A 144179-nucleotide genomic window follows, 5' to 3' on the forward strand; every position below is an offset into this window, starting at 1 on the left:
AAAATGATTCAATTTTAAAATTAAGCAACCAAAAAATATTTTGAAATTCAATTAGAAATGTTTACTAAATAAATATTAGCAGGTAACTTTGAAGAAATTACCAATCAAATTTAGCCGGTAAATTTTTTAAAAATTTATAAATCAAATACATATTTGATTGGTTTTTTATCAAATTTGCTTGCCTTTTATTTTTAAAATTACTAGCCAAATATATATTTAGTCGATATTTTTTAAAAAGTTTATCTGCCATTTGTTTGGATTGTAATTTTTTTTTAAAAATACCGACTAATATAATGGTCGGATGCTCATATTTATCGACCAAGCTCCGAAAATACTTTTTTGCTAGTAATCCATACTGTCAACCAAAATTATAGGATTACTGCTCATTTTGCTTCTCCGATAAACCTAACTTTTCCTCCTTTGCCCTTCTCGATCTAGGAACTCGCTCATGATCGGCAATCTCCCAAAGGAGCAAGCTCGTCCGTCAGTAGCGCCTCTGATCTTGTGTGAGTTATTGATAAATATGACACCTCTGTCAGTTGTGCCTCTGATCTCGAGCGAGTTATTGACGAATATGACTCGGCCAAATTTTGGCACAGTCGAAAGGAAGTCCATTGTTCAGGCTAACCATTTCCTTGTTGAGGTCATTTACAATTACTGTGAGTATTTCTATCTGTTGTTCATGATCACTATAACGTACGTTCTTTTTGCTTGATCTATAATGTTCTTATATTTCTATAGTACTGACAGCGAAGATAACAGTTTGGAATGATCATAGAGGTCAAGGGACAAATGTACTTGTAGCCTCATTATGTAGTTTTCTGATGTAACAAAAGGTTGATGTATGCTGAGTATTAGATTAAAATCAAACCAAATTGAATTAACCAAAACCAAATCAATCGAATTTTTTTAAAACTAATTAAATTGATCAAATTTTCTAATAAAAATTGAATATACTAAACTGATGAAATATTAATTAATTCGAACAAAAACTGAATTAATCAATTTTTTTTAACAATGATGGAATCATGGGAGATTTAAATGAAATCATTTTTTTTTAACGTGAAAGATTTCCTGGTTTGATTTTTTTATTTCAGTTTATTCACTTTAACCAAAAAAGGCTTAACCCAATAAACAAATTTTTTTAGGGGAAAAAATGAAATATCGAAATAATTGAACTGAAGTTTTAAAATCTATTGGTTTGTTTAGTTTAATTCAACTTTTGCTCATCCCTAGGTTGATGCTTCCATCTGGTTGGTGTGGTTTCCGGTGGGCTGGGTGCATAATAGGCCGATTAAGCTTTCCATCATTTTTATTATGCACTTTTACCCAAGAAAATTCGCTAAAACAATAATACTGATGAATCCAATATGTGTTTACAGCTGGATTGCACTGACATACACTAACATACAAAATATAGATGGATTCATATATTCAACACTTCTACAAAATATAGATGGATTCATCATATCTTCATACACTTCTACAAAATATATATCGATTCATATATTAAGACACTTCAGCATGAACCTGCCTCGTTGTCCTTCTTTCTTCTCTGCAAGGTCGTCGGTCTCGCTTGTCCCATCGTCATGCTGCTCCTCCAGGGAAAGTTCGTGCCCTCCGACAGCAAGTTTCACTTGGCCTTGTTTGAGCTGGACACGAGAGTTTGGACGATACGGCAATTGGTCGCCCATTGATCTTGGTCAGTCTACTGCCAGTAAGCTATGGTTGTTGGGCGCGAGTTGGTGGTAGTCGGCGGATGGGATTCGTTTATTGATTGCCCTATCAAATGATCCAATGAATGAAGAGCATCTCCACGTTAAATGTGACATTTTCCTTCATCGTCCTTGTATGAGCCAATGAATGAATCAGATCCGATAGTCGTTAATTGTCTCTTCATTCACCAAGCACCATGTTTTTGAAGTAGGACAACCAAGAAACCAGATCTAATACAACCATATAATAGCTTCTCCATTCATTGTTGTTTTTTGTGTCTCTCTAGAGAAGCAATCTCATTAGTGAGGCGGTTATGCTATTTTCTTACCCACATGCACCCTACATGTTTTCAATGGCCAATGTAGGGGTGTGGGCCTGATCCGAGGATGAGAAAATGAAATCGATGTTGAGTGGTCTTGAAGATAAATGAAGTCAGCAATTGAGGCCAAAATTGGGAGGATGCTGGGATTTGGAGCCGATGTCGGCGATTGAGACTCAAGCGTGAATGATGTCGGCTATTGAGTTCAAGATAGGGTGGATGTCGGCGACCAAGGTCGAGTATGGAGGATGTCATCAACCGAGGACCAAGTCTTAGTAGTTGCTTTTTCTCCAAACAAATTGTATTCCTTGGGTCTGATTCCTTTCGGGTTATGTTTGACACACCTTGATGTTGATTGACATGCTAGTACTACTTTTATTCATATGAGATATGTGCAGATCGATAGGAATATTCTGACACATAAAGGCGGTTGATAGCTGACTTCCCCGACACCATGTGGGGCTGCTGCCATATGTTGTGGTCATTGGGTGAGAGCAGGTGCTAGCTGATAGGTAGAATGTATTCGCCTTTTACCTCATCAGCGAGTTCAACATCTACAATCTGATCACCGACGACTGACGGCGAGGGAAGTCGATGCTGCCCTCCTTATGATTTTCCTACCTCTGCGCCGCCTAGCCATAGAGCGTGTTCATGTTTGGCGGGAGAGACACAACTAATAAGAGTATATTGTTGGCACTAGCCTATGACACGGCGACAGGCGCGTGGGTGAAGATGGTGGCTCTATGGTGGAGGTGGGCGTTCCAGCAAAATAGGACTCATACATTATGATGGTCGCAGCCAGAGGTAGAGAAGCCTCGTACAAACTCACACAATAATATACAACACCCACAAAAAGAAAATACAAAAGATATAAATAAAAACTCTTTCTTCTTACTTACTTGTTGCTTGTTGTTGCTTCTTGAACCTTGGAAGTGTGACTACACTTATCTCCAAGAGCCTTCAAGAACTAGCTGTGAAAGTGTGGAGAATCTCACTAAGATCGCCGCTATGATCGCTAGAGAAGAATCTGAAGAACTACGGAGGAAAGCGCTCGCTAACGGCTATAACCTGCGCAATGGTCAGATCCCAATCGATTGAATGACTCTCAATCGATTGGGGAGGCTTTGAATCGATCGATCGATCGATTCAAAGTGCCTCTGTGCTCTCTGGAAATCGCCCCAATTGATCGCTCGATCGATTCAACTTCTGTGCACGAATTCCAGTTCCCCAATCGATTGGTCGATCGATTGGGGGTGCCCAATACATTAGCTGATTGATTGGGAACACTTCTCTGTGTGCGATATAAGCTCCCAATTGATCGGCCGATCGATTGGGCCACTACTTGTAGCAGCACAACCCCAATCGATCGGCTGATCAATTGAACCCCTATTCAATGGATCAGTTGATCGATTGGTCTCCCCTTTTCACTTGCTTAAACTAAGTCCAAGGCCCCCAATTCCAACATCTGGTCAATCATTGTTGGAACCCCAAGGTGTTTTGATGTGATCAAATAAGTTAAGTTAGGTCCTGTTTGGTTTAACCCTTGTGTCTAAGTGTGCAAGAGCTTAGGAGCATAGGAAGTCGAGCGGAAGACGCGGCTAGCGAGAAGGACGACACGGCGAGAGAGCCGACTGGCTCGGTGTGTTCGAGGGACGAGGTGCCACGGAAGAGAACACCGGTGGACGAGAAGAACGTATGCGACGTTCGAGGGATGGTAAACTGGAGAGGAAGGCTGCTCGAGGAGAAGGCCAGCAGTTGGGTTCGGGTGAGCCCTGTTGGGGTTGCAAGGTTGCAAACATAGTCCCATATTGGAAACACATGGGAAAGATCATGAGTTTATAAGAGAAAAGATATCTCCATTGGCATGAGGCCTTTTGGGGAGAGCCCAAGAGCAAAGCCATGAGGGCCTAGGCCCAAAGTGGATAATATCATGTCATTGTGGAGATATCTAAATTCTTTTCGATCCTACAATTGGTATCAGAGCCCGGACTGCCAGAAGGTTTAACCGCCGACTGTGCACAAGAGCTATGGTCTGATTGAGCCATGTGGGTACGATATTGACCTCGAACAAAGAAAGTGGGGCTCTTATGTTCGGATCAAGAGGACCAGACACCAGGCAGGAAGTCCTAGTTGCGACTAGGCAAGGAAGTCCTAGTAGGTCGGGTGGACCGAGGGACAGGAAGACCTGGTGGGTCGAGGATCGGACATGGGAAGCCTATGGTCCTTTGTTTGAGGGGGGGATTGTTGGGGTTGCAAGGTTGTAAACATAGTCCCATATTGGAAACACATGGGAAAGATCATGAGTTTATAAGAGAAAAGATATCTCCATTGGCATGAGGCCTTTTGGGGAGAGCCCAAGAGCAAAGCCATGAGGGCCTAGGCCCAAAGTGGATAATATCATGTCATTGTGGAGATATCTAAATTCTTTTCTTCCGTCCCGGCTTAACGTCCCTCGAACGTCGCGCACGCTCTTCACGTCCACCGGAGTACTCTTCCGCAGATATTTCGTCCTTCGGACGCACCGAGCCCGCCAGCTCCCTTCCCGTGCCGTCCTTCTCGCTAGCTGCGTCTTCCGCTCGACTTCCTGTGTTCCTAAGCTCCTGCACACTCAGACACAGGGATCAAACACAGCAGGACCTAACTAACTTGGTTGATCACATCAAAAATACCACGGGGTCCAACAATCTCCCCCTTTTTGATGTGCATCAACTCAAGTTCAAGTTAGGGTTAAACTAGACATAAAAAGTAATTTTAAAGAAAAATTACTAAACTAACAAGTTATGCATAATTTTTGCAATTAGTAAAATTGCAACACTTTTTATAAAAATAATAACAGAAATTGTAAATTTTTCTAACTCCCCCTAAACTTGTACTTTTCTCTCCCCCTTTGATCACAGCAAAAAAATGGGGTTAAGAAAATATGAAACAAATAAGTTAAAAAAAATTCTAAGAAAAAAAATGAATTAAAAAAAAATCCTAAGTTATAAAAAAAATAATCTTCTAGGTTCAATTTTTGAATTTTCAGAAAAAAAATTTCTGGGGAAAAAAAATTTCTCAGTCAAATTGAATTTTTTTAAAAAAATTTTAAGTCAAATTTTTGAATTTCCAGAAAAAAAATTTCTAAGTCAATAAAAATTTCTAAGTCAAAATTTTTTTTTTTTATTTTCACAATCTGACGTTTTAGAATTTAAAAAGATTTAAAAACTTTTAAAGCATTATTTGATTCTAGTTTAATGCTTTTTCAAAAACGTTAATTAAACATTTTCTTCTAATATTTTAGCTTCCAGGTCGTGGCGAGGCACTAGGCCTTCTTGGTTATTGGAGCAACAACCACTTCCTTAGACAAAGCTTCCATAAAGAATTTCAATGTTTAATTCTCTCATTATAAGCTTTTAATTTTTGAAAAATTAATTAAGCACAGATTTTGGAACCCAATAGAGGTTCCTTCCTACAGGATTATTCAAAAATCTAGGGGGTACATAGTTTCTTGGTATTTTTCTAAGTTGACCTTGATGTTTCCTTATATACCAATTTAATTTACCATAAGTCCTAATTTTTGACTTTGGAAATTTCTTTAAGTATGCATCATTTTTCAATTTTTCAATTTCTAATTTTAAATTTTCATTTTCTGATTTTAGATGATCATACATTTCTAAAGGGCATGCTCTTGCTAAGTTCAATTTTAGTTCAGCATTCTCTTTTTCTAAGTGATCTAAATCTTTAGAAAGAGACTTGATAAATTTGAAAGATTGAGTTGGGGTTAGATTGCGTACCTTACTTACCTAGTTTGGTGACGCTCCCCTTTCACTGTTGCTTTCTTCTTCTGATGTTCCTCCCCCTTCATCGATGCTCATCTCTGAGCTGGACGTTTCTTCTTTCTGATGGTTGGCCATCAGTGCTAGTCCCGAGAATTCTTCGACTTCCGATTCGGAGGATGAAGAATCTGACCAAGTAGCCTTCAGATTCTTGTGCTTGGAGGGTTCTGGTTTCTTGTATTTTGTCTTTTCCTTTTCTTTCTCCTTTCTCTTCAATTTTGGGCAGTCCTCCTTGATGTGCCCTTCTTCGTTGCAGTTGTAGCAACGAACTGTCCTCTTCTTTCGGTGATGCCTCTGCGATTTAAATTTATTAGAATTGAAAAATTTATTGAAGCGTCTTACCAGTAGTGCCGCTTCGGATTCGTCGACTGAGGCTTCGGAGTCAAAACTGTTCATCTTTGCCTTTAAGGCAATGTTCTGACTTGTCTTCTTTGCTCCGTTGGGTTCTGAAACTCGAGACTCGTGAAGTTCGAAAGTGGAAAATAATTGTTCTAACGTACTTACCTCTAGGTCCTTAGAGATGTAATACGCATCTACTAAGGAAGCCCACTCTGGAGTTCTGGGGAAGGCGTTGAGCGCGTACCGGATTGAGTCCCGGTTGGTTACCTCTTCTCCAAGGTTTGTTAGTTGCGTTATCAGCTCCTTGATTCTTGCTTGGAGTTGCGCTACCTTCTCGCCTTGGTTCATCCGGAGGTTCGTTAACTGGTTCCGGAGGATGTCGCGCTTTGCTAGCTTCGCTTCGGAAGTACCTTCGTGAAGCTCCAGGAATTTCTCCCAGAGATCTTTCGCTGAGTCGTAGCTTCCGATCCGATTTACCTCCTGCGGTGGCAGCACGCTAAGCAGGTGGAACTCCGCCTTTCCGTTGGCGACCAAATCGGCTTGCTCCTTCTTGCTCCATGTGTTTTCTTCTTTATCTTTCGGCGCTGCAAAACCATATTTCATTGTAATAAGAATATCAAAATCCGTTTTAAAAAATACTTCCATTTTGCGCTTCCAAGTGGCGAAGTCTCCGTCGAACTTCGGGGGATGGATGTTCACTCTGATACCACTTGTTGGTGCAGCGGAGACCGGCAAGAGGGGGGTGAATTGCTGAAAACAAAAACAAACTATACCCTCCTCGGATTTCAACTCAGAATTTAAATCAGCAACTAAATTAATGAAACAGAAAAAGAAACACGAATGGAAAAGACTCAGAGATTTAACCTGGTTACAACCAAGGAGGTTGTTAATCCAGGACAGTAGAAAAGCGTAGTAAGAAAAATCTCCTTCTCTGAAGGCGGAGAAGCCTTTTACACTTTTGAAGCTCACTAGTTGCTTAGGAATTGCTAACAGATTGATTGCTTGAGTTGTTGTTGAATTCCTAGCTCCAAGGGCCTTTATATAGGCCCTGGAAATCTTATCCCGAGAGTCCAAGGCGCCTCCAACAGGGTTCAAGGCGCCTCCAACTCAATTTGACGATAAAACTTTATCCGCAGCGCAAACGGTCAAACTGGCCTGCTCAAGGCGCCTTAAACAATCCATTCAAGGCGCCTTCAATGTGTTCAAGGCGCCTTCAATGTGTTTAAGACACCTTCAAGGTTCCTGCTACAGTAATTTCTGCTACAGTAACTTCCAGCCTCTTTTGACTCCTTTTCTTCCGAAGCTCCGTTTGTTTGGGTGATTTCGGCCAACCGAAATAGGGCTCACCCAAACCCAATTTCCGGCCTTCCTCGAGCAGCCTTCCGTCCCGGCTTAACGTCCCTCGAACGCCGTGCACGCTCTTCACCGTCCTTCGGACGCACCGAGCCCGTCGGCTCCCTTCCCGTGCCGTCCTTCTCGCTAGCTGTGTCTTCCGCTAGACTTCCTGTGTTCCTAAGCTCCTGCACACTCAGACACAGGGATCAAACACATCAGGACCTAACCAACTTGGTTGATCACATCAAAACTACCACGGGGTCCAACAATCTCCCCCTTTTTGATGTGCATCAATCCAAGTTCAAGTTAGGGTTAAGAGCGTGCGCGACGTTCGAGGGACGTTAAGCCGATTTGATGTGATCAACCAAGTTAGTTAGGTCCTGCCGTGTTTGATCCCTGTGTCTGAGTGTGCAAGAGCTTAGGAACACAGGAAGTCGAGCGGAAGACGCAGCTAGCGAGAAGGACGGCACGGGAAGGGAGCCGACGGGCTCGGTGCGTCTGAAGGACGAGAAAGCTGCGGAAGAGTACTCCGGTGGGCGTGAAGAGCGTGCGCGACGTTCGAGGGACGTTAAGCCGGGACGGAAGGCTGCTCGAGGAAGGCCGGAAATTGGGTTCGGGTGAGCCCTATTTCGGTTGGCCATAATCACCCAAAAGATCGGAGCATCGGAAGTCGCTATAAGCAGGAAACTGACTAGAGGCGCCTCCAGCTTGAAGGCGCCTTCAACCAGGTTGAAGGCGCCTTCAGCCAGGCTGGAGGCGCCTTCAGCCTGAGTGGAGGCGCCTTCAACAGGTCAAAATGACCGTTTTCGTTCGGATAGAGTTCTATCCGCTGACCGAGCCTTGGAGGCGCCTTGAACCTTGTTGGAGGCGCCTTGGACCCTCGGGATAGAATTTCCAGAGGCTATTTAAAGGCCCCTGGAGCTAGGAATTAGATAACAACTCAAGCAATCAATCTGTTAGCAATTCCTAAGCAACTAGTGAGCTTCAAAAGTGTAAAAGGCTTCTCCGCCTTCAGAGAAGGAGAGTTTTCTTACTACGCTTTTCTACTGTCCTGGATTAACAACCTCCTTGGTTGTAACCAGGTTAAATCTCTGAGTCTTTTCCATTCGTGTTTCTTTTTCTGTTTCATTAATTTAGTTGCTGATTTAAATTCTGAGTTGAAATCCGAGGAGGGTATAGTTTGTTTTTGTTTTCAGCAATTCACCCCCTCTTGCCGGTCTCCGCTGCACCAAAAATTGGTATCAGAGCCCGGACTGCCAGAAGGTTTAACCGCCGACTGTGCACAAGAGCTATGGTCTGATTGAGCCATGTGGGTACGATATTGACCTCGAACAAAGAAAGTGGGGCTCTTATGTTCGGATCAAGAGGACCAGACACCAGGCAGGAAGTCCTAGTTGCGACTAGGCAAGGAAGTCCTAGTAGGTCGGGTGGACCGAGGGGCAGGAAGACCTGGTGGGTCGAGGATCGGACATGGGAAGCCTATGGTCCTTTGTTTGAGGGGGGGATTGTTGGGGTTGCAAGGTTGCAAACATAGTCCCATATTGGAAACACATGGGAAAGATCATGAGTTTATAAGAGAAAAGATATCTCCATTGGCATGAGGCCTTTTGGGGAGAGCCCAAGAGCAAAGCCATGAGGGCCTAGGCCCAAAGTGGATAATATCATGTCATTGTGGAGATATCTAAATTCTTTTCGATCCTACAAGCCCTATTTCGGATGGTCGAGATCACCCAAGCTAGCGGAGCCAGAGCGGAAGACCTAGACCGAGGCGAGCTAAACCGGAGCAGAGGTCTCGGACGGAAAAAGTCAATCAGAGTTGACTTTGGGGGTCGGGTGCCCGGAACCATTCCGGGCGCTCGGAACCATTCCGGGTGTCTAGAATAGTTTAGGGTGCCTGGAACCCTTCCGGGCACCCAGACAGAGTTTTTATCCAGATCGCGGTCAAACCACGATCTGTGCAAAAGGGATAAAATTTTATCCCCCCAGGGTACCCGGAACGCTTCCAGGCGCCCTGAACAGTGCTAAAAATATAACACTGATTTTCACAGTTAAATCAATTAACTTGTAATCCAATTCTCTGTGCTATACTTTTCTGTCTGTAATGTTAACGCTGTAAGAGGCTACTCCGTCTGAAGGAGAACTTCAGATAGTGCGTTATATTCTCCTTGGATTAGCAATCTTCTTATTACAAACCAAGTAATTCCTTTGTGTCTGCTTTCTTTTAATTAGTCTCTTTGCTTTTTATTTATAAGTGTTCTTTATTTAGTTATAAGCCGAGAAAGGGTTGGTTTATTTTTCAGGGCAATTCACCCCTCCCCTCTTGCCGACCTCCAAAGGGACAACAATCATGACCTGTTGGAACATTATGCCTGACATCTGGTCAACCTTGACCTGCTAGGACTTCTTCACCAAGTGTTTGGTCAATCCCTTTGATCCACTTGGACTTTTCTCTTCATGCAAAATGTCCGGTCAACTTTGACCCACTTGGACTTACCGTCTCGTGCCAAGTGTCCGGTCCTCCATGAACCACTTGGACTTCCATCAGATGTCCGGTCACCCTTGACCCATTTGGATTCCTCATGCCAAGTATCTGGTCAATCCTTTGACCTACTCGGACTTTCCAACACCAGGTGTCTGGTCAACCTTGACCCACCTGGATTTCCATGTGCCTGGCTTCACTCACCCAATCTTTCCACTGAACGACTTCACTCACTGGGACTTCTACCTACCTAGCTTCACTCACTAGAACTTCCCATCTGCTTGGCTTCACTCACCAGGACTTTCCATCTGTCTAGCTTCACTCACTAGGACTTTCCATCTGCCTGGCTTCACTCACCAGGACTTGCCATCTTTCTAGTTTCACTCACTAAGACTTTCACCTAGCTTCACTCACTAGGGTTTTCCAACTGTCTGACTTCACTCACCAGGAATTTCAACTGTCTAACCTTCAGTTAGGACTTTCCCAATTAAGTATCCAGTCAACCCTTTGACCTACTTGACTCTTCTTCACATCTAACTGATCAACCTTGACCAGAGGGGAATTGTATCAACAATCTCCCCAACCGGACGATTATTTCTATGTATTGTTAAACATCAAAACCCAAACATCTAGACTCAGACTTGAGACAACTCAAGCATCCTAGTCAACCTGGTCAACCTTAACCCAGGGGATATTGAACCAACAAGAATCACACTCTAAAAGAGATGATGAATATTCTGTTGGATCGTAGAAGTCGCTAGGGGGGGGGTGTGAATAACAATCGAAAAATTTGAATTGAGTACGCAGCGGAAAATACAAATCACAACGCTAACATAAACCAGTTTTACTTGATTTGGAGTCTTCGTCGACTCCTACTCCAAGGCCCGCACTCGTCGAGTGCTTTCGTTGGGCAATTACTAATAGTTCGCTAATAGGATTACAATAGTAAGTATAGTAACTATTAAAAAGAAAATACCGACAACAATAAAAAGAACTTGAACCATAAGTTGTCGGAGAGACTTCGTAGCATTACAGGAGCAGGGCGTACCAGAGCAGTTATAGAAGTTGTTGTGTTTGATGCTCCGTGGAGGCCTTCATTTATAGGCATGCTCCGGGCACCCAGATCGTGACGTTGGCCCGGCCAATCAGCGTGCTCCATATCTGCGACGGGATAAGTTTTTGCCTTCCAAGCGCCCATACCACTATTTTCCAGAAATTCCTTTTCCTGCAAGAAAATGTTAGTCTGAGGTAAAATAAAAGTTAAACTAACCTGCAAAACAAAAGTTAGCACAATTTATAATCAAACAGAGTAGTAATTAGATTCCATCTCCTCGAGACTGGAATCTAGTCACGATCTCAACTTAGATTTCTGAAATGGTTCTAAGTTGGATCGACGTTTAAGTTCCCTAACTGGGAATGCGTCCTCACCAAGTCACTCCCCTCTAGTGACTTACCTTAACTTACCTACCAGACATCAGGTCAACCCGTCGATTTGTCTGGACTTTGTGCAAGCTATCCGATTATCCCGTTGACCTAGCTGGACTTCATGCCAGACATTCGGTCAGCCCGTCGACCAGTCTGGACTTCGCGCTAGCTATTAGGTCAGCACGTCGACCTAGCTAGACTTCGTGCCAGCTATCCGGTCGGCCCGTCGACCTAACTGGGCTTCATACCAGCTATCCGATTGGTCCGTCGACCTAGCTGGGCTTCTCCTACACACTTCATCAAAGTGTTAGATCATAGCGAAACTAATTTAGCCTATTTTGTCATTCATTAAAACTTGAGTTAGACCGTCAATGCTAACTGTGCCAACATATTCTTCTATTGAGTTTTAGACTGTCAGAGTTCATATGAAAGAAAGTTGTATTAACGGCTAATTACCTTTTAAATAAGGTACCTCAAAAAAATACACAAAAGCTCTTATGAGTTATGGAATGAAAGACAATCATCCTATAAATAATTATGAATGTGGTGGCGTCTCACCAAAATTTTGGTACATAATCTGAAAAGGATTAAGATAAGATCAAAAATTACTGATTACATATTTATTGGATATGCACATAACAGTAGTGTGTGTATTAGTATTATATGCATAAGTTATAAATACCATATACACACAAGAACTCTATAATAGAATCTAGAAATGCCTCATTCTTCCAGCATGTGTTTCTGTATAAGACTCGAGAGGAGTTAGCTCCTCAAAATGGGTATATAAAACACAAGAAAAAGAAGATGATGATGAACTAGTTGAGGTTGAGCTCGGACGAAGTAAAAGAGCTCAAGTGAAAAAATTCTATGGAATAAATTTTATCACTTTGTTGTTGGAAAGTGAGCCTCATAGTTACTCAGAAGCAGTAAGCTCTTCTAATGGACTTCATTGAAAAGAGACAATTACATCTGAGATAGACTCCATCTTACAAAATCATACCTAGGAACTTGTGGATTTTCCTTAGAGAAGCAAACCACTAGATTATAAGTAGATGATCCTGTCCGAACCAGAAGTCAACAGACGCTGGGCACGTGGCGCTCCAAGGCTCGCTGATGTAGATCTCCAACTAGTGTCGAGATGCTCCGGCTATCCTGCACAGAAGTCGAGCCGGGAAGGGGATTCCCAGCGACGACCCTCCGACGCTCAAGTCAGGTAAATCACGATGAACAAGGTGGCTCCAGAAGTCTCAGAGTACGTACCCGAATCCTCTGTCGATGAAACCTGAGGTTCTTTATATAGAGCTGTGAAAGGTTTGGGCACGCGTACCAAGGTGCATAAGTGTCCTCTGTCCTATCCTAGGTATGCGGCTGTCAGAAAGCTTACCTGTCCTTTCCTAGGTACGCGGCTGTCAGAAAGTTTACCTGACCCATATCGCTACAGTCAAAGCATGCCCTCGATGGGACAGCAGAATCCCCTGTCACAAGATTTGGAGCATGGCACACACGTGAAACCTACAGGTTGTCAAAGAAAGAAATCCTCTGGCCTTTTCCTTTGCTCCAAACTTGCAGTCCGAGCGGAAAGATACCTAAACATCCGACCGGACATCCGCAGTGGTTTACTTGTGCTTTGTGGAGACTAACAAACAGAGGTGCTTTATGACTGCGGTCGGTCAAAAGGTCAGCCCGGTCCATGACCTTTTTAACTGAGCGTCGGAACCCCGATTTGACAGGGTCTCCCAACTATAAGTGCGAGCCGGCCAGACCCCTCCGGGTACTCGATTCCATCTACCGGCCGGCAGTCCAATCGGACCGGCCGTCTACGGCCGTCCGTCCGGTCGGACCACATTCTCCTCTGGGTGGGCGGCTGTTCCGGTGACTTCCCCTTGGCGTTGACTTTGCAAGAAAAAGGGGGGGGCCCACTCTTACTACTGGATCACTTGCCTTCCCTTCAAGTCTAGTCGAAGGAGGCGCATAGTCCGACTGACTGGACTGTGAGTCTAGCCGAACGGCTCATTCATGATGGTATTCTCCGCCCGGTCAGCCGTAGAGATGTCCTTGAATGAGTCAGTGATGGCCTTCACCGGATCTCCTCGCGTTCTGCGCCAATCTTCGCCATCAAGGTTGATCATACCTTCATTAAATGCTCCGAACGATTGACTGCCACGTGGAGCGATGCTCTCGGAATACGGAGGCGGCAGCATGATATTTTGATGTGACCGAAGCAATTCGAAATATACGGTTAGATGTATGCTTTGATTCCCGTGACCTGGATCCGACGGTGGAGGCCGCCCGGCCCTCACCCTATAAATTCTTCATTTCCTCCTCACCTTTACACGCCTCCGTCACCTCTACTGTTGCTTTCTGCGCTCTGGAGCTCCGGCGATCTCGCTTTTGCCCTTTGACACTATCCGGCGCCTTTCTTCGATCCCTCTTCCCCCAGTAAGGTTTTAGATCTTTCCTTTTTCCTTTCCGATATCTAATTCGCACTTCTGCTCTAGTTTTTGAAACTCCATTTCCTCGTCTTTGAAACTTCCTTTTTGATTTCTTCTGTCCCGATCATGGCCAGTTCTTCTCATCCCGAAGAACAATCCCTAGGCCCATGATATACTACCATGCGATCTCGTTTCGAACAACGGGATTTTGATATTTTGGCTGACAATTTCGAAATCCCCGAGGATATCGAAGTTCGCCTAGCTGGTCCTGCCGCTCGGCCTCACAGACCACCGCGCGGCGGTTTCTGTGTCTTTCGCGACCAATTCATCGCCGGTCTGCGGTTCCCCGTACATCCTTTTATAGTAGACGTCTGTAACTATTTTAGCGTGCCGCTCGGCAGTTTAGTACCAAATATCTTTCGTCTGCTCTGCGGCGTTGTCGTTTTGTTTAAGATTCACAACATCCCCCTCCGACCGGAGGTCTTCTTTTATTTCTATTATCCTAAGCAAGCCGAGCCGGGCACCTTTATGTTCCAAGCTCGGCCCGGTTTGGTCTTCTTCAATAAACTACCCACTTCCAATAAACATTGGAAGGACTATTATTTCTATATCCGCATGCCCAGTCAGCCAAACTTTCCGACCCAGTGGCAAGTCAGTCTACCTCCCCCTCCCGAACTGAAGAAATTCAAGACCCGACCGGATTATCTTCACGCCGCAAATGTACTAGCCGGTCTACGGCTTGACATCAACAAGCTTCTTCACGAGGGAGTGATGTACATTTTTGGGCTGAGTCCTATACGGACCCCACTTCCGACCGGCTTCGGTAAGAACTTTGCTTTGGCACTTGCTTTAATTGCTAACTGATTTCTTTTTCTCTTCCTGCAGCTGACATCGTCATGGACTCGGTGATGGCCGGCGTTCTAAAGAGAAAGGCAGCGGCGCTGGAGGCCGTGGCAGCCAAGGAAATGAAGGTGCTGGGTATTCAGCCGGTCGGTTCTCACGAAGGAGAAAGCGGCACCCAGGCTGAATCGGCCGCTCAGGCCTCTCAACAGCAGGTGGACAGCGGAGCTACCCCCTCCAGGGAACCAACGGCCCCCGAGGAAGGGTCCGTTCGGGAGGAGGATCAGCCACTGCAAAAGAGACGCCGAGTGGAGACCCCGCTACGCTCGGCTACCTCCGCGGTCCAACCCTCTGACCGGGCCGCCTCGACTGCGAAAGGGAAGGCGCCTGTGCCCGAGACCATTTCGTCCGACCGGACGCCTTCTGACTGGGACGAGCTGACTGCTCCGGTCGAGGCCACTCCGGTCGACACTCTCCCCCCTGCTCGCCGTTCAGTCCAACGTTCGACCATCCATTCGCGATCTTCTGCGCCAGCTTCTGATCCCGGTCGGGCGATCCCTGGTCATGGCCGCACAGTACGGGCTACTCTTCATCTCCCTACTGAAGAGTTGCTGCCAGAAGCTGACCGGACAACCGTGCCCGAGCACACTATCACTTTGAAAGGGCCCCTCGCCGAGATGTGGGCCGACGCTCGGGCGCGCGTAGCACTGATCCCTCTCCAGAACTTAGCCAACAGCCACATGCAAGCGGCTACGGGGGTAAGTTCTTCGTTGTTTTTTGTTTTTTGTTTTGCCTAAAATATTTCCGCTCGGCTTCTAACAACTGCGCCTTCTCGTTTCAGAGGTGGGTGGAAGAGATAGCAGTTTCCAACCGTCTGGCTATGGCGGACGAGGAGATAAGGCAACTGCGGGCGGCAGGTGGTCCGAGCGGCTCCCAAGGACCTTCCTACTCCGAGCTGCAAAAAGAGCTGAAGAAAGCTCAAACTCTGCTGGCTGCTGAGCAGAAGAAAACAGCTGACCAGGCCCACGCCCTAGCCGAGTCCGAGCGACAGGTCAAGTCGCTTGACACAAAGATAACTCTTGCCACCACTCGGAAGAACACAGCCATCTCCGATCTGGAGAAGAAAAACGTGGAGGCCCGGGGCCTGGAGTCGAAGATAAAAGAGCTGACGGAGCAGCTCGATCGGGAGAAGGCAGGCCGCTCGGCTGATGCGGAGAAGATCGAACGTCTGAGTGAGGCCCTCACAAGCTCCCAGGCAACCTTCAAAGAATACCAGGATGCCGAGCCGAGCCGAGTCGCCGCTCTCCGACAAAGCCACATCCGATCGCCCGAGTTCTCGGAGAAAATTTGCGAGCGGATGTACTCGGCTTTCGACTTGGCCATTACGGCTACTATGACCTATCTGAAGTCGAAGGGCCTTCTTCCGGAGTCCACCAATATTCCGGCCGGCGATCAGGTGGAGCTTCTGAGCAATATTCCGAGGGACCTCTACGACTACATCGAGTAATTCTTGTAATTTAGCCGCTCGGCTGATCTTGAACCTTTTTGTATTTAGGCCACTCGGCCTAAGGTTTTAATTTTAATGAAATGCTTTCCTTTCGTGTATTTTATCTTCTTGCACTGTCCCCTTGCTAACACTTGTGCTGTCCGCTCGTCTCCTGTCACATCACACCTTTGGAGACGGTTGCACATAATTCCGTTCGGCCATTTTCTCCAGCTCTTCCGTTCGGCCGCACATAATTCTGTGTTGCTACCAAGAATCGCTGGTTATGAGACGATCCGAACCTCTCGATGTTCAACCTCGGAGCTCGACGGTTGGCCTGCTTGGATTATTTATAGACGCCGACTCGTCTCTTGATCTTTAACGACGGTGTTCGTCGGCGCGGATATTTATAGCCGGTCGGCGCGGCTCTCGATCTTTAACGACGGTGCTCGTCGGTCTTCCGCTCGGAGGGTTTATAGACGCCGGCTCGTCTCTTGATCTTTAACGACGGTGCTCGTCGGTCTTCCGCTCGGAGGGTTTATAGACGCCGGCTCGTCTCTTGATCTTTAACGACGGTGCTCGTCGGGGCGGATATTTTTAGCCAGACGGCGCGGCTCTCGATCTTTAACGACGGTGCTCGTCGGTATTCCGCTCGGAGGGTTTATAGACGCCGGCTCGTCTCTTGATCTTTAACGACGGTGCTCGTCGGTCTTCCGCTCGGAGGGTTTATAGACGCCGGCTCGTCTCTTGATCTTTAACGACGGTGCTCGTCGGTCTTCCGCTCGGAGGGTTTATAGACGCCGGCTCGTCTCTTGATCTTTAACGACGGTGCTTGTCGGTCTTCCGCTCGGAGGGTTTATAGACGCCGGCTCGTCTCTTGATCTTTAACGACGGTGCTCGTCGGTCTTCCGCTCGGAGGGTTTATAGACGCAGATGTTGCTTGCTGCTCCGCCCGCTCGGCGGATGCTTTTTGTTTTTGCTCCATGAGTTTGGCGGCCCTTATCTCGACCAGGGCGTCGAGTTCCTCTGTTGAAAGCGTCACCGTGTGTTGTCGTCCAGCCTCGTCCATTGTCTCCGATCGGATGCAGGAGCGTTCCCACAGACGGCGCCAATTTGATCCTGTCCGAACCAGAAGTCAACAAACGCTGGGCACGTGGCGCTCCAAGGCTCGCTGATGTAGATCTCCAACTAGTGTCGAGATGCTCCGGCTATCCTGCACAGAAGTCGAGCCGGGAAGGGGATTCCCAGCGACGACCCTCCGACGCTCAAGTCAGGTAAATCACGATGAACAAGGTGGCTCCAGAAGTCTCAGAGTACGTACCAGAATCCTCTGTCGATGAAACCTGAGGTTCTTTATATAGAGCTGTGAAAGGTTTGGGCACGCGTACCAAGGTGCATAAGTGTCCTCTGTCCTATCCTAGGTATGCGGCTGTCAGAAAGCTTACCTGTCCTTTCCTAGGTACGCGGCTGTCAGAAAGTTTACCTGACCCATATCGCTACAGTCAAAGCATGCCCTCGATGGGACAGCAGAATCCCCTATCACAAGATTTGGAGCATGGCACACACGTGAAACCTACAGGTTGTCAAAGGAAGAAATCCTCTGGCCTTTTCCTTTGCTCCAAACTTGTAGTCCGAGCGGACAGATACCTAAACATCCGACCGGACATCCGCAGTGGTTTACTTGTGCTTTGTGGAGACTAACAGGGGTGCTTTATGACTGCGGTCGGTCAAAAGGTCAGCTCGGTCCATGACCTTTTTAACTGAGCGTCGGAACCCCGATTTGACAGGGTGCCTCCCAACTATAAGTGCGAGCCGGCCAGACCCCTCCGGGTACTCGATTCCATCGACCGGCCGGCAGTCCAATCGGACCGGCCGTCTACGGCCGTCCGTCCGGTCGGACCACATTCTCCTCTGGGTGGGCGGCTGTTCCGGTGACTTCCCCTTGGCGTTGACTTTGCAAGAAAAAGGGGGGGGGCCCACTCTTACTACCGGATCAGTAGATCTTCAAGAGGAAAATAAAATTAGATGACACGATTGATAAGTACGAGGTCAGATTGGTAATCAAAGGATACCAACAACAAAAAAGCCTTGATTATTTTGATATGTATTCTTTAGTGTCGAGAATAATTTTCATTAGAGTGTTGTTGGTTATTGCCGCTCTATGAAATCTGAAAATACATCAGATGGATGTAAAGACTGTTGGGATCCTTCGTACGGCTAGAGAGGGGGGGTGTGAATAGCCGACCCCAATCTTTCGCGTTTCTTCCTACGATTAGGTTAGTGCAGCGGAAATACAACGTAGAAAGAAAACAGGAGAAGAAAGACAAACCATATAACGAGGTTCGGAGATGAACTCCTACTCCTCGGCGTGTCCGTAAGGTGGACGAAGCCTACCAATCCGTCGGTGGATGAGTCCCCGGAAACCCGGCTAATAGATACTCCTTGTGGGTGGAGAAACCTCACCACAATCTTTGCAACAACAATAGGAGTACAAAAAGGAACAAGAAAACAAGAACAGAAATGTAAACAACACTTGCTTGCCTTCTTGAAGTCAGCAGGAACCCTAGCTAGAAATCCAAGCCTAGCTAGAAAACCAGCAACAGGAAGAAGCTCACGCGAAGCTTTAGCACCCAACGAGCTCAACAAAGCTCAGCAGGAAGAAGAAGCAGAAGCTTCAGGCCGGAGAGAACTTCCAGAAGGAAGAAGGAGTAGCTGCAGAAGCCCTCGACCCCTTTATACCTGCGAAGAAGACAGCGAAGAAACTAGCCGTTGCGTCGCAACGGCTAGAACCCTGATCGGTCCACAGACCGATCAGCCTAGGCGTATGAACCTTCTGTTCGACACCTGATCGGTCCCCAGACCGATCAGGTGTCGCGATCGAATCCCTGATCGGTCTGTGGACCGATCAGGGAACCTCCTGATCGCCACGCTCGCCGCTGATCGGCCCACAGACCGACCAGGACTTGGCCTGATCGGTCCGTGGACCGATCAGCCTGCCTTTCTTTTCGCCTCTGTTCACCAGACCGATCAGAGAAAACAAGGTATCATTGGATCGGTCTGGTGACCGATCCAGAGCTTGGTTTTTGCCCAAACCAAGTCCCAAGACTTCCAAACCAATATCCGGTCAACCTTGACCTATTGGTACTTCATCCCTAGCATCTGGTCACTCCCTTGACCTGCTAGAACTCCCGCCAAGTGTCCGGTCAATCCTTGACCTACTTGGACTTTCCAACACCAAGTCCGATCATCCCCGATCCATCTGGATTTTCCCTTGCGGTTTTACTCACCGGACTTTCCACCGGCTTCACTCACCAGGATTTCCACACCGCCTAACATCCCAGTTAGGACTTTCCCATTCCCGCTTCACTCACCGGACTTTCCAACCGCCTAACATCCCGTTAGGACTTTCCCACCGCTCGGCTTCACTCACCGGGACTTTCCCTGCCAAGTCTCCATACTTGGACTTTTCGCCAAGTCTCCATACTTGGATTTTTCCCGTGCCAAGTCTCCATACTTGGACTTTTCGCGTGCCAAGCTCCCTGCTTGGACTTTTCCGTGCCAAGTCTCCATACTTGGACTTTTCCAGTGCCAAGCTCCCTACTTGGACTTTTCCGTGCCAAGTCTCCATACTTGGACTTTTCCCGAATCAGGTCAACCAGGTCAACCTTGACCTACGGTTGCACCAATAATCTCCCAAACATCTATTCTTGTCCCACATCAAGAATAGAACTCTCTCACGAGTGTCAAACATCAACATGCAACACAACTAGGTCAACCTTGACCTAAGGTTGCACCGACAATCTTCCCAAGTCAAACATCAAAATACAACTCGAGTCACGTCAACTCGAGTCGGGTCAACCAGGTCAACCTTGACCTAAGGTTGCACCAACAATCTCCCCCTTTTTGATGTTTGACAAAACCATAATCAAGTTAGGTTAACCCGATAACCTAACTTAGGTTTTCAATCATCTTCCAATGTCCAATGTTCTTTCCTTGAACATTCTCTGGACATTCTCCCCTTAGGTTAACCCAATAACCTAACTTGGGCTCTCCAATAATTCTCCGCCTTTGACACACATCAAAAAGAATTCCAATGTTCTTCCTTGAACATTCCTTGACATTCTTTCCCTAGCTTAGGTTAACCCGATAACCTAACTTGGGTTCTCCAATAATTCTCCAATGAATACTCTCCCCTTTTTGACACACATCAAAAAGACAAAGGAGAGTATCAAGGTCAAGAGTTTCTTCCTAATGAAAGTCCCATACCTTTCATTGAAACTCTTAATTTCCCCCTTGATACTAAACTCAACAATCAACTTAGTGATAATCCCATATCACTAATCCTCAAGAGTCTTAAGGAGTACAAACTCCCCCTAAAAGTCAACTCCTCTTGACAATTAGGTAAGACTCCCCCTAGAGGTCAACTCCCCCTTGACCATTGCACCAACAATGTCTTTGTCTTTGAGAGTTCCAAACCTTAGAAATCCACAAAACCCAACTTCCAGCTGAAATTTCAGACCAACAGCTGAAAAATTAGAAACTGGCACGCACTGATCGGTCCCCAGACCGATCAGAATCCCCCTGGATCGGTCCCCAGACCGATCCACGCTTCACTGATCGCACTGGATCGTCACTGATCGGTCACCAGACCGATCAGAACTTCCCTGGATCGGTCCGGTGACCGATCCACACTCTGAAATCAGAGATTTCTGATTTCCCTTCCCGGAAATTCAGAAACTCCTAAAAAATTCCAGAAAATTCAAAAAAGTGTGAAATTTTGAGGATACATTCCTCATAACATATACTATCATGGAAAAATAGTTTTCTATGAGAATAACTTCCATTTTCAAATCTTGATACAAAATTCAAAAACTTTGAAATAATTCAAAGTTAAGTCAACTTTGTATCACAATGTTCAATGATGAATGCTATCACTAGGAAAGCTTCATCAAGGTTTTTCAAAACAATTTTGAAATGATTTCAAACCCTTTAATTTGGGACCACAATCTTAGGGCTATATGTACATGACTTGTACACAAGCTTTCCCTATGATCCTCCTTTTCTTGAATTAGGCTCATCTAGGTACAAAAACTATGCACCTTGATCCTAACTCATGATCCTAATATCTTACACACATCTAAGGTGTATCAAACCACATTCAAGTCAATTTGATGTGAGATATGGGTTAAGGTCAACTTAGGCTAAGTTCTCATGCATTTTCTAAACTACACTTTGATCTCAATACCAAAATGTGTTTTTATCCTTAAATCAATTTCATTGATTCTTAATGCAAGAGATGATGACATGGCATAAATTAATAACATAAATGAAAACATGTGCCAATGTCATGATGTCATGACATAAAGTTTGAAACGAAACTAACACATGACATATAGATAACCTAAGCATTATCATGACATTTCAAATGATAATAAAATAAGTATGATGTCATGGCATGGCATATGGCAACCAATCATGGGAAGTTAGCACAAATAAAATGCCTAAATTCCCTATCTAAGTATCCTTAGCCTTAGCTAACTTAGAATCTAACCCTAGATTGCCCATATATCCCTTAGAGAAAACCAAAATCTCAATTATGGTATTTCTCTAGGTTTTCTTAAATTGTGCCAAATAAGATTGAAATCGATATTTTTCAAATATGGCACAATTTACTCTTTAAGGAGTAAATAATAATTCTTTTTCATTTTCAAAGGTTATCAAAACCTTGAAAATGCTCCTTGAGTGTCAATTTCCTCAAAGTTGGGTTAACTACCCTTCTTATTGGAGTTGACACTCTCTAACCCATCTATGGGGTAGAGAAAATGCTCCTAGGAACCCAATACCTACTTGAGCTCATTGGGTTCACTAAATATTCACTAGGGATAACTTCCCTAGCAACCCTCCTAATGACCCTCTTAGGCTTTAAAGCCTTGGCCATTTGGGACTCATCAAGATCAACTCTAGGGGTGACTCCCCTTGTGACCTTGGTGTTGGTCTTCCTAGCCCTAGGTTTTGTTCCATAATCGAATGGAACATCATGATATGTGGGCTTGACCATTTGGGACTTAGGTTTGTGACTCAAACCTTTCTTGTCCTTGGACTTTTGACCCTTAGGCCCTAGAGTTGACTTCTCTAAACTTTTAAGGGCCTTTTCTAGGGTATCAAGCCTTGACCTCAAGACTTGATTCTCCTTTTCTAATACCTCAATTTTTGATTTATCACTCTTCCTTGAGGTATTCCTAGGCATATGTCTAGTTGATTTAGGGTTTCTACCTAGGTTTTTCTTAACCTTAGAAGTGTTAATCCTAGGGTTAGCATTCCTAGTAGTATCCCTATCTAGGCTAACATGTTTAGCTCCTAAGCACATGTATTGGTTCCTAAAGTTAACATGCTTATCATTATTAACAATTGCAACAAAACTACTAGCATGAGTTTTATTAGAATTGCAATAATGAACCTTAGAGGTTACCTTAGGGTTTGCCTTAGCTCCCCTATCGATGTGCCCTGTCTCCTTGTGAGGTTTCCTCCTCTTCGGACATTGGCTCCTATAGTGTCCCCGTTGCTTGCATTGAAAGCACACCATGTGCTTCTTGCCTTTGCGTGTTGGGACTCTGGCTTCCTTGACCTTTGGTGCCGGTGGAGTCTTCCTAACTCTCTTTGGACATTTGCTCTTGTAATGTCCACACTCCCTACACTCAAAGCATATTATATGTAACTTATTTGAAATTGAGATGCTTGAGTTACCTAGGTTTGGGGATGGGTGTGAGCTTTCTTCTTCAACCCTTCCGGAGGTGGAAACTTCTTCTTCTTGCTCCGAACTTGAACAAGAGGAACTCTCCTCCTCTTCTTCCTTGGATATTGAGTAGCCCTCAACTTCCAATTCGCTCCCTCCATGATGTGAGCTACTTGGCTCACTAGGCTCCTCTTCATGGCTTGAGGTGGAGCTCTCCTCATGGTACTTGGCCAAGTTGTTCCACAACTCCTTGGCATTGTTGTATCCTATCTTACACAAAATATTAGTAGGCAATGAAAATTCAATTATTCTCGTTACCTCTTCGTTGATTTCGGATTTGTGAATTTGTTCTCTTGTCCACTCCTTCTTCTCAAGTGATTTTCCTTCTTCATCCACCGGAGGAGTAAAACCTTCTTGTACACAAAACCAATTCATTATGTTAGTCATAAGAAAATACTTCATCCTTACCTTCCAATACGCGAAGTCGCCGCATTCGTAGAAAGGTGGAATGGTGACATCTTCTCCATAGAGATCCATTCTCTAGCTTTGCTCCCACGGGTGTTGATCCGATGAAGAGCGGTCTCGCTCTGATACCACTTGTTAGGATCTCTTCGTACGGCTAGAGAGGGGTGTGAATAGCCGACCCCAATCTTTCGCGTTTCTTCCTACGATTAGGTTAGTGCAGCGGAAATACAACGTAGAAAGAAAACAGGAGAAGAAAGACAAACCATATAACGAGGTTCGGAGATGAACTCCTACTCCTCGGCGTGTCCGTAAGGTGGACGAAGCCTACCAATCCGTCGGTGGATGAGTCCCCGGAAACCCGGCTAATAGATACTCCTTGTGGGTGGAGAAACCTCACCACAATCTTTGCAACAACAATAGGAGTACAAAAAGGAACAAGAAAACAAGAACAGAAATGTAAACAACACTTGCTTGCCTTCTTGAAGTCAGCAGGAACCCTGGTGAAGCAGCAGCTTCTCGGATCCAAGCCTAGCTAGAAAACCAGCAACAGAAAGAAGCTCACGCGAAGCTTTAGCACCCAACGAGCTCAACAAAGCTCAGCAGGAAGAAGAAGCAGAAGCTTCAGGCCGGAGAGAACTTCCAGAAGGAAGAAGGAGTAGCTGCAGAAGCCCTCGACCCCTTTATACCTGCGAAGAAGGTGGAAACTAGCCGCGAAGCAGAACCCCGATCGGTCTACGGACCGATCAGCCTCAGGCCGATCGGGTCCCCGATCGATCGTTAGTGCACGTAACCTTCTGTCGATGCGTGGACCGATCAGAGCATGGATCGGTCCACGCACCGATCCCAACTCTGGCCGTGCTTCGCGACGTCGTCTCGATCGGTCCCTGCATCGATCAGATGGACCTGATCGGTGCGTGGACCGATCACCGCTTCTTTTCGCCTGTTGGCTCGATCGGTCACAAGACCGATCGAGCAACATAGACACCGATCGTCGGTGACCGATCCGTAGCTTGGTTTTGCCCAAACCAAGTCCCAAGACTTCAAACCAATATCCGGTCAACCTTGACCTATTGGTACTTCATCCCTAGCATCTGGTCACTCCCTTGACTGCTAGAACTCCTCGCCAAGTGTCCGTCAATCCTTTGACCTACTTGGACTTTCAACACCAGTCCGATCATCCCCGATCCATCTGGATTTTCCTTGCCCGGTTTTACTCACGGGACTTTCCACCGGCTTCACTCACCAGATTTCCACACTGCCTAACATCCCAGTTAGGACTTTCCCATTACCTGGCTTCACTCACCAGGACTTTCCAACTGCCTAACATCCCAGTTAGGACTTTCCCACTGCCTGGCTTCACTCACCAGGACTTTCCCCGTGCCAAGTCTCCATACTTGGACTTTTCCAGTGCCAAGTCTCCATACTTGGACTTTTCGCGTGCCAAGCTCCCTGCTTGGACTTTTCCGTGCCAAGTCTCCATACTTGGACTTTTCCAGTGCCAAGCTCCCTACTTGGACTTTTCCGTGCCAAGTCTCCATACTTGGACTTTTCCCGAATCAGGTCAACCAGGTCAACCCTGACCTACGGTTGCACCAATAATCTCCCAAACATCTATTCTTGTCCCACATCAAGAATAGAACTCTCTCACGAGTGTCAAACATCAACATGCAACACAACTAGGTCAACCTTGACCTAAGGTTGCACCGACAATCTCCCCAAGTCAAACATCAAAATACAACTCGAGTCACGTCAACTCGAGTCGGGTCAACCAGGTCAACCTTGACCTAAGGTTGCACCAACAAAGACAACCTTTCTAAATGAGAATTTAGAAGAGGAAATCTACATAGAACAACCTGAAGCATTTTTTGTGTTAAGACAAAAAAATATAAGGTTTATAGATTGGCAAAGTCATTATATGACTTGAAACAAATACCAAAGTAGTGGCATGAGAAATTTGATAATGTTATGAAGAAATGTGGACTCAAAATTAATGAATGTGATAAATGTATTTATATGAAAGCATAGAGAATGCCTTTGTTATCTTATACTTATATGTAAGTGACATACTTATCATTGAGAGTAATGATAAGATAATTAAATCCACTAAAGATATGTTAAACTTAAAATTTGATATGAAGGATATGAGTCTAGCTGATATGATTCTAGGAATCAAAATTCTTAGAACAGTAGAATGACTCTTAGTTAGTCACAATACATGGATAAGATTCTTGAGAAATTTATCAAGGGTAATACTACATTGGCACGAACGTTGATAGATATGAGTCAACATCTATCGAAGAATCGAGAAGAAAGTATTTCTCAAATAGAGTACTCTCGAGTGATTAGAAGTCTGATATATCTAATGAATTGTACACGACCAAACTTAACTTACATAGTAAGTAAACTAAGCAGATATACAAGTAATCATTGTGTTGAGCACTGGAAAGGAATAAAAAGAGTACTGTGGCATTTAAGGTATACTTGTGAATATGGACTACATTATATAAGATATTCTGTTGTGATCAAATAATACAACGATACGAGTTGAATATCTAACATAAAAGACTCTTAGACTATGAGTGAATATGTATTCACATTAGGAGGTGCAACTATTTTATGAAAATCTTCAAAGTAAATCTAATAACCAAATCCGCAATAAAATTTGAGTTTGCAACTCTTAACAAATGTGGTGAAGAGGCTGAATTGTTATGACAATTCTTAAAAGATGTTGTTGGCGCAGCGGGGCTGGTCAGAGAGTGCAGCGTCTGCTAAGAAACATAAAAAAACCTTTCTCTGTTTTCAACTATGATTAGTAGCACTATCACAATAATTATAATCTCAAATGAACAACTAATAAAAAGAAGAGGCAAATAGATTTGACTTAGTTACAACCTAGGCGGTTGTTAATCCAAGACGATTGCAAAGCTCTACTAGAAAAATGTCCTTCTTTGTAGGCAGAGAAGCCTCTTACACTCTTTGAAAAGCTCAGAAAAGACTAAGAAATGATTACAGTAGTTGTTCTAAAATTATTGATTTTCTAGGTCCAGAGGTCCTTTTATAACCCCTAGGAAATCTCATCCGAAGCTTAAGGGCGCCTCCAAGTAGGATGGAGGGTGCCTCTAGAAAGGTAGCAACGGATAAAACTTTATCCGCTGCCAACGACTACTTTGGCCAGGTCGAGGGCACCCTCCATATGAATGGAGGGCGCCCTCCGCCTGAAGATGGCGGAGGCACATGGGGTGCCTCAGAGGTTCCTTCAACCTCTGTTGAGGGCGCCTCCAGCAGGTTTGCTTAGCTCCCTTCGCTCTCCTGCTGCTCCGATCACCTGGGTGATTGTGACCAACCGAAATAGGGCTCACCCGAACCTAATTTCCGGCCTTCTTCTCGAGCAGGCTTGCGCTCCTGCTTCTCATCCCCCGAACGTCGTGCACATTTTTCTTATCCATCGGTGTACTCTTCCACAGTATCTCATCCCTCGGACGCACAGAGTCCGTCGGTTCTCTCCCGTGCTGTCCTTTTCGTTAGCCGCATCTTCCGCTTGACTTCCTGTACTTTTAAGCTCTTGTACACTTAAACACAGAGATCAAAATGAAACAGGGCCTAACCTAATTTGGTTGATCACATCAAAACAACCACTGGGTCCAACAGATGTTCCTAGATAGCCGAAACCAGTGTCGATAATTTACATACATTGTGATAGTCAATAAACAATTGGTCGGGCACAGAACCATTTGAATAATGGTAAGTCTAGATATATACGTTGTAGACATAATACCATTAGACAACTACTCTTAATAGGAGTTATCACTCTTGACTATGTGAAGTCAAAGGATAACCTAGTAGATTTGTTAACTAAAGGGTTAAATAGAGAGTTAGTTAAAAGTTCATCGCAAGGGATGAGCTTAATACTGATGAGAAATGTTGGTGTAAAGAAAACCTAACCTATGAGACTAGAGATCCCAATAACTTTTTTCAAAGGGACAACCTAGCTGCACTGATAAAGTTGCTTACTGTGGGGGAATGACCCAATAGATCAGTGAAGGATGGAGGTTAAGCACACAACTTTTAATGATCTAGTAGAGTAATATGGAATACTCTTAAGAGATCACCTATGTGAGAAAAAAATAGGACCGCTTCGAAAAGAATTATAGACACTATTCTTAGAACTTCTCACAGAACTAGGCATGTTTATGGCTAAGATCGACACACTCATGAGAACCGAGTCGTACTAGGGAGAGTCCTGTGTGAGATATGTCAATACCTATATAGACGGTAAAATAGTTCAAGGAAATCATGTCTACTATCAGCTAATAACCGAATAGATTTTCACAAGGGAAGATTCAAAGGGTAAACCTACTTGTTCTATACTGAATTCAACTGTTAAATGTTATCACATACCATGTTTCCATTCATGTAGGAAATTGTTAGAAATGTGAATGGAAAAGGAGGTGAAAAGGAAGAAGGAGATTCCTTTGTGCATGAGTTTAGTCTCACGTTAGAAATTTCAAGGCACTATGGTTGGTTATATTGTTATACATGTATTGATGATGTGAACAAATGAATGATGAGAGACTCTCTCTCACGTCTGGTGTTGGAGGGGGGGGGGGACAAATTCAGGGCCTGAATTTGTACTGAACTAAGCTTACTCTTGTGCAAGCACAATCTGCATGTGTCGAATGGCAGACCGGTTGAGGCAAAATTTACCCAAGCGAATGAATCAACATTTTGTCATCTGAATATCTTGTTGTTATATGCTCAAGAGTGTAACGGAAACATTAATCTGGTTGACATTAAACTCATTAATGGCGATTCTGTAACATCTCGATAATAATGTTTGGCATTAACCCCATTAATAGTGATTCCATAACGTCTCGACAATAGTATTTGACATTAAACCATTAAACCAATTAATAGTGATTATGTAGTGTTTCAGCAATAATGACCAACATTGAATGACCATAACTCGACCATTCATTTTAGCCATGGGTGAGCCCTCCTATAAAATGATGTCATGAGCAAGAGTAGAAAAAAAGAGAAGCGAAAGCAAAAGCAAAATAATTCCTCCACCTTTGTTCCTTGATTTTTTCCTCTTAGTCATTCATTTGCTCGGTTGAACTTCTCATGATTACACTCGTGTACATTCTTAGTTCGCCACGAATAACTAGCACTTGGTTGTGTGCATGATGCCATTGTATCTTAGGAAATAGACGACGTGAGAGAACCTAAAAGCACAGCCAGAGTGGGATGAATCTGTTTCAAAGAAATTGAGTTGAGCGCAGGCCTTAGCATCTCCCTTGGCAAATTCCTTTCCCGACTTGACGACTCTGATTCCCGACTCGGCTTCCGACTTCCGACTCAGTGACTCTACTTTCAGACAAGGCAATATGAAGCAGCAATCTTTTTGACAACCTAGCAGCTCGACTTGACTTTCAAGGATGACAATCTAAGATTATTTGATTAAGTAATCTCAACAGATATGTCCGAATTTAGTTTGTAAATTCAATATTTTTTAAAAAAAATATTTGGCAACATATTGTCCAACAACAACTAAATTCACAATGGTCCATGACATGATTCTTACTTTGATTGTGTGGTCCATGGAGGCAGAGTAAAGCATGTCGCCCACCATAAATGAGGTTACTGCAAGTTTATGACCAGCAAGTGAGGCTGCTAGCTCAAGAGAGTTATTTTCTAAATCAATTTTCTATGCCAGTATACTTCCATCATGCAGCAAGAATATAGGGATGAGAATTCAGCTATCAAACACAAAAATGTGAAGCATAGAAAAAACAGCAAAACCAATCATATATAATACCTAAAACCAAAAAATAGCAATCCGTTGGCAACAACCAGAGAATGGACCTGTCCATTTGGTCCATCAAGACAACTTTGAGTTACCACAAGGAACAAATCCAATATACAATTAATATCTGAACAGGGAAAGAAAAAGCAGAATTGAATAGAGAGTATCTATTTACTGACCTTGATAGAATTTGGAACTCCTACAAATATCCAGGGTCCTGCACTTATCCGAGAAGTCACTTCCCCTCCCATTTTGAAGCTAGCAAGGAGCTGTATCAGGTGAATATAAAGGGGAATTTAGACATCAGCAATACATTAATTAATGCAAGGTTTTGCAAGGGAGAAACCCTAGATTCTATCTCTCTAGTGATTGGATCTAACAACAACCCTTCATCCGATTCCGATCAACTACCAATGCAATTCTTCATGATCCAACGGATTCAGTGAGCCTTTTCAAAGCCATTTGCAGAGTTTTCTTCTTCCTCACAGTGCCACTTCATTAAGCATTTCTCCTTGGTAGATTTGTAGTTCATGTTCTATTAGATATAATTGGAGAAACTTCGTTGGTTTAATTCCTTAATGCATTTGCATTTGATTGAGCTCAATTTAGTTTGTTATTTTCCTATTTGTGCCATTTACATTTGAATCCTTGCTTCCTTAGTTAATTGCAGTGGCTTAATGATGATCCCTGTTTAGATTAGGGAGACACGATATGTGACGGTTGAACACAACTATGAGGTCGACGACCGTCGATCGGACGTGGCTACGAGATTGACAGAGAGAGAGATCCTCCAAGAGAGACTTTCGAGAGAGAAATCGGGAGACTGTGAGAGAGAGAGAGAGAGAGAGAGAGAGAGTAGAGGGGTTGGCGGCGTCCCTTGAGTGAATCCTCTCCTTTCCCCTTCTTTCAATCCCAGCGCTAAAAAAGGGGGAAAAGAAGGAAAAGATGAATAAGCCGCTTGACCTCGTGGCAACTATTCATACCTCTGCATCACTGCTAATCCCCATTGTACCACATGGTCATTTTAAGATATTTTTGGCAAATTATCTAGAACAATGTTTATCGTGGTCGGTGAAGATTGGATGTGTTCCTTTGGAAGTACAGATTGATGCATCCTCTTGTGGAGGTCAACTCCCTTCCTTCAATGTGGTCGAGTCCTCCCCGATAATCTTTCAAGAGATGGGTTGGGTGCATAATAGGCAGATTAAGATTTCAGTTTACATCAATTATATTATGCACTTTTACACAAGAAAACTCACTAAAGCAATAATTCTAATGAATCTAATATGTGTTTACAGCGGGAACACAGGCATTTGGTAGAAGAATTTTTTTGCTTATTAGTATGAGTCCAGATTCTCTGGATCACTTTTTACGGTCCAGGAAATGGTCCCTAAATATGTATTGCTGGAATACATGGTCCCCACTTATGCATGTTTAGGGACCATTCATCCCCATGTTTAGGGACCATATATCCTCTGGATCATAAAAAGCAGTCCAGAAGATCTACGCTCGTAGATGGATTTTCTGAGCATTGGCATACAAAATATAGATGGATTCATATATTTAGACAATTCTACAAACTATAGATGGATTTATCATAACTGAGTTGTATTATGCTGGAGAAACATTTCTCCAATAGTATAAAATTTTCCTAATTTTCTCAGTCGATTCTCATCCTTTTCAATATCATGTGAGTTTTTATTTCAACCTCTCTTTCATGATCATTAATGCTATAATGTACATTCTTCCTGTTTGAGTATACCTTGTTCTGAAATTTTTAAGTGAGTATAGCGCCTATATCAGTATCAATATGCACCAAAAAGAAACTTATCTTTGAGCTTGTCAGGTTGCACAATGATAGCGACTTAGAAAGGCGAATGCCAATGTATGATGGAGGGGAAATTCTATATACGACGGGTGCTTTTCCTTTAGGTTAAAGGACTTCACGATTTCATTTCTTGAAGATGGAACTTACCATTTCTCCTCTATATACTTGCTATCTTTGTTAAAATCGTGTAGTTTCTTGTTTTTCATAAAATCAAAGGAATTTAGAGTGACTATTAAATATAATTGATGATATCCGGATTTATCCCCGAGCATCCCAAGTCGCTAGGATGTTCTCTCAAACAATCATTTTCTCGGATGTTACAATAAATACTACAGCAATAGCATTGCTACAATAATGCTTCTTTGCGATGACCGGTGGGCTGGCGTCGTGGCGCTTCCCCGACACGGAAGGGGTACAGGCGATGAGGGGTGCTGGAGTGAAATCACCTTTGCTTCGTCGAAGTGTTTATTGGAGCTTATATAGGTGACTTGGGTGAGAAGCAATCGAAACAAGTTTGGAATTGGAATCAATTTATTAACTCAAAATTACGAGGTCCATTAGTAGGTCTATGAAACCAGTCCAATTACCAGGCCTATTAGCATATTCAAATTATAATTAATCTGTCACAATGCCTTAATTATAATATATTATTTAGTATGACACAATCACTTATTATTAATGATAATTTAAAATAAATTAAATCACTTAATATGAAATTTCTAAATTACTAATTGAAGTCCGCCTCAACCATGATTAACTTGTACAAGAGAGAATATTTAAACAAACTGTAGATTATATATATATATATATATATATATATATTTAACTATTGAACTAACAATAAATAACAACAACACCAACAAATTAATTGGTTCAATTTCTTAAAATAACAGGGAGATGCAACCCTTGAAGGAAACTCTTAATCATCTCCAAAGCTCGAGCTGGCTGATAGCTTGGAACACTATGCCCTGCTCCCCGAACAGTAGTAAATGTCAAATTATGATCATAAACCACAGTGTATCCCCCAACCTGCATATTCACAATAAAAGTCATCAAAGTTAATATTGTTCTAGTAGTCGTAGTCATGGTTTTAGCAATGAAGAGAGTTTTGACATCTTTCACTGTAATTCTGCCAATATCATAGGAGGATAACTTGCTTATCTATGTAAACACTTTCAGTTCTTTTATCTATGGGTGAAGGTGGATTCAAGGACAATGAAATACAAAATATATGAATGTGTAATTACCAAAATATTTAAAATAATATAATTGTCTACCTCATTGTTAAGCATCCAAGCTCTCCATGGAACCTTCACTTTAAGCTTTAGCTTGTTGAGGGAGTATCTTGTGGAAGTAACAGGAACTCTTCCATCCAAGTCACCGCTGCACAATTGCATGCATGAATATGAAAGTGAACCAAGCCAAAGCTTACCTAGGGACAAAATTTGATTGAAAACCCCTCACTCGTAATCTGACAAACAATAACTTTATCTTTATCGTATGACATACGTTATGTCGAAATCTTAAAGACTTGCGCATGTCTCCAAGGCGTAGCATAGACGATGGGCGCATGACATTTATGGCGTAATGACCAGGGGTCGATTCTCTAGAATTGATAATCTAGAGTTCACCCTACCATATGCCTATAGCCTGTGTACCTACATGTACCTCTCTCTATATCCATGGGGCAGACACTAAGGGGGGTGCTAAGGTAACGAATCTACCTTTTCTTAAAGACTTGTGCAACTATAGCTACTAAAACAATGGCCTCGAAATGAAAAATCGATATATCTATAACTATTATTGTAGTTACACAATGTATATAAGGGCCATAAAATTGATGTACCTAAAGTCGATACCCCTTATAATACGATGAAAATCTCTATTTACTCATGCAAAACTACTGTCATACAATGAAGACATCGATGGCGACAAAGGGGTTTTCATCTAAATTTTGTCTCTCACTTTAACTTATCTTCTGGGTTAGTTATATGAATCTAACGATGAGGCTATAATTATTTTTTTACCTGTACTTCAAAACCCTAATTCCATTAGACAACAATTCGTGAATAATTGGTAGCATTGTGGAAGGCTGATCTAACCAACCCTGTATCACTTTGCTGCATTGAGACAAAAAAATATAAATAAATGAGTTTAATTTTCATTATTTTGTTTAAAAGAAAATAAAATTATCAAGTGACAGCTTGGTGCATATGAAGTATAGATATGTACCTACAACCAGACCAGGTGTAGTTGAGCTTTGTCACATTGGCATGTAAAGCTTTCTGCACCTTAGGATTGTTAAGGTATGCCTCCACGTAATTAGAAGTACAAGGATCAAAATTCTCAATCTGCATCAGAATTTAAATACAACATTAATTTCAGTATACAGAGATAACAATTGGTAGGTACAAAGGGATCGGACAAAGTTGTCATATATTTTGAAAAATAGAACGAGATCATCAAATCTGTTAGTTCCATGGTTTTTACATTTAACTTGGCTATAAACCATATCTCTATTATTCATAATCGATATGATTGAGCGAAAATTTTGAATCAGTTAGGCCACAAAAAGAAGCCTCCTAAGGTGAACAAAAATATATTATGCAAGTTCCAACTCAACATGTGGAAGAGGAGCTTGTGAAACACATGAATCCATGATCAAGAGGAATTTATAATCTCTCTGACTCGAATGTTGAATGGCCATTATCATAAGCCACCCTTCTCCATTTGTGCAATATTCAAGCGGAAAATATTCATATTAGTGATTAAGTTTAGAATGAGTTTAGAAAGGGGGGCCTGCCCGCCAAATGATCTAAGGAAACTTATAATCTCATCAAGTCAATCCTGCAGCGTATAGGTATCCCTGGGTGCAATTTAACCTTATCCAGTGACTGACTTGACCGAGAACCATAAAATGATTTGAGTGAAAACTATGTAATGTTAGTGATTAACATTCAAATGATTGGTGGAGGGGCCTTGAAAGGGTAGCAAGACCATTGCATATCTCTTCGCACATAACATGATCAAGCGGGACACAATCTCGAGATCACCTGGCGTTCATGCATTTTTTTTTTTTTTTGAATATGAGGGTTTGCATCAAGTTAGTTGTTATTGTATTTCTCAAAGGGATCATGATAGAAGTTAGCATTTACAGTCTGATTACCCCTAAATCCAATATAGATTTTTCCTAATTTAACTTGCGATCAAACAAGAATGCAATGAACTTCGATTCTAAATTGACTCTAAAACTATCAGGAAAATGAGGATAAATATATAAAGATGCTTGCAATAGACAAACCGAGGGCAACTTTGGAGTTGGCGTCACGCCCGATGAGAAGCACAGAGGTGCGTATATGTTGTAGACGTTCACTTCCGTGAAAACGTGGTTCGCCTCGGCGATAGCTCGGTTGCACTCCGGAGGCTGTAGTTGCGCACCCGGTGAAAAATTGCAGAACTTGTGGATTGCAACGATGGTCTCGTCGGCTAAGAACGCGTGCGTCCAATAGTAGTCAAGCAGCCCCTTGTTACTCGTCTCCTCGTCGATCACCGCGTTCCCGATCTAGGTCATTCGAAAGCAAAAAAATGACATCTTTCAATCGAGAACTAGAGGAGATTGATACTTCCCAAATCATCTTGCAATCGAAATGAGAACTTTCGATGAAGAATCGGATCTGAGGGGATCGATCCTTCCCAATCAATTTAATTAGAAATCAAAAGAGTGGGGATCAATCGATCAGACTGATTATTCTCGGGATCCATGTCTTACCGCGATGCCTTTGAGATTGATGAGGCGATCTTTGTGATGGAGTATGGCATGGGCTAGCTGGGGGACGTAGTGCCCGGCGTAGCTCTCGCCAGTGATGAACAAGTCCCTCCCCTTATACTCCGGGAATCGCTCGAACCAGTTGACGAGGAAAACCAGAGCGTCAATCGCCGTCCTACGGTCGCCGCTCGTGGCATAGTCCGATGTGGTGTTAGAGTAGGAGAAGCCGACGCCGGCGGGACTCTCCAAGAACAAGACGTTCGCCACTGAATGGTGGCATGATGCCAGTCAGTTCGAGGTAATGCCAAAGCAGAAATCTTTTGTCACGATGATGATAATGATGATGATGATTCCTACCTTCGTTCCAAGCATAGGGATTCCTATACAGAGTCTTGCCATCACTCATGACTCGAAACGGCCCGAGCTCCTCCATGGCACCGTACCCTAGAGATGAACACCCCGGCCCTGCACCCGCCCATGCCACATCAATCACCACTCTATTGATCGAAAAGCAACATCATTTTATACTAATTCCATACCTCCATTGAGCCAGAGCACAATAGGCTTCGATCCGCTGTTCTCGGCAGCCTCAACAAAGTAGTAAAATAGAGCCCGTCCGTTGGCTCTGTCAACTGTGACATACCCCGCGTACTGATCGAAATGCACCCCTTCTGGTTGGCCAGGCAGCCGAACAACCTTGTCCCCCTCCTTCAACCCACTATTGTCGTAGGCCTTCGACTCCAAGTCGGATACCGAAAGAAGACTTCTTGCCCAAGAAGAAGAAGACGACCTCTCTGCTCCGTTGTTAAAGTAGAACTTGTTTAGCACATCTCTCTGCCTCGTCGTGCTGGAAGCCACGCAGTGTAAGAAACAGAAGAGGAGCAGGCGGAGGATGAGGAAGAAGAGACAACTGAAACTTGGCTTTATTGTTTGATTGCGAATGAGGAATAGAATGGAATAGAATCTTATTTATGAGATGAATCATTGGATAATTATGGGATGAATCTTTTATATGGGATGGATTCTTGTTGGAGCCAGCGGAGATTGATGCGTTTGTTCTGTTTGGCAATGGACTCTGTAAAAGGCCAACGAATGATTAATTTTGAATAAACAATTTCAAAATTAAAAGAATTTAAAAAAAAATCCACTTTTTTTCAATATTTATACAATGAAATAATGCATATTCATATTTTATTTAAATCTAATTTAATTTTCCCTTAATTTTTATCAACTTTTACCACTCACTCACTGGATTATTCATTTATCATAATAAGTAAATCTAATTAGTTTTAGCACTTCTTGTGAGTCACGTATATAATGATCTAATTAGTTTTAGCTTGACTATTAACTAATTAAATTAAGTGAGATTAAATTAATAATGAAGTTTAAATTTATTTAGTTAATGTTAAATTAATTGATTTTAAATTTGATTTCGAATTAACTAAAATGTTAAGTATGGATTAACTAGTTAAGGATTAATTAAGATTAGATTTATTAGTTTAGGATTAATTAAGTGTAAGTTAACATAATTTAAGTTTGAGTAAATTAGTAATTAAGTTTAAGATTTATAATTATTACTCACGTTTTGGTAAATTAAGTGTAATTATGAACTATTGAATTGAATCTGAGGTCAATTTATTAAGTTTGATTCGAAATAATATTCTTACTTAAATTAAGATTTATTCATTAATTAAATATGAATTAAATTGTTTAGTTATGTTTAAATTAATTGATTTAAACTAATTATGAATTAGGTTAAATTAAACTTATATTAATCAAATAATAAAGGTTTATTACGTTGATTAATAAATAAGTTTTTAGGTTATAAAGAAAATAAAAAACTTTTAATTAATTGAATTAATTGTTTAAGTTTTAATTAAATTGATTAAGATTACTTAACTTTTAATAGTGTTAAATTTATTTAAGTTTTAGTTAAGTTAATTTAAGGTGGATAACTAAGGTTCAATTTTGGAGTCATTTAGGTGTGTTTAAGTTAGGTTTATGTTAGGTTTAATTTTAAAATTAAAATTATGAATTTAGTTTTAATTGGATTTAGTTAGATTAAAATTCAAATTAAGTCAAATTTTTAATTAGTTAATATAGTTAGTTAGTTTAGGATTAATTAAGTTGATTACGTTTTTAGGTATAAATGTTATTGCAAGAAGCAGCAGATGATCAAACCTAAGTTTTGATATTGACAAAAGGTTCTATGTTACGTCTTATTGTTGTTCTAGAAAGTTTAACTGAGTGTACAGAAGTCCTAAGTGATCTTAGGCAAAGAAGTCAAAGTGGACATTAAGAAATTAGAAAATCCTAGTTTGGGCTAGGCAACGAAGTCTTGGTCCGATGAACTGGGCGAAGTCTTGGCAGGTCGAGGATGTCGGACAAAAATTTTAGGGTCGAGGACAATAGATGAAGCCCTGGAGGTCGCGGGCACTAGGCGGAAAATCCTAGAGTCGAGGACATTAGGTAAAAGTCTAGAAGTCTCGAATACTGAGCACAAGTCCAAATGGTCTGGAGGATCAATTTGACAAAAGATAAACTCTCTTGAAAGGAGTATGTGAGGACACATTCCCCGTTGAGAGAACAATAGAAGTCAGTCAGACCTAGAGTTTCGGCGAAACTCAAAGTCATAACCAGATAATTCAGAAACTATCAAATATTACTTTTCTTTACATATTATTTATGTCTATAACATTATGGTGCAGGTGATTGAAATTGTAAGTTGGTTAGAAAATGAGCATCTAGGTACCCGAACCCGGACATCTAGGTGCTCAGACATGGTCCAAGCGCCCGGACTAGGGAGAATCCAAGCACCTTCACGAGTTGAGGTGGGTGCACCCGGATTGGCCGCCACATATCACAATCTAGGCGCCAGGATCGGTCTGGGCGCCCATAGATGGGTAAAATTTACTAGATAAAGTTTCAACGAAAGCACGTCACATCAGCCCAGTAGGGGTGCTCGGGAAGGAGTCCAAGCGCCTAGATGAGACTATAAAAAGAGGGTTCGACTAACACCTTCAATACATCAATGCTAAGGTTTATTCATTAAATTTTGAAGTATATAGTTTTGAAAAATAAGGTTTTAATTTTAAAAAATAAGTTTGAAAAATATGTAAGTTTCAAAAGACCAACAATATCCTATTCTACTGAAATTTTTATTAGAAAACTATAAGTCAACTATCAGGAGCATAAGTTAAAGTTAAAGTTTAACTCAAGATAAAGACAAAAAAACAAAGTCAACTAAGAAAAAAAGTCAAAGCCAAGTCAATGTATCTAAAAATATAGATCAGTCTCAAGACCTAAAATCTGATAGTCTACTATGAAGATGTATGGTGGAGGGGGCCAGAGCTCCAAGATCTAAAAAAATTCATCAACTAGAAGTGTTGAGTTTGCTCCTCCTCCCTAAGGCTATGAATTTCTTGTTAGAGACAAGTGATAGACTCCTCAAGGCTAGTGAATTTGTCCTTGCTACTCGGAATACTGTTCTAGTTCCTTTGTACAAAAATTTGTACAAGCATAAAACTATTCTTGCTACCCATGTGCTCTATTGAAGTTAAATTTGGATTGCAAATGATGCTTAACATTATTAATCAAAATTGTCCTTCAGAAGTTAAACTTGGATTGGAAATGACACTTAATATTTTTACTCCAAGTTTAACCGATGTGATCTTCCTATGTGAAATTATATTACAGAAGTTAATTAAATATCTATTTCAAAGATTGGCTTCTAGGTTAAACATGGTGAGACACTAGACCTTCTTGGTTATGGAATTATCCATCACTTCCTAGACAAAGTCTTTCAAAGAAATCAGATATTTAACTTCTTACAATAAACTAGGTTTAACTACAGAGACCTCAATAGAAGCACAATATCGAAATATGAAATCGAAAAATAAAATCGATAACAAAACACTAACCTAAAACCGATAGCCTCTTGTGTTTGGTTTTTCAAGATCTATACAAAGAACATGAACTAGTTATGATGCGGAAACAAATAGCTAGTTATACCTTCCTTTGTAGCTTAAAACCTCTTGATCTTCTGTTGTATTCCTCTCCTCCTCTTGGACGTTGTGTGGGCAACGATCTACCAAGATGGAATCCATCCGAACCACTTCTTCTCCTCCAAGACTCTCAAGCCACCAAGGGATGCCAAAATAGGAAATTTCCTTCTCTTCTTCTTCCTTACCTCCAAGCCACCGGCCACAACAAGATAAGCTTCCTCTCTTGCCGCCGACCCTAAGGAAGAAAGCCTCTTTTCTTGCCGCCGGCTCTAGGGTGGAAAGCTCCCTCTCTTGTACCACCGACCCTAGCTTGAAGAAGGAGGACAATTGTCGCCGGCCTCTAGGGGAGAAACCAAAGGGAGAAGAGAAAGGAAAAATGGCTGGCCACCCAAGGAAAAGAGAAGAGGAAATAGAATTGTGTTACTCATGAAGAAACCTCTCATTCTCCTTTATAATCCTTGGTTATGGGAAAGAAGGAAAGTTTTAAACATAATTAAAACTTCCTTATTTGTGGCCTCCCCTTAAAAGGAAATTTTAACAACAATTAAAATATCTCTTTTCTAAATTTCCTATTGTACATGGTAATAAAGAAAAAATTTTAAATTAATCTCTCTCTTGTAAAACATGTAGACAACTATAAAAAAGGAAAGATTAATTAAAACCTCTCTTTTTAAATCATGGTTACAAAAAAGGAAAGTTTTATCAAAAATTAAAATCTTTTTTAAACATTATAGATAACTACAAATAAGGAAATATTTTAACTAAATTAAAATCTCTCTTTAATCTTTTATAGATAACTATAAAAGGAAAGATTTTAAAATTTTAAAACTCTCTTTTAAAACTATGAGAATGGCTATAAAAGGAAAATTAAAATTTTTTTAACCATTGTAGATAACTACAAAAAGGAAAGATTTTAACAAAATAAAATCTCTCTTTTAACCATTGTAGATAACTACAAATAAGGAAAGATTTTAACAAAATTTTGTTTTAAAAACAAAACTTCCTTTTCCTTTTCTAGTGGTCGGCCCCTATCTTGGGCACCAAGCTTGGCCGACCACCTCTTGGCTTCCAAGCCCATGCTTGGCCGACCCCCTTGCACCAAGCAAGGATGTGGCCAGCCCATTACTTGGATAAGAAGTGGACTTTATGGATACAAGGATTTATAGAGGCTACAACAGGGACCGAGAGGAGAAATTAGTTTTGGTCTCCTGATGAGCTTGAGCTTCTTGTTTTACCCCGAACACCCAACTCAAGTTCATCAATAATAACTCATTCCACTAAAGAGTTATTATTGAACTATCGCACCAATCCCAAATTACATTATGGACTCCTTATCATGAGTGCATTAATCTCCTTGTATTTAAGATATCGAATGTTCATTAATTAAATGAGTTATTGACAACTCACTTAATTAATATCTAGCTCCAAGAGTAGTACCACTTAACTTCATTGTCATGCCAAACTAGGTCCCCCTGCAAGGTTTACATGACAATCCTTATGAGCTCCTCAAGGGGACATCTGTTGGTTGCTACTCGGAAAACCTAGAGGTTCCACTGTACAAAAAATTTTATACAAAGGTCTGAACCTTTTCCTAGCTACCATGTGTTCTTTTAAATTAAATTTTGGATCGTCTGCGGAACTTAACACGTTTGATCCAAAACTTAATCTATTTATTCTTTTAGGTTTAGACTTGGATCTCCTGCGGAACTTAACACGTTCGATCCAAATCACCTTAAGTTATTAATTCCATTAAACATTAATTTCCATAATTGGTTCCCAGTACTGACGTGGCGAGGCACATGACCTTCTTGGATATGGGAGCAACCACCACCGATTAAACAAAACCTTTTATGGAAAGCTAATATTTAATTTCCTAAAATAACTTTAGGTTAACCGAAAGGAACAATCAAATCACAAGGAAAAATAAAACAAAAGAACACAACATCGAAAAACATATTCGAAATACTAGAATCGTAAGCCTCTTGTATTTGATATTATTTCCAAAAATAACTAGTATGATGCGGAAAGAAAAATTACTAGTTATACCTTTTAGAAAGACCTCTTGATCTTCTACCGTATTCCTCTTCTAACCTCGGACGTTGTGTGGGCAACGATCTTCCGAGATGAGAAACCACCAATGAACCTTCTTCTCCTCCTAGCTAGGTTCGACCAACACAAGAAAGCTTCACCAAGGAAGAAGAAAAACACCAACCAAGCTCCAAGGGATGCAAGCTTTCTCTCCTTCTTCTTTTTCTTCTCCAAGTAGTATCCGGCCACCACAAGAACTCCAAGCAAGAGGGATGTTTCGGCCACCACAAAGAGGAAGAGAGGGAGAGGATGTTGGTCGGCCACACCAAGGAATAAGAGAGGGAGGAAAAATAATAGAGGTTGTACATCATGAAGGCACCTCTACCCCTTCTTTTATATTCCTTAGCCTTGGTAAATTAAGAAATTTAATTACAATAAAATTTCCATAATTTCCTTGACATGATTTAATTGAGAAAAATAAAATAAAATTTCCCAATTAAACTCTTAATGGCCGGCCACATCATAGAGAGGCAAATTAGACAAGTTTCAATCAACAAATTAAAATTTCCTAATTTGTTTCCGAAAATTTTAAAAATAAAATTTCTCTTCAAAAATCCCTTCATGGTTGATAAAAAGAAATTTCTATAATTTTAATTTTTCAACATGTGAATAATTTTTAAAGAGAAAATAAAATATCTTTCCAATCTACAAATAAGTAAAGAGATCTAATCTCTTTCTTTAATCTTTTGTAGATCCTTTTAAGAGAGATATTTTAATTTTAATTCTCTTTAATAAATTATATCTTCCACATAATAAAAATTAAAATTAAAATTCTTTTTTAATTTAATTATGGCCGGCCCCCTCTAGCTTGGGTTCAAGCTAGGGCCGGCCACCCTAAACCATGCTTAGGCCGACCCTAGCTTGATTCCAAGCTAGCTTGGTCGGTCCCCTTTAGGTGGGTATAGAAGGTGGGTATAGGTGGGTATAGTACTCTATAAATAAGAGGTTACGATAGGGACCGAGAGGAGGAATTGGTTTTGGTCTCCCGATAAAATTAAGCATCCCGTGTTCGCCCCTAACACACAACTTAATTTTATCAATAATAATTCATTCCACTAGAGAACTATTATTGAACTACCGCACCAATCCCAAATTACATTTTTGGGCTCCTTCTTATTATGAGTGTGTTAGTCTCCCTGTGTTTAAGATATCGAATGTCCAATAATTAAGTGAGTTACTGACAACTCATTTAATTAATATCTTAGTCCAAGAGTAGTACCACTCAACCTTATCGTCATGTCGGACTAAGTCCACCTGTAGGGTTTAACATGACAATCCTTATGAGCTCCTCTTGGGGACATTATCAACCTAGTATCTCTAGGACACAATTTCCTTCTATAATCAACAACACACACTATAAGTGATATCATTTCCCAACTTATCGGGTTTATTGATTCATCAAACTAAATCTCACCCATTGATAAATTAAAGAACTAAACATCAAATATATGTGCTTGTTATTATATTAGGATTAAGAGCACACACTTCCATAATAACTGAGGTCTTTGTTTCTTTATAAAGTCAGTATAAAAGAAATGACCTCAAATGGTCCTACTCAATACACTCTGAGTGTACTAGTGTAATTATATAGTCAAGATAAGCTAATACCTAATTACATTACGACCTTCTAATGGTTTGTTCCTTTCCATTTTGGTCGTGAGCTTCTGTTTATAATTTATAAGGTACTGATAACATCATCTTCTATATGTGACACTAGGGGTGAGTATTCGGTTAAAACCGAACCGAACCGAACCGAATTAACCGAACCGAACCAAACCGATTTATTTTCGAATAAACCGAACCGAACCGATTTTTGATAAAAACCGAACCGAACCGAACCGAATTTTCAATAAAACCGAACAAACCGAACCGAACAAACCGAATAAACCAATTTTTTCTAAAAATTTGGTTTAGCTTAATAAAAATTTGGTTTGGTCTAAAATTTATGGTCTAAAAAACCGATTTGGTTTAAAAATTCGGTCTATTCGGTTTATTCGGTTTAACCGAATAAAAAAAATCAAAACCGAACCCGAACCGAATTAACCGATTTTTTAGAAATAAAAAACCGAATTTCCGAATAAACCGAACCGAATTTTTAAATTCGGTCGGTTTAATCGGTTTATTCGGTTTAACCGAACTTTTGCTCACCCCTACTCATATTGGGCTAGGGGTGAGTATTCGGTTAAAACCGAACCGAACCGAACCGAATTAACCGAACCAAACCGAACCGATTTGTTTTCGAATAAACCGAACCGAACCGATTTATGATAAAAATCGAACCGAACCGAACCGAATTTTCAATAAAACCGAACAAACCGAATAAACCGATTTTTTCTAAAAATTTGGTTTAGCTTAATAAAAATTTGGTTTGGTCTAAAATTTATGGTCTAAAAAATCGATTTGGTTTAAAAATTCGGTCTATTCGGTTTATTCGGTTTAACCGAATAAAAAAATCAAAACCGAACCCGAACCGAATTAACCGAATTAACCGATTTTTTAGAAATAAAAAACCGAATTTCTGAATAAACCGAACCGAATTTTTAAATTCGGTCGGTTTAATCGGTTTATTCGGTTTAACCGAACTTTTGCTCACCCCTATATTGGACTTAGCATGACACATGCATTAACTTAGGTTGATAGGCCTAAATTGCTATCATAATGTAAACTTATAACTCCTTCGGTCACCCTACATTATAATACACTATATTACCAATATTCTTTTATAATAAAAATAGCGTGCCCACATAGTGCCCAATTGATTAGAGTTATAGGTTTATTATAATTGGATAGAGATTATTTTTTAATAGACGTATACATTCAGGAAAAAAACTCTTTACATCCTTTTACCATTTGATGATCAACTATAAGCTGATTTCGTGATTTACCTTCTTCTTCACAGGTCGTCGTTAGGTTATGTGATTTACCTTCTCTTTCACATAATGTAAGGACGGGTTGTGAAGGACACATGGGACGAGCGTAATTACTTTTTACTATTATTTATAATAAAAATATCTCAATTTTCTATTCAAATAAATAATATTTCAGAATACCCTTAATCATCGAATTATCAAAATAGGAGCTATTGCGTATGGTGCTAACAATGATTTCCTATATGTGTAGTTGCATGCGTTGGTATCTTGTTCAATTTTTTGATAGGTGTAAATAATACTTTAGGTTATCTGATGCTCCCTGTGTTAAAGAAGGCACAGAAGGTCATCCGACTAACATTAAATAGATTCTTATAATTTATAGCCTTCTAAAACAGATGAGACAGTTCTGTTTTAGTCACCATGATTTCTTCTCTACTATTAGTAGGCCTTTTAGTTCGAAAAGCATAGAACGCCAGCTAGACAAGTCAAAATAAACCAAACCTGACCGGAATACCACCTTCCAAACAGATGAATTTCCTCGTTCCATGCAACAACAAGACTCTGTTGGATATAATTATCCATATTAAATGGATTTATTTGTAAGTTACACACGTGAATACGATCAGAATCTTTTAAAGTGATTTAACTTATATTTAATGGGTTTCAAGTAATTGGATGTGAATTTTATATGTGTATAACCTATGTCCCACATCTATTATTATCGATGAGCTGATAATAGATGTGCATTATATAATGGGTTGATCCCTAGTGGATTAGGCAAGGCCGTCTTAATCATTCTTGAGGCCCTAGGCGGGAAAAAAAATCAAGGTTTAAAATTTTGACCTGTGCCGAGGTTTCGATCTTGGTCCAGAACGATACGATTTCGATACCATATTGTGTCGTGCCAATATAGTTTCGATATTTTTTAAATATAAAATATATTAATTAAAAAATAAAATATTTAACATAATTATTTAAAAAATAAACAAGATAAAAAATAATCTTTTAAAAAGAAAAAGATATGAAAATAGATAAATAAATACATAAAAATTTGATTATAATTTATAAATTAAAATAAATAAAATATAAAATTAATTAGATAATTTTATTAGAATTTAATAAAGTCTATTTAGATTATCTTTATCATAACTAGGAGTTGATTAAAATAGTTAACATAAGTTTAATTAAAAAAATATGAAATTCAACACCACTCCCGAGTCTGCACAACTTCGACGCTGTCGCGGGATTGCGCGACCAGCAATGGTCGCGGGGATTGCGTGACTCTTTAGGCGCGACCACGTTGGCTGTACGACCCCTCTACAGTGACCGCAGGGTCGCACGATGCCTCCGCGGCGGCAATGAAAGGGTTATGCGACCCCTCCGCTACTGTTGAAGGGTCGAGTGACCCCTCTGCTGTGACTACGGGGTCGTGCAACACGTCGCACCTGTCATGGGCTAGTGTCGGGGTCGTGTCGGTGCTGGTTGCCAAGTGAAACGAGACATTTCGACCGTTTCGGCATGACACTTTAAAGCATGAAAAAAAAATAATATTTTTTTTAATAAATATTATTAGAAATATTTAATTTTATTAGTTATAGCAAAAGGTGAAATTTGCCACCCTAACAACCCAACACGATTGATCTTACAAGCATCTGTAAGGAGATAAATCGGGAAGCTGCAGTTGGCCACTACAAGAGAACATTTTTCTTGGTTTTGCCGAAATTCGACATCTTACCCATTATAACAATATCTATCACGTATTAGTCAACTCAACTATGTCCATGGGGTGACATTTATTTTTATTAGCAAAATTTAAAAGGGCAATTTCATATATTGTCAATGATTATTTATACAATTGGAAGTAGTGACCAACTAGGCCACGTAGCAATAATTTTATCTTATGTCAAACCTAAAAATAAAAAATATTTTATATTAACTAATATAGAAATAAGTAATAAATTATTGTAATACTATTAATATATATTTTAATTAGATTTTTTTTAAAAAAATATCAATTATTTTTGACTCCAAGAAAGGAAAGTCTCGACATAGTAGTAAAATTAATGTATGAATTAGAGGAAATAGATTTGAGTATTAGATATAGTAAATATTGTCTTTTTATCAATTTTAATTTTGATAAATTATTAATAAAATTTATTTATTGAAAAATATTTAGCTAGTGAATTATTAAAAAACTGAAAGGAAAATAAAATTTAAGAAAGAAACAAGACGATAATGTTAAATATTGTTTTTAACTTTGAAAAGTATTTTTATAAAAAAATATTAATTAATTATAATTAATAAATATTTTTAATTTATTAACAAAATTTAATTTTGATTAATAAATAAAAATTTTAATAGTAAAAAATTTTAAATTACTAATTAAATTTTAATAAAAAATAAAAATAAATTACCAACCAAATATAATTTTAATAGTAAAAAATTAAAATTATTAATTAAATTTAACACAAGTAAAAAAATAAAAACCATCAAGATTTAATCTATAAAATATTTAAAAATTTTTATTAAATATAGTTTAGTTAGTAAAAAATTAAAATTACCGATGAACATAAATCTCGACTAAAATTTATTTTAGTTATAATTTTAAATATTTAATATCTAAATGCATATTTTTTTGGATTAATATTCATATTTAATTTATATAGGTATATATATATAAAATTTGTGGGCCCCAATATAATAGGGGCCCCAATATAATAGGGGCCCTAGGCATAGGCCTTAATAGCCTATGCCTTGAGCCGGCCCTGGGATTAGGTTAATCTTTGAGACGTCTCTTCGTTCCCTATTGACGAAGAGAATTCGGCGTCGTCAACCCTAACTCCTCCGGAAGACCTACCTTTCCCTTTCGTTATTTTTTCTTCCACATGATCTTCTTGACGGCGCTAAAGGACAAAGATATGGCTCTTCAATCAGATTCTTGGTTATTATGTTTATGTATTATTTACTTTCTTATGTTATGTTATCGATGAAATGAAGATCCATGTTCATATGTTATTATTTTTCCTATACGAATTCTTATTTTGATTATATAAAATTCATGTGGCTTGAGTTTTTACGAGGACATTTCAATTGGTATCAAAGTCAAGTTTCTATTTTGTCATTTTCATTGATAATAAAGTTTAGGTTTTTCGTCGATTTATTATTTGCATGTTAGATCAAGTTTTTTCTAGTTAATTGATTTGATCGTCGAAATCTTTTGTATAGAAAATTTAAAAAATACTTGATCATTTATTAGTGATGGTAATCGATTGATTTGATCGACCGATTACCAAGTCTAAAATATCAATGGATGAAAAAAAATCTTTAATTGATTTAAATGATTGATTTATTAGTGATGGTAAATGATTAATTTAATCATTTATTAATTGATTGATTTGTGAGTTTTTTTCCTATCGATTAAAAAAAAATCTTTGTGAAACGGTGCGTTACTGTTTATTAAAATTTCAACGGATGAACAGAATTTCATTATATATATATATATATAATTAAAACAGTATTAATGTTGATTGTTATATATATATATGTTTTTACTGTTCACGTTGAACTTAAAAAAAATCTATTTCAACAACGAACACTATGTCGTTAAAAAAACAAAAATAAAACAAAACTGATTCACGGTTTAAATGTGAAACAGTAAATGATTTTTTTTTAATGCAGAAATAATTAAGAAATTAAATAGTATTAAATAATACTATTTAATTATAGAACTTAAAAAAAATAATTTTTTAAAGGAGGATTCTATGTATGATCATGTAGTCACATATAGTAGACTAGTCTAATTTAGAATTATTAAGACTTATTAAGTAATTTCTATTCGAATTAAGTTTCTAGAATTTTCTTGAGTCTATCTACACAACATGCTACTAAGTTGAATTAATATGTCGGCCCAAAAGAATGCACCTTAGGTATGTGTATTTTGTGTTGGTAGATGTATATCTATACTAAAAGTAATTAGCCTAAAGGAAAGATTGTTTTTATGCCAGATATATACATAAGGTAGCTTACATCTATAGAACAAAATATTATTTTGTTCAAATCATGCACAAAATATGTCGGCCCAAAAAAAGGTATATTATGTGGCCGATTAAGGTTGTTGTAAGCTATGAACCAAAATATAACTCATATAAAGTATCATATTATGCGCACAATGGGTCAGCCCAAAGGAAGACACATTGTGTGGCTAATTAAATTTGAGTTATATCAGAGAGTATCGCTAACAAATAATGTGTCGACCCAAAGGAAATCACATTATATTGTACTTGGTATCTCATAAAGGAGTTCGAATCCTCTGCCCCCAAATTTCTCTGTCCCTGTGTCCCCTTGCCGATCGGACGGACCAGATTACATCCCAAGGATGCTTTGCACATCACGAGAATACTACACACATCTTAAAGATGTCATGATGCCTTGAAATGTAATCTGATCTGATGCCTTGAAATGTAATCTGATCTGTCCGATCGACAGAGGACACGGGGACAGAGAAATTTGGGGACAGAGGATCTGAATCACTCATAAAGACCCCATTTATATGCATTTAAAATTTTATTTTATTTGCATAATTTTTTATTACTTATATGTTCTTGGTTTTAGTTAAATCATGAGCTTAAATAAATTTCTCTCTTTAATTTCAGTACAATTTGTAACTGCTAGCATTAATAACATGTCAACGCTAACTGGTTTGAATTTTGCTAAATGGAAAGAATATGTAACCGTAGTCTTAGACTGCATGGACTTACACTATGCATTAAGGAATGATCGCCTCGCACCTTTGACCAGTGCTAGCTCTATAGAGCAGAGGGATGAATTTCAGCTGTGGGAGAAATCAAATCGCATGTGTCTGAGTATCATGAAGTTTTCTATACCGGTACCAATAAAGGGTTCAATAACGGAGGGAGAAGATGCTAAGAGTTTCCTGGACCAATTAGCAGACCGATTCACCTCAAATGAAAAGGTAGAGACTACCACACTTCTTACGAAGTTAGTAACAATATTGTATAATGGTAAAGGAAACATAAGGGAGTACATTATGGAGATGTCCAATATAGCGACAAGTCTGAAAGCACTTAAACTCGATATGTCTGAGGGTATGTTAGTGCATTTTGTCTTGATGTCTCTGCCTGCACGGTTCACTCCTTTTAAGATATCGTATAATACTCAAAAGGAAAAGTGGACATTGAATGAGCTTATTACCCATGCGTGTAAGAGGAGGGGAGACTAAAGATTGAGATATCTGAGAGTGCTCAATTAGCATCTGATTCTCAAAGTGCGAGCAAGAAACGAAAGAGGATCAATAACAAAGGAAAAGGGAAAACAAACTGCAGATTCTGAGAGTTTTCTCAACTTTGTTAGTTCGGAAGCCAATTTAGCTATAGCACCCACTGACACTTGGTGGATAGATACCGGTGCTACTACTCACATAAGCACTATGCAAGGTTATCTCAGGAGCCGACTTTCGCTTGATGGTGAAAGATACATCTATACAGGAAATGGAAAGAAGGCTAAAGTCTAGTCGGTTGGTGTTTTTAGTCTTTATTTATGAACCAATGTCTTTCTGGATTTAGAAAATACATTTATTGTACTGTCTTTTCGACGGAATTTAATTTCAATTTCTTGTTTGGACAAATCAGGTTATTCTTGTTCATTTAGAAATTAAATTTTTAGTATTTTCTTTAATTCAGTGTTGGTTGGCAATGGTTCATTAGTAAATTGAACACCTTTACTCCTACAATTGACAATGTGATAATGCATAGTATAGGTACAAAATGTAAATTGACTAACGAAAATTCTTCCATGTTGTAGCATAGGCGTTTAGGACATATATCAAAACAACGCCTAGAAAGGTTAATGTCACATGAAATTCTCGATTCCCTTGACATGTCAGACTTTGATGTCTGCATAGAATGTCTCAAGGGGAAGACCACTAACAAAAGAAATAAGTGGGCTAGCCGCTGTGGTGATGTTTTGGAGCTAATACATACAGATATTTGTGGACCATTCCCTAAGGCATCTTGGAATGGACACACATATTTTATTAGCTTCATAGACGACTATTCCAGATTTGGCTATCTGTACCTTATTCATGAGAAATCACAATCTTTGGACGTGTTCAAAGTTTCAAAGCAGAAGTTGAACTTCAACTAGGTAAGAAAATTAAAGCTTTCCGATCTGACTGTGGAGGTGAATATTACAATCGATATGATGGATCAGGTGAACAACGTCCAGGGCCTTTTGTGAATTACCTTGCTGAGTGTAGAATTGTGCCTCGATATACCATGCCTTGTACACTCAGTCAGAATGGTGTAGCTAAGCGTCGCAATCAAACCCTAAAAGACATGGTAAGAAGTATGATGACTTTCACTTCTCTACCAGAATCTTTGTGGGGTGAAGCACTCAAGACTGCAATTTACCTACTCAATAGAGTACCTAGTAAGGCAGTAACTAAAACCTCATTCGAGATGTGGACGGGTAAGAAGCCTAGCATTAGGCACTTACACGTCTGGGGTTGTCCAGCTGAAGCTAGGCCTTATAAGCCTAATGAAAGAAACTGGACTCAAGAATGGTTAGCTGTAATTTTGTAAGATACTCTGAGAAGTCAAGAGGGTTTTATGATCCCTCTAATAGATCTTTCTTCGAAACGGGAAATACCAAGTTCATTGAGGACAATGGGAGTGATAAAATCAGGGAATATCTTTTGAGGAATGTGTTGGCAATCCTCCTGTGGTTACTACTAGTGCGATCAGTAGCGGTATGGTTACCATACCGCACATTATGAGTATCACACATCTGTTGGAGTGTATACTGAAAACCTAAGCTTTGTAAACACTCATTATGAATAAAGAATCACATTTGGTCAAATTGTCTACATTTAGTTGTAGTTGTTCAATTAATTTATACTGTAGATAACATAGTATGTGGTGTCACATGCAGAAGATGATGTTATCAGTACCTTATAAATTATAAACAATAGCTCACGACCAAAATGGAAAGGAACAAACCATTAGAAGGTCGTAGTGTAATTAGGTATCAGTTTATCTTGACTGTATAATTACACTAGTACACTTAGAGTGTATTGAGTAGGACCATTTGAGGTCGTTTCTTTTATACTGACTTTATAAAGAAACAAAGACCTCGGTTATTATGGAAGTATGTGCTCTTAATCCTAATATAATAACAAGCACATATATTTGATATTTATTTCTTTAATTTATCAACGGGTGAGATTTAGTTCGATGAATCAATAAGCCCGATAAGTTGGGAAATGGTATCACTTATAGTGTGTGTTGTTGATTATAGAAGGAAACTGTGTCCTAGAGATACTAGGTTGATAATGTCCTCAAGAGGAGCTCATAAGGATTGTCATGTTAAACCCTGCAGGTGGACCTAGTCCGACATGATGATAAGGTTGAGTGGTACTACTCTTGGACTAAGATATTAATTAAATGAGTTGTCAGTAACTGACTTAATTAATGGACATTCGATATTTTAAACACAGGGAGACTAACACACTCAAATAAGAAGGAGCCCAAAAATGTAATTTGGGATTGGTGCGGTAGTTCAATAATAGTTCTCTAGTGGAATGAATTATTATTGATAAAATTAAGTTGTGTGTTCGGGGCGAACACGGGATGCTTAATTTTATCGGGAGACCAAAACCAATTCCTCCTCTCCGTTCCTATCGTAACCTCTTATTTATAGAGTACTATACCCACCTATACCCACCTTCTATACCCACCTAAAGGGGGTCGGCCAAGCTAGCTTGGGAACCAAGCTAGGGCCGGCCTAAGCATAAGTTGGGGTGGCCGGCCCTAGCTTGAACCCAAGCTAGAGGGGCCGGCCATATTAAATTAAAAAAGGATTTTAATTTTAATTTTTATTATGTGGAAGATATAATTTATTAAAGAGAATTAAAATTAAAATATCTCTCTTGTAAAAGATCTACAAAAGATTAAAGAAAGAGATCTCTTTCCTTATTTGTAGATTGGTGAGATATTTTATTTTCTCTTTAAAAATTATTCACATGTTGTAAAATTAAAATTATAGAAATTTCCTTTTATCAACCATGAAAAGATTTTTGAAGAGAAATTTTATTTTTTTAAATTTCCGGAAACAAATTAGGAAGTTTTAATTTGTTGATTAAAACTTGTCTAAATTGTTTCCCCTTGATGTGGCCGGCCAATATAGATTAAATTGGGAAATTTTATTTTATTTTTCTCAATTAAATCATGTCAAGGAAATTAAGGAAATTTTATTGTAATTAAATTTCCTAATTTGCTTAGGCCAAGGAATATAAAAGAAGGGGTGAGGGTTCCTTCATGAGATACAACCTCTATTATTTCTCTCCCTCTTTTGTTCCTTGGTGTGGCCGGCCATCATCATCATCCTCTCCCTCTCTTCCTCTTGTGGTGGCCGAACCTCTCTCTCCCCTTGGAGCTCTTGCGGCGGCCGGATACTACTTGGAGAAGAAGAAGAAGAAGGAGAGAAAGCTTGCGTCTCTTGGAGCTTGGTTGGTGTTTTGATCTTCTTCCTTGGTGAAGCTTCCTTGTTGTGGCCGAACCTAGCTAGGAGGAGAAGAAGGTGGTTGGTGGTTTCTCATCTCGGAAGATCATTGCCCACACAACGTCCGAGGTTAGAAGAGGAATACGATAGAAGATCAAGAGGTCTTTCTAGAAGGTATAACTAGTAATTTTTCCTTTCCGCATCATGCTAGTTATTTATGGAAATAATACCAAATACAAGAGGCTTACGATTCTAGTATTTCGAATATGTTTTTCGATGTTGTGTTCTTTTGTTTTATTTTTCCTTGTGATTTGATTGTTCTTTTCGGTTAACCTAAAGTTATTTTATGAAATTAAATATTAGCTTTCTATAAAAGGTTTTGTCTAGTCGGTGGTGGTTGCTCCCATATCCAAGAAGGTCATGTGCCTCGCCACGTCAGTACTGGGAACCAATTATGAAAATTAATATTTAATGGAATTAATAACTTAAAGTGATTTGGGTCGAACGTGTTAAGTTCCGCAGGAGACCCAAATCAAAACCTAAAAGAACGAATAGATTAAGTTTTGGATCAAACGTGTTAAGTTCCGCAGGCGATCCAAAATTTAATTTAAAAGAACACATGGTAGCTAGGAAAAGGTTCAGACCTTTGTACAAAATTTTTGTACAGTGGAACCTCTAGGTTTTCCGAGTAGCAACCAACAATTGGTATCAGAGCTAGGGTTTTGCCTCTGTGTATTTGGTATTAGTTTAATTATGCACATGTTATACATAATTTAGGCAGGATAATAGTAGGATGTGCTAACTTTGTGGATGCAGGATCCAACTATTATGGCTTTTAGTTATTATGTGTGTGATTGGACCCTTGGACATGTCAAGGGCATTTATATGTGTGTGTATGATTGTATTAAAAATACAGCAGGAGCTGTATTTAGTTTTATTAGGATTTTATTTTTGATCTAGATACATGTACATTCCTTTTATGGAATATAGGATCAAAAATGTAAAATTCTATTTATGTCGCGGATCGAATCTTGCAAAGCGTGGAACCTTCTAAGGACCAGAGGCGTAGCGGAACTAGGAGCAAGATGGATGCGACAGCTAGACCCGGTGGCGGTGGCCAAATATGGCAGCAGCTTGGGATGACAACACACGGATGACAACTAGAGATAAAAGCCATAATAGTTGAAAATTAGATTTTCTATTTATTGCTTTTATATTGTGTTGTGTGTGTATGTTAGTTTACATGTTTAGTAGGCTAGCATAGTTAAAATTTCTCATTTATAAATAACTAAGTGGGAGAGGGATTTTTAAGTAAATCTCATGGTCTCCATTACTGGTTTATAAGTGATGCAAACAAGCTTGCGCGTTGGCTCTGAGTGCCTTCCTTCATAACGGATGAGCTTGTTTGTGGATTACTAGAACAGACTTCCATTTTTGGATGACTATAGGAAGTTAATTAAGAGCGTGTGATCTTCCCCAACGGAAGGGGCATAATCTTATTAATGGACTTAGTGTCAAGTAATGGTATACACTTAGACACATCTAATAGTATTCTCCCCATCGGAGTCACTGCTATTATTTGTGTGACCAAAAGACACCAACTATTAATTTTATTTGTCAAAAAGTTAGGTTGACAAGATAATAAAATTAATGGGTTAAAACCCTCCTTTTACAAATGTTGAATTTGTATACGTCCACACTAACGTGGCATACAAAATTCATGGTGTTTTGAGGTGTTGGTTAATTTAAAATAGTATTGTTTGAGGAATTAATATTATTCTAAATTTAGAGTTCTGACCAAAAGTTATTTGTGATTCTTAGGATGACTTTCAACCCACTGTCCATCATACTTCAACAGAATAGACTTACTGGACCAAATTACATAGATTGGAAAAGAAACCTGGACATTGTTCTTACTGCTGAGGGCTATAAATTTGTACTGACTGAGGCTTGCCCTGAAGCACCTACTGGTGAATCAACCCAAGAGGAGATTGAATATCATAGGAAATGGGTAAAAGCTGATGAGATGGCGCGGTGTTACATTTTGGCTTCAATGTCAAATGTATTGCAACATCAGCATCAAGATTTACCGACAGCTTATGATATTATGAACAATCTCAAAGAACTCTTTGGTCATCAGGATAGGGCTTCTAGGCAAGAAACCATGAGAAAGATAATGATGACCACCATGGAAGAGGGTACTTCCGTGAGGGATCATATCCTAAAGATGATGGCTTATCCGAACGAGATACGGATCTTGGAGGAGAAATTGATGGGAAACCAGATCGATATGATCCTCCAAACGCTATAGAAGTTTTCAGCCTGAACTATAATATGAATAAGAGGATTTATTTATTAGCGGAACTACTGACAGAACTTCAAGCAGCAGAAGGATTATTTCATCACAATGCTCAAATTCACTATGTTGAAAATGGTTCTACTTCTAAACCGAGAGGAAAGAAGAAGAAGAAACAAGTCGGTTCAGCAAAGAAAGTGAATAAATCTCAGAGTACGGGATTTAAAGCTGGAGTGAAGAAGCCGAAGGGCAAGTGCTTCATCTGCAAGCAGGCAGGACATTGGAAGGCGGACTGTCCTCGTAGGAACCAAAACAAAGGTATATCTCATGCTCTAGTTGTTGAAATATGTTTAGCGGTGTTATCTACCAGCACCTGGTGTGTAGATACGGGAGCCACTGATCATGTCTGCAATTCCTTGCAGGGGTTCCAGGAAACCCGACGACTATTTGAAGGAGAAATTACCGTCTACATGGGCAATGCTACTAAGGTGGCAGATGTTGCAGTGGGAGACGTCTACTTATCTTTTAGTAGAAATAGGAATTTGGTTTTAAGAAATTGTCTTTATGTACCCAGTTTTAGAAAGAATTTAATTTCAGTTTCTAAACTGTTTTTAGATGGATATTCAGTTTCTTTCAGTAACGATGTAGTTATTAAGAGAAATAAAGTGATTATCTGTTCTGGTACATTAGTTGGCAATTTGTATACTTTAAATCCAATTTCTTCCACAAAGCAAAACATGGAAATTTATAACTCATCTTCTAACTCAAATAAAAGAAAAGAACCTTCGGAAATGAACCAAGCATATCTTTGGCATCTAAGGCTTGGTCATATTAACTTAAGTAGGATTCAAAGGCTAATAGCGGATGGACTTTTGGGTTCATTAGAGTTGGAAAATTTTCCAACTTGTGAATCTTGCTTGGAAGGTAAAATGACCAAGAGGCCATTCAAGGCCAAGGGGTATAGAGCCAAAGAAGTGTTGGAATTGGTTCATTCTGATTTGTGTGGTCCTATGTCTGTCCAGGCAAGAGGAGGTTTTGAATATTTTGTCTCTTTTATAGATGATTATTCAAGATACGGATATATTTACCTAATGCGCCGCAAGTCCGAGTGCTTTGATAAGTTCAAAGAATACAAGGCTGATGTGGAGAAACGATTAGGTAAAAGTATCAAGACACTACGATCTGATCGTGGTGGCGAATACCTCTTAGGAGAGTTTAGGAATTACTTATCAGAGGCTGGGATTCAATCCCAACTGTCCGCACCTGGTACACCCCAACAGAATGGTGTGGCAGAACGAAGGAATAGGACTCTTATGGAGATGGTTAGATCGATGATGAGTTATTCAGAATTACCAAATTCGTTTTGGGGATATGCTCTGGAAACAGCAGTGTATGTTCTGAACTTAGTACCTTCTAAATCAGTTTCTTCTACTCCCATAGAATTGTGGAATGGGCGAAAACCCAGTCTAAGACATATTCGGATTTGGGGTAGTCCAGCACATGTGCTGAAACCAGATGTTGATAAGTTAGAATCCCGTACAGAAGTTCGCGTGTTTGTACGATATCCCAAAGGAACGAAAGGTGGTTTATTTTATAGTCCTAAAGACGAAGGTCATTGTTAGCACCAATGCCCGCTTTTAGAAGAAGACTATATAATGGATCACAAGCCCAAGTAGTAAAGTTGTTTTAGAAGAACTAAGAGAGGACACGTTTACTTTAGTACCAACAGTACAAGATGAAGTACCACAAGAGACTGCAACACGTGTCACACATGATACACAACCACAGACAGTGCCTCGTCGTAGTGGGAGGGTTGTGAGGCAGCCTGAGAGATTCATGTTTTTGTGAGAGTCTTCGGACTTGATCCCGAGTAAATATGAACCTGATCCCCGGGCATATGACGAAGCACTCCAAGATATAGATGCAGCATCTTGGCAAAAGGGGATGAATTCTGAAATAGAGTCTACGTACTCTAATAAGGTCTGGGAGCTTGTAGAACCACCTGATGGTGTAAAAGTCGTTGGATGCAAGTGGATCTATAAAAGGAAAAGAGGGACAGATGGGAAGGTAGAAACCTTCAAAGCTAGGCTTGTTGCGAAAGGGTACACTCAGAAAGAGGGGATCGACTATGAGGAGACCTTTTCACCGGTAGCCATGCTTAAGTCTATCCGGATACTCTTATCCATTGCTGCTCATATGGATTATGAGATTTGGCAAATGGATGTCAAGACAGCTTTCCTTAATGGAAGTCTTGAAGAGAACATCCATATGAAGCAACCAGAATGGTTCATTGAAAAAGGCAAAGAGCATCTAGTGTGCAAGCTCAATCGGTCCATTTATGGACTAAAGCAAGCTTCAAGATCTTGGAACATCCGGTTTAATGAAGTAATCCAGTCATATGGATTTATTCAAAATCCGGATGAGTCTTGTGTATATAAGAAGTGTAACGGAAACGTGGTGGTATTTCTTGTACTATACGTAGATGATATTTTGTTAATTGGCAACAATGTCAAGGTATTATCAGACGTAAGGGTATGGTTGTCCAAACAATTTGATATGAAGGACTTAGGAGAGTGTGCACACATTCTTGGGTTCAAAGTAATAAGGGATCGCAAGAAAAGAATATTGTGTCTGTCCCAAGCTTCATATATAGATACAATCCTTGCTCGTTTTAACATGCAGGATTCCAAGAAAGGTTTTTTACCTTTTAGGCATGGAATAGCTCTATCTAAAGAGATGTCTCCTAAGTCATCAAAGGAGATAGAAGACATGAAAGCAGTTCCTTATGCCTCGGCTGTAGGAAGCCTTATGTATGCAATGCTATGTACGAGACCTGATATTTGTTTTGCCATGGGCATGGTCAGCAGATATCAGAGTAACCCTGGACAAGGACATTGGACTGCAGTAAAGCATATATTAAAGTACCTGAGAAGGACTAGAGATTATATGCGAGTTTACCAAGCAGACGATTTGCTCCCCGTGGGTTACACGGATTCAGATTTCCAATCAGATAGGGACAACAGTAAGTCTACATCAGGCTATGTGTTTACTTTAGGAGGTGGAGTCATTTCATGGAGGAGTGTTAAGAAGAAATGCGTTTCGGACTCAACCATGGAAGCTGAGTATGTAGCAGCCTCTGAGGCAGCTAAAGGAGCAGTATGGCTCAGGAACTTTCTAATGGACTTAGATGTGATTCCTGGTTTGCCCAAAATCATCACAATTTATTGTGATAATAGCGGTGCAGTTGCAAACTCGAAGGAACCACGAGCTCATAAGGCAAGTAAACATATAGAGCGCAAGTACCACCTGATACGAGATATCGTGAAGCGAGGAGAAGTTGTCATCGCCAAGATTGCATCAGCGGATAACCTGGCAGATCCTTTCACTAAGGCCCTTCCGGCGAAAGCTTTCGATCGGCATGTGGAGGGAATGAGAATCAGATGTATGGTAGAAGATATGATAGCTTAGTCATTAGTATAAGTGGGAGATTGTTGGAGTGTATACTGAAAGCCTAAGCTTTGTAAACATTCATTATGAATAAAGAATCACATTTGGTCAAATTGCCTACATTTAGTTGTAGTTGTTCAATTAATTTATACTATAGATAACATAGTATGTGGTGCCACATGCAGAAGATGATGTTATCAGTACCTTATAAATTATAAACAGTAGCTCACGACCAAAATGGAAAGGAACAAACCATTAGAAGGTCGTAGTGTAATTAGGTATCAGTTTATCTTGACTGTATAATTACACTAGTACACTTAGAGTGTATTGAGTAGGACCATTTGAGGTCGTTTCTTTTATACTGACTTTATAAAGAAACAAAGACCTCGTTTATTATGGAAGTGTGTGCTCTTAATCCTAATATAATAACAAGCACATATATTTGATATTTATTTCTTTAATTTATCACTGGGTGAGATTTAGTTCGATGAATCAATAAGCCCGAAAAGTTGGGAAATGGTATCACTTATAGTGTGTGTTGTTGATTATAGAAGGAAACTGTGTCCTAGAGATACTAGGTTGATAATGTCCTCAAGAGGAGCTCATAAGGATTGTCATGTTAAACCCTGCAGGTGGACCTAGTCCGCCATAATGATAAGGTTGAGTGGTACTACTCTTGGACTAAGATATTAATTAAATGAGTTGTCAGTAACTCACTTAATTAGTGGACATTCGATATCTTAAACACAGGGAGACTAACACACTCATAATAAGAAGGAGCCCAAAAATGTAATTTGGGATTGGTGCGGTAGTTCAATAATAGTTCTCTAGTGTAATGAATTATTATTGATAAAATTAAGTTGTGTGTTCGGGGCGAACACAGGATGCTTAATTTTATCGGGAGACCAAAACCAATTACTCCTCTCGGTCCCTATCGTAGCCTCTTATTTATAGAGTACTATACCCACCTATACCCACCTTCTATACCCACCTAAAGGGGGTCGGCCAAGCTAGCTTGGGAACCAAGCTAGGGCCGGCCTAAGCATAAGTTGGGGTGGCCGGCCCTAGCTTGAACCCAAGCTAGAGGGGCCAGCCATATTAAATTTAAAAAGGATTTTAATTTTAATTCTTTATTATGTGGAAGATATAATTTATTAAAGAGAATTAAAATTAAAATATCTCTCTTGTAAAAGATCTACAAAAGATTAAAGAAAGAGATCTCTTTCCTTATTTGTAGATTGGTGAGATATTTTATTTTCTCTTTAAAAATTATTCACATGTTGTAAAATTAAAATTATAGAAATTTCCTTTTATCAACCATGAAGAGATTTTTGAAGAGAAATTTTATTTTTTAAAATTTCCGGAAATAAATTAGGAAGTTTTAATTTGTTAATTAAAACTTGTCTAAATTGTTTCCCCTTGATGTGGCTGGCCAATATAGATTAAATTGGGAAATTTTATTTTATTTTTCTCAATTAAATCATGTCAAGGAAATTAAGGAAATTTTATTGTAATTAAATTTCCTAATTTGCTTAGGCCAAGGAATATAAAAGAAGGGGTGAGGGTGCCTTCATGAGATACAACCTCTATTATTTCTCTCCCTCTTTTGTTCCTTGGTGTGGCCGGCCATCATCATCATCCTCTCCCTCTCTTCCTCTTGTGGTGGCCGAACCTCTCTCTCCCCTTGGAGCTCTTGCGGCGGCCGGATACTACTTGGAGAAGAAGAAGAAGAAGGAGAGAAAGCTTGCGTCTCTTGGAGCTTGGTTGGTGTTTTGATCTTCTTCCTTGGTGAAGCTTCCTTGTTGTGGCCGAACCTAGCTAGGAGGAGAAGAAGGTGGTTGGTGGTTTCTCATCTCGGAAGATCATTGCCCACACAACGTCCGAGGTTAGAAGAGGAATACGATAGAAGATCAAGAGGTCTTTCTAGAAGGTATAACTAGTAATTTTTCCTTTCCGCATCATGCTAGTTATTTATGGAAATAATACAAAATACAAGAGGCTTACGATTCTAGTATTTCGAATATGTTTTTCGATGTTGTGTTCTTTTGTTTTATTTTTCCTTGTGATTTGATTGTTCTTTTCGGTTAACCTAAAGTTATTTTATGAAATTAAATATTAGCTTTCTATAAAAGGTTTTGTCTAGTCGGTGGTGGTTGCTCCCATATCCAAGAAGGTCATGTGCCTCGCCACGTCAGTACTGGGAACCAATTATGAAAATTAATATTTAATGGAATTAATAACTTAAAGTGATTTGGGTCGAACGTGTTAAGTTCCGCAGGAGACCCAAATCAAAACCTAAAAGAACGAATAGATTAAGTTTTGGATCAAACGTGTTAAGTTCCGCAGGCGATCCAAAATTTAATTTAAAAGAACACATGGTAGCTAGGAAAAGGTTCAGACCTTTGTACAAAATTTTTGTACAGTGGAACCTCTAGGTTTTCCGAGTAGCAACCAACAACATCCAGTAAGCGTAGTGAACCAAGATATTCCCATGATATTGTTGGGATGTATACTATAAGCTTAGTTTTTGTATGAACATCTGTTTTGAAATATTTTAAAATGAAAATCACTTTGGTCAAATGTCTGCATTTTATACTTATATATATGTCAATGCAGTTGTTCATTTAATTTATATTATAGATAACATGGTGTGTGGTGTCACACAGAAGATCATGTTATCAGTTCCTTAAAATTATAAATAGTAGCTCACAATCAAGATGGATTGAAACAAACCATTGGAACGGTTGTAGTGTAATTTGATATTAGTCTGTCTTGACTATAAAATTACACTAGTACACTATGCGTGTATTGTGCAGGACCATTTGAGGTTGTTCGATTTATACTGATTACATAAAAGAACAGAACCTCTGTTATTATGGATGTGTATCCTCTTAATTCCTATATAATAACAAGCATGTATACTTAATATTTATTTCTTTAACTTATCAATGGGTGAAATTTATTCATTAAATCAATAGACTCGATGAGTTGGGAAATAGTACTATTTATATGGTGTGTTGTTGATTACAGAAGGAATCTGTGTCCTAATTATTTATGTTGATGATGCCCCCTTGAGGAGCTCATAAGGATTATCATATAAACCCTGCAGGTGGAGTTAGTCCGGCATGATAATAAAGTTGAGTGGTACTACCCTTAGAATTAGATGTTAATTAATTGGATTGTCAGTAACTCAATTAATTAACAGACATACGATATCTTAAACACAGGGAGATTAACGCACTCATGATAAGAAGGAGTCCATATTGTAATATAGGATTGGTGTGGTAGTTCAATAATAACCCTTTAGTGGTATGAGTTATTATTGATGGACTTGGGTTGGGTGTTCGGGCTGAACACAGGAAGCCTAAACCCATCAGGAGGCCTAAACCAATTCCTCCTCTAGGTCCCTGTTGTAACCTCTATATAAAGCCTCACATCCACCCATCCATAACTTGATTTGGTTTAATTTGGCTTGGTTTAACTTGGCTTGGTTTAACTAGGGTCGACGACAAGGTTATAGAAAGGGAGATTTTTTCTTAACAAAATTCTATTATTTTTCTTTCTTTGTAACCGACGGCAAGCCTATAAAAAGGAGTAGGTGGTGGCTCCTAAAACCTAATTTTCTCTCTTCTCCTCCTTGTGACCAACGCCCATCCCTTTCCTCCTCATCTAGGGCTGGTGCCCCTCCCCTCCTCTTTGCTTAGGGTCGGTGCCCCTCCCCTTCTCCCTTGCTAAGAGTCGGCGGCCCCTCTCCTTGCTAGGGTCGGCGACCCCCTCCTTGCTAAGGCCGGTGTCCCCCTCTTCTACTCCTTGGTGAGTGGCGGCTTGGAGAAGAGGAAGAAGAGGAAGAAGAAGAGAAGGTGCCCCATCCTAAGAGCTCCTTTTGTAGCCGGCGGTTTGGAAACCGAGAAGAGAAGGAGGGTGGTTTTTTCTTGGTAGATCGTTGCTCACACGACGTCCAAGAAGAGGAGAGGAATACGGCAGAAGATCAAGAGATCTTTAGCTACAAAGAAAAGGTACAACTAGTTCTTTAATTCCGCTATGTAATTAGTTAGTTTTCTTTGTATCATTTTTGGAATACCAACACAAGAGGCCAGCGATCTTGTACTTCGATCAAGGTGTGCTTTGATCCATCAAAAACTTGCTTGATTTATCAAACACATGTCTGATTGAACATGCGGGTTGCTAGGAAAAGTTCTGTACTTGTATAATTTTTGTACAAGGAAATTTAAACATAACGAAATTCCAGCGCCTTCAACTGGTATCAGAGTAAGTTTTCTGGTTTTATGTGATTGGAAAACCAGTTGACTTGAGATATTATAGGAGTGGCATAGGTAGCCTATTATACTTAACTGCAAGTCGACCTGATATTTTATTTGCAGTTAGTATGTGTGCTAGATACCAAACCTATGCTAAAGAATCACATTTGACACAAGTCAAAAGAATCTTTTGATATCTTAAAGGAACATCAAATATAGGAATTTGGTATCCTAGGACAAGCAATTTCGTACTAATTGTCTATTCTGACTCAGATTACACTAGCTGTAATCTGGATCGAAAAAGTACAAGTGGTGGATATCAACTACTTAGTCCATCGCTTATCAGCTGGTTTAGTAGAAAGCAACACTGTGTTGCCTTATCTACTACTGAGTCTGAATATATAACTATAGGAGAATGTGTCGCACAATTATTATGGATAATGCACACCCTAAAAGATTTTAACTTAAACTTTTCATATATAAAAGTGCTAATTGATAATGTGAGTTCAATTAATTTAACAAAAAATCCTATGCATCATTTAAGAACTAAACACATTAAAATTAGACATCATTTTATCAAAGATCATGTCACTAAAGGAAATATTGAACTCAAATACATTGAGTCCAAGTCTAACTTAGCTAATATATTCACTAAACCTCTCCCTAAAAGTGAATTCAATAACTTACGTCGACAATTAGGCATGTGCTTAACAGACTAGGACCTTTACTTTCAAAATTATTTTCAAAATTTTGATTTAAAATTTTAGGATAATTTTTTTTTCAAAATTTACTATTTTTAGAATTTTCAAAATCAATTTTAGCCTTAGTATAGATCAAACACTTAGAAAATATGTTCCTATAGGTCTAGAACTTGAGCATCTCACTAACACACTAGGACTACATTGTTTTTGTATTGCTGAACTTAGAAAGGGGTAAGATGGATAGACAGATTATCTGGATTTAGGATGCTTATATCAGTACATCAATACAAGTCTGGGTGTTAAAAACCACACTAACAGTAATCAGGTTAAGTTTTTCAGATTAGTCAAATACTAACTGGATAAATTAACTTAACTTATCTAACCAAGTGAAAGCTGCTATTTTCTGATAGTCAATGAGTAACTAATGGTTAGACAGTTAAGGACACTTTCTAGTTGTTTTATTTTAAAAATACTATCAGATTCAGGAGGAGTATTAATAATTATTTTTTAAAAAAATTACTTCCTTAATCTTTAAAAGTTTTAAAGATAAATTTTTAAAAATAAGTATGACTAATTTTTTTTTGAAAATGACTTGATATAGTCTTTAAAAATTAGTTTACTTAAAATATTATCGTACTTCTTTTGGAAATCTTAAAATGTTTTTGAAAAAGATATTTTTGAAAACATCCTTTTTATCTTTTTCAAAATTCAAAATGTTTAGTAAGTTCTATTAAAATGTTTTCAAAATTTAAAACTCTTTCCATTTTGAAAATGTTGTTTCCTTAATTTTTCATCTAATAAAGTTTGAAAATTATGTAAACTTAATAGCCTTTGAAAATTATCCAAACTTTATTTTAGAAAGTATACATGTAGATTAAAGACATATTTGAAAACTATTGCCCTTTTTATTAAATTTTTCCCCCAGTAAACTTGAAAAATTTTTATTTGTCAAAATTTACTTACCCAATTTTTTTTAAAAGTTTACTTGTTTTTATTTATTATCTTTGATGAATGTCAAAGGGGGAGGATTAGTTGGTTTAAGTTAGAAATAAATACTAGACAAAACACCAACCTAACTAAATCAAAACTATTTCAGTGGTACAGTTATTTTTGCATATTTTTTTATTAATTTAACCCAGGTTGTCATTACATCAAAAAGGAGAGATTGTTGGTGCAGTTAGCACTAACGGTTTAACTCAGGTTTTGATGAATGACAAAGTAGGTTAAATTAGTTGTGTTATGATCTAACATTTTGACTGAGTGTGGAGAAGAAATCCAGCTAGGTCGACGGGCTGACCTGATAGCTAGCACGAAGTCCAGATAGGTCAACGGGCTGACTTGATATCTGGCACGAAGCCCAGCTAGGTCGACGGGTTGACCTGATAGCTAGCAAGAAATCCAGATTAATCGACGGGTTGACCTTATATCTGGCACGAAGCCCAGCTAGGGCGACGGGTTGACCTGTTAGCTAGAACGAAGTCCAGATAGGTCGACAGACTGACCTGATATCTGGCACAAAGCCCAACTAGGTTAACGGGCTGACATGATAGGTGGCACAAAGTACTGACTGGTTGATGGGCTGACCATATATCTGGCAAACGGTAAGTGAAGGTAAGTCACTGGAGGAGAGCGACTGTGAGGACACGTCCTAGTTGAGGGACATTAGGCGTCGATCCAATCTAGGACCATTTGAGATTCCTAGACTGAGATCTTGATTAGCTTCAGGTCCTGAGAGGACAGAAACTAATTAAAATGTTTTTAGAAAAGACATTTTTGAAAACATCCTTTATATCTTTTTAAAAATTCAAAATCCAAAATGTTTAGTAAATTCTATTAAAATGTTTTCAAAATTTAAAACTCTTTCCCGTTTGAAAATGTTGTTTCCTTAATTTTTCTAACTTTCTTTTAACATTTTCAAAATTTTATATATCTTTTGAAAATCTAATAAAGTTTGAAAATTATGCAAACTTAATAGCCTTTGATAATTATCCAAACTTTATTTTAGAAAGTATATATGTAGATTAAAGACATATTTGAAAATCATTGCTCTTTTTATTAAATTTTTCCCCCAGTAAATCTAAAAAAATTTCAGTTGTCAAAATTTACTTAGCCAATTTTTTTTTTTAAAGTTTACTTGTTTATATTTATTATCTTTGATGAATGCCAAAGGGAAGGGTTAGATGGTTTAAGTTAGAAATAAATATTAGACAAAACACCAACCTAACTAAATCAAAATTATTTCAATGGTACAGTTATTTTTTTATTTTTATTACTAACTTAACTCATCTTGTCATTGCATCAAAAAGGGGATATTGTTGGTGCGGTTAACACTGGCGATCTAACTCAGATTTTGATGAATGAAAAAGTAGGTTAAGTTAGTTGTGTTATGATCTAACATTTTGACTGAGTGTGTAGGAGAAATCCAGCGAGGTCGACAAGCATACCAAATAGCTAGTGAGAAGCCCAGCTAGGTCGTCGGGTCAATCTGATAGTTGGCAAGAAGTCCAGCTAGGTCGATGGGCTGACCTGATAACTGATAAGAAGTCAAGATTAGTCGACAGACTGATCTAATATCTGGTACGAAGCCCAGCTAGGTCGACTAGTTGACCTGATAGCTGGCACGAAGTCCAGACTGGTCAATGGGCTGACCAGATGTCTGGCAAACGATAAGTGAAGGTAAGTCACTGGAGGAGAGCAACTGTGAGGATGCATCCCAGTTGAGGGGAATTAGGCGTCGGTCCAGTCTAAGGCCATTTGGGATTCCTAGACTTAGACCTTGACTAGTTCCTGGTCCTGAGAGGATAAGAACTAATTACTCTTTTTATTACTTGTTTATTTTTCCTAACACATGTCTTGTAGGGTTAGTGGACTAATATTATTTTGCAGGACAAAAGGAAGAAAATGGCCTTCGGGTGAACAGTGCTCGAAGGTGCCTTTCATGGCTATGAAAGGCGTCTTCCATAAGATAAATTTTGACCGATTCACAGATAAGGTGAAGCGAAGTCTGGATAAATTTTTATCCCATTGGAGGCACCTTCAAGGCCTTTAGAAGGTGCCTTCCAAGCCCTTTATAAGGCTATTTCGAGGAGGCTTTGGACAATAAAGAACATACGAACTATTGCGCGCACCTCTGAGCCTCCGACTACTTCCTGTTGTTGCTATGTCACTACGAAGAAGATGCTGAGCCCGACGACGGATCCGAGAAGCTCCAATCGTGCACGACAGATAGACATCAACACGAAGCGCATCATTTTCATGCCTACAAAAAGTGTTGGTTGTTAGGACCAAAAGTGGCTAGAGGGGGGGGTGAATAGCTCGTCGCGTTCGCTCGTTGCTCGGCGTTGCTTGTTCCTTCAAAGATGTGCAGCGGAAAATACAGAAACAAACACACAACGCTAACACGGTTGGTTTTACATGGTATCCACCTCACAAGAGGTGACTAATCCAAGGATCCACACCAACACACACACCCTCCACTAAATAAAACTCTCCTTTATGGTAACTACCAAGGGCGGAGAAGCCCTACAAGACTCAATACAAGAAGAGAGGGAAAGGATACAAGAGATACAAGCTTACAAGCTTACAATGAGTATAAACCCTAACCCTAGCTTCTCTTCTTGGCTTTGATCCGCCTCTTGACTTGGAAAACTTCCAAGATCCTTCAAGAACTGGCGATCTGAGCTTTGTGAGTGCTGTGGAGGAGCTGGCGAGAAATCTGGAGTGAATCGGAGAAGAGATGCCGCAGCCATCACACGCCTGCAGCTATAAACGACGCCAACGGTCGGATCCTGATCGATTCGACTATTCCCAATCGATCGGGGAGGCTTTGGATCGATCCACGGATCGCTCCGGAGCGCCGCTCTGAACGCTCGGATCGATCCACGGATCGATCCAGCGCTTATCGCGCGACGAACCCCCAATCGATCCATCGATCGATTGGGACCTCGATCGATCCACGGATCGATCCGGAGGCTCTCATTGGGACAGTCCGGATCGATCCACCGATCGATCAGAGCTGGATCGATCCATCGATCGATCCAAAGACTTGATTTTGTCCAAAACCAAGTCCCAAACCTCCCAAACCAACATCCGATCAACCTTGACTGTTGGTATGTCATGCCTAGCATCTAGTCACCCTTGACCGCTAGGACTCCCTTACCAAGTGTCCCAATCCCTTTGACCCACTTGACTTTCTTTCCAAGTATCCGGTCAACCTTCGACCTACTTGGACTTTTCTTTCATGCCAAGTATCCAATCAATCCTTTGACCTACTTGGACTTCCCAAGACAGATGTCCGATCATCCTCGATCCATCTGGATTTTCTCTGCCCGGCTTCACTCACGTGACTTTCACCTAGCTTCACTCACTAGGGTTTTCCATCCGCCTAGCTTCACCACTAGGACTTTCACCGCTTCACTCACGGATTTCCATCCGCCTAGCTTCACCACTAGGACTTTCACCGGCTTCACTCACCAGATTTCCATCTACCTAGCTTCACCACTAGGACTTCCTACCGGCTTCACTCACCGGGACTTTTCTTACCGGCTTCACTCACCGGGACTTTCATCGCCTAGCTTCACTCACTAGGTCTTTCATTTTGCCTAACATCCCGCTTAGGACTTCTCATCAAGTATCCAACAACCTTGACCTACTTGACTCTTCTTCAATCAATATCTTATTGTCAAACATCTAAACCCAAACCAAGACTCACCTTGGTTACCAGTCAACCTTGACCTGAGGGATATTGCACCAACAATCTTCCCTTTTGATGTTTGACAATACCACAATAACACTTACAATCCCATATGTAAGTTAGGCTAATCTCATAGCCTCCTTCTTCATGCCACTAGGTAATGAAAGCATAAATTAAGCTCTTCATTCTCCCCTAAGAGGGCAAACTCCCTCTAGGTAATGAAAGCCTAACTTACTCCCTTTCATGAGTCCTTTCATTCTCCCCTATGACCTTCCCATAGGTAATGAAGGACTAAGCTTAACCATACATTCTCCCCCTATTGGCACACATCAACCCATCGTTGGACACACATCAACCTATGCTCCAATTCTGGGCACACTTCAACAAATCCATTTGTTGAAGACTCTCCCCCTGAAGAGTTGCTCATCGTTGTTCATAACATCACTCGTTGTGATCAACACGATAATGAAGGTCCCATACCCTTCATTTATCCTTAACTTCTCCCTCAATGTAGACAACTACCCAACCTTGAGCATTATCTACCACTTGAGTGTCCACTTGAAATAATGAGGATATCCACTCCCCATTTCTCCCCATTTCAAGTTTAAATGCTCAACCTTGAGCAAGTTCACAACAGAAGGTTAACCACCTTCCTAAGTTCATGAAAAATAATTTTTCATTTCTTTAAAGAGTCCCTCCCCCTAAAGACATGGTGGTAACTTCTGTCATTGCACCAACAATGACTTGGAATCCCTAAACTTTTAGGAAACCCAAATTTTAGAAGTTTTGAGGTTCAAATATTCAAAATTTGAAACACACCTCAACCTAAACTTCAACTTAGCCTTCCTTAACCAACCCATCCTTGTTTTCATATGAAAACACCCTTTTTATGGATACAAATATATTTTAGGGGTTTGGAATGGTTACCTAGACTAAAATAGGTTCAAAGATGCTGAAATCAGGCCTTCCCAGCCAAAACCAGCAACTTGGATCGATTGAAGTTGGGTTCCAATCGATTGAACCTTTCTGAATCGATCCACTGATCGATTCAGACTCCCTGGATCGATCGGCTGATCGATCCAGCGAGCTTATGCTCGCGGGAATTGCCGTTTGAATCGATCCATGGATCGATTCAGGAACTCCAATCGATCCATGGATCGATCGGAGCTCTGATAGTTGCTGAAATTCCATTTCAGTCAACTTCAGAAACCCCTAGAAAATTCTACAAAAATCCAAAAATTATGAAATTTCGTGTAGACATTATTTAGGGCGTTTACTATCACGGAAAAATAGTTTTCTATGAAAATACTTCATATTTTCAAAGATTGACACAAACTTGAGAACTTGCAAAAACTTTAGTGTTTTCTTCAAGTTTGTGTCTAACTATTCAATGGTGATTACTATCAAAAGATAGCCTTCACCAAGGTTTTCCAAAATCATTTTGAAAACATTTTCAAAACCAATATCCCATCATGTTCCTTGGGCATAATGCACATGACTTGTACATTAGCTTTCCCAATGATGGGAAAACACATAACTATGTGTTTTGATGAATTTAAAACTCAAAGGAATGCACTAAATCAACATCTTGAGCTTTGTTCATCATCCTAACATCTCACTTGTATATAATATGCACTAAAACACATACAAGTCACCTTATAGTCTTTGTGAGATGTAGATTTTGATTTTTGCCCTAATCTAGGGATCATGCATATTTATCTAGGCATTTTAGAAATATTAGACATCCACCTAGGATGTCACTTGTCAATAAGTGTCGTTAAATGCCATTTGTCCTTAATTACAAGGAATTAAACTTACTGCATGATTATGTTATGGCATACATCAAAAGAAAATAATTTTCAAAAGAAAATATCCTATTGCTACATGATGTATGAATGTCATGACATGGTATTTTTTTGGATTTTTCATAATAAAACATGAATGTAAAAATAGACATGATGTCATGACATATGATGGGCAAATAATCATGACAAGATTTAGCATAAATAAAATATACCTAGATTAACTATCTAAGTATCCTTAAAATCTTAGCTAAACTTACACCTTAAACCTAGATTGCCCTAAAGTGCTTCAAGAGAATGTCAAAACCTAAATTGACATTTCTAATTTCCTTGATTTAATGTATGCCAATTGAAAATAAACATGTCCTCAAATGTTGGCATATTCCATTTTTCCTCAAGAGTGATTACATAAATCAAGGCCCGGATTGCCTTAAATTTCCAAGAGAATACCAAAATCCCAACTTGGTATTTCTCAAGGTTTTCCCAATTTGTGCCATTTTAAGATAAAAACAGTTTTTTACCATTAGGCACATTTTACTCTTTCAGGGAGTAATCAATAGGTCCATTTCATTTTCAAAGGTTAACTAAAACCTTGAAAATGCTCCTTGAGTGTCAATTTCTTCAAAGTTGGGTTAACTACCCTTTTAATCGGAGTTGACACTCTCTAACCCATCTATAGGGTAGAGAAGATGCTCCTATGAACCCAACACCTATTGGTGCTCCTTGGATGCTCTAGGTACTCACTAGGGATAACTTCCCTAGATACCTTCCTAGTGACCTTGTTGGGCTTCTTAGAAGCCTTGGTCACATTTTCTAGGTCAACTCTAGGGATAGCCTCCCTTGTAACCTTGTTCGTGACTTTCTTAGACTTCTTAGAAGTCTTAATCACTTTGGTTGCAAAGATACTTCTAGGGATATCTTCCCTTGTATCCTTGACTTGACCTCTAGACTTAGGATTCGTTCCATAACTATATGGAACCCTATGATAACTAGGCACATCCTTCTTAGCTTTTGGTTTGTATCCCAAACCTTTATGGCCATTGGATGACTTTGATTTTCCTAAACCTAAGTTATGCTCACTTTGCCCTAATAGGATATTTTCCATCATTTTTAGGGTCTTCTCCATTTTATCAAGTCTTGACCTCAAGACTTGATTTTCTCTCACTAAGTCCTTAGTATTTGATCCATGAGCATTTTTGTTTCTAGGCTTGTATCTTACATCCTTAGAGTTATCGCCTAGGTTTTTACCTACATTCCTAGCCTTAGGGATAGTAGTTTTGGCATGTAGGGCCACATGCTTTTCCTTAAAGCCCTCATGCTTCCTATTCTTATGGTAAATCGCATTAAAATGATAAAAATTTGACCTAGCATGCTTTTTACCATTTTGCAAGGGAATAGGCTCAATGAAAGTTACCTTCCTTTTTACCTTGGAGGCTCCCCCTTGACTAGTGCCTCCTTGAGCCTTGACCATCTTCTTCCCCTTGGGGCATTGACTTCGGTAATGCCCTTTTTGTTGACACAAGAAGCACACAATGTGCTCCTTGCTCTTCTTTGTCCCGGGGGTGGTCTCCTTGAGCTTCTCCTTGCCCTTTTTTGCCATTTGGCCCTTCTTCTTGGCCAATTTAGGGCACTTGGTCTTGTAGTGCCCATGTTCCCTACATTCAAAGCATATAATATGATTTTTATTATTAATTGAAATATTTATACCTTTGCTTGTAGGGGTGGCATCTTTTTCTTTGGATCCGGAGGTAGAAGCTTCCTCTTGATCGGACCTTGATTCTCCTCCATTTGATTTTTCTTGACTTGTGGAGGTAGAATCTACTTCCTCCTCTTCGTCTCTTGACCCGGATGTAGAAGCTTCTCCTTCTTCTTGATCCGGTGTCACCAAGGATTGCTCCCCCTCAATCCTAGAGGTGGAGGCTTCATCATCTTGAATATGAAACAAGGAGTATGCTCCCTCCTTGTTCCCTTCGTTGCATTCCCTTGAGGATGAAGCTTCTTGGATCTCCTCTTCTTCGGAGGTTGAGCATCTCTCAACCTCGGAGCCCTCCTCTTGGTCTTGCTCCAAAGAGTCACCCTCTCTGGATACTTCTTGCTCTTGTACAGTGGAGGGGATCTCTTCATGAAGCTTGGCCAATTTGCTCCATAGTTCCTTTGCATCTTCAAATTCTCCAATTTTGCAAAGGATGGTGCAATAAATTGACCAAAAGCTTGGTCACTTTGTCATTGGCCTCGCACCTTTGGACTTGCTCTTGGCTCCACTTGCTCCTTTTGAGTACTTTGCCCTTGGAATTTGTGGGAGCTTCAAAACCTTCCATGAGAGCAAACCATTGCTCTATCTCCATCATAAGAAAATTTTCGATTCTTGATTTCCAAGAATCGAAGCTTGTAGATGAATATGGTGGAGCCACCCTTGTGTCAAATCCAAGTCCATCTTGGAATTGCATCTTGAAGTTGAGCTTGATAAAATCTTGAACTTGAAGAATTTGCTCCAACTTCTTCACCCCTCTAGCTTTTCTTGTTATGCTTGACCCTTCCGGCGATGATTCCGGTGAAGAGCGGCCTCGCTCTGATATCACTTGTTAGGACCAAAAGTGGCTAGAGGGGGGGGGGGGGGGGAATAGCTCGTCGCGTTCGCTCGTTGCTCGGCGTTGCTTGTTCCTTCAAAGATGTGCAGCGGAAAATACATAAACAAACACACAACGCTAACACGGTTGGTTTTACATGGTATCCACCTCACAAGAGGTGACTAATCCAAGGATCCACACCAACACACACACCCTCCACTAAATAAAACTCTCCTTTATGGTAACTACCAAGGGCGGAGAAGCCCTACAAGACTCAATACAAGAAGAGAGGGAAAGGATACAAGAGATACAAGCTTACAAGCTTACAATGAGTATAAACCCTAACCCTAGCTTCTCTTCTTGTCTTTGATCCGCCTCTTGACTTGGAAAACTTCCAAGATCTTTCAAGAACTGGCGATCTGAGCTTTGTGAGTGCTGTGGAGGAGCTGGCGAGAAATCTGGAGTGAATCGGAGAAGAGATGCCGCAGCCATCACACGCCTGCAGCTATAAACGACGCCAACGGTCGGATCCCGATCGATTCGACTATTCCCAATCGATCGGGGAGGCTTTGGATCGATCCACGGATCGATCCGTGATCGCTCATCGAACGGCCGATCGATCCACGGATCGATCCGGCCATTGAAAGCGCGGTCCAATCGATCCATCGATCGATTGGGACCTCGGATCGATCCACGGATCGATCCGGAGGCTCTCGCTGGTACAGGTCTGGATCGATCCACCGATCGATCCAGAGCCTGGATCGATCCATCGACTCGGACTTGATTTTGTCCAAAACCAAGTCCCAAACCTCCCAAACCAACATCCGATCAACCTTGACTGTTGGTATGTCATGCCTAGCATCTAGTCACTCCCTTGACCGCTAGGACTCCCTTACCAAGTGTCCGGTCAATCCCTTGACCCACTTGGACTTTTCTCTGTGCCAAGTATCCGGTCAATCCTTTGACCTACTTGGACTTTTCTTTCATGCCAAGTATCCAGTCAATCCTTTGACCTACTTGGACTTCCCAGCACCAGATGTCCGATCATCCTTGATCCATCTGGATTTTCTCTTGCCTGGCTTCACTCACCAGGACTTTCACCTAGCTTCACTCACTAGGGTTTTCCATCTGCCTAGCTTCACTCACTAGGACTTTCACCTGGCTTCACTCACCAGGATTTCCATCTGCCTAGCTTCACTCACTAGGACTTCCTTCTGCCTGGCTTCACTCACCAGGACTTTTCTTCTGCCTGGCTTCACTCACCAGGACTTTCATACTGCCTAGCTTCACTCACTAGGTCTTTCATTTTGCCTAACATCCCAGTTAGGACTTCCCAGTCAAGTATCCAGTCAACCTTGACCTACTTGACTCTTCTTCAATCAATATCTTATTGTCAAACATCTAAACCCAAACCAAGACTCAGCTTGGTTACCCAGGTCAACCTTGACCTGAGGGATATTGCACCAACATTGGTAACAGTTATTTTTCTGTACTTAATTTCTATAAAAGGGTAGGTGTAGTTTGTTGCACTTAACCTAATTTTTATGTACTCGACTCTCTCTTCACGGGGTACCGGAAGAGATTTTTAGTGGATTGTCCATCAATAGCTCATTGGACCTGAGCCTTGGAGTAGGAATTGCCGAAGGTTCTGAACCAAGTAAAATTACTCAACTTGACTTTGTTACAAATTTTTCTAACGCTATTCACCCCCCCCCCCCCTCTAGCGCTTTCACGATCCAACAGGAAAATCCCTTAAGCCCCAATGATATATGGAGCTTCGGTGATCGACGGTGGATGGAAGGAGGAGATCGCCGATTCCCTCTGTCCTCTGCACTAGCCTCTCTCTGTTTGACCCCTGCTAGTACTATTGCTTCTCACAGAATTTAAATCAGCTCTCATATCTGAACGGACGAATGAGAAGCTTCGAATATGATCCAACAGTTGGATCAGTTCAAATCTAGATCACAAACTCCAGATCTTGATTAATGGCTTTGATATGCTCTCCTTTGACTTGGATGGACCATATCTTCAATGAATGACTTAGATCTCTCTTAATCTTGGATTGACAATCCATATTACTTTAGAGTTTGAACTCCTCAAGTAACCCGAGATTTGAGCCCAAATTTGATATGATCTAATCGAGTTCTTGGCGCCTTTAATCACCTGCAAAGACCACATTCAAATGTTAGTCATAATTCCACAAATAAGAGATAATTTACATTAAAATCCAAAAATAGATACAACTCTTAACATGTGATATAAATGTAGATCTAAACACACAATCAACTCAAAAACTCAAGTATAGGATCCTAAATAATGTTATAAAATGATAGTTATCAGGTACCCACTGTGACTAAATTATGATCCATTACACTTCGGAGTTAGGACTATATCTTATATAGGGTCCTAGTCCTATGGATTTTGCCTCTAACCACTAGAGATATTGTCATAATGTGACCATTCCATTCTTTTCTACTTTATGCATTATGCCATAGGCTTAACGTAGATATTAGTTTACAAATGTTTCATGCCATCATTTACTCTGATAGTATTAGCACTAGAAGAAGGGTTCACATGCCTTAATGCTATATTTTGACTTCACTTTTAGCATCATTAGGTTTTGATGTCACCTCAGATGATGTCAAAAACTTAAATGATTTTAACATAGTAGGTGCTGGGAACCTTTTTTTAGCTAGTGTTTATATAGATGATGAGGGAGTCATGTCATAGAGGCAAGAGGACCAACATCAACCTGACCCAAAGGATCAGCCCCATCTTGACCTAGATGCAGTCCTAGTAGAAGAGGAGGATTTGCCTAATCTTCTTGTTGATCCTTATCTTCCTCCCCCCCCCCCCCCCCCTCCCCCCCCGACTCCACCTACTTTAGTGTTAGAATGTATACTAAAAGTTTAGCTTTTTATATAAACATTTATTTTGAAATAAGAATCACATTGGTCAAATGTCTACATTTATATGCTAAATGTAGTTGTTCATTTAATTTATACTGAAGATAACATGGTGTATGGTATCACACAAAAGATCATGTTATCAGTTCCTTATAAATTATAAGAAGTTGCTCACAACCAAGATGAATGAGACAAACCATTGGAATGGTTGTAGTGTAATTTAGTATTAGTTTATCTTGACTATAAAAGTACACTAGTACACTTTGAGTGTATTGAGCAGAACCATTTGAGGTTGTTCTTTTTATACTGACTGTAAAAAAAGGAACAGGACCTCTGTTATTATGGAAGTGCGTACTCTTAATCATGATATAATAACAAACATATATACTTAATATTTATTTCTTTAATTTATCAAAGGGTGAGATTTAGTTCATTAAATCAATAGGCCCGATAAGTTGGGAAATGATATTATTTATATTGTGTGTTATTGATTATAGAATGAAATTGTGTCCTAGTAATCTAGGTTGATGATGTTGTTGGAGTGTATACTGAAAGTCTAAGCTTTTGTAAACATTTATGTTGAATAAAGAATCACATTTGGTCAATTTATCTACATTTGTTTGTAGTTGTTCAATTAATTTATATTGTAGATAACATAGTATGAGGTGTCAACAGGGGTGAGCAAAAGTTCGGTTAAACCGAATAAACCGATTAAACCGACCGAATTTAAAAATTCGGTTCGGTTTATTCGGAAATTCGGTTTTTTATTTCTAAAAAATCGGTTAATTCGGTTCGGGTTCGGTTTTGATTTTTTTTTATTCGGTTAAACCGAATAGACCGAATTTTTAAACCAAATCGGTTTTTTAGACCATAAATTTTAGACCAAACCAAATTTTTATTAAGCTAAACCAAATTTTTAGAAAAAATCGGTTTATTCGGTTTGTTCGGTTCGGTTTGTTCGGTTTTATTGAAAATTCGGTTCGGTTCGGTTCGGTTCGATTTTTATCAAAAATCGGTTCGGTTCGGTTTATTCGAAAACAAATCGGTTTGGTTCGGTTTGGTTAATTCGGTTCGATTCGGTTCGGTTCGATTTGGTTTTAACCGAATACTCACCCTTAAATATGAGACTCAAATTTGGCGTTCAGAAAGTTGATGACTCAAAGCAGACCCAATATTTATTCTTGGTTATAAGTTAACTAGCCTTTAGTTCTTTTGTTAGGTGAAATTTATTATCCTGGCAGCCCTCCACCAGTGTCATATACTATTAGAGAGAGTAAATTAGAAAAACGAAGTTAATCATTTTAGGTTTTTTTCTCATAATTATATGTTTGATTTTATAAGAATATATATTTTTATTTTAACTAATGATATGATGTTTATTTTGTTTATTAAAATTATCAGGGACATGATGTAAATTAAGGCGTGGCATAAACATTATTGTATTAAGGAAGTAGGTGGACGAGTATCTATACTTAAACGAGAGCACTCACCAAAGATATACAAAGGCTTCAATGTCAACTTCTCCAACAAAGTTATTCCCACCCACGAGAAGATTTATTAGTTTATTTTATTAGTTATTAGACATTTATTTTTTTAATATTTTATGATAATTTACTATTTTGTGTAACATTCACTTTTTTATCTGTTATTTTTAATTTTACCAATTATTAATTATTATTTTATCGAAACAATTGATAAATTAATAAAAATGATTCAATTTTAAAATTAAGCAGCCGAAAAATATTTTGACAGGTAATTCAATTAGAAATGTTTACTAAATAAATATTAGCAGGTAATTTTTAAGAAATTACCGATCAAATTTAGCTGGTAATTTTTTTAAAAAAAATTATAAATCAAATATATATTTGATCGGTTTTTTATAAAATTTGCTTGCGTTTTATTTTTAAAATTACTAGCCAATATATATTTAGCCGATATTTTTTAAAAAGTTTATCTGCCATACGATAATTTTTATAAAAAATACGGATTAACATAATGGTTAGATACTCATATTTATCGACCAAGCACCGACAAAATATTTTTGGCTGGTAATATATTGTCAGCCAAAATTATAAGATTACCGGTCATTTTGTTTCTCCAATAAATCTAACTTTTCCACCTTCACCCTTCTCGATCTAGGAAATCGCTCACGATCGGCAATCTCCCAAAGGAGCAAGCTCATTCGTAAGCGGCGCCTCTGATCTTGTGCGAGTTATTGACAGAGCAAGCTCCTCTGTCGATTGTGCCTCCGATCTCGAGCGAGTTATTCATGAATATGACTCAGTCGGATTTTGGCACAGTCGGAAGGAAGTCCATTGTTCAGGCTAACTATTTCCTTGTTGAGGTCATTTACAATTCCTTCTTATAATTACTGTGAGTATTTCTATCTCTTTTTAATGATCACTATAACGCACGTTCTTTCTGCTTGATTTACCATGTGCTGAAATTTCTATAGTATTAACAGTGAAGATAATAGTTTGGAATGATAGTAGAGGTTAAGCAAAAGTGTACTTGTAGTTCCATTATGCAATTTTCTAATGTAACAAAAGGTTGATGTAGGGCTGAGTATTAGATTAAAAACTAACCAAATCGACCTAATTTTCTGATAAAAATTGAATAAACAAAACTGATGAAATATTAATTATTTCGAAAAAACTGAATTAACTAATTTTTTTTTAAGAATGATGAAATCATGAGAGATTTAATTGAAATCAATTTTTTTTTAACATTAAAGATTTCTTAGTTCATTTTTTTTATTTCAGTTTATTCAGTTTAACCAAAAAATGCGATTTTTTTGAAAAAAATGAAATATCGAAATAATTGAACTAAATTTTTAAAATCTATTGGTTTGTTCAGTTTAATTCAACTTTTGCTCACCCCTAGGTTGATGCTTCTATCTCTAAGGTTGACGTGGCTTCTGATGAGGTTGGCATGGTTTCTGGTGGGTTGGGTGCATAGTAGGCTGATTAAGCATTCTATCATTTTTATTATGCACTTTTATCCAAGAAAATTTGCTAAAACAATAATACTAATGAATCTAACATGTGTTTACAGCAGGCGCACAAGCTTTTCGTAGCAACACACCATAAGAATTATTTTTTCTTGAATGTATTGGATGCATTGCACTAACATACAAAATATAGATGGATTCTTCATATCTTCAACCACTTCTACAAAATATATATGGATTGATATATTCAGACATTTCAGCATGAACCCACCTCATTGTCCTTCTTTCTCCACTGCAAGGTCGTTGGTCTCATTTGCCCCATTGTCACGCTGCTCCTCTAGGGCAAGTTCATGCCCTCCGGCAACAACTTTCACTTGGCCTTGTTTGAGTTGGACACGAGAGGTTGGATGATGCTGCAATTGGTCGCCCATTGATCGTGGTCGGTCTATTGCCAGTAAGCTATGGTCGTTGGGCACGAGTTGGTGGTGGTCGGCGGATGGGATTCGTTTATCGATTGCCCTACCAGATGATCCAATGAATGAAGAGCATCTCCACGTTAAATGCTGCATTTTCCTTCATCATTCTTGTATGAGCCAATGAATGAATCAGATCCGGTAGTCGTTAATTGTCTCTTCATTCACCAAGCACCATGTGTTTGAAGTAGGACAACCAAGAAACCAGATCTAATACAACCATAAACCGCTTCTCCATTCATTGTTGTTTTTTGTGTCTCTCCGGAGAAACAGTCTCATTAGTGAGGCGGTTATGCTGTTTTCTTACCCACTTGCGCCCTACATGTTTTCAGCGGACCAATGTAGGGGTGTGTGCCTGATCCGAGGATGAGAGAATGAGATCGATGCTGAGTGGCCTTGAAGATATATGAAGTCGGCAATTGAGGCCAAAATAGGGAGGATGCTTGGATTTGGAGCCGATGTCGGCGATTGAGACTCAAGCGTGAATGACGTTGGCTATTGAGGTCGAGATAGGGTGGATGTCGGCAACTAAGGCCGAGTACGGAGGATGTCTGCGATCGAGGCCCAAGTCTTAGTAGTTGTTTTTTCTCAAAACAAATTGTATTCCTTGGGTCTGATTCCTTTCGGGTTTTGTTTGACCCACCTTGACGTTGATTGGCATGCTAGTACTACTTTTATTCATATGAGATATGTGCAGAGCAGTAGGAAAATTCTGCCACATAAAGGCGGTTGATAGCTGACTGCCCCCACACCATGTGGGGATGCCGCCGTATGTTGTAGTCATTGGGCGAGAGCCGGTGCTAGTCGATAGGTAGAATGTATTCGCCTTTTACCTCATCGGCGAGTTCAACATCTACAATCTGATCACCGACGACTGACAGCGAGGGAAGTTGATGCTGCCCTCCTTACGGTTTTCCTACCTTTGTGTCGCCTAGCCATAGAGCGTGTTCATGTCCGGCGGGAGGGACACAACTAATAAGAGTATATTGTCGGCACTGGCCTACGACACGGCGATATGCGCATGGGAGAAGATGGCGGCTCTGTGGTGGAGGTGGGTGTTCCAGCAAGATAGGGCTCATACATTATGACGGTCACCCACATCGCCGCTGCTGACAAGGAGAGGAGGTACTTGTGGTGCGAGAGACATATGTGCGAGAAAGTAGCAAGCCGATTGTCGGAGCCCAATTAATTGTTGCGTCATGCTGATGACTCATAGTGTGGGCACTTAGTTTAGCGAACCGATCATAATAATTTTTTTAAAAGAAAAATGTTTTTTTAATATTAATTATTTTTTAAATCATGATTAAATCAAGCCAGAGATAATATTTAAAAATCATAGATTGGATTTTATTTGACGTTTGATATCACAATAAACAACAACAAATCAATTGGTTCTTTGTTGAAACACTTAAACTGCAGGGAGATGTAGTCCTTGAAGAAAACTCTTGATCATCTCTAGAGCTCGAGCTGGCTGATAACTTGGAACCTCATGTCCTGCTCCTCGAACAGTGGCAAATATCAAATTGTGATCATACACCACAGTGTATCCCCCAACCTACATATTCACAATACAAATCATCAAAATTAATGTCGTTCGTTCTACTAGTAGTCACCATCGTTAGAGCAATGAAGAGTATCATAGAGGATAACTTGTCATCAATGTAAACACTTTCAATTCCTGGTGCAATTGAGGATAATTGATTATATATTATGAAAAGATTTAAAACGACACAATTGTCTCCCTACCTCACTGTTAAGCATCCAAGCTCTCCATGGAGCCTTCACTCTAAGCTTTATCTTCTTGAGGGAGTATCTTGTGGAAGTAATAGGAACTACTCCATCAAAGTCACCGCTGCACGAACCCAGCCAACGCTTAGTTAGGGACAAAATTTGATCGAAAACCCCTTCACTCGCAATCTAATGAACGATATCTTTGTCGTATGGCATATGTTATGCAAAAATCTTAAAGCTATCATACTTGCACATCTATATCTACTAAATCAATGAGGCTCGAAACGAAAAATTGATATATCTATATATGTTATTTTTACTTACACACAATGTGTATAAGGACCACAAAATCTATACACCTATTTATACGAAAGCATTGAAATTGTAAAGCTGATTCACACACTAATTAGATATGATGAAGACATCTAATGATTTTTTTTACCTGTACTTCAAAATCCTAATCCCATTAGATAATAATTCATGAATAATTGGCAACATTGTGGAAGGCTGATCTGACCAACTAGTTATCACTTGGCTGCATGGAGACAAAAATATAAATAAATGAGTTACTATGTTTAAAAGAGAAATAAAATTATCAAATGACTTTATCTTATATGAGATATGTATATACCTACAACCAGACCAGGTGTAATTGAGCTTTGTGACATTGGCATGTAGAGCGTTCTGTACCTCAAGATTGTTAAGGTATGTCTCCACGTAATTAGAAGTACAAGGATCAAAATTCTCAATCTGCATCCGAATTTAAGTAAGACATTTCAATATGTTAGTCAGTTCTATTCACAATTGATATGATTGTGTGAAAATTCTCAATCTGCATCATAATTTAAGTATGGCATTAATTTCAATCTTTGCAAGTTCCAACTTTAGAGGTTGCTGCTCCTTGTAGTGATCCAACAAGAATGCGATGAACTCTGATTCTTGAGTTAACAGGTCAAATCGATTCGATCTAAATTGGCTCTGAAAATACAAGGAAAATGGGGATAATTAAATGTCAAGATGTTCGGAAGAGACAAACCGAGGGTGATTTGGGAGTCGGCGCCACGCCCGACAAGAAGCACAGCGGCGCGTATATGTTGTAGACGTCCAACTCGTACACGGCGAGGTTGGCCTCGTCGACCGCCCTATCGCACTCAGGAGCTGTCAGCGGGGCGTCCGGCGAGAAATTGCAGAACTTGTGGATCGCGTGGATGGTCTCGTCGGCAATCAACGCGTGCGTCCAAAAGTAGTCAAACGTCCCCTTGCTATCCGTCTCCTTGTTGATCACCGCGTTCCCAATCTAGGTCATCCAAAATCAATTTGAAATCGATCGAGATCCATCTTTCCCGATTTAATTTGTAAAAAAAATGAGAGGGGGTCGATCGGACTGATTGATTTCGGGATCCATTGCTTACCGCGATGCCTTTGAGGTTGATGAGGTGATCTTTGTGGTGGAGTATGGCGTGGGCGAGCTGGGGAACGTAGTGGCCGGCGTAGCTCTCGCCGGTGATGAAGAAGTCCCTCCGCTTATACTCTGGGAACCGCTCGAACCAGTTGACGAGGAAAACCAGCGCGTCGATCGCCGTCCTACGGTCTCCGCTCTTGGAGTAGTCCGACATGGTGTTGGAGTAAGAGAAGCCGACACCGGCGGGGCTCTCCAGGAACAAGATGTTCGCCACTGCATGGCACGATGCACGTCACTCGTTCGGCGTAATGCCAAAATAGAAACCTATTTTCACTCTATTCCCTAATCTTTAGGAAATATCATGTGTATGTACACATGATGATGATGATGACGATGACGATGACGATGACAGATTATCCTAACCTTTGTTCCAAGCGTAGGGATTCCTGTATAGAGTCTTGCCGTCGCTCATGACCCGAAACGGCCCGAGCTCCTCCATGGCGCCGTACCCTAGCGACGAACACCCTGGCCCTGCACCCACCCATGCCACAGCAATCACCACTCTATCGATCGAAAAGCAACATCATTTTATACTAACTCCATACCTCCATTGAGCCAGAGCACAATAGGCTTCGACCCGCTGTTCTCGACAGCCTCGGCAAAGTAGTAAAACAGAGCCCGTCCGTTGGCTCTGTCGACTGTGACATACCCCGCGTACTGATCGAAATGCACCCCTTCTGGCTGGCCAGGCAGCAGAACAACCTTGTCCCCCTCCTTTAGCCCGCTATTGTCGTAGACCTTCGACTCCAAGCCGGATACTGAAAGAAGACTGCTCGCCCAAGAAGAAGAAGACGACCTCTCTGCTTCGTTGTTAAAGTAGAACTTGTTTAGCGCATCTCTCTGCCTCGCTATGCTGGAAGTCACGCAGTGTAAGAAACAGAGGAGGAGGAAGAAGAAGAAGAAGAGACAACTGAAACTTGGCTTCATTGTTTGATTGGGAATGAGGAATAGAATGGAATAGAATCTTATTTATGGGATGAATCATTGGATAATTATGGGATGAATCTTTTATATGGGATGGATTCTTGTTGGAGCCAGCGGAGATTGATGTGTTTGCTCTATTTGGCAATGGACTCTTTAAAAGGCCAAAGAATGATTAATTTTGAATAAACATTTTCAAAATTAAAAGAATTTAAAAAAGATTCCACTTTTTTCAATATTTATACAATGAAATAATGCATATTCATATTTTATTTAAATCTAATTTAATTTTCCCTTAATTTTTATCAACTTTTACCACCCACTCACTGGATAATTCATTTATCATAATAAGTAAATCTAATGAGTCACGTATATAATGGTCTAATTAGTTTTAGCTTGACTATTAACTAATTAAATTAATAATGAAGTTTAAATTTATTTAGTTATTGTTAAATTAATTGATTTTAAATTTGATTTCGAATTAACTAAAATGTTAAGTATGGATTAACTAGTTAAGGATTAATTAAGATTAGATTTATTCGTTTAAGATTAATTAAGTGTAAGTTAACATTATTTAAGTTTGAGTAAATTAGTAATTAAGTTTAAGATTTACAATTATTACTCACGTTTTGGTAAATTAAGTGTAATTATGAACTATTTAATTGAATCTGAGGTCAATTTATTAAGTTTGATTTGAATTAATATTCTTACCTAAATTAAGATTTATTCATTAATTAAATATGAATTAATTTGTTTAGTTAAGTTTAAATTAATTGATTTAAACTAATTATGAATTAGGTTAAATTAAACTTATATTAATCAAATAATAAAGGTTTATTACATTAATAAATAAGTTTTTAGGTTATAAAGAAAATAAAAAACTTTTAATTAATTGAATTAATTGTTTATGTTTTAATTTAATTGATTAAGATTACTTAACTTTTAATAGTGTTAAGTTTATTTAAGTTTTAGTTAAGTTAATTTAAGGTTGATAACTAAGCTTCAATTTTGGAGTCATTTAGGTGTGTTTAAGTTAGGTTTATGTTAGGTTTAATTTTAAAATTAAAATTATGGATTTAGTTTTAATTGGATTTAGTTAGATTAAAATTCAAATTAAGTCAAAATTTTAATTAGTTAATTTAGTTAGTTAGCTTAGGATTAAATAAGTTGATTAAGTTTTAAGGTATAAATGTTACTGTAAGAAGTAGCAGATGATCAAACCTAAGTTTTGATATTGACAAAAGATTCTATGTTACGTCTTATTGTTGTTCTAAAAAGTTTAACTGAGTGTACAGAAGTCCTAAGTGATTTTAGGCAAAGAAGTCAAAGTGGACACTAGGCAAGTAGAAAATCCTAGTTTGGGCTAGGCAACGAAGTCCTAGTCCGGTGGACTGGGCGAAGTCTTGGCAGGTCGAGGATGTCGGACAAAAATCCTAGAGTCGAGGACAATAGGTGAAGCCCTGGAGGTCGCGGACACCAGATGGAAAATCCTAGAGTCAAGGATATTAAGTGAAAGTCCTGAAGTCCTGAACACCACCTCCTCCAGTCATGCCTTCATTGCCTCTCTCTTCGGCATCTCTCTTCTCTTAGGGGTCACCTTTCTCAAGAACGTTGACAACCTCACGTCATCTCCCTCTTCCTCATGTCGTCGGACGTTATGAGTGCCCCTTTTCTTTACTTTCTCCCTCACATGATGTGTCGTCAAGCAACCACCTTCATCGTAATGCTACCATCGCAGCCTCTGGTCGCTGCCTCCTCTTCTCACTTGTCACCGACTAGCTGTCGTCTCCTCTCCTACACCACTGATCAACCTGTTATATTTTAAATATATCCTAACGCATTTGCCTTATAGAATGCACTATTTATTGGATAAATAAATATTCACTATTTTTGTGTACATAATTTATGTATATGATTGGATCTTAAACTTATTTACTAATGTTTACAATATGATTCATAACATGAGAGAACTTATGATAGTATCACAATTAATTGACATCTCTACATGTGCAATTATGAATACATTAAAAAAATACTTTTTTTTTAACGTTAAAGATTTCTAAGTTCATTTTTTTTATTTCAGTTTATTCAGTTTAACCAAAAAATGCTTAACCGAACAAATCGATATTTTTTGAAACAAAATGAAATATCGAAATAATTGAACTGAATTTTTAAAATCTATTGGTATGTTCAGTTTAATTCAACTTTTGCTCACCCCTAGGTTGATGCTTCTATCTCTATGGTTGACGTGGTTTCTGATGAGGTTGGCATGGTTTCTGGTGGGTTGGGTGCATAGTAGGCTGATTAAGCATTCTATCATTTTTATTATGCACTTTTATCCAAGAAAATTTGCTAAAACAATAATACTAATGAATCTAACATGTGTTTACAGCAGGCGCACATGCAAGCTTTTCGTAGCAACACACCATAAGAAATTTTTTTTTCTTGAATGTATTGGATGCATTGCACTAACATACAAAATATGGATTGATTCCTCATATCTTCAACCACTTCTACAAAATATATATGGATTGATATATTCAGACATTTCAGCATGAACCCACCTCATTGTCCTTCTTTCTCCTATGCAAGGCCGTTGGTCTCATTTGCCCCATCGTCACGCTGCTCCTCTAGGGCAAGTTCATGCCCTCCGACAACAACTTTCACTTGCCCTTGTTTGAGTTGGACACGAGAGGTTGGATGATGCTGCAATTGGTCGCCCATTGATCGTGGTCAGTCTATTGCCAGTAAGCTATGGTCGTTGGGCTCGAGTTGGTGGTGGTCGGCGGATGGGATTCGTTATTGCCCTACCAGATGATCCAATGAATGAAGAGCATCTCCACGTTAAATGCTGCATTTTCCTTCATCATCCTTGTATGAGCCAATGAATGAATCAGATCCGGTAGTCGTTAATTGTCTCTTCATTCACCAAGCACCATGTGTTTGAAGTAGGACAACCAAGAAACCAGATCTAATACAACCATAAACCGCTTCTCCATTCATTGTTGTTTTTTGTGTCTCTCCGGAGAAACAGTCTCATTAGTGAGGCGGTTATGCAGTTTTCTTACCCACTTGCGCCCTACATGTTTTCAGCAGACCAATGTAGGGGTGTGTGCCTGATCCGAGGATGAGAAAATGAGATCGATGCTGAGTGGCCCTGAAGATATATGAAGTCGGCAATTGAGGCCAAAATAGGGAGGATGCTGGGATTTGGAGCCGATGTCGGCGATTGAGACTCAAGAGTGAATGATGTTGGCTATTGAGGTCGAGATAGGGTGGATGTCGGCAACTAAGGCCGAGTACGGAGGATGTCTGCGACCGTGGCCCAAGTCTTAGTAGTTGTTTTTTCTCAAAACAAATTGTATTCCTTGGGGTTGATTCCTTTCGGGTTTTGTTTGACCCACCTTGACGTTGATTGGCATGCTACTACTACTTTTATTCATACGAGATATGTGCAGAGCAGTAGGAAAATTCTGCCACATAAAGGCGGTTGATAGCTGACTGCCCCCACACCATGTGGGGATGCCGCCGAATGTTGTAGTCATTGGGCGAGAGCCGGTGCTAGTCGATAGGTAGAATGTATTCGCCTTTTACCTCATCGGCGAGTTCAACATCTACAATCTGATCACCGACGACTGACAGCGAGGGAAGTTGATGCTGCCCTCCTTACGGTTTTCCTACCTTTGCGTCGCCTAGCCATAGAGCGTGTTCATGTCCGGCGGGAGGGACACAACTAATAAGAGTATATTGTCGGCACTGGCCTACGACACGACGACAGGCGCATGGGTGAAGATGGCGGCTCTGTGGTGGAGGTGGGTGTTCCAGCAAGATAGGGCTCATACATTATGGCGGTCACCCACATCGCCGCTGCTGACAAGGAGAGGAGGTACTTGTGGTGCGAGAGACATATGTGCGAGAAAGTAGCAAGCCGATTGTCGGAGCCCAATTAATTGTTGCGTCATTCTGATGACTCATTGTTTGGGCACTTAGTTTAGCGAACCGATCATAATAATTTTTTTAAAAGAAAAATGTTTTTTTAATATTAATTATTTTTTAAATCATGATTAAATCAAGCCAGAGATAATATTTACAAATCATAGATTGGATTTTATTTGACGTTTGATATCACAATAAACAACAACAAATCAATTGGTTCTTTGTTGAAACACTTAAACTGCAGGGAGATGTAGCCCTTGAAGAAAACTCTTGATCATCTCTAGAGCTCGAGCTGGCTGATAACTTGGAACCTCATGTCCTGCTCCTCGAACAGTGGCAAATGTCAAATTGTGATCATACACCACAGTGTATCCCCCAACCTACATATTCACAATACAAATCATCAAAATTAATGTCGTTCGTTCTACTGTAGTCACCATCGTTAGAGCAATGAAGAGTATCATAGAGGATAACTTGTCATCAATGTAAACACTTTCAATTCCTGGTGCAATTGAGGATAATTGATTATATATTATGAAAAGATTTAAAACGACACAATTGTCTCCCTACCTCACTGTTAAGCATCCAAGCTCTCCATGGAGCCTTCACTCTAAGCTTTAGCTTCTTGAGGGAGTATCTTGTGGAAGTAATAGGAACTACTCCATCAAAGTCACCACTGCACGAACCCAGCCAACGCTTAGTTAGGGACAAAATTTGATCGAAAACCCCTTCACTCGCAATCTAATGAACGATATCTTTGTCGTATGGCATATGTTATGCAGAAATCTTAAAGCTATCATACTTGCACATCTATATCTACTAAATCAATGAGGCTCGAAACGAAAAATTGATATATCTATATATGTTATTTTTACTTACACACAATGTGTATAAGGACCACAAAATCTATACACCTATTTATACGAAAGCATTGAAATTGTAAAGCTGATTCACACACTAATTAGATATGATGAAGACATCTAATGATTTTTTTTACCTGTACTTCAAAATCCTAATCCCATTAGATAATAATTCATGAATAATTGGCAACATTGTGGAAGGCTGATCTGACCAACTAGTTATCACTTGGCTGCATGGAGACAAAAATATAAATAAATGAGTTACTATGTTTAAAAGAGAAATAAAATTATCAAATGACTTTATCTTATATGAGATATGTATATACCTACAACCAGACCAGGTGTAATTGAGCTTTGTGACATTGGCATGTAGAGCGTTCTGTACCTCAAGATTGTTAAGGTATGTCTCCACGTAATTAGAAGTACAAGGATCAAAATTCTCAATCTGCATCCGAATTTAAGTAAGACATTTCAATATGTTAGTCAGTTCTATTCACAATTGATATGATTGTGTGAAAATTCTCAATCTGCATCGTAATTTAAGTATGGCATTAATTTCAATCTTTGCAAGTTCCAACTTTAGAGGTTGCTGCTCCTTGTAGTGATCCAACAAGAATGCGATGAACTCTGATTCTTGAGTTAACAGGTTAAATCGATTCGATCTAAATTGGCTCTGAAAATACAAGGAAAATGGGGATAATTAAATGTCAAGATGTTCGGAAGAGACAAACCGAGGGTGATTTGGGAGTCGGCGTCACGCCCGACAAGAAGCACAGCGGTGCGTATATGTTGTAGACGTCCAACTCGTACACGGCGAGGTTGGCCTCGTCGACCGCCCTATCGCACTCAGGAGCTGTCGGCGGGGCGTCCGGCGAGAAATTGCAGAACTTGTGGATCGCGTGGATGGTCTCGTCGGCAATCAACGCGTGCGTCCAAAAGTAGTCAAACGTCCCCTTGCTATCCGTCTCCTTGTTGATCACCGCGTTCCCAATCTAGGTCATCCAAAATCAATTTGAAATCGATCGAGATCCATCTTTCCCGATTTAATTTGTAAAAAAAATGAGAGGGGGTCGATCGGACTGATTGATTTCGGGATCCATTGCTTACCGCGATGCCTTTGAGGTTGATGAGGTGATCTTTGTGGTGGAGTATGGCGTGGGCGAGCTGGGGAACGTAGTGGCCGGCGTAGCTCTCGCCGGTGATGAAGAAGTCCCTCCGCTTATACTCTGGGAACCGCTCGAACCAGTTGACGAGGAAAACCAGCGCGTCGATCGCCGTCCTACGGTCTCCGCTCTTGGAGTAGTCCGACATGGTGTTGGAGTAAGAGAAGCCGACACCGGCGGGGCTCTCCAGGAACAAGATGTTCGCCACTGCATGGCACGATGCACGTCACTCGTTCGGCGTAATGCCAAAATAGAAACCTATTTTCACTCTATTCCCTAATCTTTAGGAAATATCATGTGTATGTACACATGATGATGCTGATGACGATGACGATGACAGATTATCCTAACCTTCGTTCCAAGCGTAGGGATTCCTGTATAGAGTCTTGCCGTCGCTCATGACCCGAAACGGCCCGAGCTCCTCCATGGCGCCGTACCCTAGCGACGAACACCCTGGCCCTGCACCCACCCATGCCACAACAATCACCACTCTATCGATCGAAAAGCAACATCATTTTATACTAATTCCATACCTCCATTGAGCCAGAGCACAATAGGCTTCGACCCGCTGTTCTCGACAGCCTCGGCAAAGTAGTAAAACAGAGCCCGTCCGTTGGCTCTGTCGACTGTGGCATACCCCGCAATACTGATCGAAATGCACCCCTTCTGGCTGGCCAGGCAGCAGAACAACCTTGTCCCCCTCCTTCAGCCCGCTATTGTCGTAGACCTTCGACTCCAAGCCGGATACTGAAAGAAGACTGCTCGCCCAAGAAGAAGAAGACGACCTCTCTGCTTCGTTGTTAAAGTAGAACTTGTTTAGCGCATCTCTCTGCCTCGCTATGCTGGAAGCCACGCAGTGTAAGAAACAGAGGAGGAGGAAGAAGAAGAAGAGACAACTGAAACTTGGCTTCATTGTTTGATTGGGAATGAGGAATAGAATGGAATAGAATCTTATTTATGGGATGAATCATTGGATAATTATGGGATGAATCTTTTATATGGGATGGATTCTTGTTGGGGCCAGCGGAGATTGATGTGTTTGCTCTATTTGGCAATGGACTCTTTAAAAGGCCAAAGAATGATTAATTTTGAATAAACATTTTCAAAATTAAAAGAATTTAAAAAAGATTCCACTTTTTTCAATATTTATACAATGAAATAATGCATATTCATATTTTATTTAAATCTAATTTAATTTTCCCTTAATTTTTATCAACTTTTACCACCCACTCACTGGATAATTCATTTATCATAATAAGTAAATCTAATGAGTCACGTATATAATGGTCTAATTAGTTTTAGCTTGACTATTAACTAATTAAATTAATAATGAAGTTTAAATTTATTTAGTTATTGTTAAATTAATTGATTTTAAATTTGATTTCGAATTAACTAAAATGTTAAGTATGGATTAACTAGTTAAGGATTAATTAAGATTAGATTTATTCGTTTAAGATTAATTAAGTGTAAGTTAACATTATTTAAGTTTGAGTAAATTAGTAATTAAGTTTAAGATTTACAATTATTTCTCACGTTTTGGTAAATTAAGTGTAATTATGAACTATTTAATTGAATCTGAGGTCAATTTATTAAGTTTGATTTGAATTAATATTCTTACCTAAATTAAGATTTATTCATTAATTAAATATGAATTAATTTGTTTAGTTAAGTTTAAATTAATTGATTTAAACTAATTATGAATTAGGTTAAATTAAACTTATATTAATCAAATAATAAAGGTTTATTACATTAATAAATAAGTTTTTAGGTTATAAAGAAAATAAAAAACTTTTAATTAATTGAATTAATTGTTTATGTTTTAATTTAATTGATTAAGATTACTTAACTTTTAATAGTGTTAAGTTTATTTAAGTTTTAGTTATGTTAATTTAAGGTTGATAACTAAGCTTCAATTTTGGTGTCATTTAGGTGTGTTTAAGTTAGGTTTATGTTAGGTTTAATTTTAAAATTAAAATTATGGATTTAGTTTTAATTGGATTTAGTTAGATTAAAATTCAAATTAAGTCAAAATTTTAATTAGTTAATTTAGTTAGTTAGCTTAGGATTAAATAAGTTGATTAAGTTTTAAGGTATAAATGTTACTGTAAGAAGTAGCAGATGATCAAACCTAAGTTTTGATATTGACAAAAGATTCTATGTTACGTCTTATTGTTGTTCTAAAAAGTTTAACTGAGTATACAGAAGTCCTAAGTGATTTTAGGCAAAGAAGTCAAAGTGGACACTAGGCAAGTAGAAAATCCTAGTTTGGGCTAGGCAACGAAGTCCTAGTCCGGTGGACTGGGCGAAGTCTTGGCAGGTCGAGGATGTCGGACAAAAATCCTAGAGTCGAGGACAATAGGTGAAGCCCTGGAGGTCGCGGACACCAGACGGAAAATCCTAGAGTCAAGGATATTAAGTGAAAGTCCTGAAGTCCTGAACACCACCTCCTCCAGTCATGCCTTCATTGCCACTCTCTTCGGAATCTCTCTTCTCTTTGGGGTCACCTTTCTCAAGAACGTTGACAGCCTCACGTCATCTCCCTCTTCCTCATGTCGTCGGACGTTATGAGTGCCCCTTTTCTTTACTTTCTCCCTCACATGATGTGTCGTCAAGCAACCACCTTCATCGTAACGCTACCATCGCAGCCTCTGGTCGTTGCCTCCTCTTCTCACTTGTCACCGGCTAGCTGTCGTCTCCGATCTCCTACACCACTGATCAACCTGTTATATTTTAAATATGTCCTAACGCAATTGCCTTATAGAATGTACTATTTATTGGATAAATAAATATTCACTATTTTTGTGTACATACTTTATGTATATGATTGGATCTTAAACTTATTTACTAATGTTTACAATATGATTCACAACATGAGAGAACTTGTATCACAATTAATTGGCTTCTCTATATGTGCAATTATGAATGCATTAAAAAAATACTTTTTTTTAACGTTAAAGATTTCTTAGTTCATTTTTTTATTTCAATTTATTCAGTTTAACCAGAAAATGCTTAACCGAACAATTCGATTTTTTTATGAAAAAAATGAAATATCGAAATAATTGAACTGAATTTTAAAATCTATTGGTTTGTTCAGTTTAATTCAACTTTTGCTCACCCCTAGGTTGATGCTTCTATCTCTAAGGTTGGCGTGGTTTCTGATGAGGTTGGGATGGTTTCTGGTGGGTTGGGTGCATAGTAGGCTGATTAAGCATTCTATCATTTTTATTATGCACTTTTATCCAAGAAAATTTGCTAAAACAATAATACTAATGAATCTAACATGTGTTTCCAGCAGGCGCACAAGCTTTTCGTAGCAACACACCATAAGAATTTTTTTTTTCTTGAATGTATTGGATGCATTGCACTAACATACAAAATATAGATGGATTCTTCATATCTTCAACCACTTCTACAAAATATATATGGATTGATATATTCAGACATTTCAGCATGAACCCACCTCATTGTCCTTCTTTCTCCTCTGCAAGGTCGTTGGTCTCATTTGCCCCATCATCACGCTGCTCCTCTAGGGCAAGTTCATGCCCTCCGGCAACAACTTTCACTTGGCCTTGTTTGAGTTGGACACAAGAGGTTGGATGATGCTGCATTGGTCGCCCATTGATCGTGGTCGGTCTATTGCCAGTAAGCTATGGTCGTTGGGCACGAGTTGGTGGTGGTCGGCGGATGGGATTCGTTTATCGAATGCCCTACCAGATGATCCAATGAACGAAGAGCATCTGCACGTTAAATGCTGTATTTTCCTTCATCATCCTTGTATGAGTCAATGAATGAATCAGATCTGGTAGTCGTTAACTGTCTCTTCATTCACCAAGCACCATGTGTTTGAAGTAGGACAACCAAGAAACCAGATCTAATACAACCATATAACCACTTCTCCATTCATTGTTGTTTTTTGTGTCTCTCCAGAGAAACAGTCTCATTAGTTAGGCGGTTTTGTTGTTTTCTTACCCACTTGCGCCCTACATGTTTTCAGCGGACCAATGTAGGGGTGTGGGCTTGATCCGAGGATGAGAAAATGAGATCGATGCTGAGTGGCCTTGAAGATAAATGAAGTCGACAATTGAGGCCAAAATAGGGAGGATGCTGGGATTTGGAGCCGATGTCGGCGATTAAGACTCAAGCATGAATGATGTCGGCTATTAAGGTCGAGATAGGGTGGATGTCGACAACCAAGGCCAAGTACGGAGGATGTCTGCAACCGAGGCCCAAGTCTTAGTAGTTGTTTTTTCTCTAAAGAAATTGTATTCCTTGGGTCTGATTCCTTTCGGGTTTTGTTTGACCCACCTTGACGTTGATTGGCATGCTAGTGCTATTTTTATTCATATGAGATATGTGCAGAGCAGTAGGAATATTCTGCCACATAAAGCCGGTTGATAGCTGACTGACTCAACACCATGTGGGGATGCCGCCGTATGTTGTGGTCATTGGGCGAGAGCTGGTGCTAGTCGATAGGTAGAATGCATTCGCCTTTTACCTCATCAACGAGTTCAAAATCTACGATCTGATCATCGACGACTGATGGTGAGGGCAGTCGATGTTGCCCTCCTTACGATTTTCCTTCCTCTGCGCCGCCTAGCCACAAAGCATGTTCATGTCCAGCGGGAGGGGCACAACTATTAAGAGTATATTGTCGACACTAGCCTACGACACGGCGGTAGGCGCGTGGGTGAAGATAGCGGCCCGGTGGTGGAGGTGGGCATTCCAGCAAGATAGGACTCATACATTATGACGGCTGCCCACATCACCGCTACTGACAAGGAGCGGAGGGACTTGTGGTGCGAGAGAGATAAGGGCGAGAAAGTAGCGACAGATTGTCGGAGCCCATTTAATTGTTGTGTCATGCTGATGACTCATAGTATGGGCACTTAGTTTAGTGAACCGATACTAAGATTTTTTTTAAAATGAAAAATGTTTTTTTAAATATTAATTATTTTTGAAACCATGATTAAATCGAGCCAAAGATAATATTTAAAAATCATAGATTGGATTTTATGTGACGTTTGATATCACAATAAATAATAACAAATCCATTGGTTCTTTGTTGAAACGCTTAAACAGTAGGGAGATTCAGCCCTTGAAGAAAACTCATGATCATCTCTAGTGCTCGAGCTGGCTGATAACTTGGAACCTCATGTCCTGCTCCTCGAATAATGACAAATGTCAAATTGTGATCATACAACACAGTGTATCCCCCAACCTACATATTCACAATAAAAATCATAAAAATTAATGTCGTTCGTTCTACTAGTCGTCACCATTGTTAGAGCAATGAAGAGTATCATAGAGGATAACTTGTCATCAATGTAAACACTTTCAATTCCTTGTGCAGCTGAGGATAATTGATTATATATTATGATTAAAACAACACAATTGTACCTCAATGTTAAGCATCCAAGCTCTCCATGGAGCCTTCACTCTAAGCTTTAGCTTCTTAAGGGAGTATCTTGTGGAAGTAACAGGAACTACTCCATCAAAGTCACCGCTGCACTCCATCCAAACCGTAGTTAGGGACAAAATTTGATCGAACCCCCCTTCACTCGCAATCTAATGAACGGTATCTTTGTCGTATGACATATGTGAGAAATCTTAAAGCTATCATACTTGCACATCTATATCTACTAAATCAATGAGGCTCGGAAACAAAAAATTGACATATCTATATATGTTATTTTTACTTACACACAATGTGTATAAGGACCACAAAATCTATACACCTATCTATACGAAAGCATTGAAATGTAAAGATGATTCACACCCTAATCAGATATGATGAAGACATCTAATGTTTTTTTTAACCTATACTTCAAAACCCTAATCCCATTAGATAACAATTCATGAATAATTGGCAACATTGTGGAAGGCTGATTTGACCAACTAGGTATCACTTGGCTGCATGGAGACAAAAATATAAATAAATCAGTTATTATGTTTAAAAGAAAAATAAAATTATCAAATGGCATTATCTTATATGAGATATGTATAGACCTACAACTAGGGGTGTAAATGAATCAAGCCGCTCGCGAGCTATTCGAAGCTCGATTCGATAAAAGCTCGTTTGAGCTCGTTTAATGAGGCTCGTTAAGATAAACAAACCAAGCTCAAGCTTCGCAATATTCGACTCGTTAGCTCGTGAACACGTTCGTTAAGCTCATTAAGCAACTTTTAAATAAAAAAAAATAATAGTTTTGATATTGAATTTATAAATTTTATACTCTACTTATGAAAAATATTGACAAATATATTAAATTTATTTATTAGAATAAATTTATAAATTTTAATAATAATATTATAATTTTCTCTAAATATATTATTTAGTTTTTAATGAATATTTAAATTTATGATTTATATTTATTAAACTTGTTTAAGCTCGATAAAAGCTCAAATAAACTCGTGAGCCATGAATATATTCGTTAAGTAAAGCTCGAGCTCGGCTCGATTATAAACGAGCTAAGCTCAAACATTCAAGAGTTCGGCTCGACTCGGCTCGATTACATCTCTACCTACAACTAGACCAGGTGTAATTGAGCTTTGTGACATTGGCATGTAGAGTTTTCTGTACCTCAAGATTGTTAAGGTATGCCTCCACGTAATTAGAATTTAGAAGTACAAGGATCCAAATTCTCAATTTGCATCCGAATTTAAGTAGGACATTTCAATCTGTTAGTTAGTTCTATTCACAATTAATATGATTGAGTGAAAATTCTCAATCTGCATCAGAATTTAAGTATGACATTAATTTCAATCTGTGCAAGTTCCAGCTTTAGAGCTTGCTGCTCCTTGTAGTGATCCAACAAGAATGTGATGAACTCCGATTCTTGAGTTAACAGGTTGAATCGATTTGATCTAAATTGGCTCTGAAAATACCAAGAAAATACAGATAATTAAATATAAAGATGTTCGGAAGAGACAAAACGAGGACGATTTTAGAGTCGATGTCACGCCTGACGAGAAGCACCGCGGCGCATATATGTTGTAGACGTCCAACTCATACACGGCGAGGTTGGCCTCGTCGACTACCCTGTCGCACTCTGGAGCCGTCGGTGGGGCGTCCGGCGAGAAATTGCAAAACTTGTGGATCGCGTGGATGGTCTCGTCGGCGATCAACGCATGCGTCCAAAAGTAGTCGAACGCCCCCTTGCTATCCGTCTCCTTGTTGATCACCGCGTTCCCTATCTAGGTCGTCCGAAATCAATTTGAAATCGATCGAAATCCATCTTTCCCGATTTAATTTGTAATAAAAATTAGAGGGGGTCGATCGGGCGGAACGATTTCGGGATCCATTGCTTACCGCGATGCCTTTGAGGTTGATGAGGCGATCTTTATGGTGGAGTATGGTGTGGGTGAGCTGGGGGACGTAGTGGCCGGCGTAGCTCTCGCCGGTGATGAAGAAGTCCCTCCCCTTATACTCTGGGAACCGCTCGAACCAATTGACGAGGAAAACCAGCACATCGATCGTCGTCCAACGATCTCCGCTCTTGGAGTAGTCCGACGTGGGGTTGGAGTAGGAGAAGTCGACGCCGGCGGACTCTCTAGGAACTAGACGTTCGCCACTGCATGGCACGATGCACGTCACTCGTTCGGGGTAATGCCAAAGAGCAGAAACCCTTTTTCACTCTACTCCCTAAACTTTAGGAAATAACATTTGTATATATATATATATGATGATGACGACAAAGGATCCTAACCTTCGTTCCAAGCATATGGATTCCTATACTGAAACGACCCAAGCTCCTCCATGGCGCCGTACCCCAGCGACGAACACCCCGGCCCTGCACCCACCCACGCCACAGCAATCACCACTCTATCGATCAAAAAGCAACATCATTTTCTACTAATTCCGTACCTCCATTGAGCCAAAGCATAATAGGCTTCGACCCACTGTTCTCGGCAGCCTCGACAAAGTAGTAAAATAGAGCCCGTCCGTTGGCTTGCCGATTGTGACATACCCCGCGTACTGATTGAAATGCACCCCTTCTGGCTAGCCAGGCATCAGACAACCTTGTCCTGCTTCTTCAGCCCACTATTGTCGTAGACCTTCGACTCCAGGCCGAATACCGAAAGAAGACTGCTCGCCCAAGAAGAAGAAGAAGACCTCTCTGTTTCGTTGTTAAAGTAGAACTTGTTTAGCGCATCTCTCTGCCTCGCCATGCCGGAAGCCACGCAGTGTAAGAAACAGAGGAGGAGGAAGAAGAAGAGACAACTGAAACTTGGCTTCATTGTTTGATTGGGAATGAGTAATGGAATGGAATAGAATCTTATTTATGGGATATGGGATGGATTCTTGTTGGAACCGGCGGAGATTGATGTGTTTGCTCTGTTTGGCAATGGACTCTGTAAAAGGCCAAAGAATGATCTGTTGCGTCGAATGAGGCAACTCATCTCTGTTTGATCCGACTTGGTTTGAGTTTGATTTGTTCTAACCGGTCCTGTCATTGTTGGTTCTGCTATTAAAATTCAAAACAACTTCAGAGTATCCATCGTAAAAGAGGATTTTGTTTTCCTTCAATTTTTCGAGTAGGAATAAAGGTGTGGATTCCAGCTTAGTAATCATGATGGCAAAAGGCGAATTCACTCGCTCCCAGTGCCCCCATCAATCCGTTGCAGGGTCAATACAGAGGAGGAAAATCACGGGTGACTACTAGCCTTTGGAATAATGACTAACATAATGCAATATATGACTAAGACGATAAAATTGCAAAATAGATCAAACCATCCGATACTTTTCTAGCTCAACAAATTCAGTCTACGTACGTAGTTCCTTGGTTCAGCTACATGTCATTAGACTTGATACATATGGCCCTAGGACACCTGGTTCAGCCCACTCCGGACAAGTCCAGCCTAATTGATTCAGCTCCACATTGATTCGGCCTACACCTCCTTCAAGTTCTACAATGCTCAGCAGCCTCTGCTGAACACTCCTCTTGAGTTTAACTTAAACATCAGATCAGAGGGGTTTTTCTGGACATCTCCGATGCTGTCTGACGCATGTTAATTCACACAGACCCGATCACTCACATCATCGGAAGAAGCTTCTCAAGTCCAGTGAGAAGATAGTAGCTTCAAATCGACATGCATTCCCCATATTTCAGGGGAGTAGCATTCTGCTCCCATGTTTGCCCGTTTATGGTGCTTGTTCATCAACATTTTGATTGAACTTATAGTTCTATCCAATTATTTCGCGTGACAAACAGAGCATAAACACATTTGTGATGTTTCAACCATTAATTAGCTACATGTACAGCTGCAAGAAGAGCATTTTCATGGTGATACTGCTGCCAATGAACCGAATTCAAAAGATTATTCAACGAGGAGGAGAAGACGACAAAATCACAAGGTTGAGTGGATAGTAGAATGCAAGAACACATACCCCGTCTCAGGCCGAGCTCACAGGCACTGCCTCGAACAACTTGGCGAAGTAGAACTGGGTAGTGATGAAGCCCCTCTTGTTCACCTTCCACCCAACCTTGCGCAGAGCCCGCTCGACGTCGCCCTCGGCGTGCAGATAGGCCCTCGTGGCCTTGCTCGGGCCGGGGAACAACTCGCCCACCCGTTTCAGGAGGTTGTAGTACAAGGTCTTGGGAGCGAAGCTGAGCACTAACCTGCTCTCGGCCAACGACGCCAAGTGGGCGATCATGGCTTCGGCCTTCTCTTGAGGGTAGTGGATCAGCACGTCCAAGCACACCACCGTGTGGAATTTTCCCTCTAGTGATTCGAGGTCCTTGACCTCGAATTTGGGCATCTGGGCGCCGGAATGGCCAACTAGGGCGTCCCGCGCCTGGCGCTCGGCCTCGGCAACCATCGAGGCGGAGATGTCGCTGGCGGTGACGAGCGCGCCCTCCCGGGCGAGCGGGATGGTCAGGCTACCGGTGCCGCACCCCGCGTCGCAGACGGAGATGCCGGCGAGCGGGCCGCCGTCGCGGAGCATGGCGAGGGTGTTCTCGACGGTCTCGGAGTGGCCGAGGCGGATGTCGAGCTGGACGCGGTTGACGCCCTCGTTGGCGTCGCCGTAGATCTTCTTCCACCGCTCGAATCCGGTCTTGTTGAAGTAGACGCGGACGACATCTTTATCGTCGCCGCCCACCACCTCGGCCTGCTGGCGGCGGCGGCGCTCGGGGTCCGAGAAGGAGAGGGCAGCGGCGAGGGCGGCGACGGACGAGGCGGCGGCGAGGGCCACGGGGGCGTCGAGGGAGGGGAGGTCCGCGGAGGGCGGGAGGGCGAGGGTGCGGGAAATGCTGCCTCGTTTGGGTGAGAGGATACGGTGGCGGCACGGGTGGGCCTGACTGACGGTGGTGATGGCGGGGAAGAGCACCGCCGTGAACGCCATTCGATCTCCGGCGGCGTGCCTTCTTCAGCTCGCAATCGGATTACAGAGATTTCCGATAAGGTTGGTGTCAATGAAATGTGTTATCCAATTTTTTTTAAAAAAAAATAAATAAATATGAATTTTCATTTAACCACTGAAATTCTCTCTTTTAAAAAAAAATAAAAAAGGCCCCACTAATTTTTATTATCATAAAGAGCACCTTTTTGTGTTCAGAATAATCTAAATTGTGAAAATAATTGTTGTCTTTCTCATTTTTCACAATTATTCAAACAAATTAGTAAATAAAACGACAGAATTTAAAGGCAGGGATTGCCTACCCCTCTGGTGTAGTTTCGTTATGCCTGAATCTGATAGGGAACGACCCTGGATAAATCGGCCGCGAAAGATTTATCGATAAATTCGATTGATGTTGTAGGAAAATTTTCAATAGCCAGCACGAATTCTACTTCCCTTGTTGCAGTCTCTCGAGCTCGGACTCGGCTTCTTGGAGCCGCAGTCGCAAGGTAGATATTCTCTGCTGAACTTCTTCGATGGTGCCCCGCACGAGAGAAGGCTTATACGGTGTAACATAGTGTTGACAGAACTTCCTAAGTGCTTGAACTCCGCAAACCTGCAAAACCGCCAGTATCGTCACCACAAAAGATGAGCTGAATTACTAATGATTCATCATTCACCACCGCGATATACGACCTCTTCCGGGAGCAGCGGCAATTTCGTGATGTTGAAGTCGTCATAAAGCATGTAGAACTGGTCGATATACTTTTGTTGCATCTTTATTCGCGCTTTTAGTAATTTGGATTCAACGGCTACACAATTGAGATAGACCATATCAACTAGGATGAAAGCAAGAAAACAGCAGATTTTTTAATAAACACATCAATAGTGTAGTCGCGCACCTTCATCCTCAAAAAGAACTTGGTTAATAATGATGTTATGGGCATCTATCTCAAACTTTGCGAGTTCTTGAACCAACCTTTCAGTTTCATATAGAGAAAGAAACTCAGGAATACACACGCAGACGAATGTTGTCAAATCCTGTTGCAACAAGTTCATCAGTAAATAGATTTGCAATGCATGTATCGAATTTAGAACCAACAAAATACATCATCACACAATCAAACAGAGATATATGAAAAAGACACACGTAGCAGCAAGTTCAGAAGCACGACAAAGACAAGCCGAAATATTTATGGGATGAAGCATAAATTTTCTCTGCCATGGAAGCCACCTAGTAATACTAGATCTTCCAGGTTCTTGTATAAATTGAGCATTACTAGCCTTCGAGATCTACCAATATCTCATAAATGCAAAACCATCCTCACTAACTGAACTTAACGCGAATAGATTACCAGAAGCACTTGTAAAAGACACCAACATTGCCAACTGAAAACATATGTGAATTGGAAGTACAGAGTTAATTTAGTAAAGTTGAATTTGTGCACAATATCATGAAGGGATTGATCTTACTGGATCCTTAAATTGTCTGTTTACTTGCTCAATCACATCCTTTATACCTTCCAGCCTGCCTAGCATAGCATCCTCACTGAACTCATCACCAAGGCCAAGAAGGCGAGTAGCCTGTCAATATCAATAAAAAGGGTATTGATGATGATAACGAATGCCTGAAGAAATGCAATGGTGACAAATATCAAGAAAAAAGTAGGGGAGAAAAGAGTGGCAAAACTTTGTGAATACATAAACACGCCCACATATATATGCTAACTATTTAAGGAAAGTTCCCTAAGAAAATTGTCTTTTGCATATTAAGGAATTAGAGAAATGCATCTATCTCATGTATACAATTAAAATTTCATTCAATGGATGAAGTACCCATCGTTATAACTAGTGAAGAATCTACCATTGGTATAGGAGGGGTTCTAGCGAGTGATTACTAGCCAGACACCACCAAGAGAAGATGGCCCTTAGCAAAGGTCACCTAGGAGTTATTGTGAATCTAGTGAGTTCCTCAACAGATCATTGGACGATTCGAACACTAAAAGATCTTTCTTTGAGTTATGCTAGCCTTTTCCTTTCTGAAAAATAGCATTACTAGACAGTCATTAAGAAACCTAAGTTTCACACTACATTTAACAATCGACAAAAATCCAGTAAACCCTCGAAATTTGAATTCTAGTAAGCCTACTAATTTTCTCTCATATTTCTTGATCTTGTCTAACTACTTCAACTCCATGTACCTGTCATAACAATCCACGCTATCGGCCTGTAAGCATCTTGCTTGATTACCTCTTTAAACAATCTCATAACTAGTCATCTTGTTCAACCTTCCTGTCCATTTATTACACAATCTTCAGGAACAATTATCTATGTCAATCTGTAATTCTATATTTTATGATTCCTACTTCCTTGACCAAACTAGTGAATTACATGAATAGGGAGAGAATACAAATAGAAAACTATATCTTACGGTATTGTCATAAGCAAACACACTTGGGAAGAGTGTCATCCATTTAATAAAAATGCTTGATTTGAAACTGCCAACCAGCAAACAAGACAATCAAAGATAGTCAAACAATACTACTGAACAAACATAGGCAAAAATATCACATCAGCTAACTACAGGTTAACAAGAAGCCATTACAACATGCAAAATTATACAATCAACTCTTCCATGGTACAAGAATAGTGCAATTACCTGTGTAAACATGCCACCAAACTTATTCTTCAGAGACATAACTTTCTCAAGCCCCTTCTCTAAAGTTGACGGAAATTGCAATAGTCGTAAAGTATGACCAGTTGGAGCAGTATCAAATACTATTACTGAGTAATCCATTGTCTGGACTAATCTGCAGTCAATCGGGTGAAATATCAATGATTCTTAATGTTTGTGGCAGAACTTGAACGTGATTCAAGAAAATAAGATTGTCTTAATATGACATGCATCAGACTTAACAACTTAACAAATTCCCCCACAAAGATTACAAGCAATAAACACTGTAACCATGGTTTAAAATTTTAACCCGTGCTGAGTTTTCGGTCTAGGACCGGAGCGATATAGTTTCGGTATTATATCGCACCGTACTGATATAGTTTCAGTATTTTTTAAATATATAATATATTCATTAAAAATAAAATATTTAACATAAATATTTAAAATATAAAAAAAATCGGGAAATAAATATAAAAATAGATAAATAAATTTTAAAATTTATTATATTTTTTAGAATTAAAATAAATTAATTAGATAATTTTATTAGGGTTTAATAAAGTCTCTTTATATTATCCCTATCATAACTAGGAGTTGATTAAAACAATTTACCTAAGTTTTAATTAAAAAAAACACCCGCCCACCAGACTTGTTGCGTGAGAAGTCGCGTGACCACGCGGCGGTTCAGGCAACTCCGGCTCGGCTGTGAGGGTCGCGCGACCCCTCCATGGTGGACGCAGTGGGTCACGCGCCCACTCCGCGGCTGCCGCGCTGTAGACGCGGGGGTCGCGCGACCCCTCCACGATGGCTTTGAGGTCACGCGACCCCTCCGCCATGGCTACGAGGTCGCACGACGCCTCTCTGTTGTCACGGGGCCTGGTATCGAGGTCGTGCTCGGAATGAAATGTTTCGCCCTTTTCGACCGGTTTGGCACGGTATTTTAATCCCTGACTGTAACACCATAAACATCAGAGATTATAATCAAAATAATTAAGGAATATGGTTTTTCAAACAAATTAAATAAACTTTGGATGATATGGAGTAATCCAACATTTGATGCAACGCTTGGAGTTTGTCTAGTATTTGGCATGGTTTCAGTCTTGCAGATACATAGCAACAAACTGTCAATTCCTTGGTGCCAATAGGCAACCACTTTGTCAAGTAATTAATCACATGGCTATTGCACTATTGCATAAGAAGTTATATTCACTTACAAATAATCGCAGTAGCAGGAATAACCTTATGTAAATATACAATGAATGAAAAAAGAAAGCAGACAAGTATACAGTTTAGATATTGGATGAGTTATCAAAACCTACAATCAGCAGAAGGGAAGTTGTAATTATAACATCATAAGCCTCTTATGTTAAAAACTTATAAGACACTGGTGTCTCGGTTATGCTTTATTGGTTGGTGTATTTCTTCAATGATTAAGAGATAGTCATGTATCGTAAAAAGAATATTTACAAGAAACCAGGTAGATGCCCAATGCAAAATAGAATATAGTAAAAGTGGAAAAGAGGTTGAGAAGGCAATATTCATTTGGAAGATGACTGATGAATATTATAGTTAAACAAATCAAATAACTTAAGGTTAAAAGGTGCTACTGGTAGACGAGAGATGAAGACATGATAGTAAACATTAGTGTCACATGAGCTATGGTGAGACAAGTAACATATAGTTAACCCAATGGAACATATTAGTATTTATCACAGTCAGTATATTATTGTTGGTTTCATGCTTGACTCGTACTTTTGGTTATTGGATCCTGATTCCAGCAAGCTTAAAATATCACTGGTATTGTTTGAACAATAAGTGGTAATGTTACTGAATTTAGAAAATATGACGCTGAAGAATTTGGTATCATTCGATACTAAACTTGTATTACTTAATTTGAATACAACTAAACCTATAAAACAACATAATAATTGTCTAAGATGCATAGTATATTGCATCCAAAGGTTTGACTTTGTACTTCAACAAACCCATGCAATAGTGGATTAGCATAGATCAGTGCATTTGAACCCTGTATATGTTGTACAATGAAGCATTCGTCATCTATCTTTTCCTCTCTATCTGTATTTATATGAAAGCAAAGCCTAGTCTGCAATTGGCAAAGCTTTACAGTCATACGTATCTAGCAATCCAGAGAATACATTCGTCAGGTAAATCATCAAGAGAGCAAAAAGAACCGTCTTTTACATGATTGCACAGCAAGAAGTATCCTTCCAATGGTCCCAAACCATAAACAGCAGAAATCAAATAAAGTGAGATCTTACTTGAGCATTTCAGCAAAGCTCATAGCCTCGTCGACTCCGGGAATCGCATTCGTCAACTCCGAAAGGAATCCTTCCAGGCCCTCGTCAGATAAGTCGTCGTCCTCCATCTTGGGATCCACTTCCTACGGAAGATGGAAGAACCAAAATTTCTTTAACAAAACAAGGTAGAGAAGAAATTGGGAGTAGTAACCACACGGATATAGATCGGATCGGAGATAGGAGGGTGGAGAACGGATAGAGGAACGGTGGAAATGATTATACCATGGCGTAGAGGTTGGAGAAGCCATTGACGAGGGTGGGGACCTTGGTGAAGCGCTGCTGGAAGGCGTCGCTGAGGTTATGGGCAGGATCGGTGGAGATGACGAGGACGGACTGGCGGACCTGGGCGAGGAGGACAGAAATAATGGAGCTGGAGGTTGTTTTGCCAACGCCGCCCTTTCCCCCGACGAAGACCCACTTAAGCGTCTCCTGCTCCAGGATGTTGCGCACCGATCCATCCGGCACTTCCGTCACCATGGCCGACACCGCCTCCTCGCCTTCGTCGCTCCTTTACCTCTCGCTTCCTCCCTGCGGATTCAGAAATAGTAAACAAATGCGGCGGCGGAAGAAAGTTTTTGGGCAATTTACCAAAAACAGAAAGATGTATTTACGTTCATTTTCAACTACTAAGGTTTAATCAAACCACACCTAATCATTTCCAAAATTTAAATTTAAATTTAAATGATATTTTAATAATTTTAAAGCGAAATGAAAATTATTTTTTTTTATAGAAGTTCGTCCTCTACTTATAATATTTTAACCAACTGTATATAAATATTTCATATTAAAAAAAGTTTTGATGGACATTAAGGTCGGAAAAAAAAATCTAATTGAATTTTATGGTTAATTGATTTGGACATCTCCTCTTTTCTAAATATAAAATTTATCTTAAATTTTATATTTTATGTAAAAAAATATACATCAATTATCCTATTGATTCCTTAAATTTATATTTCATGAATAGTATTATTTTAAATTTTAAATTTTATATTTTAAATGATATTTTAAAATCTATTTATTAAATATTAAAATATTATTTAATTTGGAAAAAAATAAAAAAAAATAAATTATATAATAAAAAGTAGATATTATATAAGGAGAGAGAAAATAATAAAAAACTAAAGATAGGGTAAAAAAACTATAGAGAAATTGATATAGTGTATTAAAAAATGAATTTTTAAATTTAATAGAGTAATTCAACTATTGAAATTTTAAATTGTAAATAAAAAATCGTAAGATGACACCCAACAAATGTTTAATATTGTTTAAAACATTTACATCAATTTTTATATAATATCTATAAAATTTAAAATAAATTATCTAATTTATTAAATTTAGATAATTATTTTTTAACTATCCTATTTTCTTCTCTTTCTTTATTTTCTCTCTATGAAATATCTATTTTATTTTTTCTCTCTCCTATATTAAATAATATTTTAATATTTAAAAAAAAATTATTTTATAAAAGCTAAATTTAAAAAATAAATAGGATAGCTGATAAAAAAAATCATAAAATTTTAAATTTAAAATAAATTTTATGTAAAAAAAATTGATCTGAATGCCCTTATATATACATTCTCCTATTAACTTCTTTAATTAAGATTAACATCAAATGTTATTAAATTAATATTCGAACAGCAAAACATAATTTTAACTGGGTGAAAAACATGTATTAAAAACTATCCTCAGACGAATCCATCAAAGAGTTAAAAGATCCAGTGGAGCGGTGGGAAGTGGCAATGGGCATGAGGGGCACCCGCCATATCCAGGTCCCCGGCGGCCAGACATCACCGGCTCCTGGCTCTGGGACTTCGCTGCCCACCTCGCCGTGGCACCCTCCTGGAGCTCGGCACAGGGGCGAGCCTCCCGGGGCTGGTTGGTTGCATTAAAATTTAAAGACAGTTCACTTCTACTGACACCAGAGAGGTGCACAAAATCTTCAAAAAAATGTCTGCTCAGAAAGATTAGAGAGATAATATTCAAAGTTATCATATTTTTATAGAACTTAGGGGTTAGGGTTGTCTTCTCAACAAGGGACCATGTTTCTCATTGTCCCTTGTTTAGTAAATTTCAGTTGAAGGAATTTTAACACATTTCGGTTGAGGAACTGCTTGTTTCATCAAAATTTAACTACATAAACATGAAGTCTCTTTACCCCATCTGCCCTTTTGCCACATAGTTAGACACAAAGTACTTAAATTAACTCTAAAAGAAATCAAGACATGCCTTAGCATCTCGTTGCAATGTTGTGAATATGCCCAGCACCTAGCCGTTTGGCCCTAGCAAAAAGAACAGAAACCAGAAGTCTGTTATTATTTACGTCATGTATAAGAAAGACTCTTACCTCTTATACACCAGCTAAATATGCAGATATCTTCGAACTTAAGTTGTAGTCAATGAGGGAAGCTGACCTTCTGTACATGCAGGTTGCGGCCAAGTTCTTTTTCCATTTACTTCCATAGTTGTATACATTCCCCAACAGGTCAAGTTCTACTACAGCTTAGGTAATGATAAGAGATCCAAGACATGGTTAATTCACAATATCGTCCATAAGTACTCCTGAAATCATATAGAAAGGTCCAAGTTCTAATAAAGGAAGAGAAAGTACACTTAATTGTCATGTATTATATTTAATTATACTGTATCATAGAGTAAGCATCAATAGAATAAGCATGCTGCAACACTTAAGTTGATTGCGTGTTGGACAATAAATAAGATTAGGGATAAGCTTCGTTACTCGGACTTATCAGATATACCAATGCATACACGGAGCCGTACAAGTATGGGTATGAAAAATGAGCCTTGTGTGAGAGTAAGAGGAGTGGCAGGACACGTGCTAATATGAAAATTGAGCTCGAGTAGTTGAAGCTTATGTGAGAATAAGAGGAAGAAGAAATAAATGAAGTTAGTTTGTTACAAACAGCTCACACTGCATGAGGGAGGGGAGTTTGTGGTGTGGGTGTACAAGGAGGGAGATGAATTCAAAGTTAAGCAGCTCAGGCAGCTCTGTAGTGTCTGGGAGGGGAAAACGATGGCAGAACTCGCATCGAGTGGGAGGGGGTCAGGGGATTAGGATTGATGGATAACAAATTATGAAACTCATAAGTTATTAGGGTCATATAAATTTCATCGGCAACAATATTATATAAGTTAGGTTTAGTATTAATATTACAAGTTATATAACATACATTATCATAGCTTATATTGTTTTATATTATTAGTTAGGGTTGTATTTCATATAAACTAATAATCGTGCACACACGTCACATGTGTAATATAATACATTGAAATCACATTGATCCTTTATAATGAAATTATATTAATTAAAGCATTTTAACATTAAAATACTAAAGTAGAGTCCTTAGGCTAAAGTACCTGATTTTTGAAAATCTGAATTATTTGGATCTTTGAAAATCCGAATTGTTTGGATTTTCGAATGTCACCCTTACGGCTTTCCGATGAAAAAATTTAATTTAATTTAATATTATACTTATCTTAGTAAAAAAAACTAAGAAAAATATATTTTTTAACATTGTCAACCTAAAATATTTATAGAAATTTCTTTAATTATAGTGTTGTCAATTCTAAGATGTGAGACTAAAGAGAACTATATTTTTTTATATTAAACAACCAGATAAAATTAATAATGAGAAAATTCATAATAGTATACCGCAAGTGAGTCTCGAACTCTAGATCATTGATTGTTTCACTTATGAAATTATTAATAAACCTTGGAATTATTTTTAGTGTGAATAAAAAAAAGATATTAACGTAAATTCATTTTAGGCTTCATCAAAATTAGTTAGTAAAGGGGAGAGATTTTTAATAAAATAGTAAGATTAATGGGGAAGGAAGGAGAGTTAGGTAATAACAGTTACTTAGATTATATACATTACAACCGATATTAGATTGTTTTTTAAGGTTTGTTGTGTCTCTATATCTGTGTTCTAAATTTGAACTCTTATCAACGAGTCTTAGTGTCCTCATTTTGAAGGGAAAAGAATGTGTAACTAAAAACTTGGATTAATACCCAGGTCAGTTACTGATACCCAACTCCAAGTAACAGGCAATCAGAACCTAAAGCACTGAGATAAGGAAAACTACCGTGCAAGTATAGTCATCTAGGATTTCGATAACTCATTCATGTGATTCTCTATTTATCAACACCCATATCAGAAAGGGAAATAAAATGTTATTAATAATAATAACAACCAAGTCTTATCCCACTAGATAGGTCAGCTATATAATTCTTATACGTTATTAGATTCTATAACCTACTATATCATCATCTATATTTAAATAAATTATGTCATATTTTATTATCGTTAATCAAGTCTTCTTTGGTATTCATCTGCCTCATTTGATATGCACATTGTCATAATTTCATATTACCTATGTAAAGCATTTATTGCTAGTCTAAATACATAAATGTACCATCTTAAATGTATCTCTCAGAATTTCCACTCAATAGATGCAACCCGACTTTCTCTCTAATATTTTCATTTCTTATCATGTACATCCTTATATGCTCGCATATTCGGTTTAACATCCAAATCTCAATCACTCTCATCTTCTACTCATGTGCTCGCGTCATAACCCAACATTCAACTCCATATAACATAACAGGTCTAACCACCATTTTATAAAGTTTTTCTTTAAATCTTAGAAGTACTTTATGATAAAAAAAACACTTGACGACGATTTCCTTCATTTCAATCATCCTACTTGTATTCTATGTAAGATATCTCTCTCAATTCATCCATCCTTTTATAAAAATAATCATAAATACTTAAAACTCTAGACAACTCATCATCTCATATCTTAACAATTGTCTCATTATGTCTAATTTTTAAAATTTAAATTTCATATATTTTGTCTTTGTTGGTTGATACTAAGAATATCGTACCGTTCCCCTGTACAAAAATTTTGTACAAGTCCTGAACCTTTCCTAACAACCTATTGTGTTCTTTAGAAATTAAATTCGAAATCACAAACAGAACTTAACATTATTGATTCCAAATTTAACTTATCTGTTCTTAAAAGTTTAGACTTGGATCGCAAGCAATATTTAATATTATAGATCCAAATCCACCCATGTTACAAATTCAATTAAATATTTATTTCAGAGATTGGCTCTCAGGTCAAACATGGCGAGACACTTGGTCTTCTTGGGTATAGGAGCATCCACCACTGCCTCGACAAAGCCTCTCAACGAAATTCAATATTTAATTTCCTTATAGTAACCCTAGGTTTAACCAAAAAGAACAATCGAATCACAAGATCGAAAAAACAAAAGAAACACAACTTCAAATCACAAATCCGAAAATCTAGAATCACTAGCCTCTTGTGTTTGGTATTTCAAATTCATACAAAGAAAACTAGTATGATGTGGAATAGAATTACTAGTTATACCTTTTTTTGAAAGCAACAACCTCTTGATCTTCTATCGTATTCCTCTTCTTATCTCGGACGTTGTGTGACAACGATCTACCGAGATGAGAACCACCAAGACACCTTCCTTCTTGCAAGTTTCGGTCACCAACCTTCAAGCTCCAAGAGATGCTAGAACAAAGCCTCCTTTCTCTCCTTCTTCTCCTAGCAAGAACCGACCACCACAAGAACTCCAAGAGAGGGATGCACCGACCACTAAAGAAGAAGAGAAAAGGAAGAGTATAGGGTCAGTCACACCAAGGAAGAGAAGAGAGAAACAATAGAAGAGATGTTGTGAGGTGAAGCACCTCTACTCTCTCTTTTATATTCCTTGATTTTGGCAAAAAGGAAATTTAATTATTATTAAAATTCCCTTATTTTCCTTGCCATTGATTAATAAGGAAAATTTAATTAAAAATTCATTTTAACCCTTCTCATGGTCGGCCCCTACAAGTGCTCCAAATAAGGCAAGTTTTAAACACAAAATTAAAACTTCCTTATTTGTTTTCGAAAATTTTAAAAATAAAATTTCTTTTTAAAAATTCCCTTCATGGTTGGTTATAAAAGGAAACTTTTATAAATTAAAATATCTCTATTAAAACATGTGGATGATTAAAAAAAAGGAAAGTTTTTTCAAAATTAAAATCTTCCTTTCAATTTATAAATAAAGAAAGATATCAAATCTTTTCTCTTAATCTTTTGTAGAAACTATAAAAGGAAAAATTTAATTTTAAAACTCTCTTTTAAAATCATGAGTATAGTTACATAAAAGGAAAATTTTCTTAAAAATTAAAATATTCCTTTTAACTACAAATAAGGAAAGATATCAAACCTTTCTCTTAATCTTTTGTAGAAAACTATAAAAGAAAAGATTTAAATTTTAAACTCTCTTTTAAAATCATGGCTTCCACATAAGAGAAGATTTTAAAAAATAAAATCCTTTTATTTTATATGGTCGGCCACACTAAGCTTGGGCTCCAAGCTATGGTCGACCACCCTACTTAGCTCAAGCCTTTTGATTGGCCGGCCCAAGCTTGGGCTCCAAGCTTGCTTGGCCGATCACCTAAGGGTGGGTAGGAAGTGGGTATTTAGTGGATATAATTCTCTATAAATAAGAGGCTACGATAGGAACCGAAAGGAGGAATTGGTTTTGGTCTCCCGATGAAATTAAACTTCTCGTATTCGCCCCGAACACCCAACTTAATTTCATCAATAATAATTAATACCATTAAAGAATTATTATTGAACTACCGCACCAATCCCAAATTACATTTTGGGCTCCTTCTTATCATGAGTGTGTTAATCTCCCTGTGTTTAAGATGTTGAATATCCATTAATTAAATGAGTTACTGACAACTCACTTTAATTAATATCTTAGTCCAAGAGTAGTACCACTCAACCTTATTGTAATGTCGGACTAAGTCCACCTGCAGGGTTTACATGACAATCCTTATGAGCTCCTCTTGGGGACATTATCAACCTAGATTACTAGGACACAGTTTCCTTTTATAATTAACAACACACACTATAAATAATATCATTTTCCAACTTATCGGGCATCTTGATTTATTGAACTAAATCACACTCATTGATAAGTCAAAGAAATAAATACTAGATATATGTGCTTGTTATTATATCAGGATTAAAAATACACACTTCCACAATAACAAAGGTCTTGTTATTTTATTCAATCAGTATAAAAAGAACTTACCTTAAATGGTCCAGCTCAATACACTCTGAGTGTACTAGTGTAATTTTATAGTCAAGATAAACTAATATCAAATTACACTATGACCATTCCAATGGTTTATTCCTATCCATTTTAGTCGTGAGCAACTATTTATAATTTATAAAGAACTGATAACATGATCTTCTGTGTGTGACACCACACACCATGTTATCTACAATATAAATTAATTCAACAACTACACTTAGCATAAATGTAGATGATCCTGTCCGAATGCTGAATCAACGGACGCTGGGCACGTGGCGCTCTCCTGGTCGCGGATGTAGATCTCCGGCTAGTCTCACGAAGCTCCGGCGAACCTGTACAGAAGTCGGACCGGGAAGGGGTTCCCGGCGACGACCCTCCGACGCTCAAGTCAGGCAAGCAAGCAGTGAAAAAGTGGCTCTCCAAGTATTAGAACGTGTACCTCCGGCGAAGTATGAGGCTCTTTATATAGAGCGGTGAAAGAGCTCCTGCACGTCCACCGAGGTACATACGTGTCCGTAGCCCATACCTCGGTATGTGTCTATCAGAAAGCTTACCTGACCCATACTGCTACAGTCCAGGCATGTCCTTGATGGGACAGCGGAACCCCGTCATAAGATTTGGAGTATGGCCTACAGGTGGAGCATATCCGCTGTCAGAAGACGTCCCTTGTCTTTTTCCCCGTACTCCTGCTATGCGTCCGACCGGCTCACCTCTACCTTCCGTCCGGCCAGTCATATGTGATGGTCCACTCAGGAAATTATCAGTAATGTGTTGTGGCGACTGTTAGCAGTATGCCTCATGTCTTCGGCCGAGTGTGCTGTCCGCTCGGCCCAACGATCTCGCCTAGTGAGCGCCGGAACCCCGACTTCCATAGGGGTGCCTTTTGCCATCGGCTAAACGCCGGGCGGCCGCCCGGTCGGTCAGACCCCTTCTCCGGTCGGCCTAGCTGGTCCGACCTTCTTCGATGGACCGCCTGGCTATTTGACTTCCACGTGACGTTGACCCCTTACAACGAGGGTCCCCTGTTCTTATCGCCGGATCAGTAGACATTTGACCAATGTGATTCTTTATTTCAAAATAAATATTTACAAAAAATTAGACTTTTAGTATACACTCTAACAGTCTTTACTCTACTAAGACTAAAATCTTTCACTTCTAATATTTCCCACCAAGATTTGAGTTTAGCATTTACTCTTTCACGTGTCTCATCTATCAAAATAATATTATCTGCAAACAACATGCACCACAATATTATATCTTAGATGTGTCAAGTGAGTTCATCTATGATTAGTATAAAAAGATAGGGGCTTAGAACTAATCTTTGATGTAACTCTATCTTTATAGTAAATACTTCGGTTAATCACATATTCTTAATTAGTTCAATATACGTTATACTAACATCTCATTTTTCTAAAGATCTCCATATAATTTCTCTTGAGACTCTATCGTAAACTTTTGCTACATCGACAAATATCATGTATAAGTTTTGTTTCTGTTATCGATATTTTTCAATTAGTTGCCAAAGAATATCTATAACTTCTATTATTAATCTTCCAGCCATAAATCTAAATTGATTTTCGTTCACCATGGTCTCCTTCTTTAGTTTTTCTACTACTCTTTTCCAAAATTTTATGTTATGACTCATTAGTTTAATACCCCTATAGTTTGTATAATTTTCTACATTTCATTTATTTTAATATAAGGGAACTAGAGTACTTGCCCTCAATTAATAAAATATTTTTTTAATTTTCAATATCAGGTTGAATAAACTTGTGTTATTCAATATCTTATTTCCCAAGACGTTGTTAGGCTCGATTTGTATCTAAAGGGGGTGAATAGCTCGTCGTGTTTCGTTGTCTTGCTTCGTGATAATAATATGCAACGGAAACAACTCAAAACAAGACTCACAACGCTAACACGTAGATTTACTTGGTATCCACCTCAAAAAAAGATAACTAATCCAAAGATCTACATACGACGCACTCTCCACTATGAAAAATACTCCTTCTCGGTAACTACCGAGGAGGAGAAGCCTTGTACAATCTCTCAATACAACAAAAAGAAACGAAGAAGCAAATACAAAGAATATCTTACAAGAGTTTACACAAATGAAACTCTAGCTACCTTCTTCTTCTTGTGTGGAACGCCTCTTGACATTGGAAGAGCAGCAACACTTTGCACCAAGAAGCTCCAAGAATTGGCGAGAACCTGTGAGAATCGTGAGAGAGGAGACCGTGGAGCAATGCCCAGTCGAGGCGAGGAAGACGGCTTTAAACTTAATGCTTCTTTCGCAACGGTCACATCCCAATCGATTGATCAATCGATTAATAAGCCTTGAATCAATCGGTTGATCGATTCAGAGTGCCTCTGTGCTCTGCTGGAAACTACCTGAATCGATCGACCGATCGATTCAGGCTTTCTCGCGATCGCGCGAGAAAACCAACCTCCAATCGAACGACTGATCGATTGGCGGTGCCCAATCGATCGGCCGATCGATTGGGTAGCAGTATGTGCTCGCGATTTTGCTTCCCGATCAATCGATCGATTGGGCCAGCCTTCAATCGCTGCCTACCTTCAATCGATAGACTGATCGATTGAATCACAGTTCAATCGATCGGCTGATCGATTAACCTTCCTTTGACTTGCTTAACTCAAGTCTAAGGTTCCCAAACCCAACATCCGGTCAACCGTGACCTGTTGGGACTTCTTCATGCCTAACATCCGATCAGCCTTGACCTGCTGAGACTTCTTCACCAAGTATTCGATCAACCCTTTGATCCACTTGGACTTTTCTCCTCGTGCCAAGTGTCCGGTCAACCTTAACCCACTCGAACTTACCGTCTCGTGCCAAGTGTCCAGTCCTCCATTACCCACTTGGACTTCCTTCCACCAGATGTCCGGTCACCCTTGACCCATCTAGATTTCCTTGTGCCAAGTATCAGTCACACCTTTAACCTACTTAGACTTCCCAACACCAGGTGTCCGGTCAACCTTGACTCACCTAGATTTTCACGTGTCTGGCTACACTCACCAGGTCTTTGCATCCGCCTAGCTTCACTCACTAGGACTTTCCATCTGTCTAGCTTCACTCACCAGGATTTTCCCACTGCCTGATTTCACTCACCAGGACTTTCACCTAACTTCACTCACTATGATTTTCTCATTGTCTGGCTTCCAGAGACTTTCACCTGTCTAGCTTCACTCACTAGGTCTTTCACCTGACTCCACTCACCAGGATTTCCCAACTGCCTAGCTTCACTCACTAGGTCTTTCACCTGCCTAACCTCCAGTTAGGACTTTCCCAGTCAAGTATCCGATCAAACCTTTGGCCTACTTGACTCTTCTTCACATCTAACTGATCAATCCTAAACCAGAGGGGAATTGTATCAATTATCTCCCCAATAAGACGATTGTTTCTGCAATCTCCATATATTGTCAAACATCGAGACTCAAACTTGAGTCAACTCAAGCTTAATCAACCTGGTCAACCTTGACCCAGGGGATATTGCACCAACAATCTATCCCTTTTTGATGTTTGACAATATATTTAAGTTAAGTTAATCCCATAACCTCAACTTCTCTTCATGCCAAATCATGAATGAGGGTTTCATTCATTCTCTCCCTTTCCTAGAGGGCAAACTCCCTCTTAAGGTAATAAAGGTCTAACTTAAACTCTACATTCTCCCCCTTTAGCACACATCAAAAACTCTCCCTCTGAAGAGTTACTCATACGTTGTTCGCAACTTCACTCATTGTTTACAACACCACAATAAAAGTCTCATACTATTCATTGTGTCCAATGCTCAATCTTGAGCATTAACCACTTCACAATGCTCATCCTAGAGCATTCATCATTCCAACAATGAAGGTTTCATACCTTTCATTGTACCCAATGCTCACCCTTGAACATTGATCCACTTCATAATGCTCATACTAAAGCATCCACAACTCAACAATGAAGATATCCACTCTTCATTGTTTTTCAATGCTCAACCTTGAGCATTTACTTTAACGAAGGTTAACCACCTTTCATGGTGTTTGAAAAATTAATTTTCATGTCCTTAAAGAATAACTCCCCCTAAAGACGTGTTCCAAACTTCTATCATTGCACCAAAATGACTTAGAATCCCTAAACCTTTAGTAAATCCAAAAACTTGAAGTTTTGAGGTTTAAAAAATTCAATATTGAATCCAACCTCATCCTAAACTTCAATCTAGTGTTCCTTAACCAATTCTCCTTGTTCTTATCATGAAAACTACCCTTAAATGTATATAAATATATTCCAAGGGATTAGGAATGGTTAAAGAGACTAAAAATGACTTAAAATGCTGAAATCAAACTTTTCCAACCAGAATCAACCTTTTCAATCGATTGGGTTGGGACTCAACCGATTGTCACTTGCTCAATCGATCCATTGATCGATTCAGCGAGGTTCTATTCGTGGAAAATATCTCTGAATCGATTGCCCGATTGATCCAGGCATGAATGAATCGATCGACTGATCGATTTAGTGAGCTTCTGCTCACGAGAAACACATCTCAATCGATCGATTGATCGATTGGCGTCCTCCAATCAATCGGTTGATCGATTGGGGGCTCTGATTTCCTGAAATTCAATTTCAACGAAATTCAGAAATGCCCTAAAAATTCTACAAAATTCTAAAAATCATGAAATTTCTTGGAGACATTATTTAAGGTATATACTATCATGGAAAAATAGTTTTCTAAGAAAATATTTCTTATTTTCAAAGATTGACACAAACTTGAAAACTCTTGAAAACTTCAATGTTTCCTTCTAGTTTATGTCTAACTTTTCAATGATGATCACTATCAAAAGATAGTCTTCACCAAGGTTTTCCAAAGTATATTTAAAATGAATTTCAAAACCAACTTCCAACCATGTTCTTTGGGCTCAATGCACATGACTTGTACATTAGCTTTCCCAATGATTGGAGTATACATAACTATATGTTTTGATGAGATCAAAACTCAAATAGATGCACTAAATCAACATCTTGAATCTTGTTCATCATCCTAACATTGTACTCGTATCTAATGTGCACTAAAACACATACAAGTCAACTTATAGTCTTTGTGAGATGTAGATTTTGGTTTTACCCTAAACTAGAGATCTTGCATATCTATCTAGGCATTTTAAAAATTATGAACATCCACCTAGGATGTCACTTGTTAGTAAATGTCATTGTCCTTAATTACAAGGAAATTAAAATGATGCATGATGAATTATAGCATACATCAAAAAAATAATTTTCAAAAGAAAATATACTATTACTACATGATGTATGTATGACATGGTATTTTTATTTGTTTTACATAGTAAACATAAATGCAAAATATGATGTCATGGCATATATTGGGCAAACAATTATGACAATTAACATAAATAAAATATACCTAGATATTCTATCTAACTATTCTTAATCCTTAACTAAACCTAAAATTGATCCTAGATTTGCCCTCATTTTTACAAGAAAATGTCAAAACCCAACTTAGCATTTCTTTTACTTTTGATTTATTGTGTCAATTAAAATTAAGTCTAATTCCTCAAATTTTAGCACATTTTACTCTTCCAAAGAATAGTCAATTAATCCTTTTCCTATTCATAGGTTAACAAAAACCTTGAAAATGTCTCCAAGTGCCAACTTTATCAAGATTGGGTTAACCATCTACCTATTTAGAGTTGACACTCTCTAAACTCATCTAGGGTATAGAGAATATGCTCCTCGGAACCCAAAACATATTGGTTCTCCTTGGATGCTCTAGGTACTCACTAGGGATAACTTACCTAGTTACCTTCCTAAAGACCTTTCTAGACTGCTTAGGAGACTTGGTCACTTTCTCTAGATCAACCCTAGGGATAGTTTCCCTTATGACCTTCTTATTGACTTTCTTTGACTTCTTAGAAGTCTTAGTCATGTTGGTCTTAGCAAAAATACTTCTAGGGATAACTTCCCTTGTATCTTTGACTTGACCCCTAAACCTAGGGTTGGTTACATAACTATATGAAACCCTATGATAAAAAGAGGCATCCTTCTTGGTTTGAGATTTGTATCTCAAATCCCTCCTACCATTTGATGATTCTTGTCTAATTATCCCTATGTTATTATTCTTGGACCCTTGTTTTTCAATTGTGATTTTTCTAAGGGTTCTCTCTAATTTATCAAGTCTTGACCTCAAGACTTGATTCCTTCCATAACACCTCAACCTTAGATTTTTCACTAAAGCCTTGATTTTTCCTTTTCTTAGGCAAATATCTAGAATCCTTAGAGTTATTGCCTAAATTATTTTCTACCCTTCTAACTTTAGGTTGAGTGGTTTTAGCATGATAAGTTACATAATTTTCCTTAATTCTATCATGTTTTCTATATTCATGATAAATAGCATTAAAATGATATAAACTAGACCTATCATGCTTTTTATCATGTGTCAAATGAATTGATTCAACAAATGATACCTTGATTTTCCTTTTAGAAGCTCCCCCTTGACTTGAACTTTCTCCTTTGACTTTGACCGATTTCTTCCCCTTAGGACATTAACTCCGGTAATATCCTCTTTGATTGTACAAGAAGCACACTATGTGCTCTTTGCTCTTCTTTATCACGAGGGCGGTCTCTTTGGGCTTTCCTTGCCTTTAGGTGTCACTTGGCTCTTCTTCTTAACCAATTTGGGGCACTTACTCTTGTAGTGCTCTTTTTCCCTACACTCAAAGCATATAATGTGACTTTTATTATTTAAAATTGAAATAGTTATACCTTCTTTGCTTGTAGGAGTGGCACATAATCCTCCATTTGATTTTTCTTGATTTGTGGAGGTGGCACCATCTTCTTCTTCTTCATTTGACCCGGAGATAGAAGCCTCTTCTTGCTCCAGTGTCAGTGAATGACGCTCCCCCTCAATCCTAAAGGTGGAGGCCTCTTCATCTTCATCCTCTTGCACATGAAACAAAGAGTATACTCCCTCTTTGCTCTTTTGATTGCACTCCTTTGAGGATGAAGCTTCTTGGATTTCTTCTTCGGAAGTTAAGCATCTCTCAACTTCGGAGTCCTCTTCCTCTTGGTCTTGCTCCAATGAGTCGCCCTCTTTGAATTCTTCTTGGTTTGGTGCAGTAGAGGGTTCTTCATGAACCTTAGCCAATTTGCTCCATAGTTCATTTGCATCCTTGTATTCTCCAATTTTATAAATGATTGTGCTTGGCAATAGACTAACCAATAATTTGGTTACCTTGTCATTCGCCTCACACCTTTGAATTTGCTCCTGGCTCCATTTACTTTTCTTGAGAATTTTGTCTTTTGAATTCTTTGGAGCTTCAAAGCCTTCCATGAGAATAAACCATTGCTCTATCTCCATCATAAAGAAATTTTTGATCCTTAATTTCCAAGAATTGAAGCTCATTGATGTGAATGGTGGAGGCACCCTCGTGTCGAATCCGAGTCCATCTCGGAATTCCATTTGAAGTTGAGCTCTTTAGAAGTCTTTGACTTTGATGAACTTGCTTCAACTTCTACTCCCTCTAGCTTGTTGCCCTTTCCGGTGATGATTCCGATGAAGAACGACCTCGCTCTGATACCACTTGTTAGGGTCGATTTGTACCTAGAGGAGGGGCGAATAGCTCGCCCGCTTTGTTGTCTTGCTTCGTAATGATGATATGCAACGGAAAGAACTTGAAACAAGACTCATAACGCTAACACCTAAATTTACTTGATATCTACCTCAAGAAAAGGTGACTAATCTAAGGATCCACACACGACGCACTCTCCCTTATGAAAAATACTCTTTCTCGATAACTACCGAATGCGAAGAAGCCTTGTACAATATTTCAATACAACAAGAAGAAATGAAGAAGCAAATACAAAGAATATCTTACAAGATTTTACACAAATGAAACCCTAGCTAGCTTCTTCTTCTTGTGTGGAACACCTCTTGACCTTGGAAGTGCAACAACTCTTTGCTCCAAGAAGCTCCAAGAACTGGCGAGAACCTGTGAGAATCGTGAGAGAGGAGAACGTGAAGCGATGCCCAGTCGCTGCGAGGAAGACGGCTTTAAACTTGACGCTTCCTTCGCAACGGTCACATCCCAATCGATTGACCAATCGATTGGAGAGGCTTGAATCAATCGGTTGATTAATTCAGAGTGTCTCTGTGCTCTGCTGGAAACTGCCTAAATCGATCGACCGATCGATTCAGGCTTTCTCGCGATCGCGCGAGAAAACCAGCCCCCAATCGATCGATTGATCGATTGGCGGTGCCCAATTGATCGGCCGATCGATTGGGCAGCATTATGTGCTCGCGATTTTGCTTCCCAATCGATCGATCGATCGATTGGGACAACCTTCAATCGCTGCCTACCTTCAAACGATCGACTGATCGATTTAATCACAATTCAATCGATCGGTTGATCAATTGACCTTCCTTTGACTTGCTTAACTCAAGTCTAAGATTCCAACATCCGATCAACCATGACCAATTGGGACTTCTTCATCCCTAGCATCCGGTCAGCCTTGACCTGCTGGGACTTCTTTACCAAGTGCCTGGTCAACTCTTTGACCTACTTGGACTTTTCTCCTTGTGTCAAGTGTCCGGTCAACCTTGACCCACTTGAACTTACCGTCTTGTGCCAAGTGCTCGATCCTCCATGACCCACTTAGACTTCCTTCCACCAGACATTCGATCACCCTTGACCCATCTGGATTGCCTTGTGCTAAGTATCTAGTCACACTTTGACCTACTTGGACTTTTCAACACCAAGTGTCTGGTCAACCTTAATCCACCTAGATTTCCACATGTCTGGCTTCACTCATCAGATCTTTGCATCCGCCTAGCTTCACTCACTAGGACTTTCCATCTGTCTGGCTTCACTTATCAGGACTTTCCCACTGTCTGGCTTTCCTCATCAGGACTTTCACCTAGCTTCACTCACTAAGATTTTCCCACTGCCCGGCTTCACTCACTAAAATTTTCCCACTGCCCGGCTTCACTCACCGGGACTTTCACCTGCCTAGCTTCACTCACTAGGTCTTTCACCTGCCTAACCTCCAGTTAGGACTTTCCCAGTCAAGTATTCGGTCAAACTTTTGACCTACTTGACTCTTCTTCACATCTAACTGATCAATCATAGACCAGAGGGGAATTGTATCAACAATCTCAAACATCGAAACCCAAACATTGAAACTCAAACTTGAGCCAACTCAAGTTTAGTCAACCTAGTCAACCTTGACCTAGGGGATATTGTACCAACAGACACTTTCCAATTTCTATTAGAATATCATCTAGTCCAACTGTTTTCCCATTTTACATCTTATTTAAAACTTGCTCTACTTCTAAAGTTTGAATTCTACGATAAAAATATAAATTTTTATACTCATTTGACATACTTAAATTATCTAAATAAAGTTGGTCATCTAAACTTTATTAAAAAGTTGATGAAAATACATCTTTCATTACTCTTTTATTCAGTGTTGTAAATGGCAGTAGTCTACCTCCTCAACCGCTTAGAGCGGTGGTTCGAGGCGCGACGATGATGGCAGGAGGTGAATTACCGCCTAAAGCACCGTCTCTGCCTGAGGCAGTGCAATTGATCGCCTTCCGCCTAGGCGGCCACCTCAGCCGCCGCTTAGAAGACTATTTTTTTTTTCTCATCATTTACTAATACTCTATAGCATTCATTTTTATGACATTTTCTTTGGATAAGATGTATTGTCTTCCTATGTCTTGCTTTAGTTATTCTATAAATGTCTATTTCCTTTTCTTTTGTATCGAATTTTTTATACAAGTGTTTAAAAGTTTCGTTCTTAGATTCATTCATTGCTTTCTTGCCCTCTTTCTTCACTATTGTATATTTTTAAAAGTTTCCTCGTTCTTACAAGTGTATAATTTCTTATAAGTTGTTCGTTTTTCCTTTATTTTTTCTAATACTTTCTCATTCCACCGTTAAGATTCTTTACTTGATGGTGCGCGTTCCTTGAACTCATCGAATATACTATTGGCTACTATTTTCAACTTTAATATCATCTTATCCCATGTCATATTTGAGTCGCCATATATTTCTCCTAATCCTTATATTCTTCTTACCCTCTCCTTAAATATGTTTTGTTTCCATCTTTTAACTTCCACTCCTTAATTTTAGAAATTGTACATATTTTTCTTCTATTGATATTATGTTTGAGGCGTATATTTAATACTACTAACCTATATTGGGTAGTTAAAATTTTCTTTGATGCTTTCATACTTATGAAACTAGCACAAACTCTTCTTTATTTCAGTGTAAACTCAGTAAGATTTGTTGCTATGGATTTTGACCGATAATTCTGATAATATATTTATAATAAATCAGGTTGGGATCATTTAGCACTTCATGCCAGAAAAACGAAAAGGAAGGAAATCTAAACTCCATCATGAATTGCTTACCAACAAAGCAGAGAAATTTCTTCGATGCTTGGTGAAATCAGGGTAAAAAGTATCAAGTATCATAGTTGATGAAGTAACATAGTCATGAACACTAAAATAGGAAAAATTATACAGTAGAGTTGGAGAATGTAACCCTGAGCGAGATACGAGTTGGAACGTCAGATGAGCTTGAAGGGGAGCGGCCAGGGCGTGGACCTGGGGACCTCGACCCGGTCCTTGATCCGCTGGATCATCGTCTTCCGCTTCCCCCGCGCGTTTCCGTACGAACCCTTGAATCGCTTCCCTCGCTTCGTCTTCTTGTCCCCGCGGCCGCACGGCACCACTGAACCAGCCTCCACAGACGCACCCGGAAAAGAAGCGCAGGTCAAGGAGCCCAAGGAATGCACCGCCGGCTGTTGCGCCGCCACCCGACGCATCGCGGTCCTCGCCAGCCACAGCATGGCCATTTTGGCAATGACCGGTTCCAGCTCCAAGCGGCGATTACAGCAAAGCCCTGTCTTGGTTTGTTTTGTGAGCGAGCGAACCGTTTCGGCTCGGGCCCGGTCGGCAGTAAATCGGTTCATTTTTTCTGGGCAGAGTTTATTGGGCTGAAGATGGACTTTGCATTCGATTTCCTGAATGTTTATATATTTGCAATTTGATAATTTTGCTTCTGTAGAAATATATGGAGGATCTATTTGTTAAAAGGGTTCTCCTCACCGACAGCTGACAAGTTGTCATTTACCCAACCCTAAATTTTCTTCTTTATAAGATTGATCCATCCCCTTCAACTCGTCTGAAATTTCAAGTAGCAACAAGGTCAAGCTCAAAAAATATACTTTGTTTTTTGTTATTTCGATTCGCAAGTTGCTAACTAATCTCCGTGTATCTTGCCTTCCACCCCTTAGTTTCTAAATCGAACTTCTAACAAGTTATATGAACTCGAATAAGAATCTAGTTAACATCAAAATTTACGGTAAAAAAATGAATAAATACAAATAGATGATGAATGCGAATGCAATAGATTTGCCATTGTGTCAGAGTTGTTCACAAAATTCTGATAAAAAAATAAGAAGAAGAATAGAAGATGGATCCTTATACTTCAAAGATCACACTCTACACCTGTAAACTCACATTCAATAATATAAATCCACAATTAACATCAATTAGATTACTTGTTGAGTTTATCTTTAAACATATAAATCGGTGTGTTATAAAATAATAACATATAAGCCGACCAGATAAAATTCAACATCACGTGATCTTGATCTCACTTAGATGAATTCGAACTATCGAAAACCCACGCGTTTATAGATGATCTTTGAATGTCAACTAGAAATTACTTGTCGACAATGCAAGCCAGCAGTCTGATGATGCCATTGCTAAGAATGTCGGAGTGAGTCAGAGTTCAGAAAAGCTTTTGTGGAAGAAGGAGAAACAGAAAGGCAAAATGAACAAAAAAACAAACAAACAAACAAAAACAAAAAAAGTCTCCGCGATCAATTCATGCGATACAGAGTATGAACACATCAAAAGCATGACAAAGAATAGGGAAAGAATTTTTTTTAAAAAAAAAGGTCCCAACTTTTGCATTAAAGAGATTCACATCCGTGGAAATTTGCTCAAAGATTGTGGCTCCCTACCAGAATCAATTCACGAAAACTTCATGTTGCTTTTTCTTCTCCTTCTTCTCACTTTCAGTGACGTTTTCTTAATTTAAATACTAAGAGATGAGGTAGAACAGCTGATGCAGTCTCATTGCCGACACTAATTGCAATTAAGAAAGCCTAAAAATCTGAGACGATATTCATTTTACACACCAGAAAAATCATTCGATACACACAAATGACAAACCTGTAAAAATTGGAAATTACAGATATCGATTTCCATTTTGTGCTCCTTCATTCTCTGTTATGTTGCAGAAGCTTGTTGTAAATGTCAAAGGACTGCAACAGGGAGTGGTCGAGGTCGGTGAGGGTGGACTCGGCTTCCGGCTTGACATCGGAATCCATGGCGGAATTGGGGAAGGAGGTCTCGAGGTACTCGAACCAGTACTTGAGCTCGTCGGGCTCGGCTTCGAGCTGCGACTGGGGCAAGGCGGGGAAGAGTCCGTTCTCGAAGAGGGAGCTGCTGCTTTGGTCACTGCTGTTGCTGGAGTAGACTGCGCCGCCGCTGTGCTGGATTCCGTCGAAAAACTGCGCCGGGGTTTCGGGCTTTCGGGCGGGCGGTGAGATGAGGGGCTCGTGATTGATTTGGGTGAGCCAGAGAGGTTGCTGCTGCTGCTGCTGCCAATTCACTTGGTCGGAGATGAATTGGTCGGAGAAGATGTTTTTTGACGGCGAGGAAGAGTTCTTGGTGGAAGCGGGCTTGAGTTCGCCGGCGGGCTCGTCCGGCAATGGCGCGGAGGAGGCTTCCGCTAGCGGCTCGTGCGTGCTCGGGTCGATGCCGCGCTGCCGCATCTTCTTCTTGAGGCAGGAGTTCCAGAAGTTCTTGATCTCGTTGTCCGTCCGGCCGGGCAATCGCGCGGCGATCTGCGACCACCTGCAGCTGCGCACGTTAGCACGGAGACTCGCACTTCGGGGGCAAAAAAAAAACCCTCCTCCTCCTCCTCCGCCGCCGCCGCCGCCGCCGCATACCTGTTTCCCATCACGGCGTGGAGGTCGACGATGAGCTCCTCCTCCTGCTCCGAGAAGGTGCCCCGCTTGAGGTCGGGCCGCAGGTAATTGATCCACCGGAGCCGGCAGCTCTTCCCGCACCTCTGGAGACCTGCCAATTATACCGTTTCAGAAACAATAAGCGCGCGCAGAAGGCGGCATTGTGCTGGCGGCCTGCGGCATTACCTGCTTGTTTGGGGACGGAGCTCCAGCAGCCATGGCCGTACTTTGCGATGTGCCTGATCAGCTTCTCGTCCTCCTCCGGCGACCACAGCCCCTTCCGCAGCTTCTGCTTGAAGCAGCAGCCGTGCCTGCCCATTTGCAGCGGCAATGGAGAGGGAATTGGAGTCGAGAGAGGGGAGAGGAAAGCTCAAATAGGAGCAGAGCAAGGGCATGAGGGAGGAGTCACAATCAAGTGGTTGGGATTAAGGGGGCGTAGCCATGGTGTGTGAGTCAGGTCGAACTGACTCAATCCATCGACAAGTCGGTCCATTTCGAACAACTACCTCCCCTCCCCTCCCCTTGGTCCAAATGGTTTGGCGGTTCGACTGATTGAGGGGTGAAGCTATGATATGTGGGGGTTAGGTCGGACTGAACCGATTGACAAGTCAGTTCATTTTGCTCCTTCTTGGTACAACTAGTTTAGCACTTATTTGGGACGACTAATTGAGGGGGTGAAGCCATGGTGCATGGATCAGGTCGAACTTCATTTCGAACAACTACCTCTCTTCCTTTTGTCTTGATCGAACTCGAACTGATTTAGCAACTATTTGGGATTGACTAGTGAAGCCATGGTGTGTTAGGTCAAATTGGATAAGTTGGTCCGTTTAGAACAACTACCTTCACTCCTCTACTATTTGGGATCGACTGATTGAGAAGTGAAACCATGGGTGTGTGGATCAAGTCAGGTTAAACCCAACCGATCGGCAACTTGATCAATTTCCAACCACTACCTCCCCTCCTCTCATTCTGAGTCCCTGCTAGTTTGGCAATTATTTGGGATCCGCTAGACGACAGTAATTTTTTTAAAAAAAAAAAAAAAATATGACAATTTCTAGTGTTTTTGTTTGTCTGTTGTTTTGTTTTAATGAAAAGAATCTGAATCATGTTTTGCGACTGTTTTTGTTCCGGTGAAAGTTTCTAAATAAAGTTTGCGAATAGGTTCATGAATAACTTGTTTATTAAAATTATAAATTAATACAGACATTTCTAAATTTTATAATATAAATTTGCTGACCGGCCACATAATTGGATCAGACGAATATATATATAAAAAAAATCTCCACCCATAAAATAAATTAATAAATATTGATCACCAATTGTGCCCATTATGAAATGGAGAGAGATAAATTAAATAGGAGAGTTATTTATTACAGCCAAGACTCAATCACGTCTTAGGCAATAAACGTTGATGATCAAGGAGTATAGGAAATGGCCTCTTTTGATTAAATGGGACCAAAGTGACCATTTTTAATTAGTTAATATTTAATTAATTATAATATCATCGGTTGGAGTCGCGAAATAATTTGCAATTAATGAGCTCTCTCCGAATATAATCTTTTATTTTATTTCATAATTAAGCAACCTTCACGTGGTCCCAATAATGCTATGTAAAATATAATTAATTAACTTCTAATGATTGATAGGAAAATAATGATCAACTTGGATTATTCAAATTGCCATCTAATTAAATTTCATATAACAATATTTTTAGACAAATATATCAGCCAAATTAAATATTTTATTATTACAAATTATGAAAAAATAATTCATTTTTTAAAATAAAAAAGTCAAAAAAATCATAACTTAAAATTTAGTCCATTTTTTTCAAACTCAAAAAACTATTTAATTAAAATATCGTTTTAGTGTTAAAACTTGTTATTCAACAGATTGCAATTGAACTCCTATTTCACTCATGTTAAATCATCAACAAGCTCCAATAAGTGTCCATTCTAATGGCAACCATAAGATTTATAAGGTTAAAAGGATTGGACTTCGATCTTCATCGGTCGGGGTACATGTTACATATGGTTTGGTTTGAGGTCTATTGTCGAAATGTGTAGGTCAATATGACATGAAGATCTTCTCTATGTTCTCTTTGTTTCTTTGCTAATTTGTACGATCCGTATGCTATTGCCTTTGCGAATAATGTTTGACTTGTGATGCTCTCATAGCCTAATTGACTTTAACATTAAGGTATTGTGGTTTTAAGGTATATGATCGATCTAGTCCTTTTAGTATATAATTTTTAAAGCGCGGTAATTGATCGTGTATAATGTTTGACTTATGGCACTCTAATATCTTCCTTGATTTTGACATTGTGGTATTGCGGCTTTTGACGTATCTTGATTGTGTTTGTATTGTGGTACGTACAAATTCTCGATTGTGTTAGTGTTGATTTCGACTTCTACCTTCTATGTACATGCTTGTGATTTGATGAGGACGACATTGAGGCATTGTGTAGGTCTTCAATGGACATTGGCATGACTTGATGCTTGATATGATAGTGCCTAGCTATATGGGGTCACAATGATTTAGCTTGTTGCTTTTGGTGATCTCTCTTAGAATTTAGAATCAACTCAAGTCATATTCCTTAACCGCTATATTTAGGTTGAATTCATCGTGATGATTACGACTTTTGAATTCTTATCGTTATGTGATGATGATTATACTTTTCTTCGAAGAAGAATAAAAGTTAAAGAAGAGATCTCTTCGCTCATTGTTCACATTTTAAGCTCTTTTAACTTTGTTGTGAAATATAGATATCCCATTAATTATACATAAATAGCGTCAAAAAAAAATTATAAAAATTTGAAAATAGCCATAGCAAGCACATGCTTAACCATGATTATTAACTTTGAAACGGGCTGTGCTAGGTACTACCATGATCTTTAACTTTGAAAATGAACATTCTATATATATAATCAGATTTTATAAGTAACAATTACTTAACCCCTTAATTACCTATATTAATTATAGAAGAAATTTTATGCTATTATTAGTAAATGAGGGTCATTATCTAGATGAATGCCCGCAGAGACTCTAGATGAAATCTCATTTTCATCCAAAAAATTGATTTTAATTTAATAATATTTCATTGATTAATTGCTTGAGCAACAAAATATCATCATGATTTGGTTTCCATTTTCAAACCAAAGTTGGTCGCATAAAGCATCACAGATACATGCCTTGCTTTTCTGTCAAAGTGAAAAAGATTAATTAACACAAAATGCTAATATTAATTAATGGTATCGTTGTTGAGAGGGAGATGAAGTGACAATTATAGCTACCGTAGTCCCACTTGATGATACCAAGGTCAACTTCATATTTATACTCTACAAATTTTTTTTTCGCCCATACTTTAATAATATCATTATATATATTATTATTATTATTATTATCATCATCATCATCTTTTTGTTAGTTAACACTCCATGTCCAGTTTATAACAATTAATTCTACGATGCCTAATTCGCCCTCACACAAATTTCCCATCAATTATTAAAAAAAATCGAAAAATACTCACGGTTAACTGTGTTTATGTTATTATCACTTTATTAAAGTGTTCACTAATTAAATATTAAGGATTAAGCATGGAAAAATAAATTGATTGATAAATACAATTTGAAGGAATTTTTAAAGACAAAAATACGTGGATTTTATCAATTTTATATAAACTAAAAACATGTGAGATTATTATCATAATAAGAAAATAAAATTAAAATTAGTTTGGTGGGATTTCTTCATGTTTCATTGCATAATTGAAATATACTATTCAAATAAACAATTCACGTGTAGATTTTGTGAGACAAAGTACAAATTAAATATATTTTATTCCTTTTAAATGCTCTTGATTAAGCTATTTAGCCATTAATCAATTAAATTATCTTTCACTTTAATTTAAGTCCGTACCTATTGATATAGCCTTGTATAAAATCTTAATTGATATGCTTGTATTGTAGAAAACCCTAAAATTCCTAAACTCCCGACAGATTTGTTAGGTCATTGTGCAATTGTACTAGATCTTTTAGCTACAAACATTAACCTTTTGTTTTGTGAACGAAATGATATTCTTGGCATAACGAGCTATGTGATCTATATTGTTTTATGGTCTATTGATAGTGTCGGTATCAACTTTATGCCGGCTATAGCGGCCTCAAGCTTAACACTAATTCTAATATATTGACTATTCGATTCATTAATAGATATGCTACTATCTTCTGTTTGTTGAGTAGATAATAGTAATTAATAATGAGAATATTGTTTGCGAAAAGGAATGAAAGAAGAGAAAAAGAAATAAGAGAAAGGGACTAGCTAACAACATTGTTTGTCCATAATAATTGAGATTTAACACCGACAATAATTTGCACTTGCGTCCATCATTTTCAATCGAATTAAATACGCTACAATATATATTTCACATCCAAATTCCATTAATTATATTTAAAGGACATCGATGCCAGCCGGCCATGCCCACGTGTGCCCGCGCGTGCGTGGGTGCATGCATGCACGTGACGTTGGGTCGATTTGAACTTTATTTTAAATTTTAGAGTTTTCGGGGACGTTCTGAGTTATTTTGGAAGCTATAGGTTTTTTTTGTTAAAAGTGAATAATTAAAATATAAGGGATATAAATTGAAAGGGTATCTTTTAGTTTTTTTTATATTGCAGCATGCAGCCCCCAAAGTAATAGTCCAAATTTATCCATAGTTGGTGGACACTCTGTTTTCCTTTTTAATCGAACGGGTCAGAACTTTGATCAAAAAATTAAATAACTAAATTATATATAAAAAAAAATAGGCCGTCTTAATTAAAAAATAAATTAAATTAAAGGACGTCTCATTCTAATTCTTATTATTGTTTTAAAAATATCTTATTTAAGAACATGAAAAGAATACTTCATCCTTTTTTATCTTTAAAACATTTATATTGCAATATTTTTTATGATTTTAACCAAGTTAAAATATTTTTTTTATAAAATTGAAAAATTATATTTTATTATAATTGTTTTTTTATATTTTGATTAGTTGAAATAATTTTATTTTATATTGTAATTTCTACTAAAGTTAGTATGAAAAAAAATGTTTTTACATTAAAAAATAAAATGAGATATTTTCAAAAGTATATAGGATATCTTTCCGTTACATGAAACTTTTGAGCAGCATAAACAAATAAAATCATGACAATTTAGGGTCAAAGTGAATAATATCATATTATTATATAGATATATATAAATATCGTTTGAACACAATAAATAATATTAGAATTATGATTCATATCAGATATCATGTAGGGTGATTTTGATAAGATATTTATGGGAAAATTCAAATCATAAGAGTAATAGCATTCCTTTGTTTAAAGGAGGATTGTTAGGATACAATTAAAATTTAACGACCCAAAATAAATAATATCGTATCATTATCGAGATATATGAATAGAGGTCGGATTATCTGTCCTGAACTCATGTGTTTCCTCATCGATCGGACGAACATGACATCCTTGAAATATGTGTAACATTCTCATAATGTATACGATATATTTGAAATATGATATAACTCGTCCAATCGATGAGCGAGACAGAGAAAACATGAGAATTTGAGATAGAGAATCTAACGTTATATGAATATTATTTGGACATCGCAAATAAGATCTTTTCAATTTTAATTTTTATTATCTAAAAGTTTTTAACATTGATCATAATTTTTTAATATTAACGTTTTAAAAATTATCAAAATTATTTAGTCTAATTAAAATTGGTCCAACGACACACTCGCATATACCGAGAAATGTGCATATTCGACTGGCTGGGGCAAAATGGGGGCCACGAAGGAATAGGGCAAATAGTGGCTAGCTGGGGCGCGTGGACGTCAACTCGTCAATTACCGACGTTCTTCCTTTTCGGCGTCCAGCGACCGACACGTGCCGGTGAACTGTCGGCCGCGTCGGGTCTGCTCTCACAAAGCCCCTGCCGCCTCGCGGCCTGCTCGCTGTCGCCGACAACAAGACGATCCCCACGCCCGACAATTCCCAACGGTCGAGGTGGGCCGCTGCCTGTCTGTCCTTCGTCGTCTCGCACGTGTTACCTCGGGGATCTAAGCTGGCAGCCGCCGCCGCCGCCAGCGCCCGGGTCTTTCGACGGTCCGATCCTGGTCTGGAGTAAATGCCCACCTCATCCCTATAATTCAAAAAATTACACCCGTCCTCTAATACCAATCTTCCTTGTTAAAAAAAAAAAAAATTTAAAAATTTAAAAACTTTTACTGCAATATCAATCGTCAAAATTTAAACGGCCGACCTAAATAGAAAGTAGATCCTTAGATCGCTTTTTATGATTAGAAGATGATCTTTAAATATATATTAATAGAATATATGAACCTCATTATATTTATAAAATATATAAAAATTATTCATCTCCATCAATATATATCTAGGAATCATCTCCTTAACCTAAAAAATGGTCCAAAAACTTTAGGCTCACTTAAATTATGGTTAATTCGATCCTGCCTATATAGGTATTATCCCAACCTCTCACATTGGGATGATGAAACTCACACTTAAATAATAAATTTTAACATCTTATTGTGAGAGGTTGGGACAATGTCTGTGAAATTTATCCTAAATCATATACCCTCAACGTAAAATTTCTTTTGTTCACGTGTCACCGTCGGGAAAGCATCTTAATCATAAATACGGAAGCTCCACTTTTCTTCACGGCAAAACGTTAATTCTCGAAACTTAAAGGGCCATCCTAAAAGATCCAGGGAAAGCATCGAAAATTAATTCTCAAAATTCAAAGCGCTATCATAAAAAATATCTACCCCACTGACATTTCGGTGTCGGGCAAAGCATCTCGATTATAAATTCGATATCTCCACGTTTTTCCTCGCCAGCAAAGATCCTCAGGAGATCTTGTTTTGACTATTTTCACCTTCCATTTTCGAATAATTTTTTTTGGCCTGTCGACGACAGCCGAGACACGATGTCTTATTCATACTCGTCCATGGCGAAAGCTCACGTGGCAGAATAATACAGCCACTCAAATTTAAAAGGAAAATAAAAATAAAAATAAAAATCAAAGGGCGCCATTTTATCAGAATCATAAAAAAATAACGTCCTTCTTTATTTTTTAATTAAAAAGTAAAAAGCGATCCATAAAATGACATAACTTGACTATCTCTGAATACATTCGACAATATTTTTTTGGGCACATATATTAAATCATCATCATTTAGACGAATTTAATTTATGCAATAATATTTTTATTATGGTAGCTATCATATAATAGTTAGAATTTTATAATAGCTATAGCACCTCCATATTAAACAATATTTATATTGTAACAATGAAATGCTCAGTAGACGCCACATGGCTAAGAGAATGTTGATAAAATTCATTAAAGTTATTCCAATAGTTTCAATAGAAGAATGGCAAGTTGATGTCTGACTTTTTAGTCTCTAAGTCTTTCAGGTTATCGACTCTTTAGTCTCCTAGTCTCTCGGGTCTCTCAGCACCTTAGTCTCCTAATCTCTCGGGTCTCTCAGCTTCTTAGACTCTCAGTCTCTCGGGTCTCCCAGTTCCTTAACCTCCTAGCCTCTCGGGTCTTTCTATTCCTTAGCCTCCTGACTCTTTAATCTCTTGGCCTCTCGGGCCTCCCAGCTCCTTATCCTCCCAGTCTCTTAGACCTCCTGGCTCCTTAACCTCTAGACTCCTTAGCCTCCCGGTTCTCGACCCTGTTAGAGTGTATACTAAAAGCTTAACTTTTGTAAACATTTATTTTTTAAATAAAATAATCACATTGGTCAATATCTGTATTTATTTGTTAAATGTAATTGTTCAATTAATTTATATAGTAGATAACATGGAGTGTAGTGTCACACTCAAAAGATCATGTTGTCGGTTCTCAATAAATTATAAACAGTTACTCACGACTAAGATGGAAATGAACAAATCATCAGAATAGTCGTAGTGTAATTAAGTATTAGTTTATCTTGACTAATAAATTACACTGATACACTTTAAGTGTATCAAATAGGACCATTTAGGTAAGTTCTTTTTGTACCGACTTAGTAAAAGAACTAAACTTTAGTTATTATGTAAGTGTGTGCTCTTAATCCTAATATAATAACAAGCACATATATTTAATATTTATTTCTTTAACTTATCAAAGGGTGAAATTTAGCTCGATAAATCAATATGCCCGATAAGTTGGGAAATGATATTACTTATAGTATGTGTTGTTGATTATAGAATGAATATGTGTCCTAGTTATCTAGGTTGAGAATGCCCCCAAGAGGAGCTCATAAGGATTGTCATGTTAAACCCTGCAGGTGGACCTAGTCCGACATGACAATGAAGTTGAGTGGTACTACTCTTGGAGCTAGATATTAATTAAGTGAGTTGTCAGTAACTTACTTAATTAGTGAACATTTGTAATCTTAAACACAGGGAGACTAACACACTCATAATAAGAAGGAGCCCATAATGTAATTTGGGATTTGTGCGGTAGTGCGATAATAACTCTCTAGTGGAATGAGTTATTATCGATGAACTTGAGTTGTGTGTTCGGGGCGAGCAAGGGATACTCAAGCTCATCGGAAGGCCAAAACTAATTTCTCCTTTAGGTCCCTGTCGTAGCCTCATTATAGCCTCAAATCCATCCAAATGTAAGGCTCTTCTTGGTGTCCAAAAAGGGGGACGGACCATTGCTTGGTGACCAAGCAATGGCCGACCACATCTTCTTATAGGGACCGACCCTATTGCTTGGTGACCAAGCTTGTAGAGGCCGACCAAGATTAATTCAAATAGGAGGGTTGTTTTGAATTTTTAAAATCTTCTCTTTGTAGAAAACTATAAGTTTTAAAAGAGAGTTTTTAATTTTTTAAAACTTTTCTTATTTGAATTAGGCCACATGTTTTAATAGAGAGTTTTAAAAGTTTTAAAACTTTCCTTTTTTAACCATCCTCATGATTTAAGAAAAAAAGGAAGATAAGTTTTAAAATTAAAATTTTCTATCATCATGTGAAAAAAGGAAATTTTGTAAGAGAAGTTTTAAATTGTAAAACATGGTTTTAATTTTTAAAACTTTCCTTTTTTAACTCATACTTTAGGAAAGAGAGCTTGTAAAATTTTATAAGAGTTTTTCTTGTAAAATTTTATAAAAAATATATTTCCTTTTTCCCCTTGATGAGGTGGCCGGCCACCTTGCTTGGTGCTCAAGCAAGTGGCTGGCCATATTAAAAATAATAAAATCATCACAAAATCAAAATTGGTGATTGATTCAATCAAGAGGAAAGAAAAGGGAAAATAAAAAGGGAAAAGGAAAAACTAGAGGATGATTTTATTTTTTGTAAAAAGTTTTTTCCTTATTTACCTTGGGCAAGTAATATAAAAGAAGGGGTGAGAGAGCTTCATGAGAGACAACTCTTATTCTTTTGCTTGGAGATCTCAAGTGGCCGACCCCTCTCTCCCTTCTCTTTTTCATTTTGCTCTCTTCTCCTTGGTGGTGGTGGTGGCCGGATTTTAGAAGAAGAGGAAGAAGCTTTTGGGTGGTGTTCATCTTAGAGGATCGTCGCCCACACGACGTCCAAAGCGAGGCGAGGAAAATGGCAGAAGATCTCGAGGTCATTAGCTTACAAAGAGAATGTATAACTAGTAATTTTCTTCCGCATCATACTAGTTATATTCTTTGTAAGAATTCTAAATACAAGAGGCAATTAGATCTAGTTTATCGAATTTATTTTTTGAGTTTGTGTTTTCTTCTTTTTCGAATTTGTTATTCGATTGTTCTTTTTGGTTAACCTAGAGTTATTTAAGGACATTAAATATTAGCTTTCCTTAAAAGGCTTTGACTAGGCGGTGGTGGTTGCTCCCATATCCAAGAAGGTCATGTGCCTCGCCATACAGTCCTGGAAGCCAATTTTGGAAATTAATATTTAATGAAATTAATAACATAGGTGGATTTGAATCAATAGTGTTAAGTTCCGCTTGCGATTCAAATCTAAACCATTAAGAATAGATAAGTTATATTTGGAATCAATGATGTTAAGTTCCGTCTGCGATTTCTAATTTAACTTCTAAAGAACACAATAGGTTATTTAAGGAAAGAATCGACACTTGTACACAAATTTTTGTACAGTGGAACTGGTACGTTTTCCTAGGACTAACCAACAGACCCTTGGGTCACTTGTTGGATATAATTATCCATATTTGGTGGGCTTATTTGTAAGTTACACATGTGAATACGATCTAAACCATTTAAAGTGATCTAACTTATTTCTAGTGGGTTTCGGGTAATTGGATGTGGATCTCATATGTGTCGAACCTATAGTCCCGCATCTATTATCATCTATTTGCTGATAATAGATGTTTAGTATATATGGATTTATAGTCCCACATCTATTATCGATGGGCTGATAATAGATGTGCACTATATAATAGGTTGGTCCCCAGAGGATTAGGGTAATCTTGAGACGTCTCTTCGTTCCCCATTAACGAAGAGAGTCTGGCGCCGTCAACCCTAACTCCTCCGGAAGGCCAACCTTCTTCTCCTCCTTCTTCTTCCGTAGGATTGTTGGATCGACGAGCTCTACACAAAGAACCATGACGATTCTGCTGCATTCAGATTCTTTGTAATTACAGTATTTATTTCCTTTTGCCGTGTTCTCGATGAAACGAAGATCCATGCTCATATGTTCTTGTTTTTCCTATTCGAATTCTTACTATGATTGTCTAGAATTCATGCGGCTTAGGTTTTACGAGAACCATCAATTGGTATCAGAGCCAGGTTTTTGTTTCATTGTTTTCATTGGCTATAAAGTTTGAATTTTTTGTCGATTTATTGTTTGTATGCTGGATTAAGTTATCCTAGTATAATACAATTATTTGATCGTCGAAATCTTTTGTATAGAAAATCTAGGAAAAGACTTGATCTTTCATGTAGTAATGGTTTAATAGATTGGTTTGGTCGACCAATATATTACCAAGTCTAAAATATCGAACATAATTGATGGAAATTGATTAAGAATTTTACTTAATTTATTTCCCCCTTAAATTCGTGACTACGTCAATCATTAATAGATTAGAATTATTTTTTAATCGATTGAGGTTATTTTTATTATTTTTTTATTAAGTTTTTTTTTCTTTCCATGAAGGTTGTTTCAACAAAATAGTATCGAAAAGAAAAAAAAAATCGATTTTTATGAAACATGGTTTCGTGAAACAGTAATAAACTGTTTCATTAAAAATAATGTTTTCTAAAATAATAATAATAATGATTATTATTATTATTATTTCATGTAATAAAAGGAATACATTAAATATTCTTTTTATGCATGGATAATTAAAAGATTAAATAGCATGGAATAATGCTATTTAATTATAGAACTAAAGAAAATTTTTAATTTCTTACAGAAGGTTCTATATACAATTACGTAATCGCATATAGTAGATTTTCAGATCGATTGGGATAATTGATTGGATCTATCAATCGACTACCATAAGGTATCAATCGATTAATAAACCTAATTTCATATTGTTAAGGTTGATAAAATAATTTCTGTTCAAATTAGGTTCTTAGTATTTTCTTGGGTCTATCTACACAACGTGCTACTAAGTTGAACTAATGTGTCCGTCCAAAGGAAGGCACCTTAGGTAGGTTTAGTGCATTTTGTGTTGGTAGACGCATATCTATGCTAAAAGTAATCGGCCCAAAGGAAGGTTACTTTTATGTCAGATATATGCATAAGGTAGTTTACAACTATAGAACAAAATATTCTTTTGTTCAGATCATGCACACAATATGTCGGCCCAAAGGAAGACATATTATGTTGTCGATTAAGGTCGTTGTAAGCTATGGACCAAAATATAACTCATATAAAGTATCATATTATGCGCACAATGGGTCGGCCCAAAGGAAGGCACATTGTGTTGCCAATTAAAGTTTGAGTTATATTAGAAAGTATCGCTAACAAATAATGTGTCGGCCCAAAGGAATGCACATTATGTTGTACTTAGTATCTCATAAAGAGCCCATTTATATGCATTTAAAATTTTATTTTATTTGCATAATTTTATATTACTTAATATGTTCTTGGCTTTAGTAAAATCGTGAGTTTAAATAAATTTCTCTCTTTAATTTCAGTGCAATCTGTAACTGCCAGCATTAATAACATCCCAACACTAACTGATTCGAATTTTGCTGAATGGAAAGAATACGTAACCGTAGTCTTAGGCTGCATGGACTTGGACTATGCATTAAGGAATGATCACCCCACACCTTTGACCAATGCCAACACTATAGAGCAAAGGGCTGAATTTCAGCTGTGGGAGAAATCAAATCGCATGTGTCTGAGTATCATGAAGCTTTCCATACCATCACAAATAAAGGGCTCGATAACTGAGAGAGAAGATGCTAGGAGTTTCCTGGACCAATTAGCAGACCAATTCACCTCAAATGAAAAGGTCAACACTACCACACTTCTTACGAAGTTGGTAACCATGCGGTATACTGGAAAAGGAAGCATAAGGGAGACACCTGAAAGTGCTCACCTAGCATATAGATCTCAAGGTACAAGCAAGAAGAGAAAGAGGATCAATAATGGAAAAGGAAAACAAACTGTAGATTCTGAGAGTTTTCTCAATTTTGTTAGTTCAGAAGTCAATCTAGCTATTGTACCCACTGACACTTGGAGGATAGATACCGATGCTACTACTCACATAAGTGTCACTATGCAAGGTTGTCTCAGGAGCCGACTTCCGCTTGATGGTGAAAGATACATCTATACAGGAAATGGAAAGAAGGCTAAAGTCGAGTCGATTGGTGATTTTAGGCTTTGTTTAGGAACCAATGTCTTTCTGGATTTAGAAAATACATTTATTGTACCGTCTTTTCGACGGAATTTAATTTCAATTTCTTATTTGGACAAATCAGGTTATTTGTTCATTTAGAAATGAAATTTTCAGTATTTTCTTTAATTCAGTGTTGGTTGGCAATGATTCCTTGGTTGATAAGCTTTATAAATTGAACACCTTTACTCCTACAGTTGACAACGTGATAATGCATAGTATAGTTACAAAACGTAAATTGACTAACGAGAATTCTTCCATGTTGTGGCATAGGCCTTTAGGACATGTATCCAAACAACGCCTAGAAAGGTTAATGTCACATGGAATTCTCGATTCCCTTGATATGTCAAACTTCGATGTCTGCATAGAGTGTATCAAGGGGAAGACCACTAACAAAAGGAATAAGGGGGCTAGCCGTTGTAGTGATGTTTTGGAACTAATACATACAGATATTTGTGGGTCATTCCCTAAGACATCTTGGAATGGACACACATATTTTATTAGCTTCATAGATAACTATTCCAGATTTGGCTATCTGTACCTTATTCATGAGAAATCACAATCTTTGGACATGTTCAAAATTTTCAAAGTCGAAGTTGAACTTTAACTAGGTTAGAAAATTAAAGCTATCTGATCCAACCGTGGAGGTGAATATTACGGTCGATATGATGGATTAGGTGAACAACGTCCAGGACCTTTTGCGAATTACCTTGCTGAGTGTAGAATTATGCCTCAATATACCATGCCTGGTACACCCAGTCAGAATGGTGTAGCTAAGCATCTCAATTGAACCCTAAAAGACATGGTAAGAAGTATGATGGCTTTCACTTCTCTACCAGAGTCCTTGTGGGGTGAAGCACTCAAAACTACAGTTTACCTACTCAATAGAGTACCTAGTAAAGCAGTAACTAAAACCCCATTCGAGATGTGGATGGGTAAGAAGCCTAGCATTAGGCACTTACACGTCTGGGGTTGTTTAGCTGAAGCTAGGCCTAATAATCCTAATAAAAGGAAACTGGACGCAAAAACAGTTAACTGTAATTTTGTAGGATACTCTGAAAAGTCAAGAGGATATAAATTTTATGATCCCTCTAATAGATCCTTCTTCAAAACGGGAAATGCCAAGTTCATTGAGGACAATGGGAGTGATAAAATCAGGGAAATATCTTTTGAGGAATGCGATGACAATCCTCCTGTGGTTACTACTAGTGCGATCAGTAGCGGTATGGTTACTATACTGCACATTATGGGTATCACACATCCAGTAAGCATAGTGAACCAAGATATTCCCATGACATCTCCAATGCAATTGGAGGAACCTGCTACTGAAATTGAAGTATTACTTCATATTGATGAGCAAGTACCTCAACCACCTCAAATACAAGTGCCTTTAAGGCGATCCACAAGGGAACAGAGAAGCACGAATTCTCGTGATTATGTTTATCTCCAAGAGCATGACTTTGACATAGGGTTGGAAGGTGATCTACATCTCTCCAAAAAGTCAAACAATGCTCTGATCCTGAAAAGTGGATTAACGTCATACAAGAAGAGTTGAAGTCTATGGCGGACAATGACGTTTGGGAACTTGTCGAATTGCCTGAAGGAAAGAAGCCCGTTGGTTGTAAATGGATATTTAAAACCAAGCGGGATTCAAGGGGTAATGTCGAAAAGTATAAGGCTCATCTTGTTGTCAAGGGATTCACTCAGAAATAAGACATTGATTACAAGGAGACTTTCTCACCTGTGTCGACAAAAGACTCCCTTAGGGTAATCATGGCACTTGTAGCTTATTATGATTTGGAGCTACATCAAATGAATGTAAAGACTGCATTCCTCAATGGAGACATAGAGGAGTCTATATATATGGTGCAACCAGAGAATTTTGAGTCTAACGACACAAAGCACCTAGTATGTAGATTAAAGAAATCCATTTATGGTTTAAAACAGGCATCCCGTCAGTGGTATCGAAAATTTGATCAAGTGGTTACCTCATTTGGATTTAAAGAGAACCCTGTTGATCAGTGCATATATTGTTGGGATCCTTCGTACGGAGGCTAGAGAGGGGGGGGTGTGAATAGCCGACCCAAATCGTCGCGTTTCTACAAACTAGGTTAGCGCAGCAGAAAATAACACGTAGAAACGAAGGAAAAGAAGACAAACCTCAAACAAACCGATGTAACGAGGTTCGGAGATTAGGGCTCCTACTCCTCGGCATGTCCGTAAGGTGGACGAGTCCAGTCAATCCGTCGGTGGATGAGTCCCCGGAAAACCGGCTAAAAATAACTCCTTATGGGTGGAGAAACATCGCCACAATACTCTTGCAACAGCAAGATGAATGTACAAGAAATACAAGAACGCAGAAGACAATACAAGTGTAAAAGCAATCTTGCCTTCTCGTCGACTGGAAGAAGCAACAGCTCCAAGCGCCTACAACAGCAGACGATCCAGCCGGAAGCTCACGCGAAGCTTTGGAAGCGAGCTCAACAAAGCTCAGAACCTCAGAGCACAGAAGCAGAAGCTTCAATCCAAGGAAGAAGAAGAAGGAAGAAGAAGATCGAGGCTCGCAGCAGCAGCCCTCCTTTTATAACCTGCGAAGAAAGCGAAGAAACACAGAAGAAATCTAGCCGTTGTGTCGCAACGGCTAGACCTGGACCGATCAGGCTCCATGTGGATCGGTCCACGGACGATCCATTCCCTTCTGTTCCGTCCCTGATCGGTCGATCGGTCCATGGACCGATCAGAATCCTCGATCGGTCCACGCATCGATCGGGAAGCTCGATCGGTCCACGCACCGATCAGCGCCTTTCTCGCATCGATCACCGATCGGTCCGCAGATCGACGATACCGATCAGCACATCGATCGGTTACTGATCGGTCACCAGACCGATCAGATAACTAGTGACTTGGTTTTTGCCCAAACCAAGTCCCAAGCCTTCCAAACCAACATTCGGTCAACCTCGACCTGTTGGTACTTCATTCCTAGCATCTGGTCACTCCCTTGACCTGCTAGAATTCTCCGCCAAGTGTCCGGTCAATCCCTTTGACCTACTTGGACTTTCCTCAACACCAGATGTCCGATCATCCCTGATCCATCTGGATTTTCCCTTGCCTGGCTTCACTCACCCGGACTTTCACCTGGCTTTACTCACCAGGATTTCCACACTGCCTAACATCCCAGTTAGGACTTTCTCACTGCCTGGCTTCACTCACCAGGACTTTCCAACTGCCTAACATCCCAGTTAGGACTTTCCCACTGCCTCACCAGGACTTTCCAACTGCCTAACATCCCAGTTAGGACTTTCCCACTGCCTGGCTTCACTCACCAGGACTTTCCACCTGCCTAACATCCCAGTTAGGACTTTCCCTCGTGCCAAGCTCCTTGCTTGGACTTCTCCGTGCCAAGTCTCCATACTTGGACTTTTCCAGTGCCAAGTCTCCATACTTGGACTTTTCCCGTGCCAAGTCTCCACACTTGGACTTTTCGCGTGCCAAGCTCCCTGCTTGGACTTTTCCAGTGCCAAGTTCCCTGCTTGGACTTTTTCCGTCGCCAAGTCTCCATACTTGGACTCTTTCCCGAATCAGGTCAACCAGGTCAACCTTGACCTACGGTTGCACCAATAATCTCCCAAACATCTATTCTTGTCTCATATCAAGAATACAACTCTTCCACGAGTGTCAAACATCAAAATACAACTCAACTAGGTCAACCTTGACCTAAGGTTGCACCAACAATCTTCCGAAGTCAAACATCAAAATACAACTCGAGTCAGGTCAACTCGAGTTAGGTCAACCAGGTCAACCTTGACCTAAGGTTGCACCAACAATCTCCCCCTTTTTGATGTTTGACAAAACCATAATCAAGTTATGTTAATCCGATAACCTAACTTAGGTTTCCCAATGTTCTTCCTTGAACATTATCTAGAACATTCTCCCATTCTCCAACACTCTCCCCCTTTTTGACACACATCAAAAAGAGAGAATCAAGGTCAAGAGTTTCCTCCTAATGAAAGTCCCATACCTTTCATTGAAACTCTTAATTTCCCCCTTGATACTAAACTCAACAGTCAACTTAGTGACAATCCTATGTCACTAATTCTCAAAAGTCTTAAGGAGTAAAAACTCCCCCCAAGAGTCAACTCCCCTTGACAATTAGGCAAAAACTCTCCCTAAAGATCAACTCCCCCTTGACCATTGCACCAACAATGTCTTGGAGAGTTTCAAACCTTTAGAAACCCGAAACTCAACTCCCAAAAACTGAAATTTCAGACACCTGCTGAAAATCAGAAACTGGCACGCACTGATCGGTCCTAAGACCGATCAAAAACCCCCTGGATCGGTCCCCAGACCGATCCATGCTTCATTGATCGCACTGGATCGTCACTGATCGGTCACCAGACCGATCAGGCCTTCACCAGATCGCACCAAGCTCTCTGGATCTTACTGGATCGGTCTGCAGACCGATCAGGACTTCCCTGGATCGGTCCCCAGACCGATCCAGACTCTGACAGGAGATTTCTGAAATTTCCTTCCCGAAATTCAGAAACTCCTAGAAAATTCTAGAAAATTCGAAAAATTATGAAATTTTGAGGATACATTCCTCATAACATATACTATCATGGAAAAATAGTTTTCTATGAAAATAGATTCCATTTTTCAATCTTGATACAAAGTTCAAAAGACCTTGAAATAGTTCAAAGTTAAGTAAACTTTGTATCACAATGTTCAATGATGAATGCTATCACTAGAAAAGCTTCATCAAGGTTTTTCAAATCAATTTTAAAATGATTTTAAACCTTTTAATTTAGGACCATAATCTTAGGACTATATGTACATGACTTGTACACAAGTTTTCCCTATTATCCCCCAATCTCTTGAATTAGGTTCATCTAGGTACAAGAACTATGTACCTTGATCCTAACTCATGATCCTAATATCTCACACACATCTAAGGTGTATCAAACACATCCAAGTCAATTTTGATGTGAGATATGAGTTTAGGTTATCTTAGGCTAGATTCTCATGCATTTTCTAAAATCAATTTGATCTCAATATCAAATTGTGTTTCTATCCTTAAATCAATTTAAATTGATCATTAATGCAAGAGATGATGACATGGCATGAAATAATATCATAAATAGAAGCATGTGCCAATGTCATGATGTCATGGCATAAAGTGTGAAACTTAAATAAAGCATGACATTTAAACTAACCTAAACATTATCATGACATTTTAAATGATCATAAAATAAATATGATGTCATGACATGGTATATGGCAAACAATATATGGCAAATAGCACATAAAGGTATAGAAAATACCTAAAACTAGCCTTAGTTGCCATTTTTGATAATTTTGATCATCTTGCCATAGGTTCTATATTCCTAAGTGTAATAGATCTAAGATCATATATCAAGGATGTTTAGATCACTATGTGCCAATTAAATTGACTCTAGACAACTCCTCAAATATGATTGGCACATCCTAATCACCTTAGGAATATTTTTCAATTTCATTTTCAAGGCTTGATTGCACCTTGAAACTTCCTAAAGTGCCACCTTTTGCCATGATTAGGTTAACTACCTATTCAAGTAAGGTTGGCACACCCTAACTCATCTAGCGTGATGAAATCACGCTCCTAGGAACCCAATACCTATTTGAGCTCATTGGGTTCACTAAATATTCACTAGGGATAACTTCCCTAGCAACCCTCCTAATGACCCTCCTAGGCTTTAAAGCCTTGGTCATTTGGGACTCATCAAGATCAACTCTAGGGGTGACTCCCCTTGTGACCTTGGTGGTGGTCTTCCTAGCCCTAGTTTTTGTTCCATAATCGAATGGAACATTATGATAGGTGGGCTTGACCATTTGGGACTTAGGTTTGTGACCCAAACCTTTCTTGTCCTTGGGCTTTGAAATTTGACCCTTAGACCCTAGAGTTGACTTCTCTAAATTCTTTAGGGCCTTTTCTAGAGTGTCAAGTCTTGACCTCAAGACTTGATTTTCTTTCTCTAAAACCTCAAGTTTTAATTTATCATTCTTTCTTGAGGTGTTCCTAGGTATATGTCTAGTTGTCTTGGAGTTTCTACCTAGGTTCTCCTTAGCCTTAGATGAGTTAATCCTAGGGTTGACCTTCCTAGTATTGTTCTTATCTAGGCTAAGATGTTTAGCACCTAAGCACACATGTTGATTTCTATGATTATCATGCTTATCATTCTTGACAATTGCAATAAGACTACTAGCATGTATCTTATTAGAAGTGCAAGAATGAACCTTAGAGGATACCTTAGGGATTGCCTTAGCTCCCCCTTTACACGTGCTCGGTCTCTTGTCCTTGTGAGATTGCCTCCCCCTCGGACATTGACTCTGATAATGTCCCCTTCGCTTGCATTGAAAGCACACCACGTGCTCCTTGCCCTTGCGTTTTGGGACTCCGACTTCCTTGATCTTTGGCGCCGGTGGAGTCTTCTTAGTCTTCTTTGAACACTTACTCTTGTAGTGCCCAAATTCCCTACACTCAAAACACATTATATGCAATTTACTTGAACTTAAAGTGTTTGAGTTACCTAGGGTTGAGGATGGATGGATGCTCTCTTCTTCATCCCTCCCGGAGGTAGAAGCTTCTTCTTCGTGCTCCGATCTTGAAGAAGAACTCACCTCCTCTTCTTCTTTAGATGTTGAGTAGCCCTCAACTTCTAATTCCTCACCTCCACGATGTGAGCTACTTTGCTCACTAGGCTCCTCTTCATGGCTTGAAGTGGGGCTCTCCTCATGGAGTTTGGCCAAGTTGTTCCACAACTCCTTGGCATTATTGTACCTATCTATCTTGCACAAAACATTATTAGGTAAAGCAAATTCAATAATTTTTGTTACCTCGTCATTGATTTCGGATTGTCGGATTTGCTCTTTCGTCCACTCCTTCTTCTTGATAGGTTTTCCTTCCTCATCCATCGGAGGGGAAAACCCTTCTTGTACACAAAACCAATTTAACATATTAGTCCTAAGAAAATACATCATCCTTACCTTCCAATATGTGAAGTTGTCGTGAGACTCGTAGAAGGGTTGAATCGTGACATCTTCTCCATAGAGATCCATCTCTAGCCCGTGCTCCTCCGGGTGTTGATCCGTCGAAGAGCAACCTGGCTCTAATACCACTTGTTGGGATCCTTCGTACGGAGGCTAGAGAGGGGGGGTGTGAATAGTCGACCCAAATCATCGTGTTTCTACAAACTAGGTTAGCGCAGCAGAAAATAACACGTAGAAACGAAGGAAAAGAAGACAAACCTCAAACAAACCGATGTAACGAGGTTCGGAGATTAGGGCTCCTACTCCTCGGCGTGTCCGTAAGGTGGACGAGTCCAGTCAATCCGTCGGTGGATGAGTC

The 144179-nt window shown here is 39.1% G+C and overlaps 5 protein-coding genes, 1 long non-coding RNA gene and 2 pseudogenes across 8 annotated transcripts; all 8 read right to left on the minus strand.

The window, feature by feature from the left end:
- Positions 1-31888: 31888 nt before the first annotated feature.
- Positions 31889-79138, minus strand: LOC122010755 (serine carboxypeptidase II-3-like). Its single transcript, XM_042567239.1, has 9 exons — positions 78998-79138; positions 35321-35702; positions 35139-35246; positions 34785-35047; positions 34317-34577; positions 33248-33366; positions 33043-33135; positions 32293-32398; positions 31889-32044 (listed from the first exon to the last, which is right to left on the minus strand). The coding sequence occupies exons 1-9, from the start codon at positions 79136-79138 to the stop codon at positions 31889-31891; spliced, it is 1629 nt and encodes a 542-aa protein (XP_042423173.1).
- Positions 79139-79679: 541 nt separating this feature from the next.
- LOC122011502 (serine carboxypeptidase II-3-like) lies at positions 79680-82524 on the minus strand. Its single transcript, XM_042567892.1, has 8 exons — positions 82093-82524; positions 81911-82018; positions 81498-81760; positions 81122-81382; positions 80717-80835; positions 80528-80620; positions 80101-80206; positions 79680-79909 (listed from the first exon to the last, which is right to left on the minus strand). The coding sequence occupies exons 1-8, from the start codon at positions 82472-82474 to the stop codon at positions 79763-79765; spliced, it is 1479 nt and encodes a 492-aa protein (XP_042423826.1). The 5' UTR covers positions 82475-82524; the 3' UTR covers positions 79680-79762.
- Positions 82525-86591: 4067 nt separating this feature from the next.
- LOC122010756 lies at positions 86592-89340 on the minus strand (annotated as a pseudogene).
- Positions 89341-95161: 5821 nt separating this feature from the next.
- On the minus strand, positions 95162-96596 carry LOC122010757 (annotated as a pseudogene).
- Positions 96597-97643: 1047 nt separating this feature from the next.
- LOC122008761 (magnesium protoporphyrin IX methyltransferase, chloroplastic-like) lies at positions 97644-98772 on the minus strand. 3 transcript variants are annotated; one of them, XM_042564603.1, is made up of 2 exons: positions 97816-98772; positions 97644-97689 (listed from the first exon to the last, which is right to left on the minus strand). In XM_042564603.1, the coding sequence occupies exon 1, from the start codon at positions 98770-98772 to the stop codon at positions 97822-97824; it is 951 nt and encodes a 316-aa protein (XP_042420537.1). In that variant the 3' UTR covers positions 97644-97689; positions 97816-97821. The 3 variants fall into 3 exon arrangements, with proteins under 3 accessions (XP_042420537.1, XP_042420535.1, XP_042420536.1); XM_042564601.1 differs by having other exon boundaries at positions 97644-97717; XM_042564602.1 differs by having other exon boundaries at positions 97644-97720.
- A 442-nt stretch (positions 98773-99214) lies between these two features.
- Positions 99215-104333, minus strand: LOC122008759 (ATPase GET3A-like). The gene is made up of 7 exons (XM_042564600.1): positions 103978-104333; positions 103717-103838; positions 101426-101576; positions 100240-100350; positions 99669-99807; positions 99463-99578; positions 99215-99382 (listed from the first exon to the last, which is right to left on the minus strand). Exons 1-7 carry the CDS (start codon positions 104230-104232, stop codon positions 99215-99217), a joined length of 1062 nt encoding a protein of 353 aa, XP_042420534.1. The 5' UTR covers positions 104233-104333.
- A 1018-nt stretch (positions 104334-105351) lies between these two features.
- LOC122008763 lies at positions 105352-106314 on the minus strand. The gene is made up of 2 exons (XR_006119366.1): positions 106167-106314; positions 105352-106034 (listed from the first exon to the last, which is right to left on the minus strand). It is a non-coding gene; the product is annotated as an uncharacterized LOC122008763 (long non-coding RNA).
- A 16774-nt stretch (positions 106315-123088) lies between these two features.
- On the minus strand, positions 123089-124303 carry LOC122008762 (transcription factor MYB61-like). The gene is made up of 3 exons (XM_042564604.1): positions 124143-124303; positions 123939-124068; positions 123089-123843 (listed from the first exon to the last, which is right to left on the minus strand). Exons 1-3 carry the CDS (start codon positions 124273-124275, stop codon positions 123204-123206), a joined length of 903 nt encoding a protein of 300 aa, XP_042420538.1. The 5' UTR covers positions 124276-124303; the 3' UTR covers positions 123089-123203.
- Positions 124304-144179: the final 19876 nt, after the last annotated feature.

Source organism: Zingiber officinale, chromosome 8A (genome assembly GCF_018446385.1).
Source record: "Zingiber officinale cultivar Zhangliang chromosome 8A, Zo_v1.1, whole genome shotgun sequence".
NCBI classification, from domain to species: Eukaryota; Viridiplantae; Streptophyta; class Magnoliopsida; order Zingiberales; family Zingiberaceae; genus Zingiber; species Zingiber officinale.

Bases quoted from the DNA above. Each gene is read 5' to 3' on its own strand.
- LOC122008759 (XM_042564600.1), bottom strand. From the start codon at position 104,232: ATGGTGACGGAAGTGCCGGATGGATCGGTGCGCAACATCCTGGAGCAG. The intron at 103,839-103,977 runs GTATAATCATTT...CATCTTCCGTAG, and splicing joins TCTCCAACCTCTACGCCATG to GAAGTGGATCCCAAGATGGA. The intron at 100,351-101,425 runs GTAATTGCACTA...TGATATTGACAG, and splicing joins TTGGTGGCATGTTTACACAG to GCTACTCGCCTTCTTGGCCT.
- LOC122011502 (XM_042567892.1), bottom strand. From the start codon at position 82,474: ATGAAGCCAAGTTTCAGTTGTCTCTTCTTCTTCTTCTTCCTCCTCCTC. The intron at 81,761-81,910 runs GTTAGGATAATC...CGTGCCATGCAG, and splicing joins TCCCTACGCTTGGAACAAAG to TGGCGAACATCTTGTTCCTG. The intron at 80,621-80,716 runs GTATATACATAT...GTCTCCATGCAG, and splicing joins TACACCTGGTCTGGTTGTAG to CCAAGTGATAACTAGTTGGT.
- LOC122008762 (XM_042564604.1), bottom strand. From the start codon at position 124,275: ATGGGCAGGCACGGCTGCTGCTTCAAGCAGAAGCTGCGGAAGGGGCTG. The intron at 124,069-124,142 runs GTAATGCCGCAG...TATAATTGGCAG, and splicing joins CTCCGTCCCCAAACAAGCAG to GTCTCCAGAGGTGCGGGAAG. The intron at 123,844-123,938 runs GTATGCGGCGGC...GCGCAGCTGCAG, and splicing joins CACGCCGTGATGGGAAACAG to GTGGTCGCAGATCGCCGCGC.
- LOC122008761 (XM_042564603.1), bottom strand. From the start codon at position 98,772: ATGGCGTTCACGGCGGTGCTCTTCCCCGCCATCACCACCGTCAGTCAG.
- LOC122010755 (XM_042567239.1), bottom strand. From the start codon at position 79,138: ATGACTACAACATACGGCGGCATCCCCACATGGTGTGGGGGCAGTCAG. The intron at 33,367-34,316 runs GTTTGTCTATTG...ATTCTGATGCAG, and splicing joins CAACTCCAAAGTTGCCCTCG to ATTGAGAATTTTGATCCTTG. The intron at 32,399-33,042 runs GTAAAAAAATAA...GCAATTGTGCAG, and splicing joins ATTAGGGTTTTGAAGTACAG to CGGTGACTTGGATGGAAGAG.